This window comes from Prionailurus bengalensis, chromosome B1 (assembly GCF_016509475.1).
Source record: "Prionailurus bengalensis isolate Pbe53 chromosome B1, Fcat_Pben_1.1_paternal_pri, whole genome shotgun sequence".
In the NCBI taxonomy this organism is placed as follows: Eukaryota; Metazoa; Chordata; class Mammalia; order Carnivora; family Felidae; genus Prionailurus; species Prionailurus bengalensis.
In genome coordinates this window covers 22,363,883-22,508,061 of record NC_057344.1, presented here as the reverse complement: position 1 = coordinate 22,508,061, position 144,179 = coordinate 22,363,883, and the positions used below count along the sequence as shown (strand labels likewise).

The 144,179-nt window shown below is 38.4% G+C and overlaps 1 protein-coding gene across 2 annotated transcripts; it reads right to left on the bottom strand.

Annotated features, from left to right (window-relative positions):
- Positions 1-40,828: 40,828 nt before the first annotated feature.
- On the bottom strand, positions 40,829-123,310 carry MSR1 (macrophage scavenger receptor 1). Of its 2 annotated transcripts, XM_043560243.1 has the most exons (10): positions 123,163-123,308; positions 110,840-110,946; positions 108,484-108,597; positions 102,072-102,484; positions 96,898-97,084; positions 87,069-87,149; positions 81,163-81,252; positions 72,591-72,644; positions 54,572-54,760; positions 40,829-41,371 (listed from the first exon to the last, which is right to left on the bottom strand). In XM_043560243.1, exons 2-10 carry the CDS (start codon positions 110,940-110,942, stop codon positions 41,238-41,240), a joined length of 1,365 nt encoding a protein of 454 aa, XP_043416178.1. In that variant the 5' UTR covers positions 110,943-110,946; positions 123,163-123,308; the 3' UTR covers positions 40,829-41,237. The 2 variants fall into 2 exon arrangements, with proteins under 2 accessions (XP_043416178.1, XP_043416188.1); XM_043560253.1 differs by lacking the exons at positions 40,829-41,371; positions 54,572-54,760 and adding an exon at positions 69,002-70,421 and having other exon boundaries at positions 123,163-123,310.
- Positions 123,311-144,179: the final 20,869 nt, after the last annotated feature.

The following is a 144,179-nucleotide window of genomic DNA, read 5'->3' as shown; positions in this document are numbered from 1 at the left end:
GGGGTAGCATCAAGGGCATGCTGGCTAACGAGTGGATTATAAGAGTTTTATATTGTGTTAATGGGCTGAACACCATGGATTCTTCCTCATCTACTGCATCTAGATAAATAAACCCAGGACAGTTCTTTGAAATGAGCCGTGCCTAGAACAGAGGTATGAACAGATTCCTTGAAAGCCACGATTGGCTGGTGGGAGGCAAAGTGTGATGGAGAGTTGATAGAACTATATTGAATATCTACAACTCTCTGCCCTACAGCAAATGCCACTCCCATCTCTAACTAGGCAGAAAGGGCGGACGCCAAGAGCGGGGTTTTTACCTCACGTCATTTTCTCATGCCCCCTTCCAACAACACATCATGAGCTTCTTCCCAGCGAACATTAGTTCATGGGACTAAATACCTACATACCTTGGAAACAGAAGCACCATAAAAGACAGACCCCCCCCCCCAACCAAACAATGATTTAACTTACTTTTTAAAAAAAATATTTAATTATTTAAATAAGTAACATAAATTTTTAAACTTAAATTTATAATTTAAGTTAAATAAATAATTTACGTTACTTATTTAAGGACGTCTGGACACAGGGATGACACCCAGAACCCTGTTCCAGCACCATGGCTGATGTGTGTCCTGATTCCTCGAAGCCCATATAAATGTAAGTGGACATTTATATGAAAAGCAAACATATACAAAAATAAGGTGCGGTAGATTTTCTAAAAGTCTTAAGGGAGACTGGGGGTGGGGAAAGGTCAAAGAACATAGAAGGAAATTATATACAGATAGAAGTGATATTCCATCATGAAAAAAAACTGATCAACCTTTATGCCACGAAAATATAGCCTTAAAATATAAAAAGCAACACCTGAGAGAATTCCAGAAGGAAACAAATCAAAATGTATTTTGAGATTTTTAACTTATTTTTTTTCAGAAACTGGTAACTCTTTTTAGTTGTTTACATTTCCAGCGTTTCTATTCAAATACTGACAAATAGAAAGCTACACACACAAATTCTTACTTCCCTCACAGTCTTATGTGAAAGTCACATAGTCTACAGTTTCTTCCCCGTGAATTTTCACTCAGCAATACACACCTGTCAGTAGACAACTATCAGTATATAGATCTTTTTCACAACTTTTTTCAAGATTTTGATCTATTAGGGGACAGGGGAAGATGGCCGCAGAAAGACGTAAATTTAGATATTTTGTGTGTATATTTTAAAAATATTTTGACTTTGTAGATACCTATTCGAAAGTAAATATTTTTTTTCCAATTCAAATAAAGTCTGAGGCTGTTCAAGTCAGCCACCTGACACGTAATGGGGGATAGATTCTGGATTCGATGTTCTCTACTGCAAGAGGGTTAGCTCACAAAGGCTCTGAGACCCAGGGTCTGGGAGGACCTACTTGGGAGCATCAATGCAGCAGGGGGATGTTGGTTCAACACTGTAGATGTGCAAAGAGGTCTGAGACTTACATCAGCTTTGAGGGTAAGGCCAATGGGTAGGCCGGCTCCAGGGCAGGACCCAAAAGTTACCTGTCAAGGATTTGCTTTCAGTTGAGAGCCCACTTAAGGTTAGGGCCTCAAAGATCAGACCAGAGGGAAATGAGTCACATGCATCAAAGTTCTGAGAAACTGGTACATCAGGCAATTTCTAATAGACATTTATAGGAATTCGGGGCAGGTGAGGATGTTCCAAACCTGGCTTTGCCAGAGCTTTAATTTGGTACCATTAAGGACCAAACCACCTCAGTTTGTCTGGGGGCTCAAGATAAATGAAAAGATCATGAAAAGATGAGTTTATCTATAAATCATGTAACCAGATCTTAAAGAAAAAGGTACATTTTTTTAAATGTTTGTTTATTTTTGAGAAGGGGGGGAGGGGCAGAGAGAGAGGGAGACACAGAATCCGAAGCAGGTTCCAGGTTCCGAGCTGTCAACACAGAGCCCAACGCAGGGCTTGAACCCATGAACCGTGAGATCATGACCTGAGCCAAAGTCGGATGTTCAGCCAAGTGGGAGCCACCCTGGCACCCCCCATTTTTTTTCATTCTAGAAGTAATGGGTAAGTTAAAAAGTGCTTTCACATTCATCATCTCATGTGAAACTCAAGATAACCTCCAGAACTCCCATTTCTGTTACCACCTCTTAGATATGAAAACTGATACTCAATGAAATGAAATGGCATGTTCAAGTTCATGTGACTAGAGATCATGCAGAGAGCAAACACAATTCTCATTCCTGCTCATTGCCTCAGTCATTAATGTATCCATTTATGACTAATTTTGCATACTAAGTCAGCCACTCACCAACAAAGAAGCAGTGTTTCCCCTTAAGCGGCTCCCCATGTTCTATATGCTAATGCTGTATCCAAATGGAATTTTCTTCTCCATGTCTTTCACTGTGCAACTGTCAAGAAGAAATGTGCAATGAGAACATGAAATTCAACTTCAGAGGGTTTCAAGACCTCAACGGGAGGGCAGCAAGCCCATTTACTTAGGGTCTAATTACCTACTTTATGGTTTGATAAGATTCCCTTACCTACACCACTAATGTGCTCTTTAAGACCATTGCACTGCATACTTGGAGCAGCATCACGAAGAGGATAGGGAAATAAAAATGGTAAATTCCAGCCCATCCTTTTTTTTTTTTTTTTTTTTTGCTAGCTGGCCATGGATGACAATGGTGAAGCAGCAGTTGGAACTATTGACAATACGAGGTGTTTGGATTATTTGAGGATGTAAATTCTTCAGCCTAACCCTCTAGTCCCTGCCTTCACTGGCACAAATACTGAAGTGGGAGCTTTTTCACATGCATATGACAATCTGCCTGGGAACTTGTCTTTTTCTATTCTTTTATGTTAAAATCATAAAGCCTTTCTCAAATATATGAACTGTTTCCATGTTGCAATTATTATTTGTTTGCTTTAAGTTAATGGGGCAGTGAGTGGTAGAGCAAGCACTTTAAATGGACTTAATTTATAGATGTGCATATATTAAGGGAAAGTACCTTTGCCTTTTTCTTTTGCTTCTCTTTTTCATACCATGTTATTTCTCTCATCACTCTAATCTTTCAGAAAATTCTAAAAAAATACCGAGCTTAGAAAAAGGTCACCAGTACTCTTGTGACGGTCATAGATACAAGTTGTCTGGCTGTTTTTCAAAAATGTTTATTTCAGGATCAGGTAAATTGATGTTTTATCTTCACCTCTAGGTGAGGACAGCTGTCTGATTTTCATTTTTGATTCCAATAAAACTAGGTCAATGTTGACAAAGGCTTAGCTAGTGTATCCCTTTGACTACAGGACAATTTGCAATGAAATTTCATAGAATCCATCTCATATTTATTGGCTAAGTGTTGCCTACCCTGATCTTTTCTTTTTTTTATATAGGTGTCTATGACTTTCTGGTTATCAGACTTCATAAATTAGCACATCTCCAAAGTTTAGTTTTTATTAGTAATGTGTAGTTCACTCAGGTAGTTGGAAACGTATTTTCTAACTATGCAATTCTCCCATCCTCTTCCTTCCCGTGCCTCTCTTCCTTTCTTCTCTCCTCCTTCAGGTCCTCCCTTCTCTATCTCTTTTATCTTCCCCAAACTTCCATTAACCTTTCTTTAGGATTATTTTTTCCTCTAATTCGTTGATAAGTTTCTATGATTTGTCAGTCATTCTGCTTGGTCCTGGGGATACAAGCACAGCTTCTGTCCTTGAGGAGATAAAACTAAGATAGTGGTGGTATGGTAAGATAACAAGAGAAGAGGCACAAAGCGCCGCAGGAAATCCCAGATAAAGAAAGGGGCATTTCCTTGGGGCAGGGGGCAGGGCAAAGGGTAGAATGGGAAGACTGGGAAAGTTTTCAATACTTAATTTTTTAGCAGTCTACCAGAGAAAGGAAGAAGACATTTTAAGCAGAGGAAAAATTAACAGGAGTACAGACTTAGGGAAATGCTCAGGGTACCGGTAGCTTCGTGCGTAGCCAGGACAACCTCATTCCAGATAGCAAGTGGCATCGTTCGGGCAGGGGAAACATTAGGTGCAGAAACAGACTTTATAGGGCCACTCATTCCATGGTAGGCATTGTGGATTTTGTAGGTAACGTGCTCCCTTAAGGATTTTTGAGATAGTAAATGGGGTGATTTATTCTACTTAAAAAATCTTTTCTCGTATCAGTGGATTAGAGACTCTTGAAGGAAATGTGTAAACGAACCAAAACTCTCTGGTCTATGATCCTTTGCCAGATAATTTCTAAGCAAATAGCCTGAAACTGTGAGCCCAGGGGCACCTCCCACCTGGGGAGTGGTGACCAATTCACTGGACCTTTACTAGTCAGGCTGTAGTGTCACTGCTGTTCGAAGGATGCATGGCCTGTACGGTCACGCCCTTTACCAAGCAGTTTCTCAAAGCTCAAGTGCACTCCATTTAACATGCATTCTGAGTACACCCAATTTGTGTTATCAAAATGTAACATGGTGGGGGCAAAAAGCGGTCCACAATACTATCAGGATAAAGGTGTCCATCAGTGAGTGCGTTCTCCATTCACCCACCATGCCTAATGGCAGCACCCTGCTTTTGGAGAAAGATTTCAGTTATTTTGCTGTGATTGTGAACAATTTTCAAGTGGATGTCGCGGCAGCTCAGAATATTTGCCACTGAGTTTTAATCGATGCCATGAGAAAATTGCACAATGTTTCACATAAAATTGTGGTCATCTTCCTTGACGGCTTTAGCAGAAAAGGTGGAAAATTGCATAAAATTGAAAAAAAAAATAACAAAGAAACAAAGCTAAAATGGTTTATGCTTACTGATAACCTTAATCTTCAACCTTGCTATTTTATCATTTATTTAATATAATCTATAGTTTTAGCTGGTAGCTTAAATTTCGCTTTGCATTTTCCTCCTTGTATTAAGACTGCTTGGCATGCCCGAAGTGAGCACTTACTCATTCCTGATTATCTGGCATCTGGGCAACTAGATACTCTGTTCTACAGCTCTAAATGGTGATGAATGCTTATGAAAGGCTGCCTTCCGGCTGCCTGGCTAGTTTGGCTGGTGGAGCATGAGACTCTTGATCTCAGAGTTCTAAGTTTGAGCCCCACTGTGGGAGGAGACATTACTTAAAATCTATAAAAAAATAATAAATAAAAAATAAAGATTGGGGGCACCTGCGTGGCTCAGTTGGTAAAGCATCTGACTCCTGATTTCGGCTCACACGATGGTCTCACGATGCCTGAGACTAAGCCCCTCACCTTTGCGCTCTGTGCTGATAGTACAGAGCCTATTTGCGAATCTCTTTCTTTCCCTCTCTCTGCTCCTCAGGTGAGTTTTGCTCTCTCTCCAAAATAAATAAATAAACATTAAAAACATAAATACTGCCATTTCATGCACGTATTTTGTGATTATTCTATCTCTAATTGCAAACATTTCCAACATTTTATCACACACATTCCAAGATTCCTTTTTAAGTCACCAAAGATGTGTGATTTCTAATAACTGATAAGAGCTACTGGCTTCAAAACTTAGACACAAAAAATATTTTTAAACTTACAGAAAAGTTTTCACTATTATTTATTAGAGAGTTCTAGAAAACAATGCAAAAGTGTCAGAGCTTTGATCTTTGTAATAAAACTGTTCTGTCTGTAATTAGAATGGTGCTGGTTTAATCCACTTATTTGCCTCAAATATGACCTTGAATTACCTCTTATCTTCTTGTGCCATTACTTGTGTTGTAGGTTTTCTCGCGAGTAAACGGAAAACGACCAAAAAGCATGGTTCCCCAAACCTCAAACCTCATGTATTACTCAGCATTTTCTATATTAAAAAACTTCTTTCATGATTAAATGTTTTGATAAGAAATTTGCTTCTACTATTTTAGCACGTTTAATACATGACTCAGGAAAGCAGATTTGCTTATAAACTTGGCAGTTTATCTATTTCCTTTCTTTCTCTTGTAGTTAATGTTCTCCTTTGCTCTAAGACTTTCCGCCTTTGTGGAAAGACTGCTTCCCCAAAAAATGGGAAAGTAGAGTGAGAGATAAATTATATTTTCCAGTACATAAATGGTAATCATCTGCTCCAGTGAGGTACCAATAATATAGACCTTAATTAATCTCTACAATACGATATAGGAAAATAGGCAGAAACATAGGCAAACGAGAGAAGACTTCAATGACATTACTGTAAATGGAGAAGGGCCTAGAAAGAGAGAAATCATGAACTCTGACAAGAAATTTGAGAAAATTCCAGATTGATTTTTAAAGGAAAGAAGTTTAGAAACAAAGGAAATTTAAAAGTGAACTTTGATTCTATAGAGAGTAGAGACAAAGGGTTCTCTCTAATGGAACCGGTCACAGGAAGAAAAAAATTACCTCCGTAACCCTAAAACTAAAAAATCTAGACGTTATAAATTATAAATAAGGCCTTCTGTATCAGTTAGGGATACTAGAGAAATGAAAAACCATACTGGTAAAATAGAAATAAATATATTAAAAAGGAGCTCATGACTCGTAAAATATCTGAAAAAGAAATTCTAAATCATGGCACTATTTTGAAATTATGAGTTAAAGAAATATTTTCCAACTAATAGAATGAGGCAAGTGATTCAATAGTGTTCCAACCAGTCAGGCAAATTTCCATTTTTTCAGTGGCCACTTTAAATTTTTTTTTAACATTTATTTATTTTTGAGACAGAGAGAGACAGAGCATGAACGGGGCAGAGTCAGAGAGAGGAAGACACAGAACCTGAAACAGTCCAGGCTCCGAGCTGTCAGCACAGAGCCTGACGCGGGCCTCAAACTCACAGACCACGAGATCATGACCTGAGCTGAAGTCGGACGCTTAACCAACTGAGTCACCCAGGTGCCCCTTGAGTGGCCGCTTTAAAGAAAATGACAGGATTCTCAAACTTCATAAAATTTGCAGAATGGGAGCTGTTACTCTCAATCTTATTCCCAACGAAAACTTCTAAGATTTAAGAAACTGTCAACAAATATACCCGATTCTTACCCACAATCACATCCTCATATAACTTGATATTGTGTTTAAAGTTGAATTCCAGAACTAATTCACACTCCTGTTTCCTATGGACCCCACCATTATTGTTTGCATCTGGAGCAGCAGTCAACATTATTATTAAATGATTTAGATATCAGTAGAGTGTGGAGGTGATAGATGCCTTAAGGAGATTTTATTCAACCTGTGAACTTTGAAATCTTTTCCAAGTAATGGGGCGATATTGTTATATTATCCTTAGAGGGTCTCATATAGAATCTGTTTAGCCCTAGGCAGTCAGGCGTGGGGGTGGGAGGCTCAGCTGATATTAATTCTCCCTTAGCAGAGACACAAACATGAGTGAGACCTGGATACAATGGTAGCTCACAAGGGACTCATCGACCCAAAGAGATCTCTGGTTGTCATAGCAGGATGTTAGATTTTAGTGGAATGCCTACGCCATACCTAACATTTTTTCTTCTGTCCAACTCCTACAGAGTACTCATCGACCAAATCCAAATCCAATCTTCCCCCTCACCCCTTTTCCTACCTTATGCCAACTTAGATCCTCTTTTATCAAACTTTTTTCATACTATGCTGTTTTTTCATACTATCATGAATCCAGGCTAGTATTTCCTTCGATAGTCAATTTGTTTAAATTCAGAACAAATGTTTTCCTATTCAGCATCTGTGAAGGATGTATCTATCCATTTTTTTTTCCATTAAAAAATCTATGTCCATAATTCTTTTTCTACTTTTGTCCAAATCTTACAATATAAGGCTAACTTTCTTGATAACTAGAGCTCTTAGGAGCTTTTTTATATAATGTATGGGTGGGGAATGAAACAACCAGGTGATATGTGGAAGATGATTTGAGTCTTAGTGGATAACTCACTCTGTTCTATTCCCATCTTACATTTTATGGAAAATAGGCAGAAAAAAAAATGATCTTCCTTATTCTGATCTCTGGAAAGGTTTTTCCAGATTTTTTTAATGCCATTCCCTCATAATCTGGAATGATTCTTTTTTTAAAATATATTTCTCACAACGTAACTTAGGGTTCTCCTTGTCAAAGGTCAAAATTTGGACGTTATGAATTCTAGCGTAAAAGAAAAGAGAAAAATATCAACGAATGCCTAAGTGTCTTGGAAACAATGATTGCAAACACGAAGACGTTGAAAGTAATCTCAGCAGGAGCACAAGGGGAACTAAACAAATTAATTGATGAAAGCTTAGTACAAAAGATATAATTTTGAAATTATATGTATGCTTAAGAGTATTTCAACATGTGGGAAGAGTATTTTAATGGTACTTCTTTTTATAATTGGATACATTTACATCCAGTTCTGCACTGGAATGAAATGAGAAGCCCTGTAATTTTATAGCATCTAAAGTTCACAAAAAATTCAAAAGTACCATAAATAGAAACCTATTATTTTTGTCTCACAAAGATGTTTATAGAAGAAAGGTACTCTGAAGTGAGGCAAAACAAAAAAAGAAGAAAAAAAAGACAAATCGCTGCCTGTGAAAATATTTTAGCTGAAATACTCCTACATTTTAATACCAAAAAAAAAAAAAAAAAAAAAACAACAACAACAAAAAGACCAAACCTGAGTTGAAAACATTTTCCATTTAGCAAAATTTGCCCCTGCAGAGAGAACAATTTCTTAATTAGAAAGAGGATTTATTAGAAGTATGACTGAGCCTGAGTGGCTCAGTGGGTTAAGCGTCTGACTTCGGCTCAGGTCATGATCTCATGGTTTGTGGGTTCGAGCCCTGCATCAGACCCAGTGCTGAGCGCTCAGAGCCTGGAGCCTGTTTTGGATTCTGTCTCCCTCTCTCTCTGCCCCTGCCTGGCTCACATGCTGTCCCTCTCTCTCTCTCTCTGTCTCTCTCAAAAATAAACAAACATTAAAAAAATAATAAAAAAAAAAGAAATACGATTTATAGAGAAGAGTCCACTGAAAGTGGCAACAATCTCAGTTTTTAACCATCAGCTGCCTCTTGAAAGAAAACTGATGACAATATTATGTAAAATAATGATTGCCATCTGCTGAGGAACCTGCTCTCCTGAGTATGGGTTCGGGGTGGCAGCTATGTGGAGTCACCAGGTTGGGCGACGACTCTGTGTTTTTCGGTACCTCCCGTGAAACACAGGTGGTGAATCTCTCGCTAAAAGCTAGGGACCCCCCCACCTGTGTCCCCGGGAGGAGAGATGCCCGAGTATCTTTTTTTAGAGCCCCCATTTCCATTCTACTAAGCAGAGTCCGCAAAATCCTCAAGTAATCGATCCTGCCGAAGTCACTTCACACAGCCGTCTTCTGAGCCCCACACGGTGACAAATGGTTCTACCATAGTATTAAATAGAACTTTTTCTCCTGTCACTGTATCAGCCCTTCTTATCTGTAACCACTTGGTCTCATTCCTTTCTTTGCCATCAACTCAGAGGGTTCCTGAGAGCATGAGGGTATTGGGACTGGAAAGGGAAGAGGTGGGGGGAAAGGCTTGTTGATTGCTCTTGATTGACAAAAGAGGAGTTTCTACATGGATTGCAGCTGGGTCTAAGAATTTTTCTGACTCACAGGCAGATGAAAGATGTTGTGAGGTCTCAGGAAATATCGATGTGGAAGTGGTATGCAAGGCTGATTTAGCTCGGGAGACCTGATTAAAATTCTATCCATTCATTTGAAGGAGATGTGATGAAAGCAATGATTGCCAGAAGCCTGGCCTATCAGTCCCATTTGTCAGACCATCCTTGCCTCCAAATCTCTTGGAGGAATATTCCTACCCATCTTCAGTATTCTGAGCCCCACACGGTGACAAATGGTTCTACCAGAGTATGAAATAGAACTTTTTCTCCTTCACTGTATCAACCCTTAACTTGTCTGTAACCACTTGGTCTCATTCCTTTGTTTACCATCAACTGAGACTTTCTACAGAGATGAACTTACACTGTATATGTACAGGGGTATATGTATTTAACTTTTTTCTTTATAATTTCAACTTGCAAAAATAGATACTTGAAAGGTTACAGAACTTCTTAACGGGACGTGGAGGCATTGGAAGTACTGTGTAGAAAAGGGAGTGAAGCAGGGAGGTGAGAGTACAGTTCCAGAGAACACGAGGGTATTCTGTGTTTTGGACAAAGGGAACAGGAAAGAGGTCCTTGGAAGGGATAAGTGGAAAGAGCAGAATGTACGCATGCCAAAATAAGATGGGAATGGCATTTGAACCCCAAGTTAGGATAGCTGGATAGTGACAGGGAAGAAATGTCATTCTACTCAGAGAGTAAGATGGGCTGAGAGTGGGGACATCTGTGGGCATCAAAATAATGTCCAGAGTAGTAGGAGAGTGAACAATGAGAGGGGCATATATGGAAATTCTTCAGTATTTTGGTCGCAGATAACTTAAAGTTGGCTTTAACTGAGTAGTCATATCACTAATGGGGGGATAACAATAAAAAATGAATAGATACAGACAAGCCAATTTCTCATACTTTGTAGTATCTTTGCCTAATCTGGTAGTAATGGAACATCACTGTCATTAGAAATTTGTTTATACTGGGGAAGAGCCGAGATGGCGGAACAGCATGGAAGTTTTTTGTGTCTCGTGTCCATGGAATACAGCCAGACCAACACTAAACCATCCTACACTCCTAGAAAACCGATTGGAAGATTACACAACAATCTGCACAACCTGAACCACAGAATTCAGCAGGTATGCGACATGAAGAGCTGAGCTTGGGGAGCAAGAAGCCCCGAAAGGTAGGTAACCCCTTTTGTGGGCAGAGAGAGGACGAAGACTGGGGAGGGGGGAGCAGACAAGAAAAGCACCCCTCCCCAAAAAAAGCTGGAGAGAAAGTGGAAAATTGGAAACAGCTGCAGGGACTAAACTAAAAAGGGAGAAAAGAGAAAGGAGAGGGTTTAAATTCCATTAAGACTGTAAACAAGGGGAGGGCAAAGGATGCAACTCTGCACCTCGATACCTGGTGGTGCTCTGGTGGGAAGGGTGAATCCCCAGGAACAGAGTGGGGTCCGGAAGGTTCTCGGGCCACACGAGGAAAAGCAGTTCCACTGCTGGAAGGACACTTGGTAAAGACCGTTGAAGCCACCGGGTCCCAGCAGACCCCGGAAGGCAGCCACATTCGCTGGTGCTGAAACAAGGTCTTTAAGGGTGAAGCCTGGTGCCAGGTGTGTGTTGTGATTTTCCATCATCCCTGAAACGCTGCAGCTACACTGTCCCGCGAACTTTTTCTGGGACGGGCTGGAACCTGGCCAGTCTCGGGGCACCGGCAGCAGCAGGGTCCAGCAAGTGTTCCTGGGTGCAGCTGATATTGGGCATTGCTCATTTGGCCATTGCTCGGTGAGACCCTCCCGCAGAGGGGCAGAACGGGTCAAAGCCACAGTCCTTCGGAAGTAAGGGGCCGGGAAAACAGCCCCATCTGAGGCAAAACTCGGGAGAGAGATACTGTCTGGGGCCTGTTCACAGAGAGTGGAAAAGCGGGGAGTGGACGAGAGCTGAAGACGGAGGACCAGTGAGCCACTGCTGATCCGGGAGAACAGACTGGGTGGCTGGGTGGTGCCATTTTTCATCTCTCCTGCACATGCGCACTGACGAGCACCACCACAATCCTCCCCAGTAGGCTAGCAGCGCCATCTAGGGGAGACCGGAGCCATTACACTGAGCCCCACCCAACTGGGCCAACTTCACTCTTCAAGAACACAAGTCTCACCACCTGCTTAGTTTATGGACTAGAAAGTGCTACATAGTCTGCCGTGTAGGGGAAAACGAAGCAATTTCGGTCCTACTTCAATCTGTTAGCAGGTTCATCTATTCAATTTTATTTCTTCTTTTTCTCTTTTACACTTTTCTTGAATACAGAAAGAGAAAAAACTCATTTTTATTTTCAATTTTTATTAAAAATATCTGTCTGAAATTTTATTACTGTATTTTTTACTTTTGTGTAAATTTTTTCAAATTCTACTTTATTTCCATCATTTTATTTTCGTCTACTTCAGTGTAGTCACAGTTTCAAATTTTCAAACAATTTTTTTTTCTTTTTCTTTTTTCTCTTTTTCATTTCTTTTTCTTGAATGCAGAAAGAGAAAAACTTCATTTTACTTTCAATTTCTTTTAAAAATATTTTTATTTAATTTTTATTACTATATTTTTTGCTTTTATGTAAGTTTTTTCAAGTTCTATCTTACTCCCATAATTTTATTTCAGTCTACTACAGTGTAGTCACTTTTTCAAATTTTCAAACGATTTCTTTTTTTGTCTTTTCTTTATTTTTTTATGTTTTTTCTCTTTTTTGTTTCTTTTTTGTTAAATACAGAAAACTAAAAATTCATATTTCTTTTTAATTTTTATTAAAAATATTTTTCTATAATCTTTTTCTACTATATTCTCTACTTTTGTGCATTTTCGTCTACTTTAGTGTATTCATTTTTTCAAATTCTCAAACAATTTCCTTTTTTTTTCTCTCCCCCCCTTTTTTTTTGTTTGTTTTTCTAATCCGTCAAACCACTTTCTACACCCAGAACAAAACACACCTAGGATCTAGCATCATCTATTCTATTTTTGTGTGCATTTTTAATTTTTAATTTTAATATTTTTTAATTTTATTTTTTTTAATTTCAATTTTTCTACCTCATTAATTCCTTTTCTCCCTTCAAAATGACAAAACGAAGGAATTCACCCCAAAAGAAAGAGCATGAAGAAACGACAGCCAGGGGGTTAACCAACACGGACACAAGCAAGATGTCTGAACCAGAATGTAGAATCACGATAATAAGAATACTAGCTGGAGTCGAAAATAAATCAGGATCCCTTTCTGCAGAGATAAAAGAAGCAAAAAAAAAATAGCCAGAATGAAATTAAAAATGCTATAACTGAGCTGCAATCATGGATGGATGCAGCAGCAGCAAGGATGGACGAGGCAGATCAGAGAATCAGTGGTACAGAGGACAAACCTATAGAGAATAACAAAGCAGAAAAAAAAAAGAGGGAGATTAAAGCAAAAGAGCATGATTTAAGAATTAAAGAAATCAGTGACTCTAAAAAGGAACATCAGAATCACAGGGGTCCCAGAGGAGGAAGAGAGAGAAATAGGGGTAGAATGGTTATGTGAGAAAATCATAGTGGAGAACTTTCCTAACCTGGGGAAAGACACAGACATCAAAATCCAGGAAGCACAGAGGACTTCCATTAGATTCAACAAAAACCGACCATCAATAAGGCATATCATAGTCAAATTCACAAAATAGTCAGGCAAAGAAAGAGTCATGAAAGCAGCAAGGGAAAAAAAGTCCCTAACCTACAAGGGAAGACAGATCAGGTTTGCAGCAGACCTATGCACAGAAACTTGGCAGACCAGAAAGGAATGGCGGGATATATTCAGTGTGCTGAATCAGAAAAATATGCAGCCAAGAATTCTTTGTCCAGCAAGGCTGTCATTCAAAATAGAAGGAGAGATAAAATGTTTCCCAGAAAAACAAAAATTAAAGGACTTCGTGACCACTAAACCAGCCCTGCAAGAACTTTTAAGGGGGACTCTCTGAGAGGAGAAAAAAATGAAAAAAAATTATATATATATATATATATATATATACACACACACACACACACACACACACATATACACATATACACATACACACACATTATATATATAATTATATATATATGTATATATGTATAATGTATGTATATACGTGTGTATACACACACACATACACACACACACACACACACACATACCAAAAGTAACTAAAGATTAGGAAGGACCAGAGAACACCACCACAAACTCCAACTCTACAAGCATCATAATGGCAATAAATTCACATCTTTCAGTACCCACTCTAAACGTCAATGGACTCAATGCTCCAATCAAAAGACATAGGGTAACAGAACGGTAAGAAAACAAGACCCATCTATATGGTGTTTACAAGAGACCCACTTTAGACCTAAATACACCTATAGATTGAAAATAAGGGGATGGAGAACCATCTATCATGCTAATGGTCAACAAAAGAAAGCCAGAATAGCCATACTTCTATCAGACAATCTAGACTTTAAAATAAAGGCTGTATCAAGAGATGCAGAAGGGCATTATATCATAATCAAGAGTTCTATAGACCAAGAAGACCTAACAACTGTAAACATTTATGTGCCCAATGTGGAAGAACCCAATTATATACATCAATTAATCACAAACTTAAAAAAACTCATCGATAGTAATACCATAGTAGTAGGAGACTTCAACACACCACTCACAACAATGGACAGAACACCTAATCAAAAAACAACAAGGAAACAATGGCTTTGAATGACACATTGGACTAGATGGACTTACCAGATATATTCAGAACATGTCATCCTAAAGCAGCAGAATGTACATTCTTCTCCAGTGCACATGGAACGTTCTCCAGAATAGACTATGTCCTGGGACACAAATCAGCCCCAAGTAAGTACAAAAAGATCAAGATCATACCGTGCATATTTTCAGACCACAATGCTATGAAGCTCAAAATCAACCATAAGAAAAAATTTGGAAAGGTAACAAATACTTGGAGACTGAAGAACATCCCACTAAAGAATGAATGGGGTAACCAAGCAGTTAAAGAAAAAATTTAAAAGTATACAGAAGTCAATGAAAATGATAGCACCACAACCCAAAACCTCTGGGACGCAGCAAAGGTAGTCTTAAGAGGAAAGTATATAGCAATCCGGGCCTTCCTAAAGAAGGAATCAACATCTCAGATACACAACCTAACCTTATGCCTTAAGGAGCTGGAAAAAGGAACAGCACATAAAACCCAAAACCAGCAGAGGACAGGAAATAATAAAGATTAGAGCAGAGGGGCGCCTGGGTGGCGCAGTCGGTTGAGCATCCGACTTCAGCCAGGTCACGATCTCGCGGTCCGGGAGTTTGGGCCCCGCGTCGGGCTCTGGGCTGATGGCTCAGAGCCTAGAGCCTGTTTCCGATTCTGTGTCTCCCTCTCTCTCTGCCCCTTGCCCGTTCATGCTCTGTCTCTCTCTGTCCCAAAAATAAATAAACGTTGAAAAAAAAAATTAAAAAAAAAAAAAGATTAGAGCAGAAATTAATGTTATCAAAACCAAACAAACAGCAGAACAGATCAATGAAACCAGAAGCTGGTTCTTTGAAAGAATTAACAAAATTGATAAACCACTAGCCAGTTTGATCAAGAAGAAAAAGGAAAGGACCCAAATAAGTAAAATCAGGAATGAAAGAGGAGAAATCACAACCAACACAACAGAAATACAAACAATAATAAGAGAATATTATGAGCAATTATATGCCAATAAAATGGGCAATCTGGAGGAAATGGACAAATTCCTAGAAACATATACACTACCAAATCTGAAACAGGAAGAAATAGAAAATTTGAACAGACCCATAACCAGTAAGGAAATCGAATTAGTAATCAAAAATCTGCCAAAAAACAAGAGTCCAGGGCCAGATGGCTTTCCAGAGGAATTCTACCAAACATTGAAGAAAGAGTTAACACCTATTCTCGTGAAACTGTTCCAAAAAATAGAAATGGAAGGAAAACTTCCAAACTCTTTCTATGAAGCCAGCATTACCCAGATTCCAAAACCAGACAGAGACCTTACTAAAGAGGAGAACTATAGACCAATTTCCCTGATGAACATGGATGCAAAAATCCTCAACAAGATATTAGCCAACCGGATCCAACAATACATTAAAAAAATTATTCACCACGACCAAATGGGATTTATACCTGGGATGCAGGGCTGGTTCAATATCCGCAAAACAATTAACGCGATTCATCACTTCAGTAAAAGAAAGGACAAGAACCCTATGATCCTCTCAATAGATGAAGAGGAAGCATTGACAAAATACAACATACTTTCTTGATAAAAAAAACCTCAAGAAAGTAGGGATAGAAGGATCATACCTCAAGATGATAAAAGCCATATATGAGTGACCCAACACTAATATCATCCTCAATGGGGAAAAACTGAGAGTTTTCCCCCTAAGGTCAGGAACAAGACAGGGATGTCCACTCTTGCCACTCTTATTCAACATAGTATTGGAAGTCTTAGCCTCTGCAATCAGACAGCACAAAGAAATAAAAGGCATCCAAATCGGCCAGGAGGAGGTCAAACTTTTACTCTTCGCAGACGACAGGATACTCTATATGGAAAACCCAAAAGATTCCACGAAAACACTGCTAGAACTGATTCATGAATTCAGCAAAGTTGCAGGATATAAAATCAATGCACAGAAATCAGTTGCATTCCTATACACCAACAATGGAGCAACAGAAAGAGAAATCAAGGAATCGATCCCATTTACAGTTGCACCAAAAACCATAAAATACCTAGAAATAAATCCAACCAAAGAGGTGAAAAATCTATATGCTTAAAACTATAGAAAGCTCATGAAAGAAATTGAAGAAGTCACAAAGAAATGGAAAAAGATTCCATGCTCCTGTGTAGGAAGAACAAATATCGTTAAAATGTCGATACTACCCTAAGCAATCTACATATTCAGTGTGATCCCTATCAAAGTAACACCAGCATTCTTCACAGAGCTAGAACAAATGATCCTAATATTTGTATGGAACCAGAAAAGACCCCGAATAGCCAAAGCAATCTTAAAAAAGAAAACCAAAGCAGGAGGCATCACAATCCCAGACTTCAAGCTATACTACAAAGCTGAAATCATCACGACAGTATGGTACTGGCACAAGAACAGACCCTCAGATCAATGGAATAGAATAGAGAACCCAGAAATGGACCCACAAACGTATGGCCAACTCATCTTTGACAAAGCAGGAAAGAATATCCAATGAAATAAAGACAGTCTGTTCAGCAAGTGGTGCTGGGAAAACTGGACAGCGACATGCAGAAGAATGAACCTGGACCACTTTCTTACACCATACATAAAAATAAACTCAAAATGGATGAAAGACCTCAATGTAAGACAGGAAGCCATCAAAATCCTTGAGGAGAAAGCAGGCAAAAACCTGTTTGATCTTGCCCGCAGGAATTTCTTACTCAACATCTCTCCAGAGGCCAAAGAAACAAAAGCAAAAATGAACTACTGGGACCTCATGAAAATAAAGAGCAGAGGAAAGCAAAACAAAGCACAGCGAAAGAAACAATCAGCAAAACTAAAAGGCAACTGACAGAATGGGAGGAGATATTTGCAAATGACATATCAGATAAAGGGTTAGTATCCAAAATCTACAAAGAACTTATCAAACTCAACACCCAAAAATCAAATCCAGTGAAGAAATGGGCAAAAGACATGAATAGACATGTCTCCAAAGACATCCAGATGGCCAACTGACACATGAAAAAGTGCTCCACATCACTCATCATCAGGGAAATACAAATCAAAACCACCATGAGATACTACCTTACACCTGTCAGAATGGCTAACATGAACAACTCAGGCAACAACACATGTTGGTGAGGATGTGGATAAAGGATCTCTTTTGCATTGCTGGTGGCAATGAAAGCTGGTGCAGCCACTCTGAAAAACAGTATGGAGGTTTATCAAAAAACTAAAAATAGAACTACCCTACGACCCAGCAATTACACTACTAGGTATTTCTCCAAGGGATACAGGTGTGCTGTTTCAAAGGGACACATGCACCCCAATGTTTATAGCAGCACTATCAACAATAGCCAAAGTATAGAAAGAGCCCAAACATCCATCGATGGATGAATGGATAAAGAAGAAGTGGTATATATATACAATGGAGTATTACTTGGCAATCAAAAAGAATGAAATCTTGCCATTTGCAACTGTGTGGATGGAACTGGGAAGTATTATGCTAAGTGAAATTAGTCAGTCTAAAAATCATATGACTTCACTCATATGAGGACTTTAAGAGACAAAACAGATAAACATAAGGAAAGGGAAACAAAAATAATATAAAAACAGGGAGGGGGACAAAACAAAAGACTCATAAATATGGAGAACGAACTGAGGGTTGCTGGAGGGGTTGTGGGAGGGGGGATGGGCTAAATGGGTGAGGGGCATTAAAGAATCTACTGAAATCTTTGCTTCACTATATACTAATTTGGATGTGAATTTTAAAAAATAAAAAATAAAGTTAAATTACAAACTTAAAAAAAAAGAAATTTGTTTATACCATAAATGAGTTCTCTCTCTCTAAAATAAAAGTATACATTAAAAATTTTTAAAAAAAGAGTTAGAAGAGGTGCAGAAATATAAGGTAGCTCAAAGTGCTTGATCAGAGACATAGGAATGATGATATCTACTATAGTTTAGCTCAGTAAAAGCTTTGTACAAATTGCACTTTAACTTTGTAGATGTAAAAAAAATTCTACTTTTTGAAATAACAGTGTTAAATGGTTGCAAACTTTATAAAAAGCAGTGTGGTATAATACAGAATAACTCAGAGTTCTTTTACCTAGATTCAAGTTTTAGTTTGTCTACATTCTGTATGACCTTAACCCTCCGTTTACTTATTTTTCTTTCTAAATTAAGGATAACACAAGCTCTTACCAAATTGCAGGATTGAAAATCTCAGTTCAAACGTTTCAAAATATCCATTACTGGTATTTTACGTTAGTACAAATTTTTAAAAATTCCAATTTTTTAAGTAATTGTGATCTCTTGCAAATAAGGAAAACAAATAAGAAAAAAAATCTAATTTCTGAAATCAACAATAACAACAAAAAACCCCTAAGACAAATAATCTTCCCCAAATATTGTATTGGGTTGTTTCTTTTCCCTTCATTCCATTGCTTTCTTCTTCTTTTTTTAATCAATTGATAGCCTTCTCAAATTGTAACATAGTTGATGTCCAAAGAACTGGCTCTCTTTTAAAAGTCATTTATTCATTCATTTTTGTATTTGGCACTCATGTTTCCTGTTTACTCATTCACTGTTATCTGGATTTTGATATTAGCATCCCAGTAATATATAATATGTTTTTAGAATTTAGAATCCAACAAGTACAGGATCTTTTTTTTTCTTTAACTTCTTTTAATGTTTATTTATATTTGAGGGGAAGAGAGACACTGTGTGAGCAGGGGAAGGGCAGAGAGAAAGAGAGGGAGACAATCTGAAGCAGGACCTAGGCTCTGAGCAGTCAGCACAGAGCCTGACATGGGGCTCGAACTCACAAGCTGTGAGTTTATGACCTGAGCCGAAGTTGGATGCTCAACAGATTCAGCCATCCAGGCGCCCCTAGGATCTTCTTTTTTTTTTTTTCCTCCTAGTAGCTTTGCATGGAGATCATCCTGCGTTTTACAGTTTGCGCCCCAAACCCAGTAACAAATATTGACATAAAGGATATTGGACACAGGAAGGAGACAATGGGTTCTTGGAGGCAGACTGGAGGGACGCAGCTACGAGTCATGCAAGGCTGACAGCTCCCTGAAGCCTGAAGAATAACACACTAGCACAGACCCGGTGCCTCCCACGACAGTTATTATGTGCCTGTAGTATAGTCACAAGTGTCACATGGGTCTCACTGTGCTCAAACCAAGGTGTTGGCAGAGATGCTTTGGAGGCTTTGTAGGAGAACCCATCTCCTCGCCCTTCCCAGCCCCCAGAGGCTGGCGGCATTATTTGCTGCAGGGCTCCCTGCCCCCACCCCTCCATCCCCCAACACTCCCCCCACCCACTGCAAAGCCAGCAATGGCAGACTGAGTTCCCACACTTTAAGGTCAGCTAAATAGCAATCTGAATTCCACCTGCAACCTCAGTTCCCCTCTGCTGTGTAATGTAACACATTCACAGCTTTGGGGGATGAAGACATGGGCATCTTTACCTCTGGCTAAACATTCTAAAACGACTCCCGATTATTTTTACCTTCTCAGTCACCAGAGTGGGCACGAACACTTCTTTTTTCTACTCCCCAGTTTAAAGCTATTCTTCTGCTTTATAATCATCTTTGGTGCCTTCAACCCCTGCACACACACTGCATTTAAGTCAGTTCTGTGTACTTCTCTACTACCTGGAAAATTTCCCCTTCTAACTCTTAAATATTAAACTCTTTCAGAAAGTCATTTTAGTGTGATTCCATTTGCTTATTTTCATTTCAATAACTCCAATAATTATTTTCTCTCTTCCTTCTAATTTTCCATGACACCTCACTCTTTCATAACGATAAGATGTATTAGTTTTGTAGTCCTCACATCTGGGTTTACATATACTTATTTCGATTCACCTTGACTCACCTTGACTTAGCTATTAGTTTTTCATCTTCTATAATAAATAAGCAATTCTAGGGGCATCTGGGTGGCTCAGTGGGTTAAGCGTCCAACTCTGGATTTCAGCTCAGGTCATGGTCTCATCATTTGTGAGCTTGAGCCCCACACTGGGCCCTGTGCTGACAACGTGCAGCCTGTTTGGGATTCTTTCTCCCTCTCTCTCTGTTCCTCCTCTGCCTGGCACCCACACACATGTGTTCTTTCTTTCTTAAAAAAAAAGAAATAATAATAATAATAATAATAATAATAAGCAATTATTACACCTTACTTGGAAGTACACCTTATTTGGAAAAGAATAGAAGACTTATTAAGAAAGATTTACCTTAACAAAGAAACTTTAAAATGTTAATAGTTGGTATTCAGTGTAAATCAGTTTACAAATAGTTTCATTTTCAGAGGAAATAGACTTGAGTATAGTAACAAGAAAAGTTTTAGAAAAACCCAATATATTAAAATATCTTCATATAACAAAGAAAAATTTATTGTATACTTAAAATTTACCAGGAGAAGTTTGTCACTCTGGTATAGAGAATTTGTATCCATTTTTACGTACATATTCTTAAACTACAATATTAAGTGATGAAATCTATTCGTATTTGGAGTGATGATGTCCTTAAATGAGTATCTTGACTCTGTTGTACTGTGCCTCAGATTATAAAGAAGGAATGATGAAAATTGGTACATAGTTTCATATAAGCTATGTTTGAAAAATTCATCTTTATTAACGTATTTAGCCATGTATATTTCACAGAGCAGACTCAAAAGGATTAATTAACTTTGGGGTGCCTGGGTGGCTCAGTCAGTTGGGCCTCCGACTTTGGCTCCGGTCATGATCTCTCCATTCGTGGGTCTGAGCCCCATGTCAGGCTCTGTGCTGACAGCTCGGAGCCTTGGAGCCTGCTTCGGATTCTGTTATCTCCCCCTCTCTCTGCCCCCCCCCCCCATGATCATGCTCTGTCTCTCAATAATTAATAAACGTTAAACATTATAAAAATTTATTAATTTAATTTTATTTAAGTGTTTGTTTCAGGGAGAGAGGGAGAGAGGGAGAGAGGGTAGGGGAGGGTCAGAGAGAGAAGGAGACAAAGAATCCCAAGCAGGCTCCACCCTGCCTGCACAAAGCCTGATGCAGGGCTTGATCCCACCGACCTTGAGAGCAGGACTTGAGCTGAAATCAAGAGTCAGCCGATTAACTGACTGAGCCACCCAGGTGTCCCTCTTTTAATCTTAAACATTTCTTGTTTCTGGTAAAATAGCATTGCTTGCTCCTTTACTAAAGACAATGGCGGTATGACTGTACAGTGTTTTTCAAATGCATTTACTGAAATTCCAGTATTTTAAAGGGAACCAAAATACTACCCCAAATATGTCACTTTGGCCTGAGTACTATTTTAGACTGAAGGCAATTCAGAAGAAGCAGAAACAAGAACTCTGTGCCATCTCCACATTTGCCTAAAAGAAGGGCACGAGTTGGCAAAGGTCCCCCTCCCCGAAGGAGAGAACAGAAGTTAATCACCAAAGACAACTCTAGACCCTGCTCCACCCACAGATGCACCAGAGGAATCTACATGATCAATTTGACTAACTAGCTCTTACCTTCCATTAATTTGCCCATATATTTACTTTGCTACAATTTGTCACCGTTCGGAACTCAAAGTCCTTTTTGTTTGTCTTATTGCTTCCTACAATTTTCTTTTTTTTAAAGATGCTAGATAAGGTCAGATTCTAACCACCCCTTTGAGGTAGTCATCACCAGGCACGCCCATGTGTACCTGCAGCACAGGCGTTAAGAAACTCGTATTTGTTTTTCTCTTGTTAACTTGTCTTTGTCTCTAATTTGCAGCGCCCCAGCCAGTGACCCTAAGATAGGTAGAGGAAAAAAGTTTGTTTTCCTCCCTTCAATTCAAAGCCATAAAATCCAGGCCTGGGTCTTCTGAACAAAATTAATTTTGCAGAGGACTAGCATGCTAAAGAACTTTATTACCAGATACATCAAATAAAGCATGACTAGACAATTCAGAGAAGGTTGTGAGTAAAGCAATTAGTCTAAAATATAACATCTTGGAGAAATGAAACTTATTTAGTTTGTTCCTTCACTGAAAGAAATACAATGTAGGAAAACCAGAAAAATATGACGGGGAAATTGAAAATGAAACTAAGGGTGAGAAAGAGAAAGAGCATAAATGTTTAATGCAGACTGAAAAGCCAGTGGGGAACATGTACGAAGTAGGGCTGCCAGATAAAATACAGAAAGCTCAGTTAAACTTGAACTTGACGTAATCCACAAATTGTGATTTAAAAATTTTTTTAATGTTTATTTATTTTTGACAAAGAGACAGAACACAAGTGGGGGAGGGGCAGAGAGAGAAGGAGACAGAATGTGAAGCAGGCGCCCGGCTCCGAGCTGTCAGCACAGAGCCTGGTGAGGGGCTCGAACTCACAAACTGTGAGATCATGATCTGAGCCGAAGTCAGAAGCTTAACCACCTGAGCCACCCAGGCGCCCCTACAAATTTCGATTTTAATATAAGTGTGTCCTAAATATTGCACGGAGCATACTTCTGCTTGAAAAATATATTTGTTATTTGAAATTCAAACTTAACTGGCCATTCCGTATTACCGTTTGTTAAACCCAGTAGCTCTAGTAAGAGCCTATCAGCAATCGTATTTCACTGATTAGTACTCTTAAATTCTTATTTCCCACCTTTATATGTGAGTACCATACTGTGGTTTAACCTTCATTTGTGATAATTTATTTCTGACTTCGCTTGGTATACAGAACTTTCCAGACATTGTTGCCACAGGATTAACATTTTTGTAAGCATTTAGTTAAATACTTGAGCTTGGCTGCTTCAAGAAGAGAGCACATAGTTTTACAATGTGTTATGCACAGATAATGTGTTTTTAATTGTGAATGTATTTATTGAAGGCGAAGGAAGTATTAAATGTGCTCTCATGGGTCAGTAATTGCAAATTGAGGAAGGCTTTTCCTAATCCTCACTTCTCATATGATTTTATTTCTCCTGCTTTTCTCTGGTCTCTTCCTGATTCCTGGATCTATCCCTCTCTGGCTCTCCTTTGCCTCCTATCCCCCTACAGCTAAGTCAACAATTGCAAATTCTTAAGTAAATTTACTCCACTGTAACCATCCTGTTGACCTTTTTTTTGGCTGTGTGTCATTTATGTAAAGTGGCCTGTAGTCAAAGCCATTATGGTCTCTAAAAATGCAAAACAGTCCACTACCAACACGTGTGGTTTCACTTCCTCTCAGTAAAGGGGCAATTATACCGCCTGTTGGTTTAAAGTGTGGCGCCTGTTGGTTTAAAGTGTGGCGCCTGTTGGTTTAAAGTGTGGCGATATACACAGAGAAAAGCATACATGATAAACCTCTTCACGGTAGGTTTCTTTTGAACTGTGCCCAGACCATCTTACAACAGAGTCCAGTGGGAATAAAAGAGCTCTTTCCTAAAAGTTGTCTCTATTGTTAAAACAAAACTGCAGGCCCAAGATGGAGTCACTTATGTTCACGCCCTACTGCAGTAAACCAAGGCTTAATACCTCAACTACAGCTCAACCAAGCCCCCCTTCCTGAGAAATACAACCTTGGAACGGACAAATTGGAATTTCCTGGTCAACACCAGGAGATAATCCATCTGCTTCTGTTTCCCTTTGGAGGGCGACCTTGCCTAAAACAATACGTTCTTTGCTAGTAATTTCCTTCCCCCCCCACCCCAGCTCCCTTTCTGGCTTTAAAAACGTTTCCTGGATACCTGGGTGGCCCAGTGGGTTGAGCATCCAACCCTACATTTTGTGTGAGGTTATGATCTCATGGTCAGTGGGTGAGACAGAGCCCTATGTCAGGCTCTGCACTGACAGCACGGAGCCTGCTTGGGATCCTCTCTCCCTGTCTCTCTGCCCCTCCACAGTTCACTCTCACTTGGTATTAACTTAAAAAAAATTAAATGGTTATAATTTTCTACAGCCCAGTGGAACTTCCCTTACTGGCTAGATGGGGTGCTGCCTGATACATGAATCATTTGACAAAGCCAATTAGCTCTTCAAATGTATTTGGTTAAATTTTGTTTTTTTAACACACTCCCTGTCTCTTCGTCCACAGTTTTCAGCCTCTTCTCATGCTCCCTTCCTACAAGTGCACGGCCACCTTGTTAATCAGAACGTACTACATCCTAACACAGCATTTGACACTATCATCCCCTCTTTCTGCATTCACCTCCAAGTATCATACCCCAACACCTTTCCTTTAAAATTATTTATGAAATAATTAAAATTGTAGAAAATGTTTAAATAATACTCTGAGGAACACTAGGAGGCTACCACCTATCTTGGGAGTTAAAACATGACAAATACAGTTCAAATTTGCTATCCGTTTCCTGACTGTAATCCTATGTCTTTCACTTGTCATCCCCCAAATCCTAAATTTGGTGTGCAGTATCTGTATTTTCTCAACTTTGATCAGATATTTTTAATTTTTTAAAACGTTTGTTTATTTGTGAGAGACAGAGACACAGACAGAGTGTGAACAGCGGAGGGCAGAGAGAGAGGGAGATGCAGAATCCGAAGCAGGCTCCAGGCTCAGAGCTGTCAGCAGAGAGCCCGATGTGGGGCTTTAACCCACAAACCGTGAGATCATGACCTGAACCGAAGTCAGATGCTCAACCGACTGAGCCACCCAGGTGCCCTCAACCTTGATCATATTTGTATGCTTCCTTAAATTTTACTATTGATTTACACTTTATATACATGGAGCTAAACTGTATTTCTCTATAGCAACTTTTGTTTTATTGCTATTATTTTTAAGTCAATATTATGTAAAATTTGTTCATATTGATATCTACAACTCTAGACAATTTTTTACAGCATATTCCTTGTTTAAATATACTACTGTTGACTGCTCCAAAGACTACCCCAAACACTTGTTGATCAAGCAAAATTTATTGGATTTACTTCAGTAAAGGACAAGATTGATGTCGTTTTAAAAGTATTTCAGAAGGGAAAGCAAAGAAAGATTATAGTTGTAGAAACAGGGCTGGATGATTCTAGGTGGGCCTTGCAAGGCAGAAAAGTTTGATGTTAGACAGGGTTTGTGGCATTATGTCTTTGGCCTTGGGGGCACAGAGCAAGGGTCCTGAAGTCAATCTTCATGAGTCTGGTGGTTTTGAAATGATAAAATCTTAAGTTCTAAAAGCAGATTATTTTAGATGAGTCACAGGCTTATTTCCAGGAGCAAGCATTATTTGGAGCAAGCTAACTTACTTTGTTTGTTCCCAATATCATTTACAGGGTTATTGTTAATGTAGCTCACTTTTATTTAACTGTAGGGCAGGAAAGTAGTGCTTAACTCAGTGTGATGGGATTGAGTCTAAATTCTCACAAGTTTTTAAAAGTCACTTTATCTGTCTGTTGATTTTTTTCCCCCCCAATACTACAATGAACCATTCTGTGATACTCTTTTCTAAAAGATTAAAACCTGAGCCTGGAGCCTGTTTTCGATTCTGTGTCTCCCTCTCTCTCTGCCCCTCCCCCGTTCATGCTCTGTCTCTCTCTGTCTCAAAAATAAATAAACGTTAAAAAAAAAATTAAAAAAAAAAGATTAAAACCTGAAAGTCTAATGGATGGTTATAAGGAATGTGCATTTTAAAATTTATTCAGTAATGAAAGTTTGCTCTAAAAATATTGTTATAACTCCAATTCCCACTGCAATTATGAGAATTGTCTTTTCTCCACCCTTACCAGTATTTGCAACTATTAGACTTTTTAAAATTTCCCCAATGTTAAGTGATATTTTACTGTGGGTTAATTTGTTTCCTTAGTTACCATTTGGTTTGCTCTCTGTCTTATCTTCAGTCTACTTTCTGAGTCCTTTGTTTTCTTCCATACTGACTTTACATGTGCTGTAGTTCTATGGAGACCAATGATTTATTGTCTTATATACACACACACACACATATATACACACACATATGTGTATGTATATATAATCCCATATTTTTTAATGCAGTAAAATGTATCAGTCTCTTCATTATAATTTATATTTTTTGTCTCACTCAAGGAGTATTTACCTACAAGGAAGTTATAAAGGTAATCTGTCTGCATTATTTTTTTCTTTGCCTTTTTACAGGTTGGCTTTAACATTTCAAACTTTAAATGACCAGGATTCAATTTTTGTGTTTAGTATAAATCACCAACTGATTTCAATTTTTGTTCCCATATATAGAGGACTAATTTTCTCAGCCTAATAATTAAGAACATCTTCTCCAACTTTCTATCATATATCAAGCTTCCTTTTATGTGCTGGTCTACTCCAGGCTCTAAATTCGATTCCACTGTTCTATTTGTCTATTCCAGACCCATTACTAACCTTTCTTCATTAGTATAGTGCTATGATACTTTGATATTTGGACAAACAAATGATTCCACCCATTCTTTGGTCTTTAAGGGTGTCTGTTCCTTTTATTTTTCTCTTCCAAGCAATTTTGGAGTCAGCCTAAGTTCTACAAAAATAAAAACCAACAAGAAACAGATTTTAAAATCCTGTTGCCATTTGAATTGGAATTATGTGACCCTAGATTAGTCTGGGACGATTTGAGATTTATGTGTGAAATCCAATCTCTCTATTCATCAAGATGAAATCTCTTGCTACTTTTTTGTGGCTTTATGTTGTAGTGACCGTGAACACGCACTTCTCTACTCTCTTAGTGTCTACTAGAGGACGTAGTTGATCGAGGAAGGCCCCAGTTGCTGCCCCTCTGGATCTAGCACCATCTTTGGGAAGGTGATGTTGCACTTGCCCCAGGGTGCTCCTAGCTGATGACTGAGCACTGCAGTGTCCTAATGCGGTCCTTAATTCAGGTCTCCTCTGATGGGTTTCTTTGGCTCAGGGACTCCCCAGTGGCCTGGAAGAAACTTTCTTAAAACTGCTTTGTGATCTGAGACTATTCCTACCCAACCCTTGTTCCTTCCGCTTTCCCTCCACAGGTATCAGCCTCTCAATACAGTCTACAGCTCTCCTACTTTCTTTCTCCCTTATGCCTTAGACATTTTCCTCATCTATTTCACTGCAATTGTATCTTGACATCTGCCTCTTAGAGCACCCAAAACAAAACAAAAACACCTTTCAAATTTTCTTCCAAAGTTATCAGATTTTTATGAGATTTTTGATAAATATTTAAGGTTAAGATTGCTATTGGAGGAGAGAGGTTGAACACAGGAACTAGGATATATTTTTGTGTACTTGCCTAATTAATGCCATTCCATACCCAAAAGGTGTGAAAAGAAGCAGAAAGAAAGAATTTCATAACCATGCTTGGCCAGAGTCCCTGAGGATACACTCAAGTGGGAGCACACTGGCCATCTTCCACCATCCTCGTTTAGCTAAGATTTAAGTTGTGGGGAAATAAAGGGCCAAGAGCAGGATTCCTGAGTCCTGCCTCCAGAAGGAGACTAAGGAACAAGCAGACCAAGAATCACACACCAGCGGAGCTCAGGAATGGCATACAAACCCGGTTCTGTAAACCTGGAATCGAACCTCTAGAGTTTGAGTACTGGTCTCTTGGCCTTTCAACATTTCAGCCTCTGTTTGGGGATGCCATCATATGCAGACAGATCCTCTGGACTCTGTCTCTGAAATTCTGGAGACAGCACTACAGCAATATCTAGCTGTCTAGACAAGGAACTATTGCAGGAAATACAACCTAGGAGAAATCACCTAGCAACTGACCTCTAAGTAAGGAAGACCCTTATCTAAGGACTTAGTAGAGAATTATTGGAGGAGTTTGCTCATCCATCTATAAAGGAAGTCAAGAATGAGTAACCTTCTCTTTTTGCTGACCCAACAGCCAGCCTTTAGTTTGAATACCAATCTAACCTTGAGACAGACTCTTCCGGAACAACCCCCAGGCAGAAGAATAGAAAATCTCTTAGAATACGGCTGCTGCCGTGGTTAGGTTAGGCTGGGACACAGCAACACTACCAGCAACTCAGCTCCTGTAGGGTACTGTGCTTACAATCTTCACGGCAGGGCTCAGCGGCTCATGGTTGCCAAGGCAGAATGCTAGGATTCCAATTGCTCACCACCCTCGGGTTCTGCCCTACCTCTGCAGGCTCCTGGGTGGCCCTGAGTCATTTGTTTCATTCCACTGTTAACAGCAGTTTCAGTCTTAGCAGCCCCTATTCTCTAGCAACCCCCCACCCCCGCCCCCTTTCCCTGCTTCATCTTTGGTCTGGAAGCCTCAATTCTATTTCTGATCAAATATGCTGACCAACTAGTCTGCTCTCCCAAGCCCTGAACCATGCTATAGCACACAACACTTAGTGAAACATCCAATGAGGCCGAAGATAACCATGGTTCTTTATAATTATTATGACATCACTCTGAGAGCTAAGACCAGTGAGTTTAAGGAAGGTTGAGTCATTCGCCTAAGTCTACACAGGTTGCAAACCCATGAAATGAAGAGTCGGGATTTGAACCTAGGCTTCCTGCACTTCAGATTCTGTGTTCCTTCCATTGTGCCTTTTAACTTAGCTTAACTTAACCTGAATGGTATGCCTTCAAATGGCCTATTTAAGGCCCATTTAAGGCTCATCCATTCAATGCATCATTTCAGGTATCTACATACAGAGTGTTCCTGAACCTTGACAAGCTTGCTCAGCCAGGCCCACCCTGGATCCCAAGCTGCCATGGCTGGAATGGGGGTGTCACCCCTCACCTTCTCCTTCTACTCTACCTTCCTGATAAATCCTCAGAAATTGCAAATGCTGAGAAATCATCAGTTTTCTCTTTTACATTTCTATTTATTTCAAGTTTCATCTATCCATTTTCATTCTATGAAAGCTATTGATTCCAAGTTGCCACCATTATTATTTGAGAGCATACTCAGCTATAGAACAAGTTGGGTAACTAAGCTGTTATATTTATTTATTATAGTTGTCTACTATTTAAGTTGTAAATTGTTTTCCATAGGCTTTAATTTGTTAAAATGTGCGGTGAGGAGTCACAAAACGTTCAGAGAGCCCAGTTAATCTGCCCTGGCAGCAACACTCAGCGAAGGTTATGCCTCCTCAGCTAAGCAGATGCTTAAGTCATTTAAAGACTTATCTTAAAGTTCAAAAATGAAATTATTACTGCATAGAGACATTAATGCAGTGCTTGGATAAAGGGTCTGATAGGAAAGCAATGAGTGATACTTTATATGAACAAATACCTTTTTATGGTCTATTAGCAATTCTGTGCTTGAACTAGTAGTTATTCACATTATCTTGTAAATGGAGCATTGTCCAGAAGCACCGGACTGTAGTATTATGTATTACATTACCCGTAGAATGAAGTGATAAAAGAGTTGAACTACTTTCAAACGATAGCTGGAGAGATACTGCAGGATCAAGGAGTTTGGTGCGTGAGAGTGATGGGGGCCAGTTAAATAGAGTTCCATCCCTTTTGAATGCTGACTGGGGTAAAGAAGATGGATATTCCATTGGAGTCCAAATAATAAGTGACAATACCGTAAATCAGGGCACAAGAGGTTGTAGTTTTCATGGTCTCTCTTGATACAAGCAAGGGTGCATTCACATTTACTGGACCAGTGGCCCGAGCTGGAGTGAAACAGACAGGTTGCTGGCAGGGACTAAGTGGCATCATACACCCCCCTGCAAGGTCCCAGGAAGCCTTTGTATCAGGATTCTGGCTGCTCTCCTAATTTGACATCACACCTGCTTGATGGACACGGGGTTTCTAATGTGTGTTCAGTCTTATTTCAAGAGCTACCCAGGCCGAGGCATTAAGCCACAGAGCCCATTTATTTGCTAAAGCCTTCGGCAGATTATGAATGATGAACTCCTACGTGTGTAGCTATGCTGATTGTTTCTGTCCGTTCTTTCTGTTCAGCAGTTTTATTTTACTCATCTTTGTTTTCCTCATAGAACCCAGATAAATGCTTGCCTATTTTGAGTTTTTAGTAAATGTATGGTGGTGTTCGCTCTTCAAAACTCAACTCTAAGATTAGCAGCTCATAACAGATCTTCTCAGAGAGGGTAACTCTATTGGGTGAATGTTTATCCATAGGTTTAAAAAAAATTAAGACTCCTTGGTCAGGGACAGAGTGGGGAAAAATGAAATAAAATCATCTGAGATGCACAAAAATTAATAGGCATCGGGCTGTACATTAGAGCCTTAGAGGAAAGAGAAAGATGTAGGTATTTGAGAAGCAAAGGGGAAGTCAGGTCAACCAAGGAGACGTTCCCAGTGGTTGGAAGCATCAACAACAGGGGTATTTAATATTGGGTTCTGAGTTGTTGATGTTATTGGGAAGCTCGTGTGTTTGAACTCTCAGGCTTTGTGTTTGTGATATTTGGGAAATGATGGAATTCATATGGTGTCCATAATGAGGCAATGAAGGAAAAGGTACTCTTGGAACACGAAGATGAATCCTAAATTTAATGAACACAGAGAAAGCAGGAATGGGAACTCTGGGTAGAACAGGTCAAACATTAGTGCTGATTGTTCACACCAGTAAAAGTCCTGGAGAGACTAGGAGGGACAGACCTCGGTATCCCTCTGCTGGTAGAGAGGGAAATGAATCCCTTTACTGTAAATTTAAAGCATTTAATTTTGAAAGACTTCCCAGTTCCAAGAACAGCAGAGCAAAAAGAAACTCTCTACATGCTGTATCTTCCTGCTTTGTAATTTAATATGGATCTGGCATGAAAATAATATATATCGGGATCATCAAGAACTTATCACCATAAAAACACATTTATAATCCTTCAAAATGACAAATTCCTTAAATCAGCATCCTACTATGCACCTTCATATCACACAAGTGTATTTTTTAAGAGTCTAGACGAGGGAAGCCAGAATTTCAACGCCAAGCATTAAAGTGGGTGTACAGAATGTTGTCCACCGACCTCGTTATTGGAGGTTTTCATAAAGTCTCCTTCAGTATTTTGATGTTGAGGAACCCTTCTTTCTAAATGATTTTGTACATTATACCAACCTTTAAAAATTACCCTCCACCGCTCGCTCTCACATGATTTTAGGGATTTTAAACAGGAGTCTAGAAGTACTTTTATCATCTGCATATATACACACGAGAAACTCGATGCCCCTGGGCTGATGTTTGCGGAGTTTAACCCCTGTGTGATTTTAAACTCAGGTCTGACCAGGAGGCCTGAACAACAGGAGGTTCTGGTAAGAGAGAGAGGAGTCCAGACATCACGGTCAGTGCCCAAAATTCTTTCCCTAAAACCTTCCACACAAGACTGCACCTTTAATACGTCAAGGTGGGTCTTGCTTCAGCCTTTTAAAAAAATATATGGAAATGAACGCAGCGCCTCTGTTCCTAAAGAGGGCAGCACTTGGTAATGTCATAACATGAATCATACAATAAAGCAAGGTGAGGACGCCACAGTGATTCATCAGAACCACTAAGAAACTGATATTATCATATATTAAAAATTTATCCAATACACCTAATTCTATACTCAGAATTATACCAAGCTGGACTCAGTCCTTGAGTATGAAATAGAAACAAATTTTCTTTGCCTCTCTCTCACCTTCTCTTCCTGGACGCTAGGCTGTGCAACTGGTACAGATTTTCGTATCAGATTCTAATTTTATCACAACAGTGACGCTGAAGTAGAAGGGGTAAATATATTATTTTGAAGATGAAAAAAATGCTAAGCATGGAAAGGGTCATTGGCTTACTTTCATGCTAATTCATCACCAGGGCCATCGGGAGGCTTCAATCTGGATGTAGCGAGCTAAATCTGTAAAGCAACAGAGGGGACTATCAGTTTCACCTTAAACGAGCCCATCATTGAGTTTAACGGATGCCTCGTATTATGTACCACCAGTCCCCTCAAGCCTCAAGATAACCAGCTTTTCTTCTAGCCACGATCATCGTTAGATATTACTTCCCTTTCCACGACTTTACAGGGGTTCCCAGATGCCTCTTAAATCCAATTAAAACCTCCTGAGTTGGAGTTTTTGTTCTTGGAGGGATTGATTTGTTTGTTTGTAGCTCTTCGTGTTCAGCTCAGGTTGTTCAGGTTCTATCCTTCTGTGGCCCTAATAAAATCCCCTCTGTGGCAAACCACATTTTCCCCCCCTTAGATCATAACCACTTCCTAAGAAGGGCTCAAGTCGCTTCCCTTTTGCTTTCTCGTTTCCTACCGCTCTGTAACTTTCCACAGCCTGTCCGGGTGAGCATGTGCTGTGTCAGACGCTGGCTGACCGACAATGAGTAAGTGCTTTGGATTAAGACTTTGGCAGGCATTCTTGAGGACTGGCCAGTTTGAGTCTAACAGCTTTTAAATTAAACCCCAAGCCTTTTCTGGAGTGAGAGGGGAAAGTAAAGAAAGGGGAGATGGGAGAGAACTGTGTAAAGAGAGCAAACTACTCAGGAAAGGGATCAAATCTTTGGAAGGCAGAAGAAGTAGATTCACCTGGGAGCATTTTGGCCAAGGCTTCTTGATCTGGGATTTCTGCTGGGTTTCCATGTAGGATCAGTCTCTGTGAAAATTCCTCCTTCTTTCCCTTCTCTTTCTCAGAGCTTCTGTGGATGTCAAGAGCTGAGTGTCTACACCAAAGCCAAAGTCCCCCCCAGGCGGCTTTGGAAAGTCCCCTTGTTTTATGTGTTTTTCAGTTTATAAGATAATTCCTTCACTAAGTTAGACACAGCTGATTCACCCAGCATTTCTTCCTCCCTACAGATCTGAGTCAATGAAAAGTTCTAGATACCCAGTAAACCCTCTGTCTTATTTACAGGGCATTATCACAGTTTTCACCCTAACGAAGCTATGATGTGTGGAGGTCTTGGAGCCACATCAAAATAAAAAGGGAACAGCCTAGGTAACAAAACCAACTTCAAAATAATTCCATTTCTTTACTTTCTTTTTTTTTTTTTAACCTTGTCAAATGTGGGGAGGCTAATAAATATGAGGACTGCCTGAAAATGCCTAACTTCTGACCTGTCAGGAATTCATGCTGTCATCTGGTCCTCACACGCACATCCGGAGGGTAACAAGGTCACGGATAAGCATTCCCACTTTCCGTGCTAGGGTTTGAGGACTAGAGGCTGACTTCCCTAGAGAATATGCTGCCAGCCACGAGGCAGAGCCCGGACAGAAATGGGGGTCTTCCCCTCCTGCCCGCTACACTGACCACATCCCATGGCTTCCCAGAAACCTTCGTTCCTGAAATGACACAGCCGTCCTTGTTCACCGAGAAGGCACTTGACCAATAATACTCAACTGTTTAAGTTCATCTCTACGAGAAGATAAGCCACAGAGAATGTGATGTCTTTGTGCTTTATCTTAATGTGATGCAACTTTTCCTCCTATCAAAGGAAACAATACCGTAATTCTATTTTAAAATGAAAAACACAACAATAAAAATGCTTTTCTGTGGTCGTTATGTGAGTGAGCATAGGTCAAGTTGACGGGTGGATTGCTGCCCCAAATATAATCTGAGCGCCCAGTCACTGGTAAAAAATTTTAGGATAAAGTTGTTCCTTTCAATTTCTCGATTCCCTTCCTACCGCAATGTGGAGTGAAAGTGTTTTTGACCAGGAATTCAATTTAGAATTTGAGCACTAAGATAAAAATAATTGTCTGATACTAAGGCTGCACAGCCTTTTTTTTTTTTTTTCCAACTCATTTGTTACCTTGTTTCTTTAGCATAAGATGTGTAAAAATACCAGAAACCCACTTACCTTCTCATTCAAATTTTTCAGCATATAATGAAGAGATGATTAATGGATTTGCTGTTCCTCAGATCTCTCTCCTTCTCTCTCTCCTTCCTTCCTTCCTTTTCTCTTTTTTGGTTCAGAACTTTCTCAGGTTATCCTTTTTATCCGGCAATCACTTTGGCAGCTGACTTGGATACAGGATTCATTAGCTTTCTAAAAGATAGGCCTGATTTCCCTAACAGGTGCTTATTCAGAATAGTAGCTCTTCTGTTTTCTGTATCACTGTATTCTGCCATAGAACCCTCAGAACGGGACGATTCTATGCAATTTAACAAAATAAAATAAATGAACAACTTACATCAGTCATCTTACCAGTCTTTTTAGAGTGATGTTCCAAGCATGAAGCATCAGAGATTTGTTTTTGTTTTTTGGTTTTTTTAATTGCAATGTTTTGCAGGTTTGGTTGAAATTAGTTGGCCCTAGGGAGGTTCATGATGGATGATTAACAAATACAGTTCAGTCTTGTTTTTCTCCCTAACCTAAAATTTAAAAGCATGCAGTCCTAAAGTTTTTTATTCAGGAAACCCCAAAGAGCTTAAGGGTCACAACTGAATTTCAGAGTTATTGAAATAATGTAGTAAATACCCTTTTACAAATTCTTGGCACAGTCGACATTTTTGTAGAAAAACCCACAGCACAAAGGTTTGATACTTTACCTGTTAAAACCTGGGTTCATGTATTTTACTCTCAGAGAGCCGTTGCCTTCAGAGAGCACAGTTCAATAGCCAAAGTAACTAAAAATAGTTCCATCGTTTAGTTGTCTGCTTTATAAATTGGAAGAGACTGGGGGCACCTGGGTGGCTCAGTCGGTTGGACGTCTGACTTCGGCTCAGGTCATGATCTCACAGCTCGTGAGTTCGAGCCCCACGTCGGGCTCTGTGCTGACAGCTCAGAACCTGGAGCCTGCTTCAGATTCTGTGTCTCCCTCTCTCTCTACCCCACCCCTGCCTACACTCTGTCTCACTCTCTCAAAAATAAACAAACATTAAAAAAATTAATATAAACTGGAAGAGACTCTAAATATCAAGGTCACAACTGCAATTATTAAAGGCCCTACATTCTTCTGTTCATTTTTCTGCCCAAGGCCAATGTCTCAAAATCCAGAGCTAACTCTTCCTGTTTTCCCTTGAAGAGATGTGACCTTCTGCACCGGGGGATTCTGGTTGCTGGTTAAGTAGGCTATGCCAGTCTACCGTTTTTGTGCCTGGTGCCAGGACATCTGAGGTCAGCAGCATCAGCATTTTCGAAGGGAAGTTGGACAGGAGCGGAAAGGGTGCAAGGAGAAAATGAAACCATGTGGGTGAGCTGGAAACTGCATGCTTCTCGCTGCCTGCAACTTGATGATCCAGGGGGCCTGCTGGAGAAGGTGATGAGTTCATCATGGAGTTCATGTATCCGGCTCAGGAGTGAGGGGATCTGAGGGAGGCTCCTGATCTTAGGATCTTAGGAGCTACGGTTCTGCTGTCCTGCAAATCTCGTAAGCTGGCAGAGCAGTGACGATCTGTATAGACTTGGAACGGGCCCTGCTGTCACTGCAGTGACTTTTGGCACCTAAAAAGAACAGTGGGGGCGCCTGCGTGGCTCAGGAGGTTAAGCATCCGACTTGAATTTGGCTCAGGTCATGACCTCAAGGTTCATGAGTATGCGATTCATGTCGGGCTCCATGCTGACAGCGTGGAGCCTGCTTGGGATTCTCACTCTCCCTGTCTCTCTGCCCCTCCCCTGCTCTTTCTCTTTCAAAATAAATAAACTCTAAAAACAAAAACAAAGAAATAAGTGTCTCCTGCTAAACTCCCATTCAAAATGTCTTTTGAGGTCCATGATAAATCAATGCAGGGAAGTGAATTCTGGAAAATGTAGTTCTAGTATAGAACTACGACTCTCTCCTCTCTCTCTCTGTATATATATTTCTGGGATTTTTTAGTGCATATTTTGGTCCATAGGATGGTATCCCACAGATACCTCAGGATCTTCTTTCTTTTCCCCATTTTTTTTTCTTCCTGCTTCTCAGATTCAATAGTTTTGATTGCCCGATCTTCAAGCTGGCTGGTTGTTTCCTCTGCTTGTTCATAGCTGCTGCTAAACTCTTCTACTGAATATTTTTGCTTTAGTAATTTAGGAGCTTTTTAGATCCAACATTTTGGTTTGGCTGTTTTTTCTCATTTTGTAATTTCCATCTTTTAATTGATATTCTCATTTTAATACAGTATTTCTGATTGCCTTTAGTTGTCTTTTGTTTTTTTTTTAAATCATATTTAAGCAGTTGTTTTATGGTCTTTGTTGAGTACGTCCAACATCCAGACTTCTCAGGGGCCATTTCTGTCCATTGATTTTGCTCCTTTCAGTGGGTTACTTCCCTGTTTCTTCTTATGCCTTGTCATTTTGGGTTGTTGTTGAACACTGGACCTTTGAATATTGTAATGTGGTGACTCTGAAAAGCAGATTCTCCCCCTTCCCTATGGTTTGCTCTGTTTGTGTTTCTTGAAGGCTGTGGTAGTCTATTTGTTTAGTTACTTCCCTGAACTAATTCTGCAGAGACTGCAACCCTTGTGCGTGGTCACTGAAGTCTCTGTTCCTTAGCTTGTGTTTCATTAGTGTTTTTGAATGCTAGTAACTGGCACCCCCCCAAATCCCCATAACCAACCAAACAAACACACACACAAAACAGCAACAATAACAACAACAAAAGCTACCTTTCTGGTCTTGGCAGATGTACATACAACTTGCCTTGGGCATGGACACAGTTTTCTACATTTCTCTGCGTAACGTGGCTTTTTAAAAAATGTCCATAGAAACTCTTTCTGGCTCTCCTTAGCAGGCTTTATGCAGTCTATTGTATGTTTCAACTGTAACTGTTGGTGCCCGGCCCCTAAGGGGTGTTAAGTTTGCAGAGTTTTCGAGCAAGGCATGCTGCTTCTCCAGCTTGTGTCAAGCGAGGCACAGCAGAGACGAACGCTGGCATTAGTCCTTCAGGATCAACTCAGAAGAGTTAGAACTGACATACACAATCATTTGCGGAGAAGGTTTGCCCTGCGTCTTTGGAATTGGGGACCAGGGCTCCAAACTCAGAATGTAGGCTGTGGTAGTCTGAAGTCCAAATCCAAGGGTGGGTAGGACAAGGGTGAGTAGAAATGTTCCAAAACTTCCCTGCTGTTTGGAAGTTGCCTTTCTCTTGACTCTGCATTTGCTTAGTTGCTGTAAAATCTTGACTGTGTTCCAGAGTCCCGATGAGGTTGGTTCTGACAGTTTGTACTTGTTTTTCAATGTTTCTGTGGGGAATGAGCTCGTGGAGTCACTGTTCTACCATTTTGCTGACGTCATGCTCGCTCATTTTTCTTTTTGATTAAGTAAATATTCTAAATAATAACCTATACCTAAAACAGGTCTTTTGTTAAGAGATATTAGAAGCATAAAAATAACTTTTGTAAATGACATAACTAAACTTCTAAATCTAGAGTACCCTGTAAAACAAAAGAGCTGATAAATACCAGATGGGAATAGTGTTGTGATGTGACAAGAAGACTGATTCGATTAAACAAAACCACTTAAAAATATGGTACCTAACATTCACTAAAGAAAAAAATAGAATTAAAATGTCAGGCTATGCTGTGGTTATATGCCTGATAGAAAGCTATATCTAGTGCCAAACAACGATTCCTAAAATTCCTATATTCCATTCCAATGTGTTAAAAAATATCTCAACATAAAAATCTCCTAATTGTACTTTCTCTGGAAACACTGTTAATGGTCTACCTGATAACCATTCACTTCTTCCCGCTCTCTGCCAGAACAGGGATTTCATTTAGTTAACATGGGCCCCTGAGCTTTCATGGACCTTGAGCTTGTCCAACTCTGGAGAATGAATAATTCTTTTTTTTTTTAAATTTTTTTTAGTCTTTATTTATTTTTGAGAGAGAGAGAGAGAGACAGAGTGTGAGCAGGGGAGGAACAGAGAGGGAGACACAGAATCCAAAGCAGGCTCCAGGCTCTGAGCTGTCAGCACAGAGCCTGACACAGGGCTCGAACTCACGAACTGTGAGATCATGACCTGAGCCAAAGTCGGACGCTTGGACGCTCAACCGACTGAGCCACCCAGGTGCCCCCATGAATAATTCTTTTTTTTTTTTTTTTAAATTTTTTTTTTCAACGTTTATTTATTTTTTGGGACAGAGAGAGACAGAGCATGAACGGGGGAGGGGCAGAGAGAGAGGGAGACACAGAATCGGAAACAGGCTCCAGGCTCTGAGCCATCAGCCCAGAGCCCGACGCGGGGCTCAAACTCATGGACCGCGAGATCGTGACCTGGCTGAAGTCGGACGCTTAACCGACTGCGCCACCCAGGCACCCCTTATGCAAATCCAATGATGCTAAGTTTGTATCTCTTGTCAGTGATTGGCTTAGATATAAGTATAAATGCATTCCTCAGCGCACATAAATTACTGAGGTTTCAAATATTCCATTCCCCCTTAATCACAAATATTACTATACGATTTGTGACAGGTATATGCCTTAATCAAATCTTTTAAATACAGACTATCATAGTTCATAAGTTTTTGCAAAACTGGAGGCTTTTACTTGAAATTATTTATTCAGGCAACTGAGGTAAAATACATTTGGTTCTCAAATATCAACTGGTATTCCTATTTTCCACCTCCCTTTCCTTTCTTTCTGTTTCTTCCTTAAATTTTTTTTTTTTAATTAATTCACACTGCACTTATTTTGATGCTAGATGGCTAAACAAGTAGGATGCAATGATTGTGGTCAGGTGTTCTTTCTTTTTCTTTCTTCCTTTCTTCCTTCTTTCCTCCCTTCCTCCCCCCTCTCTTCTTCCCTCCCTTCCTCCCTCCCTCCCTTCCTTCCTTCACCAAATCACAAAGTACTGCTTCTTGAAGGAGATAATGCAATTTAGCATTCCAAAGTAAAGCTCCCAAATATATTGGCACAATTAAGCCCATTTCTAGACTGGATGGAGTGTAATGGATTACCTCAATTACAAAAAGGCCTTTCTTGGTTTACAAGAAACAAATGTCTATACCTCCATGGAAAATAAGTATCCATACAGTCGACATCAGTACAGCACACACACCCATAGGCACTGATCTCATACATCTCATATAGGCTGATATGCAAAGGATTCTTTTTTTAAAAATAAGTTTATTTATTTATTTTGAGAGAAAGAGACAAAGTGAGGGGGAAGGTGCAGAGAGAGAGGGAGACAGAGAATCCCAAGCAGACCTCATGCTGTCAGTGCAAAGCCCAACGTGGAGCTCGATCAAACGAACCATGAGATTGTGACCTGAGCCAAAATCAAGCATCCAAAGTTGGATGCTTAACTGACTGAGCCACCCATGTGTCCCAAGGATTCTTTGTCATACCATCTTGTTTGCCTTTTGAGGGAAACACGGTGCAGTTGAGCACAAGGAATTAATAACCAGACGAATGCAGAGCGAGGCTCTAGAGACAGTCTGTCTACCTTGAGAATCCATTCTCTTAGTCACAATTACACTGGAGAAAACCATCCTATGTTTAACAAGGAGAAGGACATAACGTGGTAAAAGGCCATTTTCAACAGGCCATTTCCAACAGTTCCATTTCCAAGACAACATTTTTGCCTTTGCAAATGAGAAGTGGGGAATCTACTACGTGGTTACCATTTGTGAAGTGAGACTTCAGGATATGAAAAAATACATAAGCCCTTTTTTGCTTATCACCATTACAGAGGGAATGGGAGAGCCATTCCGTAGTAGTACCACTATCTAATCATGTGTCCCTCTGGGTTGGGCTTAGGAAACTTGAAAGAGTATGTTCTTCTCAGGGCTCGATTGGATTTGGTTTGGCTTCGATAGCAGTCACTGGTCTTTCTGGCTGTACACTTAGTAGGGTACAGGCCCTCGGTTCCTGGTGGCCTTTCACACTCTAAGACTAGACCTGCATAGACAGACCTGGTGATAGACTACTAATTAGGGTCACAGACCCTTTAGGGCTGAAGATCTCTCTATCTCTCTGTCTTACCTCTCTTTTGCTGGTTGTAATTGTTGAGGGACTTCATGAAAGATTCCAAAGAAGGGTGGCTGAAACTTGCTTCTGTGCTCAAGACATGTGCATGCTATTATTTAAAATAGAATGATTGGGGGCGCCTGGGTGGCGCAGCCGGTTGAGCGTCCGACTTCAGCCAGGTCACGATCTCGAGGTCCATGAGTTCGAGCCCCACGTCAGGCTCTGGGCTGATGGCTCAGAGCCTGGAGCGTGTTTCCGATTCTGTGTCTCCCTCTCTCTCTGCCCCTCCCCCGTTCATGCTGTGTCTCTCTCTGTCCCAAAAATAAATAAACGTTGAAAAAAAAAATTTTAAAAAAATAAAATAAAATAAAAATAAAAAAAAAATAAAATAGAATGATTGCATGTATTTACATTTCAAACACAGTGTCTTAGAATTATAACAACTATTCAACTTAATTTAAAATGCATAACAAACTGAGCTCCATGTTGAAAACGACGTTTGATCCACCAGTTACCAACACACATATAGTGATGGCGGTCTGTACCTTTTAACTAATTTACGGTTAAGACAAAGTAACAAAAAGTAAAACTGTCAATACATGAACACATAAAATAATCATGTTGTTTTTATCATCATATTAGTGACCTGTATTGACCTATAAATCTCCTGATAAGTTTTTCATCATGGCCAAAGCATGTCACGAACATTGCTATCTAACAGCCAACTTATTGCACATTCAGAGAATTTGATGGCCGGGTAAAATTTTTCCTCAACAAACGTATATGGTTAGAGATTTTGCGAACTCGGCACAAAAAACCTCTTCCCAATCCTCTCATTTATTAAGACAGTAATTTAATTAAAATCAACTCAAAAGATTACAGAGAAGACAAAAATGACAAAACTTGTCATCTTGTGAAGGTATCAGCTGAGGTCAATGATTGGAAGGTGTTTCCATTATCATTGGCACTTATAATCCAGAAGCCTTAGACTTTAATCCGTTCCTTTTGATGCATGTCGTTATGTTAGAAATTCCATTTAAAAACCTAAAGAAGTTGAAATGGTTTAAATATAGACATATAGGAAGTGTGACGGCGTTCAGTATGTTTAACCAGTGATTTTAAACAATTCCTTTTCTTTAGACAAGATTCCTAATCTCTTAAATATTCACTGGACCGATTTTAATGGAGCAAACTTATAAAATCATTTTGCAACAGTGGTTTCATAAATGTGGAAGAAAACAAAACATTATAAAACGCAAGTGACTCCAGCATCTTCAGAGTGTGAACAGACTCTAGCACCCCACTGTTTAATTTTACATTCTTCAATAGATGATTCTCTCCCAAAACAAAACACTTCATTCAGCCAGATTGGACCGGTACCTGAAGAAACCAGATACAAATGCATCAGTAAACACGGTCTGGGGTTTATGTCTGAATGGGACAAAAACATTAGTTGACCCTCTAACTTAAGACAAAGGTGCTGCTTATTATCTACATCCAAGTGCCGTGCTTTCTATTTGGATTCAAAAATTAATCTGCCCTGCCCGGGGCGCCTGGGTGGCGCAGTCGGTTAAGCGTCCGACTTCAGCCAGGTCACGATCTCGCGGTCCGTGAGTTCGAGCCCCGTGTCGGGCTCTGGGCTGATGGCTCAGAGCCTGGAGCCTGTTTCCGATTCTGTGTCTCCCTCTCTCTCTGCCCCTCCCCCGTTCATGCTCTGTCTCTCTCTGTCCCAAAAATAAAATAAAACGTTGAAAAAAAAAAATTAATCTGCCCTGGAAAACCTGATATTCTGTCACTGTGTAAACCAGTAAGAGTACAACGTAATAAGACCTATACCAAAGATGTAGCCACAGCTCTATGAAATCGTAGATAAAAGAATGCTTGGTTTTAACAGATTCATTTTATTTTTAGAAATAAGAAGGGAAATAAGCTTTGCTAATCACAGGTATGTGCAATGACCTGATGGTCTGAGGCCATCTGTATGAGGCATTCTCTGAAACATTAACAGGTACTAGAGTTCTTTTCTTCTGGTGTAATGCTATTTACGTGTGCCTGGCTTACCAAATATATTACCTATTTTTTTTTAAATTTACATCCAAATTAGTTAGCATATAGTGCAACAATGATTTCAGGAGTAGATTCTTTAGTGCCCCTACCCATGAACCCATCCCCCCTCCCACAACCCCTCAGTAACCCTCTGTTTATTCTCCATATTTATGAGTCTCTTATGCTTCGCCCCCCTCCCTGTTTTTATATTATTTTTGTTTCCCTTCCCTTATGTTCATCTGTTTTGTCTCTTAAAGTCCTCATGAGTGAAGTCATAAGATTTTTGTCTTTCTCTGACTAATTTCACTTAGCATAATACCCTCCAGTTCCATTGGCAATCAAAAAGCATATTATCTATTTTTAATTAAACTAAGTCTAATACAATCAGCAAAGGGCTTACAAACTATCCTGCAAAAAGACCATGGATTATTAATTGCAAACACAGACAAACAACAACAAAATGACAGAGCTAATACTCTCTTTATCTTGAACTTTTCCCCAGACACATGAAAGGGTAAACGGCCATCAGCAGTAGGCTCCCTGGAAGATATTTAACCAACTAAATACATAGACTTCACTGCCACTTTCAAGAGAAGGACATTATTCTATCAATGAATAAGGAAACAACTGCTTTTTGAAAGGAATCCATGCATGCCAGGAGAAGATCATTTGAAAAACAATGTTTAGAAATGTTTTTCTGGTACAATCTAAAGATTTTCTGTGAGTGTCACATATAAAAATTCCCCTTTCTTTTAAACATAATGAATGGAACCTTTGAAAGACTTCTAAATGAAAGATGTGGGGTTTTGTTACATATACATAATGCAAACCTCCTGATGTGTTTTTAAGGACATTTCATGCTATCAAGAAACTGATGATTTAGCAGCTAAATTTCCAGAAACCCCTTAGCAAGTCTGGTGGATGGTAAATAAATATCTTAATATCGTCAGCATAATCAATAATACATTTTCTTCAATTCAGATCAATGTGATGTTGAAACGTTCTCTTTCGGTCAAAGAGCTATATAAAACATAATTAGAAATCACTTCAGCTTAGAAACAGACCTTGTGACTTATAAAACACGGTATTAAGTGAAGACTTTTTTTTTTTCAGAGAGGCCTCTATAATGGCATACATAATGACATTACTCTTGCTGATTTTTCAAATATTCTATGAGTTCAATAAATAAAAGTTTATATACATGCTGAGTGATGTGCATAATATAGTGGTGTGTGTACATATGAATAAGTTACAAATATTGGGAATTTTGTAACCACTTTGTGGATAACATTTGACCTAACTTAAAAAAAAAAATGGAGAGAGGTTTTCCACATGTATAAAAGAAGTTATTCCATAGAGTGGGGGCGCAAGGTAATGCTTGATGTATTACAACAGTCACCAGGATCCTGGCATCTAAAACACAAAGTACATTAATGAGGGGAGAGCAGTCAAGGGGAAGCCTGTATAGAAAGCCAGCACCACGTTTACAATACTCTGAATTGTATATTGTGAGTCGCCAAAAGAAGTGACATCATTGGGGCACCTAGGTGGCTCAGTGGGTTGAGAGACCGCCTCTTGATTTTGGCTCAGGGTCATATCTCACAGTTGGTGGGTTTGAGTCCCGCACCGGAATCTGCACTAGTGTGGAGTCTGCTTGGGATTCTCTTTCTCTCCCCTCTCTGCCCCTCCCCAACTCACTCTCTCTTTCTCTCTTAAACTTTAAAAAAAAAAAAAATTAATGATATCATCAGAACTATATTTTAGAAATGTATATCTGCCAGCAATGTAGAAGTTGGATTAAAGAAGAAAGTCTGTAAGCTAGAAGAACAGTTAATAGGATGTGTATGGAGAGATTTTTCTCTGAAGACTTGTGTTTTCATTTACTCTCAGAATTAGGAAATTTTTATTTCCACCTATAAAATAAACTGGGCATTCTCTTAATCTTTGAATAATTTGTGCCTCTACTAGAAAGATCCAAACATGAGACAAAATTATATTTGGGTTCACGTTCTCAAGGTAATTCGGAACACTGCATTGTTCAGTTCATATAGTAGTAATTAAATCATTCGGGCCCAAACAATATTTCTATTAGAAAAGAAAGGTTTTCCTGGGCTGATCAATTATAAAAGTAGTAACCTGAGAACTCAAGTATATTTTGAAATGTTTGTAACAGTATTGAGCCTGTTTGACTTAAAATTTTAAGGCAGATAAAAAAGAAAATGGGGAATATGACTTCAAAATCAGAAACCTTGCCAGGAATACATTTTTGTTCCCAAGGGGCTCTTACAAGGTATAGCCCCATCTTTTTTGTGTTTGTGAGTGTTCGTATGTGTGGGCGTGTCTGCACATGTGTGCTTCCTTGTAAATGTATAAAGTCTATCTAAATTTTCTGGAAGCCCCAAAGGGACTCAAAAATATATGCAAATAATCACAACTGCACAAATCGTGGAGCTCTGCCCATGTCCACGTAGAAGAGAGCCAAAACAGTGGGACATTTCTACATTATGTCTATTACATATACAGACATTCATAAAGTGTATCAACAAATGTAAGTAAAACTTTTGGGGACAGCATGGGTCTGTCATAACGGGAGCCCAAGAACAGGATGGCTCTATGAGAGTCTCTGTTCCAGGGCACCGTGATGCGTTCACTCCTCGTGTTGTGGGTTCAGTCACTGGATTTCCATCTCAGCAGTGCAGACATTTCACAATCCGGGGGAAAAAAGAATTAATTAAGAATGAGAATCCCTCCCCTCCAGTGGCTGGAGCACCAGCAGGACAGCCCCGCAGGGGTAGCACAACACGGAAAAGAGTCCATTCATGTGCTGATATGTGAACACAAATGTGGAGAAGCCTCCGTAAAGGAAGTCACAAATGTCAGAATGCCAAAGCTGTAGTAGTAATCGTGAACATTTAAGCCCACTCTGTGACGAATTAATGATGTGGCTGAAAACGTTCCAAGTACTTCTAATCTGTTATCTCATTGAGCCCTCAAATAACCTTAAGAAGTTAAGTGCTCTTCTAGTGCCATTTTACTGCTGAGGAGAGGGAAAATCGAAGAGAGTAAGTAAGTTGGGCCAAGGTCATGTAGCTAATTTCCACCCTGCATCTGCGTGGAGCCAGTGCCTTTAAAAAATGATTCACTGCAATCCCCTGCGTCGTTAGAGTCAGTCGTTCAGCAGATCTGTTTTGCCTGCCTCCGTTGAGTGAAGGGAATCGAAATCCGTTCCTTCTTGCACTGACTTCCAGCTTATGTTTTAGAGTAGATGAGGCAACTGAGATCACATACGTAATCAGCAGCAGAGTTGATACCTGTATCTAGAACCCCTACCTCCTATCCCGATGCTTTTCCCACCAAGGACAAGGATATGATAGACATATTGGGCGATTCAGTAACTCTGGTCTCTAGCGATGTAGAAAAGATTCAGCCACAGTGAACATCCTAGGTTTTTTCTACACCTGATGTTTAAAATTTACGTCTTCTTGGGGCACCTGGGTGGCGCAGTCGGTTAAGCGTCCGACTTCAGCCAGGTCACGATCTCGAGGTCCGTGAGTTCGAGCCTCGCGTCGGGCTCTGGGCTGATGCTCAGAGCCTGGAGCCTGTTTTAGATTCTGTGTCTCCCTCTCTCTCTGCCCCTCCCCCGTTCATGCTCTGTCTCTCTCTGTCCCAAAAATAAATAAACGTTGAAAAAAATAATAATAAAAAAATAATAAAATTTACGTCTTCTAATAACCCTGTAAAATAATGGCGATTATCTCCATTTCCCAGGTACATCAACTGAGACTCAGGAAAAATGTTTGCGTTTATCAAAATAACAGAATGACACCAAGAGACAGAACATGATGACATTTAAGACTAGGTACAATTCACTGACGGCACAGAAGCCCAAAGAGAGTTATAAAAATAATTTTCACAGATTTGTTTTAATTTTATATTAATATATTCAAGACTATTGAGCCTAAGGGAAACATGTGTTTAATATGCATCTTTCCATCTCATTCCAAATTGTTTTCTGCATTAAAAATTAATTCAAACATAACATAAGATTCATAAAATTTTACCTTGATGTAAACCTCAAAGATTAAAAAACAAATTTTATTTTTATTTCTTTACATAATAACTATTACACAAGGAATTTGGGTGCTGCTGCTGTCATTGTTATTGTTTGTCTCTGAACTTTCTTTCTGGCTAGTGGGAAACTATGCAAAATTGAGGTGTTCAGTTTATTTTATGCTCCTATCTATTTGTCATCCATCTATCTATTTATCTACCTAACCACGTACACATCTACAATTCCCTTTACCATTTGGGGGCTGGAAGGAGAGCAAATTGACTGATTTTGTGTTTCCAAAAGCAGACAGCTATCACTGTGTTGTCCACGGCTTCTGAAATTTTATGAGTTTGGTTTGTGATGCCTGGGAATATGCTCAACCGATGATGCCATCCCCTCATAATCTCTTTTTAAAAAATTACAGGTAGGGATATCTGTTTCAAAGATTCAGATTTAATCTGCTGTCCAGTCCCTCACCACTTTTCTGGGAAACAACAAACACCAAAAAGGTGATCATATTTCATGAGAGGTAGTATAGTGACGAGATTGCAGAGCAGCTGCCGAATAGGTGTGTGGAGAAGCAAAAACTGCTGTTGGTTAAAAGTCTGAATGAATTTTAATTAAATCTAGTCATGGCTGGGTGATTTCAATCTGGATTACTTTAAAGACTTCTAGTTGTGGGGCGCCTGGATGGCTTAGTCGGTTAAGCGTCCGACTTCAGCTCAGGTCATGGTCTCCGGGTCTGTGAGTTCAAGCCCCACATCGGTCTCTGTGCTGACAGCTCAGAGCCCGGAACCTGCTTCAGATTCTGTGTCTCCCTCTCTCTCTGCCCCTCCCCCACTCACATTCTGTGTATCTCTCTCTCTTTCAAAAATAAATAAACAATAAAAATTTAAAAAAAAGACTTCTGGTTGAGAAGTCAACAACTTCTTCAAGAAAAAAGCCTTTTGTTTTGTTTTTTGGTGAGGTTAAAAATCAAAGGTGGAAACGGAATGGGAATCAGAATTGAGAATGGGTAAACTTAGGCTATAGTTGTCAATTCTAGTTTAGTGGTTCTGAAGAAGACACGCATTTTCCCTGTTTTAGCATAGATGCAGAATAAGGAGGTGGGGCTGATGTAGCTCTGGGATTTCATTTACCTTTAAAATTCTGTTGTTCTAAGATTTTAAAGAAGCTCTTTGGACATTCTTCAAGATAACGAACTTAGAAGGACATTCTGTGTAGCGGAAAGAAATAGGTTAAGGCGCAAATCTTGTCTCCCCCCCCCCCCCCCCACAACCACCATAACCATTGCACAAATTTGGGCAGGTTTTGTGACAGCTCTGGTAAATTGACTGACTTTCTCTATGCAGACTGGGGCTATAACATCTATTCTCACAGGCAATGTGAGCACTGAGTGATATCATATAGTGTGTACTTGATTAACAATATTACCCCATACTTCGTATTGTCTTTGTTACCATAAGTAACAAAACAGATGTGTTAAGAACTCAATGGGCCCCAAATCAGGTTCCATAATACCCAGCAGCCAAACATCTACCTTTTATTTTATTTATTTTTTATTTTTATTTCTATTTATTTTTTTTTAATTTTTTTATTAGAGAGAGAGAGAGCATGAGTAGGGGAGCAGGGCAGAGGGAGAGAGAGAAAGAGAGAATCTTAAGCAGGCTGCATGCTCAGTGCGGGGGCTCGCAGGGCTTGATTCTGCGACCCTAGGATCATGACCTGAGCCCAAATCAAGAGTTGGATGTTCAACTGGTTGAACCACCCAGTGGCCCTAAACATCTACATTAAAAAAAATCTTTTTAATGTTTATTTATTTGTGAAGGAGAGAGAGACAGAGTGTGAGTGGGGGAGGGGCAGAGAGTGAGGGAGACACAGAATCGGAAGCAGGCTCCAGGCTCCGAGTTGTCAGCACAGAGCCTGATGCGGGGCTTGAACCCACAAACCCTGAGATCACGACTTGAGCCCAAGTCAGACACTCAACCGACTGAGCCACCCAGTGTACCTAAACATTTACATTTTAAAACTTCCAGTGGGCAGGGGTCAGTCTGTAAGAATTTGAGTTCTGAGTCACTGATATATTTTATATTTGAGATTTTAGTCGCATTCACTGAAGGCTCAGTTCAGAGGTACAGTGATATTTTTTATCTCCTTCCATTTATTCTTGTAATTTAAAAACTTCCACTTGGAAAATTGATTATGAAATGTGAAAGGGGTACTAAAAAAAAAGATGATATTTATGTTTAGAATTTTCTTTAGTTTCTGCTTTCACGTTTGGAGCAGCAGCGCAAACTCCTGTAAACTTAGAAGACGAGTTGGCTACCCCAATCCAGCTCCACCTTTCTGCATCAGCAAGAACTGATGGGACAAACTCCTGGAGCACCACCATGGTCGGTAAAGCTTGTCCAAGTTCGCTGCTGGGAGGCCACTGGAACAAGAGACTGGAAATCCTGTCCAGGCAGAGAAGTGCCTCCCTGGCTCTGCACTGCCCCATGCAGTGAGCAGGAGCCACTCAGTGCTTCCTTAAGTTTAACCTTTTGGTGTACTAAAAAAAAAAAAAAAAAGAACATTCCACTGTATGCAAAAGGTGCATCCAAATTAAAGAACCTATTTAAAGGAGTGAGCTTTAAGCTTTATTCCTATAAAACATTTTGCCTGCAGCTGCAAAAGTAATTGTTTTTAAAGCTAACAAGGATTATCTTGGGTAAGTCAGGTTTGCTGTTTTAAAACCAGAAGGGGGAGGAGGGGAATAACTATGTCCAGAATTGTGTTTTTTTCTTTAAGGGGGAAAATACAAAGGGTATAAATTTAAACTTTTTTCTTCTTGTTTCAGTTCTGGGAGTAATGTACAATATAGTGTTGATCTGATTTTTCTTACTTCCCCAGGGAACAAGTAATTAAAACCTGAATGCATCTCTCTCTTTCTCTCCCCTACGCCCACCTCCACTCATATTTCTAAGTTTCCTTTCCAGTCTCTATCCTGCATTTGGAATTGCCTTTTCTTTTCCTCCTGAGTGAAACTGTAAATTTAAGGTGGAGGAGTTGAAACAGCTTCACATAAAGAGGTTGTTTGCCGTGTCTAATCCCAAATCAGCTTACAATGTAAGCCCGGTTCTTAAAATACAACGTACAATGAAGCAGATCATGAAATTTATTGCTCAGGGTCTTTTTCTTCAGAACAAATAACTTCAGTTCTATTATGTCTCCCAGATCAGCTTGCTTTATTATTTTAAAATTTTCATAATCATTGTCCAATTGTTTGGTATTGAAGTATCCACAGAGAGGTGAAAAGAGCAGGGTCTGTCTTGAGAAGAGTGAGGACAGGGTTGGCTTCCCCACAGAAGACACTCCTGCAGTCACACTTCTGTGGAGTACAAAGTCACATTCAACTTTGAGCCCTGGAATATCCCTGATGTCATCGACAATATGGTACTGATCCTTTCAAAGAGGATGGCAAATACCTTTGGAATGATACAGTTGGAGCCGTTGCTTACAGTGATCTCTGCCACCATATTGAGCGATGCTATGAGCCAGGCTTTGTGTTGAGTACTTTCTGTATGCCAACCCATTTAAGATTCAGAATAAATCTGATGGGGTTGGTGCTCTGATTCTCATTTTATTGGGGGAAAAATGCAATCTGAGACAGAAGTAGCAGAGTTAAGGTTTCATCTCATATCTCCTCAGTTATAAAATTCTTAGTCTTTCCAATTCACTTCAGTAGGCAATTAAGAATGTTAAAGAAAAACAAAATTCAGACATGCCTGGTTGTTTCATTATAACAACACTCTAGTATCATGTATAGAATCACCAACTACCGTGAAAACACAGTCTCACTAAAAATGGACCCTCATCTTCGAGAAGTAGTCAGTTATCCAAACAAAATATGAGAGAACTGTCTCCATACAGCCCAATGATGCATTTCACATTAGACTAAATTCTATTGTTTTATTACTTATTTAAATGGAAAACATATTCTTGCCAGGATTTCAGAATACTTATTTCTGTCTTTTCTTAATCCCTGGAGATACAAGCAGGAAGAAGGGCTATGGGGACAAGAATACTTTACTTGTGAGAGTAGGCCTTAATGTTAATGCAAACTTGAGACATCTCTAACTTTGTGTTTACCACCTATGTTTGGAACTCAATGGAAAACAGCTTTGTACACCGTGATATTTATAGCAGCATTAACAACAACAGCCATATTATGGAAAGAGTCCAAATGTCCATCAACTGACAAATGGATAAAGAAGATGTGGTTTGTGTATATGTATTTAGATATGTGTATATATATATGTGTGTGTGTGTGTATGGTTTGTGTGTATATATATGTATATACATATACATATACATATACATATACATATATATATATATAATGGAATATTACTCAGCCATCAAAAGAATGAAATCTTGCTATGTGCAACAATGTGGATGGAACTAGAATGTACTGTGCTAAGCAAAATAATTCAGAGAAAGACAAGTATCACATGATTTCACTCATGTCGAACTTAAGAAACACGATGATGAACATAGGGGAAGGGAAGGAAAAATAAAATAAAAAGAGGGAGGCAAACCATTAGAGACTCTTAAATACAGAGAACAAACTGAGGGTCGCTGGCAAGTGTTGCATCGAAGGGATGGGCTAAATGGGTGATGGGCATTAAGGAGGGCACTTACTGTGATGAGTACTGGGTGTTACATGTAAGTGACGAGTCAACTAAATTCTACCCCTGAAATCAATATTACACTATGTGTCAACAAACTAAAATTTAAATACAAACTTCCACAACAAGAGAAAAAAGCTTTTAAGTGTAGGGCAAATTCAGTGAGGAAATGAAGCTGGGGAACAACATCTTGTTTGCTTTCCTTCCACAGATCGTATTCTGCCAAACGTTACTCGTTTTCTGCAAATTACAGTACATATGCTACTGCTGTTGCTCTGAATTTGGTTTACCCTTTATAATAGATGAAAGGTTTACTTCAAGGTATAAGAGATTAATAAACTGCACCTATAGGGTTTGTTTCCTTTTTTTAATCATAGATTTTGTAATTTTTATTTGAGAGAGAGAGAGTGCATATAAGCAGGGGAGAAGGGCAGAGGGAGAGAGAGGGACACAGAGAATCTTAAACAGCCTCCATGCTCAGTGCAAAGTCTGACCCCGGGATCATGACCTGAGCCGAAATCAAGAGTTGGACACTCAACTGACTGAGCCACCCAGGCATCCCACGGGGTGTGTGGCTTTTCCCTTCTTTTCCCTTCCCTTCCCTTCCCTTCCCTTCCCTTCCCTTCCCTTCCCTTCCCTCCCCTCCCCTCCCCCCCTCCCCTCCCCTCCCCTCCCCTCCCCTCCCCTCCCCTCCCTTCCCTTCCCTTCCCTTCCCTTCCCTTCCCTTCCCTTCATGTTTCATTATTTTTGAGAGAGCACAAGTAGGGGAGGGGCAGAGAGAGGGGGATAAAGGATCTGAAGCGGGTTCTCCGCTGAGAGCTGCGAGCCTGAGGTGGGCTTGAACTCACGAACCTTGAGATTATGACCTGAGCCCATGTCAGACTCTAAACAGACTGAGTCACCTGGGTGCGTGAGGCTTCTTTCTTAAAGACACAAAGTTAAATGTCTCTCTGTGTAATGTAAGCTATAAAATCACTCATCTTGAGGAAAGGTGAGTTTTCCCCCGTTTTAGGATAGTTTTCTCTTTTTGGATTCAGTTATTCAGCTGGCCCATGTTTAAATTATCTGAAAAATGGCAAACTGTATTTCACTTTGTCAACAAAGGCACATCCTAATAATTCAAATAATCTACATGTTGTTATTCTTACAACTGAATAATTTTATCCATCTACCAGGTGAGGAAGTCACCATCGATGAAAATTGTATTTCATCCATTAAGCACTGTGGTTGTTCACTTCATAGATGCTAACAGTCATCTGAAATATTTTTTATGATTAAATATTTGAAACAAATGGGCTTTCATGCTATTGGTCTTAGTTTCCACAGAAATTTATTCTCTCCTCATACGTTGTTGAAACTAAGGTTGGTAGCTCAGTCTTGCTAAACGACTGAATGATTCATTTGATTCTCCAGTGACCAAGAGTTGGGGGTTTTTAAATTTTGTTTTCTTCTCTGGAAAAAACAATTATCTGGCTTATTGATATTTAAAACGTTTTGCTTTAGGAGGTACATTTTAGAGGTGCAAGAATGATTTTAGTCCCATACTTTTCAACCTGGGGAGAAAGTTCTGAAAATATAGTAGAGATGGAACGTATGGAAATTCCAAAGATGTATGGTTGCAGAAAATTATGGATCTTTTTTTTATTTTTATTTTATTTTTTTTTTAATTTTTTTTCAACGTTTTTTATTTATTTTTGGGACAGAGAGAGACAGAGCATGAACGGGGGAGGGGCAGAGAGAGAGGGAGACACAGAATCGGAAACAGGCTCCAGGCTCTGAGCCATCAGCCCAGAGCCTGACGCCGGGCTCGAACTCACGGACGGTGAGATCGTGACCTGGCTGAAGTCGGACGCTTAACCGACTGCGCCACCCCGGCGCCCCAATTATGGATCTTTTCTATTTCCTTTGTTTCTTTTGTTCAAAGCTGTAAGACACAAATTAAAAACTGGGGCCAGGGGCTGAGCCTAGGCACAGAAATTCTCGCCATCACCACACTCTTTTGTCTTATCTCACCTCTTCATATGAGACTAAATGATTTTTCTGACCTCTGAAGACTTTGGAACCTGGATCTCTGCTTAAATTTCTCTCTCTTTTTTAAATGCTTATTTATTTTTGAGAGACAGAGAGACAGAAAGAGACAGGGAGACAGAGAATCCCAGGCAGGCTCTCAGCCACCCAGGCGCCCCAATTTATCTCTTCTTTTAAAGTTTATTTATCTTGGCACACTCCCTTATTTTATTGCTATAGACAAAATAGCAGCATTACCAGATAATCTTATGTTTATAACTTTGCATGAAAATTCTTCTTGCCCATATCTAAAATAACACTTAATAAAATCAAGAAGGCTAATTTTTTTTTGTCAACATCAATTTCAGAGAAACTAATTATGTATTTGTCAGATTTGTAGAGTAAATAAGGAAAAAAATAGTGACTTTAAAAGTCCAATTTATACGGTTACTTTCTTCTAATCTCTTTATCATTTAGAATTGAAACGCTCATATGTTTAATTATACATAAAACCTGTTGTAAGGTACCCATTTAGGAAAAATAAATGAGACAGTAAAAATGTCACAATGTATACATTCAAATACTTCCGGCCCCTGCAAATTTTCTTCCTAGCTCTTAAAAAAAAATTCTTTTTTAACATTTATTGATTTTTGAGGGGGGGGGTGGTGAGGGGAGGGACAAAGAATCTGAAGCAGGCTCCAAGCTCTGAGCTGTCAGCACAGAGCCTGACATGGGGCTCAAACTCAAGAACTGCGAGATCATGACCTGAGCCGAAGTTGGACGCTAGGCCAACGGAGCCACCCAGGTGCCTCTCTTCCTAGCTCTTTAATACATTCATAGAGCAGGTTATGGAGTCAGCTGGGTAAAAATACACAAATATGCATGCAGCAACAGAACTACTCAGTGTTTTACGAACCTCAAATAGAGGGGAAAGTAACCTACGTCTTCCCTTATTTCTCATCACGTTTCTTAAAGGATTTAGAGAAATCATAAGGAGCAGGTAGGGAGAGCCTACGTAATTGCTTCTTTCTCTTTCATGGCTCCTCACTGTCCTTTTAGAATACAGGTGCTCCATCAGGGACCAAGGATAGATCTCACTGCTGTGGAACACGACTGCGAGGAAAATGCACAAGCCGGTGCCCGGCTCTCCCGTTCCGCAGAGGAGAGAATGTGAGCGAGCACAGGGAAATGCTCCTATGCCCCCAAGACCCGGATCCATAAACTGAGCTTCCCAGGACGGCCTGTGGTTCACCTGTCCCTAGTTCTCCTCTTCTACTGCACCAATCACTATTTTCCTCTGGTGTTGTCTACTGAACCAAACGAGTCTAAACACCGTTTAAACACTAAAGATCGCCTGAGAGCGTATGCCATTTATTTTTAAGATCTATTTCTTTTCATTTCTACTTTCTAGGAAGGGCTTTTGAAAAAAAAAAAAAACTCCTACATAGGATATCTCTTCCTATTTTATATGTTCCTGCTGCTACTATATTCTGTGTACTAGAGAGGGGCCAACATTTCATTAAAAAAAAACTATAGGGGCGCCTGGGTGGCGCAGTCGGTTAAGCGTCCGACTTCAGCCAGGTCACGATCTCGCGGTCCGTGAGTTCGAGCCCCGCGTCGGGCTCTGGGCTGATGGCTCGGAGCCTGGAGCCTGTTTCCAATTCTGTGTCTCCCTCTCTCTGCCCCTCCCCCGTTCATGCTCTGTCTCTCTCTGTCCCAAAAATAAATAAACGTTGAAAAAAAAAATTAAAAAAAAAAAACAACTATATATACATATATATACATATATAAAATATATTTTTTAATTACCTTGTCCAAAGTAAGCTCCCTTATGCACAGCTTGAACACCTTGGTAACCCAAACTTCTACAGACGACCTGTCCACCTCGTAGCTCCCAGTGGTCATCACAGACCGTGCCCCAGTGGCCACTGTGGAAAATCTCCACTCTGCCCTCATGAGGACCGCTACCACCAACCAATCGTACGGTCTTAGGTGGAGCTGGAACAAAAGCAAGCAGGGGTTAATTATATATGACTATTGTTTTATAGTGCTTACAAAATTGCCACATTTTTCCCCCAAGAAGTACGGCTACTGAAACAAATACTAAACTTTCTAGCACCACCTGTTGGTAAAGAGTTTAATTGCAAATACTGCATTAGTCAAAACTGAAGTCGAATTTCTTCGGTCTCCACACTTCTATGAGTGACATATACAATTTATATAAGTTACATATATGAGAACACTTCAAATATTATGCCCCAAAGACTTTAAAATTCAACATCTAAAGTTTAGTAATATGCTAAAGATTTTTCATACTACTTAGTAAAAATAATAACAAATTGGTTATTTTCTTGCCACATTAACACACAAACCGGAACACATAATCCAGTGACTTTCAATGATGTAGGAAGTGGAAGATATTTTATAAATTGTAAACATAAAAATAGATGACCAAACATCCTATCTTTTACAAGAGAATCAAGATAGCTATAGTGACAATATTTATTATTTTGGATATTTTGAGAAATTACTAAGGCAATAAACTTTGTGAAGAAATATACTGTGTTTAACTATAAAAATAATTTTGTTCTGCAAAATTTAATCAAATTGCTATATACGATAAACCTTTATAAAATTTTGATCATGTGCACGTTTAAATGACTATTAAATGACTCTTGGTTTTTTGTTTTGTTTTGTGTTTTGGGAGAGAGAGAGAGAGAGAGAGAGAGAGAGAAAGAGAGCGAGAGAACACCCAGGGCAGAATCCAAAGACACAAGGCTCTGTCTCAGCGGTGAGATCATGACCCGAACCAAAATCAAAAGTCAGACGCTTAACAGACTGAGCCACTGAGGTGCCCCATGCCTCCTATTTTTAAAGAAAGCAACATATATATATATATACATATATATATATGTGTATATATATGTTATATATATTTATATATATATATATATAAAATGAACTTAGGGACAGATAAATAAAAGTATGTAAATATTATAAAAACAAGTCACTTGGAGAATAAAAATTTCTTTTTTTATTTCTTTTTTTATTTTTATTCTTTTTTTTTAAGGTTTATTCATTTTTCAGAGACAGAGAGATGGAGCGTGAGCAGGGGAGGGGCAGAGAGAGAGGGAGACACAGAATCCGAAACAGGCTCCAGGCTCTGAGTTGTCAGCACAGAGCCCAACATAAGGCCCGAACTCACGGACGGCGAGATCATGACCTGAGCCGAAGTTGGACGCTTAACTTTCTAAGCCACCCAGGTGCCCCCAGAGAATCAAAATTTCTTTAAAGAACCTGTATTATTCTAGTAAGTTTTCATTTTTGGCTGAAGAATAGAATGAAAGGCAGAGACAGAAAATACTTCTAAAATTTAGTTCATGGCTAAATAAAAATAACAATATTCTCTAATAATTATAAAAGCCAACGAATAAGTACAGTTCTATTTAAATGTATCTTTTTAATGTAAGTTTGAGAAACACTATAGTGAAAAAAGCAAGATGTGGCTATCACCAAATATATCCCTGTCATATGAAAATGGAGTGTTAGGGAATGGGTTTACAAAGCTCAATTAATTGAAGAAATACTCAGCAACATTTTTTTTTCTAAATTTTATTGAAACCATAATCCAGTAACAAGTAAAGAATACCAACAATTTTCTATAACATTCTATAACAAAACTGACTGAGCCACTCAGAAACATAAAAAGCTAACATGTTAATATGTGGTATTATAATTATAATTATTTTCTTGATTCTTCCAAAATAGAATTCAGTGCTAAATACCGAATTAATATAATCAGGCCCAAGTGCATAAGCCATTCCTCGCTTAATAAACATGAGTTTAAAACATTCTTAAAGGCAAAATAATTTGTTGTTACAGTATTCACACTTTCAATTACCAAGTAAAATACCCATGTGACCCAGTCATTCATTATAATTGCTTAAGAAAATGGGCAATAATAATCCAGGAGTGGATTGTTTAATGTTTTAAAATATTAGAGTCATGTAGTATTAACAAGTACCACCCCCAAAGGTTTTGTCTTTCCAGAAGTCAAATATACCCACACATAATATATTTATCATGATGCTGTGACAAAACACATCATATTTAAACAGTTGATTACATGAGCTTGATGTTCTTCTTACCCAAATAGGTGTATGAAAGTGTTATGGCTGTGTATTCTTTACCACTTACCCCTCCCAAAATGTCATTAAGAAGCCTTGTGTATCCTGGGGTAGTATTTCTCAAACATTAGTATCGTCTTAGCCTGTTCAGGCTCTATAACACAACACCATAGACTGGGTGGCTTAAACAATCAACGTGGTATTTTTCACAGTTCTGGAGCCTGGAAGTCGAAGACCGAGGTGGTGACAGATTTGGTCGGTGGTGTGGCCAGCTTTGTTGGCATGTAGACAGTGTTAATGCATTTGTCAAGTAAGAAAGAGTAGGGGAGCTATTTCCTTACTGAAGGTGAGTTTTGAGCAAAGACAGTAAGTCCAGCTCATAATAGATATTTAAAAAATCTTGATATAGTTATGTAATATTAATTATACTCTATATTTAGATGTGTTTTCTTTCTTTTTTATATCTGTCACTGTAGAGTATAGCTGAAGTGAAAAACCCAAGAATCAGATAATCTGGATTTTAGTTCTGCCTCTCACATGGCTTCTATGACCTTATGAAAGCGTTTAACTACCCTAAGACCAAGTTTTTCAGCAAGCCAAAAATATCTACTATCTCGCCCTCTGCAGAAAAAGCTTGCCAACCCCTGGTGTAGTTGAAAACACAATCCATGGACTAGAATGACAGAGGATTTCGGTAGGGATACTTTTGCTAAGTGGTCCTGGAACAAATAAGGTCATGGCTCATCTCTGCTTTCCTTTCCAGCTTCGCTGAGAACCACTCCATCCATGCACTTCTTGCTTTTTACTTCTGTTACATAACTGGTCACATTTCCCAAATAAGCCTTGCTCTCCTTTGTTTCTGGAGCTTTGATCCCTGTTGGAAATGCTCCCTCAACCCCCCACACCCTTTCTCCCACACACACACCATCCAGTTCTCCCTGCGCCGCCTCCAGTCCCAGGGTTTGGATAGGTTTCCGTCTTGAAGCTTCAGCAGCACTAATGACCCACCAAAGCACTCTAAACCAGTTTGTTTTCTCCATTAAACTGAGATCCTTACCGCTAACATTTCAGCACCTGGCAGAGCACAGGATTTCACTTAGGAGGCACTTGATGAAGAGTTATGGTATGAGTGAGTGAATGAGTCACCGTGAGCTCTTCCTGATGTGCAAAGTACATTCCTGAGTGGATGGAGTTAGTAAATGCTGAAAATATCAAACAATAGAAGACATAGAATTCAATATTTCACAGGTGTCTGGAGGGACTATAATTCCTACGTGTAGAAGCAGTAAGGGAAGATGCTGGTTTACCTGAGATAAACGAGTCCCATTATGGGAAGAAAGGATGTGGCTATTTACTGAGAGCCCCCCAAGGTGGGAGGGATGATCAGAAGCCTTTATGTATCCTAAAACCCAGTTTTGTAGGTTCAGAGGATTTATTTCTTAGTGGCAGACTAACGTTAAACAGAATCTTGGGACTAAATGTCAATTCAATTTACAGCAAGAAATGTAATTGCCTCAAAAACTGGAATATTTGTATCTACTTGACAAGGCCATTTTCTCCCCGTGGGCAATCTGCACAGGAAGTCAAATTGCAATCAGTGAATTATTACTTTAATTAATTTATTAATTTACAATGAGACACAGCAATGAGATTTTGCCTCTGGGACTGGCCAACACTGTTTGGTTAATACATTTTTCTTTACATATGTTAATACATTCCATCAGGTTAGGTGATTTGGCATATCTCTGCTCTGATTCATTTTCGTTTAACTTCCTACAGGCAATCTGACTATTCTTATTTCCCAGTTCTCAAGGGAAGGGTATAGTACTGATAATTTCTATATATTCTTAAAAGTCTGTATATAAAATAAAACCAATATATAAAATATTTATTACACTAATAGCTCACTCATATTTCTATGATCCTAAGAAAAATTTTTCAAAAGAAAAATATGTCATAGAGCAGATAATTTACAAAAAGTTTTATAATGTAATGTGAAGAAATAATTCAAAACATATTAAAAGTTAACAACTTTGGAGGTTATTTTTGTTTTGTTTACTGTGGGCTTATTTTTAAAGGAGGAAATAAAACATAACTATAATAAATATCTTAGAATAGAGAAAGAGTTGATTATTATATATATACATTAAATGAAGAGTTTTGGGGGCATTAAGCATAACATCAAAAGATCATGTAGAAATGGAAAAACAAAGATAAGTATTATACAAAAAGACCAGAAGTACCCAAGGAAATTACAGCAATTTTGTATATGGGGCAAGAAATTGAATATGTAATCTTTTTCTTATTTTCTGGAATTGCATTATTTTAAGAACTAAGATTCATAAAAGAAGTGGTGGCTGGAGAGTCACTAATGTCCTTACTGTTGTAAAGGGTCAATGACTCAAAGCTGAAATTCACAAAATTGAGAGGAAAGAACAAGCTCAGAATGAGAGAGATATAAGGCCATTCATGGAAGCAACACACACAATATTGTCTGCTGTTTGTGCATAATACATATGTAGCAAATATATAAAACCAGAAATGGAAAGAGACATATATATTCCAAGATAAAGGTTCACCCTGGAAAAGCTAGGGACGCTGGCATAAATAGGGTCTCAACTGTATTAGTTAACATTGTGTTTCGTAAAAAACAAAACCTGTAGTCGTTATGGTAAAACGTCAAATTCTCCAAAATCCAGGTGAAGTGTACATGACTACTGGGTAGCTGTTTGTTATAAATGTTCATCTTTTTTCCCTTTATATTTGAAATATATCTTATTTAAAGAAGAGAACACATCTACAGCTGTGTTGATGGAGCCACACGTGAGCCCTAAATAAGTTACAAAAGTGCTTCAGTGCAAGTCTTAAGAGTTTGAAAAAAAGAGATTCTAACTCTACTAGGCTCTATTAGATAGGAAAAATTCTAATTTGAAAAGAGAGATCAGGAAGGACGTGAACTATGGGGGCTTCTTTGCATGTGTCCCTCACCGCTACTTGTGTAGAAGTCAAGAACAGAGGTTAAAAACAATTCTTGAGGAGTATAGTTATCTCAACTATTACCGTATCATTTACCTCATGGTCACGTTTTCTTTATTCATATCATTTATTAGAATTAGAATTCAGGGTTAAATTTATTACAATGGTAATTATTATATTTATTTCCAAATTTAGTAAATTAAAAAAAAATCTGATTGCAGTTTGATCTGGAAGTCCTCAATGTGGCCAACTTCCTCTAGAAAGGAAAGTGATGTCTTCTTTACGATAATTAGCTTCATGAGGTAGTTAGCTATGAACCGCACAACCTTGATATCAGATGTCTGGAGAAACAGAGTTAAACCTCTCTGGAAAATTACCGTAACAGATTTTGAATCTTACTCTGGAAGCTGAAGGAGACAAACATTTTGGAAATCCGAGACAGAGCAGAGCACAAAGTAGATGGAAAGGGTCTTAGTGGAGAAGAGGAGTGCAGTGTAGTCTGATGGCAGCGGAGAGATTGAGAGCGGCCAGGGAGGAAAATGTAGTGTCTACACTGGCTGGGAATTTCAAGACAATGAAATCTGAGGTTCACCTTTACCTTGTAGACTGTTCTGCTTGCATTTTCCTATTATAACTAAACCTTCAGTAAAATCCTCTCAGATCCCCAGGCAGAACTAGGCTTCTTCCTCAAATGAAGGGAGAGATGTAGTGCTTATTGTGGAATGAGCAGTGTGGAGAGAAAGACAGGTATGTAGGTTGTTTCCTAAACCAACCATAACGAATGATCCCCATCGTGTGGCTTAAAACAAGAAATCTATTCCCTCACAGGTTTGGAATCCAGAAGTCTGAAATCAAGATGTCCACAGGGTCATACTCCTTCTGAAGGCTCTTCGGAGAAATCCTTCCTCGCATTTTCCTAGCTTCTAGTGGCTCCTGGCAGTTATTAATGTTCCTTGGCTTGTAACTGTGTCACTCCAATCTCTGCCTCTGTTTTCTTCCTGGGTCTGTGTGTCCCTCTCATAAAGATGCCATTTGAGTTAGGGACCACCTGGATCCCATATGACCTCATCTTAGCTTAATTACACTTGCAAAAATGCGACTTCCAAGTTAAGGTCACATTCTGAGGGTTCATGCGGATGTGAATTTTCACATCCTTAAACCCAGTATCACAGAGGTAGCAGGGAAGATACACGGTGGAAGGTAATTTTTTCTGTATTTTCATCAGACTATTTCAGATAGGAGGCACTCAAATTGCCTTAGAACATGAGGTTGGTGTTCAGTTTTATTTTAACATTGAAGAACAAACTAAAGGCCCAAGATTTGAGGACTGCAGAATAAGCAGGTAGTAGATATTTTGGCGACATTGGAAATTCACTGGAAATTAGTTAGCAAACTCCACCGTGATTATACTGAACACTCATAGTTCAACTGCTGAATAACTAAAGACTGAGAATCTGTTGCTTCAAAATCCACGATACCAAACTCACATAGCACTGAGTAAATCTAACTTAATTATGAATGGGAGTGAATTACTTCAGTGTGTGCAAATTAAAAAGTAGCAGAAGGCTATTATTTCCTATATTTAATTTGTCAGTTTTTGAGCTTTCTCATCGGAGATAGCTTTAAAAGAATCTTGCTGGAAGAAGTGGTAAATTTTTAAGATGGAAGAACTTTGTGTTTAAAAAGAATACCTCTCTGGGGCACCTGGGTGGCGCAGTCGGTTAAGCATCCGACTTCAGCCAGGTCACGATTTCACGGTCCGGGAGTTCGAGCCCCGCGTCAGGCTCTGGGCTGATGGCTCAGAGCCTGGAGCCTGTTTCCGATTCTGTGTCTCCCTCTCTCTCTGACCCTCCCCCGTTCATGCTCTGTCTCTCTCTATCCCAAAAATAAATAAACGTTGAAAAAAAATTTTTTTAAATAAAAAGAATACCTCTCTTGTTATGCAGATCCTCACAAGGATATGATGGTTAAGAATAAGTTTATGTGGGGGGGAAAAACAAACATAACGGAAAGGTTGAGTAAGACAAGAAAAGCAAGTGTGGTTGGGAGTATAAGTTGTCTGAGAGTATCCTGGGCGCTAATGTTGCTTCTACTACTGGGTTTCCAAATTGTCAATTAAACAGACGTGTCTGTGTTTCAAAGGCCATATTGTTTTCTTCAAGGGACCGTATCCATATATTAGGGTATTTATTATCATTTTAGACCAATTTTGTTATTATTTAATATCTCATTTCTACGTGAGTCTTAAGTTTCTAGAGTTGCTGAGGAGAACTGCAAAAAATTTATAAAGGTGCATTTTACTTGCCTATTTTTAGACTATTTACAATTTGCTCTTCACTTAAAACCATTAAGATATTGAATGGAGCTAATTTATAAAACTCACACCACAAAATAGCATTAATCACATTATCATTCTGATTTCTGAAAATGTAGACATCAGTCAGACTTCATAAATGTCCTTGTGTCCCTCTTTATAATCTGTTAAGACATTGATAAGTGATTTAGCCTATTTGAGCCTTGACTATAAAATAAATATATTAACACGTACCTCCTACATTTGAGGTGTCAAATATGACATTATGTGGAAAAAATGTATTTTAAATAGTAAAGTACTAATCAAAAGGTAGTGATAGAATTATTCACTTTATTTCATTCTGAAAGTTATTCTAGGAAACTATGAAATCATAGACTGTATGATTTTGAGTTGTGGATTTCGTGGAGAAAAATGTCTTAACTTTGACCCAAGGAAGATTTATCTGCCCAGTTATTGGCAAGGCTGACAACCCAGGACAGATTCTTTGACTTTTTATGAAGAGAAAATTATTTTCTAAAATAACTGAGTGTTTGCCCCTTGAATTGGATCAGGAGGTAAATTAAAAGCCAATATACATTCTCTTTGTCATTGTGCGCTATATTTTGTTTAGGCTCATAACTTTTCAGAGCTCCAGGGGGCTATCACGATTGACTTGCCGGGACCGGTAGAAAATAGCGTAGACGGTCTCCATTACCTCTGCATTTGATAGGAGAAGCCATGATTTGTGTCCGAAAGCTGTGTCCACAATATTTGAGGACACATCACTTGACATCTCAAATATCCAACAAAAAAAGCTGTTTCTCTCTCCTCCAGGACTCATTGCTTCCATTTGCTTAAACTTTGGCTGTTTTGGTGTAATCAAAGTAGATACTCTTAGAAACAAGAAAAAAGGCACAGGATAGCAAATTTTGTTTGGATAATAACAGAAAGAAAAGCAAAAAATAATGCAAAATGTGGGTCCTTAGGTTAGGGTACTAAATGCTTTATTTCACATGAGAGAGTCCTAGTGCTTATTTACCAGAGGGGGCTGGGGGGGGGGGGGGTTGGGCGGTGAGGATCTGTATCATAAAACAGGAAGCTTGTTTAGATGGGAAGTCAGGCTGCAAACTTCCTTTATGACTTCGGACAAATTGTTTTGCCTGCTTTCATTGTATTTAATTTCTTCATTTGTTATGACATCTTGCAGAATTGCCTTCTAGGACTTTCGTGAGAACTGGTTTAGTCCATGAATGTACTTTGAAGAGGTTTGCAAAAGAGACTAAAGACACTCTAATGTGATAGGATTTAAAATGAGATAAACCGAAAAAAAAAAAAAAAAAAAAAAAAGATAAACCAGGATTCACACTCCGCCTCATGTATGCTAGCTGTGTGATTTTGCACAGGTTAATGACCTGTTCTAAATCCTCATGGGAAAAACAGCAGACTGATAGGTTTCTTGAGAGGATTAAGTGAAGTAGGTATATACATAGGGCTCTGTAGAACACCTGGCCCAGAAGACTCACTTTCTGTTATAGGTATTGTTATGAATATTATTATTTCTTAAAAATTCAGATTTCTGGCCTAATTGGGAATCGGTGATGATACGACAAAGTATCATGTATAAAAGAAATTTTCAACTACACTGTGCTTCAGAATTCCAAAGAAAGCTTCTGCAAACCGCACATAGCAGCCCACAACCCAAATTCCTGAAATAAACATCTCTGTATGTTGAGTCCAGCCATCCGTATGTGATAAAAGCCTGAGAGATCATTCTGATGCTCACCATGGCCTGAGAACAAATGTCAGAACAAAAAAAGAATTTTTTTGCATCGTGGAAGAAATGACCTAATATTGCTGTCCAATAAGCACTTAACAAGAATATTATTAAGTATTATTTAACAGCCCAGTTAAGTTGATCCACTTTTTCAGGAACTTTAGCCCTGCACTCTGAGATTCTGAAGGGGTGATCCTGCCCAACCCATCATTTGGTATTGATGCTTTACAGACTACAGTACTTAGTCAAGGGAAAACTCAGATTCCAAGAAGAGACCACAAGAGTTCTTTTGAAGGAAAAAAGGTGGCACTCTTTCTCAGACATGGATAAATGTGCAGATTCTGCAGCACAGCAAGAGCCTAATAGACTATGAATGGATATGAGAGAGAGAGAGAGAGAGAGAGAGAGAGAGAGAGAGATACTGAATCTAAATGACTTAGTTTGAACTCCTGGATCCCACTAAGCCTGAAGCAAAACCATCTCTTGGAATTCTCCATTATGTGAATCAATAGGTTCTGTGTCTCCATTAAGCAAGTTTCCACTACTTTCTACTTAAAAAACTCTTACAAAGGCATAAGTGGTGATTATTTGAGAATAAATATTCTCAAGAAATAGCTTCCCAGGTCATTCTTTTTCTCATGATCTAATTAATCACCATTGGTTACAGTCTACTTAAACTGAATTAGCCTGGCGATCTTTATTATTCCATGAAAACACCGTAATGTAAAAGAACATCCCTGAAATGTCAAAACAAAACATTGACAAGAAACAAATAAAAGTGAAATTGATTTTATAACTACAAAAACAGCAGAATGTCTCACATTTACTTACTATACAATGTAGGCCTTGAGAAGTGAGGGACAGGAAGATGGGCAGAGACACCTGAAGCAGATATTCCTCATTCTGAAAGTTCCAGCTTTGCCCCGCGAAGATTTAGATGTGAGACTTCAGACACTGACATCAATTCTCGATACTTTCCTGTTATAGGATGAATTACATCCACCCGAAATACACCTGTGGACATCCTAACACCCATGTGACTGTATATAGAGATAGGGCCTCTAAGGAGATAGTTCAGGTTGATTGAGGCCATACGGGTGGGGCCTAATCCAACAGGACTAGTGTCCTGAGGGCACTTAGATCTTGGACTTCCAGGGTCCAGAACTAGGAGGGAACACATTTGGGTTTAGTCACCCTGTCTGTCGTACTTTGTTCTCACAACCCTATCAGACTAATCCACGTCACCCTCTCTTTTCCTGTTTTGTGTTTAGTTGCAAATGAAATGAGTAACAGAGTCCCTCAATGGGTATAAATTTGAAAATACAGCTTTTTCTCTAATTTATAAGTTAGAAGCAGCCATCCCTGTTATGTCATGATCTGAGCACAGCAAAAACCTCCTTTTAACAAAATCACTGTGCCACTGAAATGCCAACTTTATTTAAAGGCTTAGCAGAGTCTATTTAAAAAAAAAAAAAAGAAAAGAAAAGAAAGAAAACGGCAAAGGGGCACCTGGGTGGCTCAGTTAAGTGGCCGACTTCAGCTCAGGTCATCATCTCCCGGTTCATGGGGTCGAACCCTGCATTGGGCTCTGTGATGAGAGCTCAGAGCCTGGAGCCTGCTTCAGATTGTGTGTTTCCTTCTCTCTCTGCCCCTCCCCTACTTGGGCTCTGTTTCTCTCTCTCTCAAAAATAAACAAACATTAATTTTTTTTTTAAACCTGCAAAAGTATTTATTAAGGGCCTACTAGATGATTTACTACAGTAATAATAATTACTCATTTGGCTACTTTCTGTGATTAATACAATACACGTTCTTTTGGTATAGACATAGTATTTCTATGTGCGAGTGAAACAGAAGGTAACAGAATATAACAGGAGAATACAACAGGAGAGAGTTTGGCATGAAAGCTTGTTTTGGAATAGAACAGATAATCATTTTGTAGGGAATAAATGAATTATGCTATAAGCCACGTGGAGTTTTTGCAAAAATATTGTGCACAGAGACTGAATATTTGTGTTCAGGTGAAGCAATTTACCTTTCAGCATTTCTAGGAAATGGAAAATCAGAATTACACAGAACATCATTAGGAAGAAGGGTGGTTTTCATTTTGCTAAATCATTCATATTAAGATTCCTTTAAATAGTTCCCGGTAATGAGCATCTGAAAAGTTGCTGGGATTCAGGTGTTCCATTTTGCAGTGAGTGGGTCAGGCAGAATGTGAGTAATTCAGGGAAGCAGGGAATGGAAATCACACAGAGCACCCCCGGGAAGGGGCCAGTCTGTAGGTTAAGCCATAATGGGAGATATTTCTCGGGCACTTCACGCGCAAGCCAGCAACTGTGTGGTTCTGGGGAATCTGGTGTTGAGATTCCCTCTGCAGGACGGTGCATTTCCAGAGAAGCCCGGGGAGAGAGGGGGCGAGTATGGTTGTGAGCCCGAAGTCAGATGGTGCCTTAATTGGAAAAAAGGAAACGATCTTGTGGTGGCGTGAGACCACAGTGACTGCAGAGTGGGAAGCCAGCACCCAGTTCTCTGAAGTGGGGCAGGCAAGCCGTTTGGTCGTCTGAGGCTGTGGATGATGGAAACCGGTGTGTTGGGTCTAGTCCACCACTTTCAGGCTCGTAACCAGATGGATTTCAAATTTTGCTGGTATGAGAGACCTGAGTGGAGCTGTACTGATTGTTTTTTTTTTTTTTTCTTTCCTTCTAAGTGGCTCCGGTAGGAGTCGGGCTGTGTTGAGTCAGCTCGGAAGAGAGACTCAACAGGGTAAACCTGACCGCTGGATCCATCCCCGATTTAAATCTCTTATTTCAACTTACACGACGTATTAGTCATCTTCACTATTCGGGAACACACCCATTGTGTTAATGGAACGTTACACGTTTTGACAACACCTCATGGACTCGCATAAAGCTTTAAAAACCACAGACTGTCAAGAACAAGAAGGCTTAGCTAAGTTACCTGGAGCCACGTGGCTCCCGATGGCGTATTCTGCTCAATCATAACGGGTGCTGCCGAGAAAACTACACAATTGAATTTGGAAAAAGAGACACAATAACAGAAGCGGGACATCAAAGCAGCCAGATTATATTAAAAAATATATCTGTGAGCCAGTTACTGAAAAAATGTTAAGAGTGAGCCAGTCACCGAAATAAAAACAGAATATTAACAGGTGGTTCCTTCTCCTCACGCCCATAAGTAAATAACTCTTATTACCGACAATGTAAACTTCGCAGGTGTTCCGGGGAGACTATGTTTCTGAATAACAGATGTGGGGCAGAACTGGAGGCAAGAGCCGACATAGTATGCGAAGGTAGAAACATACACAAATGAGGATTAATTGGCAATGCTTTTTTTTTTTTTTTAATTTGAAATAATGGAAGTCATACTCTAAGAATTTCCACCTGCTTTGTGTCTTCAAATTATTAGGCCCATTCCGGAAAACCAAGTTGCTTATTACAAATCTCTTTCCCTCTTTCCCCACACCCTCCACGCTATGCATTTGCGGCATTTATATGTAAGAAAAAACTAGTGTGGGGGTGTTGAATGCAGTCATAGTTACAACATGGGGCTTTGGAGACTGATACACCTGGCTTTGAGTTTCTGCCCTTCCATTTATCAGCAGCGAGCTTCAGTTTCCAATCTACAAAATGGGAATAACAAAGTACCTACCTCAAGGGCTCTTCTGAGGATTAAATGAAATAATGCATCAAAAGCCCCTGGTGCACACCCAGTGCTGTCTAAATGTTCACTGTTATCATTATTTAGTGTTTGGAGGAGAAGGTTTTACTTCGGTCGGCTGAATGCTTTGAGAAAAACCAAAATTCATCTGCGATTGTGCTGTCCTCAGTAGAAATCAATGGCAAGTCAAACTGATATTTCACACCCTTGCACGAGCTTTAAGACACTGCAAATTCACATTCTAATTATAGTCTCATTGGGCATGAATAAAGCACAGTAAAAAATACTGACCAATGACACATTGGTCATCGGTGTGTTTAGGACAGAGCCTCACACGAAGTGTTTAATTGTATAGTAGGAATTGTTTTTGCTTGACTGAAACACACTTCCACGTCGGGCGAGAACAGAACAGAGGAATCCTTGTGATAAGCAGGAGAGCTCGAGGCAGATTTCTGTCTCTTCCTTGCACATTACTCAGGGTGGTATAATTTGTGCATCTGAGCTGGGCATTCAGATCTGTTTTTGTCTAAGGAGAAAAGAGAAATCCTTCTCCCCTAATTTGCAAAGTCTGGATCAGTATTTCACACACTTAGAATCTACTTGCGCTTTGGGGTGTCAAGCAACCTGTGAATGGAGTACCCTGCAATTATCTGCCACGATCTCTGGGATCAGGGTCATTCTGTGGCCAGTGTGGACCACGGTCCGATGGCAAGGGAAGACGGGTTCCCAGGTTCTAGTTGGCCCCCAGTACAGAGTGGGGTAGGAAGTGACACCTAATTCAACCCCGGACAAAGAGCTTCAACTCCCCTCCCGGTGTTTGCATTAACTGGCTAGTCGACGTGGCCAGTCTTCTAACACTAAGGACCATCTCGAGACTGGCTGATTCCTCCTCCTCCTCTTTTTTGTTTTTATTCTTGGAGACTCTGGTGTCATTAGGGGCAGACCCAGAGGACCATAGACAACTCTAATTTGTTTCATCCCTTCTTGGAGCTTTCTCATCAGCAGAGTCTTGGGCTCACGCTTCGTCCTTCAGAGCCTGGACTCTCTTGTTTTATTAGACTGACATTTTGTTCGGACCTCTGTTGACAGCTTCTGGCCTCTGGCACACACTCCGTTTAGTCACTTCTTTTATTTACAACTTACGCTCTTCTGCTCGGCCCAGACAAACTCAGTGATTTGTGATCTGGTCACACTTTCATTCCTCTGTCTCGCGTAAAATCTCATCTTCCTCTCTAGCATCTCTCTCTTTTTGTCCGTGACATTTACTTGGCTTCTTGCATTTTCATTTTGCTTTCGCTCCTATCCTCAGGACCGGTTTTAAATGTCTGCGTGATTCCGGCACGGAACAGCAATTCTGGTTCAGAGAGACCACGGCGAAGCAGACCTTGTGTGTTTAAAGCACTTTATGATTTTACAGGGCATCTTCACACACACAGTATCTCACGTGACCCTCACAACAACCCTGTGAGGTAGGTGTCATGAAACGCTTTTCCCAGGAGAGGGAATGGAAGGGCTGAGGGACACACGGACACGCTCAAATTCTACCAGAAATTCAAGACTGGGACACCTGCGACTATTTGTAAACCGTGAAGAAAATGAGAGGTGTGAAAACGTCATCTGCTAATAAACAGAAAGAACTTCAAAAACAACATGATAGCCTATATTTTCCCTACTCCTTGTTTCGGTCTGTCTTTTCTTATCTTTTCTTTCCCCTTTCTCTTTTTTATCCCTTTGTTCACCTACATAAAATATTTCCAGTTCTATGGAAATATTTCTTTATCTTCAGGATCTACACTAGATACTTAAAGTATAAAATACAAAAGAGCTCTTTGCAATAGAAAACTTCAGCATTATTTTTTCACAATCAAAATATTTGCTTGAAATTGCCAGGTAATTGAAGGAAGTAAGTTCTGTGTTTTGGTCTAAATGTGTTGAATGAACTGTTCAAGCTCTACTTTACCTCACTATAAACTTCGGGAAAAACGGGGGGGGGGGGAGGGGTGGTGGTATAATTTGTAGAGTAAGCAGATAAGAAGGTAAACTAAGCTAATCAAAATCAATATTTTTAATATTTTAAAGAATTTAATAATCTTGATCTCCTCTGAACACCTGTAGAGCCCTGTTCCTCCCCCAGTATAGCTCTGTTGTATTGTATAATCACCTGTTTCCATGTCTAAGCTTTCAGGGACTATTAGCTCTATGAGGGCCAGAGACAATAGTTATCTTATTAGCTGTTATGTTCAGCTCTAGGAGGCACACAATGAACATGTGCAGAGTGAATGAACGAATGAACGAATTTTCTTTTATGTTATCCCTATCACTTATTGAGAGTATTGTTTTTGAATGTAAAGAACCCATATATAATCGATATCCATGAGATGTCTCCTAGAACCCAGTGGGTTAAATTGGGTTCAGTAAGACATCAGATGAGTGGGGAGCAGAGGGCTCCTGCTCTTGCTCTGAGAACTGGTAGGAGCAGCTTGCCAGTCAGTACATGGGAGGTGACCCAGCTAAGGGTGCCAGCAGATGGTGGTGATGGTGGGTTACTGGAGTGGGAAGAGGTCTGAGCATAGGAACAGAGGTCCAAACAGCACAAAAGACCTGGAGAGAAAGCCATGTGGAAGCTGGGTATGACACAGGAACCAGAGTCATTTGAAGGAGCCACAAAGGGATCTTGGAGTCAGTTGTGCAGATGATTTGTCCGGAGGTGAGGGGCCTTTTAGTGAGATGGTAGCAGAGGGTGTCTTGCCCAACCTGCCTGATCTTAAAAGGGCCCTGCCCAAATATGATCCGGGAGTTGCACTGGTCCTGACAAATGTACAAAAGAGGAAATCAGTGATTATTCCTTTTATATTTAAATCATGCCTAAAAAAATATTAAATGTATTTGTTAAAATAATTTCATATAAAGTTTTATTTATCAGAAGTAACTGAAGATGTGGGGAATCAGGCAATTTCATGCAGAATAAATTGGTCCAACCTTTTTGGAGCCATTTACAAGAAACCATCACATTGTAAACTGCAAGCCACCTTTGGACTATTGATTCTACTTCTAGCACATAGTCTATTATAGAGTATTTCCACAAGATCATGTACAAGACTGCTAAATGTAGCATTGCTTAATAAAGCCAAACCATGGCAAGCAAGAAGTCATCAAGTGCTCCTGACTAGGGGATAGAATACTATAGTCACTGTGGCATAGCTATATAATGGAACAATGCAGAGTCGTCGAGAAAAAAGAGCTGAAGTCACATGGACCGACATGGGCAGATGACTCACATATTGACTTAAATGAGGAAAAAGAAGAACATACTGTATAGATGTCTGTGTATATGATTTTTTCTCTCTTTTAGAAACATTATGGAGTTACACATACTCTCTGTGGGGCGGGGGAAGTGCATGGAGGGAAGTCTGCAGATCATAAACACTCATACACAGAAATGTCTCTATCATTGCTTTCACAAAGCAAGTGTGCACTTAAGTTCAAAACAGCCATGAAAATATCTGTAAGTGAAACATTTCTGAACGTATCTGAAAAACACGTTCAAAGCGTTGGTAACCCCAGGTAACAGAAGGCAGTGTGGGTGTTCAGTGTATAGACTGCAAAACAGAGAAGTTCTTTACTTGCCAAACTTCCCCAGAGTCAAGGTTAAGTGGCTCAGAAAAAGTCTCAGGAATGGGAGCAAAAGAGATAAAAAAAAAAAAAGAACCAGAGATAAAGGCAGAGATAAAGACAGAGATCAACAGGAAGATAGGGAAAAGAGTTACAAAGAGCTTAAGTGAAAATAACTGGAGTGACACGGAGCACGGAAGGTAAGTGGGATTAAAAAAAAAAAAAGTGTTCCAGCCGTCAGAAGTGATCACATTCCAGAAGTAATGAACACGCAGGAGAAAATGTATACTAATGTTTCCATATCTTAATATAATAACAGCAACGCTAATAATCACCGAGCGACGCCAAAGCTCGTGCGGGAGGTACACACTACTAAATGTTGTTCAGTTTAGGGGCAACGGGATCAACAGTGCAACAACAGTGCAAAGCATCCTGTAGCTACGTGATGCTTTAGTGGCTGGCATTCACAGTGCCGACCCTCAGTTATCTAAGTGTGGCATCCGTGCACGGTACAGGTGAAAATAATTCCTTCTGCTCTAACGCAGAGAAATTGGTACTACGTTTTTAAAATAACTACGACTGAAAAGTGCTAGAGTTTTGGTACATTAAAGGATTAGCCATAATCTACCTAAAACAGACCCTGGTTGGGTAGAGATTATGTGTGTGTGCGTGGAGCGGCTACTCCCAGAGTCACAGCACACACAGGTCCTACCGAGGATGCAGGGGAGGGTCCCTCAATCCCTTTTCATAATCCTTTCACTGGATCCGTGTGGACGCAGCCCAGACACTCAACTGACTTACAGCCTGGTATGTTGAAGACATCTCCTCTAACAATCCTATCAAAAGGGATCCCAGTGTGAAATCTGTTCTGTTGAGGTTGTGATGTAGAACACAACCTTTCAAGTTTTTAGTGATGCAAAACAAAACACAAAAACCCCAGCCTTCAGGGAATTGATGGGTCAGGGTTCTCATACTGTCCAAATTCCTATAGGTAGCCTTTCAGTAAGTTTACTCAGTAGGCAAGGAGGCTATAATTGTTTCTATTCATAAACTTGGTTTTCCTTCAGCAGATTGAAAGTGGCTTGAAAAGTGAACAGTTTTCTATGTGGAACTTTTAGAAAACTGTGCTCCTCAAGAAAACAAAATACAAATGGGTAATGGGTAATGAAACTTAGAGTTGTATAATTTAATCTATTTGTTTTACTCCAATTAGCAAGCTTTATTTGTAGAACACTGTGGCTGGCTTGCAAAGAATCTCTATGGCTCAATACTGAAGTTCCCAATATTTGCCTCGAGCCCAGACCACTATCATCACAAGCTTATTTATTACAAGGCACACATAAAAACAATGAACCATAAACTTACTTAGCATGCTTCCGCTCCCTTTTTCCCCCTTCTGGCCTTTGGGTCCAGGATTCCCTTGGAAACAAACAAAAAAAGCACCAATTTTATTTGTAACTAATTAAAAAATTAATTGCTGTAAATGGAGACAAAAATTAATTGCTTTAAATGGAGACAGAGCATCACAAAGTAACCTGGAATCTCAACTTATAACAACCTACAGATGCTCAAATACAGTAATGTTGATGGTAATAACAATGGATATCATTTTATTTTATTAAACAATTTAATGTGCATTAATTTATTTTGAGAAAGAGAGAAAGAGAGAGAGAGAGAGAGAAAGTGCAAGGAGGGGAGGGGCAGAGAGAGAGAGAGGAAATGAGAAGAGAATCCCAAGCAGCCCAACTCGAGCCTGAACTCACAAACCCTGAGATTATGACCTGAGCTGAAACCAAGAGTCTGTCTCTTAACCAACCGAGCCATCCAGGTACTCCAATGATGGCCATCATTTTAAAAGTCTATTAGGTCCGTTACATAATCTCAAATTATCTACAAGGGCATTAAACATCCGATTTTCCTAAAGCAGGCAAAACTAACGTATAAGCACAATTTGTGCTTATTCATCTTCTGTTTTTGTTTTCCCTCTTTCTTTGATTTTGCCTTTCTCTCTCCCCCCAGGATGTCTTGTGTCTTTTATCCCATCTTAAACCTTGAGTTCTGTATTTTCCATTATACTTCATCTGTTTTTCTATTTGTTAAGAGGGGAAAATCCCAAACATCTGGGAATGAATTTCTGAGAGTGCTAAGATCCTGATCGCCTCCTTCTGAGGTAAGGTAAGAAGGTCTGAGGGGCATCTAAACCCCGAAGCCTGCCTACTTTGGCTTTGAGAAACCTTATCTATTTACATAGGGGTGTGGTACAAGGCTAGCATTTTATAGGAGGGTCAGGATTTAAATAGGTATCGGAAACATTGTTAAAATCTTTGCTAAAGGTTGCTATTCAACCACAGCTCCACTTTTATTTCATTTTTTAAATGTTTATTTATTTTTGAGTGGGAGGGAGGGAGGAAGGGAGGGAGGGAGAGAGAGAGAGACAGTGTGTGAGCGAGTACAAGTGTGAACAACCAAGCACAGAGTACAAGCAGGGGAGGGGCAGAGAGTGGGAGACACAGAATCCAAAGCAGGCTCCAGGCTCCGAGCTGTCAGCACAGAACCCCACTCGGGGCTCAAACTCATGGACGGTGAGATCATGACCTGAGCCAAAGTCAGATGCTTAACTGAGCCACACAGACGTCCCTCAAATCTTTCTGAACTAAAAGTTTATTCTTCCATCAAATGAAAAAAGAACACCTTCCATTGAAGAGTTACCTTGAAAATCAGCAACGATGTTTATAAAGCCTCTTGCCCATAAGAGATGAATAAATTAACAGATGGTAGCTCTTCCCATTTCACAACATCTCCCAAAGCTTAGCTAGAATGGTCCCACTGTGGTTTTATTCTCAGTGAACTCTCGTTCAAAATCAAAAGGACTTTTACATCTCACTTCACGTTTTATGGCACCATTTTTTTTAATGCTTATTTATTTATTTATTTTGAGAGAGGGAAGGAGAGAGAGAATATGATACAGTTATTTTTAATTTTAAAGTTTTAATATTTATTTGGGTTTTTTATTGTTTTGTTTCCCTCATTTAGTTTACTTTGTATTCACCTTTGTTTTTGAACATTTGTTCTTATTCATCATTTAAAGACTTTTTGAGCCCCAATTTATCAGATTTAAAAATATAAAATTACATTGATAAGTAACATGAGAATTGAGATCTAACACTTAAAAATTATAAGCTGTTTCCAATTAAAATTTCATTGTGAAGATTTCATGAAATGCCAACCATTCCTTTTTAGAGTATGAATAGATTGTCTCTAACCATTTTCCATACATGATTACACTGTACATAATTATATTCACTTTTTAATTGTGATTCAGTCATTTCAGGTAATGTGAAACTTTCAAAAATCATTAATTTATCAAAGTACTCAACTCCTTTCCAATTTTTCGATGATATACTTTATGAGATATTGTATCTCCATTTCCCCAAGAGGAAAAGTCTAAGATATTAAACAAAAATTGGGACAGGGGTACTTAAAAAGGTGTAATGATCAGTTCTAATTCTTTTCAGAGAAGGTAATGTAATAAACAAGCTTAATTTGATCATTTTTGCCTTATTTAGAAAAAAGAAAGAGCTGTACACTCTTCTTGGGAGTCTTTTTATATTACAATTTGTTTTGGATAGTTTAAAAATAGAAATGCTCAAGCCAGAGCGCTGAGGGAACGACCCACTTAAATCCTGTTAGCTCTAGGATCTTATGATAAATAAAAAATCAGGTTTTTTTTTTATTTTGCTTTTTTATTTCATACCACTTTTTAAAAATGATAAAATGAAACAAAACTTTTTTTTTCCTTCTTATAAGTGAGCACAAATGTTTTAGGTTACTCTAGCATGACTCAAAGATCTCCTCACAGACGAAGTTACTTGGAGATTTTTTTCTCACAGGTAAACGCATCAGAAACATCCTTGCTAGAGAACAGGAGTGCTTCCCTCCTTTACAAGGATACCTTTGGCTAAAAGGAAGCCCAAGAATTGTCAAAACCTGGAGTTAATTTCCTTTCATAAGTGGCACTCTTCAATCAAAAATAAGGAGCTTATATTTCTGAAAGCCATTAAAAAACAAGAAATAAATAGTATGTAATATATTGACATTCTAACTTTATGTAGAGGAGGGGGTATTTTCAATCACATTATGATTTCAAGTATTTTTAGTGCCCCTGCTATGGGCTGGAACACTAGGTTAGTTATTTTGCCACACATGCCCTATGAGCCCAGGTCTTCAGGTATTTCAATTTTAGATGAGACCATCCTCCGCCCTAAGCCGAAGACTGCTTCCTGTTTCCTGAAGGCTTCACCTTTGACCTTCTTGTTAACCTCCCCCCTCCCTCCTGGGTCTCCTCAACCCCTCCCTTATTTTATCCTGCCATCTGCATCTAAGTGGTATTCAAATCTCTTTCAAAGAAAAACAAAACAAATCAAATGAAAACCACAACACAGAAAAACCTGATCTGTTCTCTGAGAGTCAAGACTGTTCAAGAACTGACTCTACCTCCACGTTCCAGCTGATCCTGGATCCTCCACACCTCTGAGCATCCTCCGATCTGGTTTCCACTCACCCCACGGAAACTGCTCTCAATAAAGGTGACATCCTTACAACAACAGCAACAACAGCAAAGGGACTTCTCTAGAGCCCATCTTACTGGACCACCTTGTGAAACTTGCTCTTGCCTTTGGCTTTTTCTCACCACATCCCCCAGCTTTTCTTAATCACCCTGGCTGCTTCTGCTCAATCTACGGCTTGGCTTTTACTACGGATCCTGTACCTCGCTGGTTAAGGCTTCATCCTCGGCCCCTTCTCCTCTCACCATCTGCCCATGAAAGAGTATTAAAACCAAAGATTCCAAAAAATTTTTATATAATCATAGCTACAAGTGTGTCTACCTCTAGCCTCTCCTCTGAACTCCAAACCCATACATTCACTGATTTGTGACTATTTCCATGAATGTCACAGAGAAAATGTTCAGTAATTATCTGTCAAATAAATACATGGATCATTTACAGTCGAGAGTTTCAGATACTCTGAAGAAAGACCATAACTCACCCTTACAGTCGGACTTTGAATGGGTTCTGTGACTCCAGCCGAAGGGAGGCACCTTACTTACAGGCTCTAAAACCTAGTTCATTCGGCGAGGTTACATTCAGAGATTTTGAAGATGGGTAAGGTTGCATTTCAGTTAAATCTTCAAAGCTTTTTGAAATACATATGTCAGATTATAACTGCTCTACTCTACAGATCTGTTAGATATCAAGACAACATAAAGTCTTTCCTTTCTCTTAAGGACTATTAAGGACCGTGTCTTATTTACCCCTCATTTCCCAGGATCTAGCATTGCAGTGTATATACAGCAAGTAATTATTACATGCAGAAGGAAGGACACAAGAGGAGGGGAAGAAAAGGAGAGCAGAAGAGAAAATAAATAGGGTGCTCTTTTTTTTTTTTTAAAGTTTATTTATTTTGAGAGACACAGAGAGAGAGAGAGAGAGACTGAGAGAAAGCGAGCAGGGGAGGGCAGAGCAAGAGGGAGAGAGAGAATCCCAAGAAGCTTCCTTGCTGTCAGTGCAGAGCCCAATGCATGGCTCAATCTCACAAACTGTGAGATCATGACGTGAGCCGAAATCAAGAGCAAGACTCTTAACCTAATGTGCCACTCAGGCGCCCCAACAGGGTGCTCCTTCTTAAGCTTTTTGCTTTTAAATCTGTCAGTGCTTTAAATATTATTCAGATAGTCCAGGCCGTGTCACTGGTTAGAATATGACAATTACTGGATTTTATTTCTAGTTTTACTACCTTCTTTGGATTATTTTGGAGGTGAGACTCTATTATTCATTGTTTTAATCTACAGTATAACTAAAGTAGTACCAGGGATGACGTTCACATTTCTACTGAATTTGAGTCTTAAATAAGGCAGTGATACCCTAAGGATATCTTTTGTCAAAGGAATTCTTACCTCTGCCCTTGCTTTTATTTTTGCAGAGTTTCTCTTTCTCCACTCCTTTTCTTTACCTGAATATATGGTTCTCAAAGTGTGTTCCCGAAACAACATCATCACTATCACCTGGAAACTTGTGAGGACTAAAAATTTTCAAGGGAGCCCAGCCCCCAGCCCCCAAACTGTTGATTTAGAAGCTCTGGGGGGTAGGGACGCCTGGGTGGCCTCAACTGGTTAAGCATCTGAGTCTTGATTTTGGCTCAGGTCATGATTTCACAGTTGGAGAGATTGAGCCCCTTGTAGGCTCTGTGCTGACTGTGTGGAGCCTGCTTGGGATTCTCTCTCTCCCTCTCTCTCTCTGCCCCTCCCCTGCTCCCACATGCATTCTCTTCCTCTCTCAAAATAAACTTAAAACAAAAACAAAAACAAAAACTCTGGGGTAGAGCCTAGTAAGCCATTTTAACAGGACTTACAGGCGATTCTAATGCCTGGTAAAGCTTGAGAACCTCTGACCTAAAGACATTGTATGCATTTTTTTTTTTTAACCTAAGTATATTTCACATACAATATTCTAGTAGTTTCAGGTATAAAACCTATTATACATCTTTTAGGCCAGCACTAACACTGCTTCCTCTGTAATACCCTGTCTTGCTCTACAGAATTAATCACTCTCTATTTTCTGCTTCCATAGTGTTTGGTCCTAATTCACGAATGTTTATTACCTACCACATTGCATTATAGCTAATTGCTTCTGCATTTTTTTATTCCTGCTCCTTAGGGGATATGCTATGTTTTATCTGCAGCACACAGCGAACCCTCATAAAATTATGTTGACTGGGTGAATGAATCAGTGAATGCGCTCTCAAGTACTTTGATTAGAGGGCATTTGTTGAACTGTAGGAGCTTGATAGTGGGGAAAAAGAAACACACTAGAGCTTGTATAGGCAGCAGCTAATAACTAACATGTTTATATAGCTTGTATATATAGCTTACTTTCTGATAGAAACTGTTTGAAGTACTTTAAAACATTTATTAATTCATTTTATTTTTACAGAAATTCTAAAATATGGGTCTTCTTAATAGCCTTGTTTTTAGATGAGGAAACTGAGGCACAGAGAGGCTTAAATGTGTGGGGAGGTGCTCTTTTTTTTTTTTTTAAGGATACACTATGCTATTTCTGTCAAGTACCTACCATACTATGCTTTCCCTGTATTTCCCAAGAGGCTAAAATAAATAACAGACACGGAATAACTAGGTGCCAATGTGAAATTCAAATACAAACCACTGTGACAAACATTCATTCTTCTCAAATGAACCACGTAAGATTAGATCGTGCACATACACATTACAGAATGATCTTGTTGACTAAGTTTTAGAAGAGTAGCCATTGCGAGGAAATTTCTGGGAGAAAACTCAAGGGTGGGGAGCCGGCTAGTTTTGTACTCCCAGCTCCAAGCATGGTGTAGAAGGAAATATAGGCACTCAGTAAATGAGGAAGCTTAGTTTTCATTAAATCAGCTAAGTTACGTTACAATTACAGGCCTCTTCTGTGGTTTATTTCTAACATCATCCCTGACCATATAGGAAGATTATACATAACAGATATGTGTGAAAAAGAATAGGGCCTTCTTAACATTCATATTTTTTTCCCATGTTTCCCCTTTTTTGTGTAGACTTTCCAGAAAGACAAATTAATAGCTCTGATTTACTCAGAGCTCATATTGATACTCATTTATGAAGTTACCCTTTATGATTTAATGTAAATAGAAAGTTACAAATAGTCTGTACCAGAAAGAGTCCCAAACAAACTATTACCATGATTTTGCCAGGGATAATAAATGAGATAGTAGATTAGCATGCCATTTTAGCTTTAAAGTTAGAATACAGATAAAATATGTTTTCACATTTCATGGAACTATTTTAAATTATCTCGGAAACTATAAGTAGCTTTGCAATTTTGTCAAATTCAGGGTTTTTAAATATATTTATCTATCGCACACAAGTTGCTCATTTAGTAAATTCAGCAATTCCTGAAGGATGTAGATAATTTCAAACAAATTAACAAACGAACACTTCTTCCCATTTTGCCAAAAAGGCCTGATTAAAGCTAGACAGTTTTAGAGATGGTTGGTATATAAATATACCATTCAGTTCAGGTAATTGGGTCTGATTGAAGGCTGCTTATTGGTGGCTAGCTGATTTTTCTCCAAGCTTAATTGCTACTGACACCATCAAAAACACCTTGGGGCGCCTGAGCATCTCAGTTAAATGTCTGACTCTTGATATCAGCTCAGATCATAATCTGGTGGTTGTGAGATCGATGGGCACAGGGCTCCATGCTGAGCATGGAGTGTGCTCAGGGTTCTCTCTTTCCGTTTCCCTCTGCCCCTCGTCCATTCATGATGGATCCTCCCTTTCTCTCTGCCCCTCCTTCACTCGTGATGGATCTGGATCGATCCATCTCTCTCTCTCCCTCCCTCTCTTCCTCCCTCCCTTTCTCAAAACTACATAAATAAAGATTAACAAAAAACAACACCTCAGCACACTTATTAAAATTGCTAAAATCCAAACGCTGACAACACCAAAGGCCAGTGTGGACGTGGAACAACAGGAACTCTCATTCATTGCGGTGGGAGTGCGAAACGGTACAGACACTTTGGAAGACAGTCTGGCGGTTTCTTACAGAATTAAACACAGGTTTACCATCCGATGCAGCAATCGAACTTCTAGGCAAACTCATGTCAGCAGTCTTATTCATGACTGCCCAAACTTGGAAGTACCACGATGTCCTTCAAATAAGTGAATGCACAAACGAATTGTGATACATCCATACATCAGGATATACTGAGCATTAAAAATAAATGAGCTCTCAGGCCACAAAAAGACATGGAGAAGCTTAAATGCGTATTGCTAAATGGAATAAGCCAATCTGAAACGATTACATACAGTATGATTTCAACTGTTATGACCTTCTGGAAAAGGCAAAACCATGGAGAGTGCAAACAGATTAGTGGTAGCCAGGGCTGGGAGGGAGTGGGGTGGTGAGAAGCAGGAGGACCCCAGGGGATCTTTAAGGCAGTGAAACTGCTCTGTACGACACTCCAGTGGTGGACACATGTCTTTATATATTTGTCAAAACCCACAGAATGTATAACACTAAGAGCGAACTCTAATATAAACTGTGGTCTTAAATTAATAATAATGTATCAGTATTGGTTCATCAATTCTAATAAATGCACCACACTGACGCGAGGCGTTAATAATAGGGAAACTGGATGTGGGTTTATGGGAACTCTCTGTATTTTCTGTGCAGTTTTTCTATAAACCTAAAACTACTCCAAAAAAGAAAATGTATTTTAAAAAAAAAAAAAAGCACCTCAATGATAAGGTGATTATGACCTTTTGTCATAATTTTCTTTGAGATTAGGAAACAATAAGCCTCTCTCCTTCTAAAATTTCCTTGTAAAGCTCACAATTCAAGCTTAGGCTACTGTTATAAGGAGTAGAAATAATGTCATCACGTATGTAAATTTTAAAGAGCCTGAATCATGCAGATTATTAAGAACTAATAAATAATAGCAGCCAGTTTATCTTGCAGAGACTAAGATTTCTGACCTATCTGTGGATTGCTGACTGTAACTTACCAGGGTTTGGCCCATTTTAGTTAAAAGTATATTTATACTTTGTTTTTCTTTGTGAGTCTTTCCACTCTCTTCTTCTAAGATAGATACCATTCTTCATGTGATTTATGGTTGGGTAGAGTTTATAAATCCTCTGTTGTCTTTTTTTTTTTTTTTTAAGACTTTTCCTTTGGGACATAGAAACTGCTCAGGTAGACAGAAATTAGTTTCTAAATGTTTCAGACCACGAGACAAACTACATGTGCATCAGCTGTTCATGCTGGGATGGCTATTGTTTTTGTTATGCAAGACTATGGGAAAGTATCTCTGCTCCATGTATATATTACATTATCTACAAAGAACATCTAGATGATCACCACACCTGTCCTCCCGGTCTTCCCCATTGGTCCTGGGAATCCTCGGCTTCCAGGAAAGCCAATTGCTCCCCGATCACCTTTGGGACCTGGAGGACCTATGTCGTTAACGAAGAAAAACACAGTGGAAATAAATCATTTTTCATATAGGTTTGTGAGTATAAGAAAAGCAATGAATATACAATAGGCAAATTTCCAAAGGTAGGGATAATATTCGATCATAACATTTCATGGGTGCCATTGATAAACAACATAAGCAGTTGGTAGAAACATTAGTGCATTTAGTACAATGTAGATACTCAATAAAAAACATATTGTTATCACAAGTAAAAAGCATATGAGAAAAAAATTTTTGGAGTTTTAACCAGAAGGCTTATGTAATCCAATCAGGAATCCTCAAATGGCAGGATTCTGCCTGTAGCTGAAATGGTAACTTTGAAATGTACAAGGTGAAAACGGAATTCTTAAGATTTGTTCCTGAAAAAACACAACCCAAGGAATGAGAAGTATAAAAAAAATATTTAAAAAATTGGGTCCTACTGCTGGAATATATTAAGCTTTCTTTCATGCACTTGATTTTACACATTCTATTGTAATCCCAAACAATGTGACCATATATATGTGATAATATACACATTTGTGTGTGTGTGTACTATACAAAGATTCATTTATGGGTGCATATTGTATAAATATACAAACCCAGGATTTTATGTGATTAAATGAAAATAGCCCCCCACCATTACTGTAGTGACCATGAAAACTGCACATGAAAGTGTTATTTTCCAGTAGAATAAACTATTTCATCCTGGAGTCCAGCAGTTTGAAATAAACTATTGTAAAAATCTCATTTTAGATGTTATTATCAGTTCACAGAGATTCTATTAATTCAATTTTCAGTTAACTCCTTGGGAAGCACACTATGAAAAATTTAAAAATTATACATCTTTTTCCAATATCAATCTGTTAATATATTGTTGTTAGTTTACAAGTTCCAGGAGGCAGGACTTATCCATACTTAATTCAGTAAAAAAAAAAAACAAAACAAAACTCTTTTCTTGAGGTACATTCATATAGATACCTAAAATTGAGCTAAACATCCTTTAAGAAATGTTAAGTTCAACATTTAAGTTAAAGTCTAAAGTTAAGTTAAAATTTAACATTCTTAAATAGTTAAGAAATATTATTTATGCCAGCCTAAACTTTGCTTCCATTGTATATTAAGCAGATATCCAAAGCAATAAAATGATAAATTATGTTTAGAAATATGAGTAAAGTCAGGGCATCTCAATTTAATAATTCAATATACATTACATAAATACAGATATACTGTATATATGCATTATATATAAATGTATATGTATAAATCTATATATACCTAACTATATCAATATATGATACATAAATTGCTATTTTCATATATTGAATACACACACAAACTCACACACAAACACACTCTACCTTATAGTATCTACTAGCTGGATTTCATAGCATACAGCCTAAAAAAGAATTATCATCAATTCTCAAGATGGGCTAATTGATTAATACTTATACCTTTCTTCATTACCCAAGGAAGACAGGCAGTATCTGTACTTACAGTTATTAAAAGGTCACTCGAATTTACATATAAAAACACCGACTCTAAATCCTTTCTCTCTCTTTTTTTTTTAATCTTAGGCCACTGCCCACTCTTTATAGAATGCTGCTCATGGATAACTCCCATTTTTACAATTTTCTCCATTAATTCAACAAAGATACACTGAGCACACATATTATGTCAGTCCCTATATGTTCCTGGAGTTACACAGGTTCTTATCTGAACAGATCTTCCACTGTGGAGACATACAGCAAGAAAGTTAACAAATCAAGAAAGAAGGTGATTTTGGAGATGATAATTTTAGAAAAAAGAGAGAAATGTAATAGAGGATGCCTAGCAAGGGGATCAGGAAAAACCTCTCCAATAATGGCTTACTGAATACATTTTGGTGACGCTCAGAATACAGCTCTTCAACTAGGAATTATGTCACATTTTCAGTGGGTGAACAAATGAATCCATAAATGAAGGCCATGTGATACTTTCATAGAAATCACTTGATCATTAGACCTCCATTATGGGAGATATTTAGGCAGACTCTATATGACCTATAGAGTTATGTGACTTGTGTATTTAATGATACTTCTTTATTTTTATTTATTTTGAGAGAGAGAACATGCATGCATCTGTGTGTGTGAGTGGGGGAGGGGCAGAAAGAAAGGGGGGGACAGAGAGAGAATCCCGAGCAGGCTCCAAATTGTCAGCACAGAGCCTGATGTGGGGCTCGATCTCACGAACCATGAGACCATGACTTGAACCGAAACCAAGAGTAGGACACTCAACCGAATGAGCCACCCAGGTGCCCCGATGTTCTTCTTTGTAATATAATCATTATTTTCACCAGCTTTTTGTCAAGGCTGCTAATTTAATTTTATTTAATGGTATGTACATAATTTGCAGACATTTTTGCATTCATTGGCATAATTAGTTACCTCCCAAAGAAACCTGCTTTCTACACTCATAGCAAGAGTCTGCAGCCAGCAATGTTCCTTACTCAAATGCATATTTTGGGGAGCACTGTCCTGGTTCCAGGCTGGGGGATAAAGCTTTTTGGGCCACAGACTGGAAGAGGAGGGGTGGGTGGGGTAAAGACACGGGTAGATATAAAGATAAATGAAATGCAGTTCTTGTCCTTCAATAACCACAGTTAGATGGACTTCATTTTCTCTTCCAGAAGCATGATTCTTATGGAAGAAAATTCAAGCTATGTCAGAAAAGTAAACAGCACTCGATAACGATCAATGTTTTGTAGCCAATGGACCCTTTGGTTCCCTCTCAAGGCGTCTCGTGTAGGTAGCGCTCCCATGCCTACAGGTCAGGCTACCCTGTTATTGATCGCAGTGGGCAGAAACAGCCTAGTAGATGGCTACAGAAAGGATACTTCAGGATCTAATTCAGCGTCCTTCCCTTAAAGCACTATTGTCATGGGGGAGTAACCCAGAAAGTGCCCCCAAAGGATCTCAGAGGATGTCAAGAATCCTCTACCACGACATTCATCGTTTATAGAATTACTTATCATACTGGAAGTTTTGTGCAGGCAGAAATTCTCAACCTCTGAGTATAGGATCCACAAGGCCTTGTAGAGCACACGAGGAACAGGAAAAGTGCTCAGCAAAGATTTTGTTGAGTAAAAGGCATAGGTCATTCTCCCTGGCATGCTTCCAAGGAACTACCACTCTGAAATTTCTGTTATTTGAGATACAGCACATTTTAACATAATACCCAGCCCGTACCTGACTATCTACTGCAGTATATTAATGAAGTGGTTATTCAGGCCACTAGAATAATCATTAAAGTTTGTCAGGTTTAGAGACCATGGTTGTGAATCTAGAGGACTTTGAGTTAGTTGGTCAAGCGGAGTTTAATAAGCTCAACTGCACGTATTCATGAGATGTCAATGAACTTGCTGTAATCAGGAAGTAGAATTATCATGACTGTTCATCATATACTCTTTACTTCCTGATTCTAGTACCCATATTGAGCAATTAGGTAATCTGGCAGCGAACAAAACAGAATGTACCAATCAAGCGAGGAAGAATCCATTAAGAGAGATGCCTGGTAACCTGAATACTTTTGCTGCAGTGCACCAGACCAAATGGCAACTTAATAATCTACCAGAGTCAACTTATAACCCAACAATGAAATCTAACTCTCTTACATGAGAAACTACATAATGCCTATTTGCGTAAAAGAGCAGTACCAACGGCAACAGACTAAACCCTCACTAAAAGAATCAGAGCAGCTTTGCAATGGTATCTGCTCAGGGTATTAACAAAAGCTGAAACTTTTAAATCCCTTTTTCTATTTCATACATCCATAGTTCAGAAACAGTTGCAAAAGATTCTCCCAAGATGAAGTTTTGCACAGCAAGTTGTAGCCCAGACTGAACTTACATGGTTGAGTTATAAAGCTTTGACAATTGCAGTCTGTAATGGAGGAGCTGACAGACCTTTGACAATAGCAGCTCTGACAGCTGATAGAATACTGGTTACTTCCCCTGCTATGACATTAACGCACCATTGGTAAGATCTCTGGATTGCTAGTCAAGTAGAAAGATTTTTCTGAATAAAGAATCTTACCTGGCAATATTTTCAAAGGCATACCAGCAACCTGCCTAATAGAAAAAATTATGTATATGTTGTGTATACATATGTAATAAAATAAATAGATACACAAATAGATTTTAAACAATTTTAAAGCCTTTTTCATGTAAACTATGCATTGGCCTTTTAAGTATAATGATGCCAAGGTCAGAGGTGTCACATTCAGGTTTTTCATTTTTAAACACTAGTTTTCTGATGTAACCCGGGCTAGTCAATATATTGATCAGAAAGAAGAACATTTTATACAACCAAAAGACAGAATAATAGGATGAAGTACATGGTATTTAGACATGTTTTGGGCGGCACAGCCCATCCCAGATATAATTAAGCCAAGCGGTATACTCCCCACTTTCAAAGAGCATGTGGGTATTTGATTTCTAGTGAAGAATAACATGACAATCATGCTATTGTTCTTGTCTTCTTTATGTTTTTGAGAGCAAGGAGAGTTCATGCTCTTTCTCCTTTTCTGTCTTCTATTATCTTCTCTCAAAATACTGCTTTCAAGATTACAACATCAACAGAGGAAAATAATTTAAAACTATTTTTCTTGAAGCAAAATACAGAGAGTGGCTGACAATCAAGGTAGAAGTCATTTGTATTCTAGTCAATACTTACATTTAGATTTCTTAAGTTTAAGCAGATATATTCCAGTTAAGGACTATACAAGGAATCCAAATTCCTTTGAGATGTGTGTGTGTGTGTATGTGTGTGTGTGTATATATATACACACATATACACACACACACATACACACACACATATATACACATACACACATATATGTACATCTATAGTATATGTACTATTTATATTTATATACATTTAATATATATTTTACATATATACATTACATTTTACATATATATACACACGTATATATACATATGTGTATATGTGTGTGTATATGTATGTATACGTGTGTATATATGTACACATATACATATATATACATACATATACGTACATACATATATATACGTACATACATATATACATATATATACATACATATACATATATACATATATACATACATATACACACACATATACATATATATACATATACATATATACATATATACGTATATATGTATACGTGTGTATGTGTATGTGTGTGTGTATATATGTATACGTGTGTATATATATATATACACACACACACACATACACACACATATATATACATACACACATATATATACATCTATAGTATATATATTATTTATATTTATATACATTTAATATATATTTTACATATATACACTACATTTTACATATATATACACACGTATATATACATATGTGTATATATATGTGTGTGTGTGCGTGTATATATATATATACGCACACACACACATTATATATATACTGCAAATATATTCAATGTGAAGATGATTTTCGTATTCTCTTCATGTGACCTAAAGCTAGGTCTGCCATACACTGTGTGATCAAGGACATGGACAGCACTCCCCAGACTTCTTGAAAACCCCATATGGTAACTCTGGCTAAAGCATTTAACTTTTTTCAAAAACCTAAAGCAGTTACATATGGTACATTATAGTGATCAGGCTGCTGGAAAATACTTAATATCCCCCTTAATACACACACACACACACACACACGCTCCACAGGAGAAAAATCGAATAACCATTTTCCCCGACACACATACATATTACCTGGCCCTATAGTGTATGATTAAGTGGTTACTATTACCATACCTATTGCACCTGGAATGCCTCGTGGACCACTTTCTCCAGCAGGACCCCTATCTCCTTTTTCACCTGGGCGTCCAGGAGGACCTTTAAAAAATAAATACAATTATTGGTCAAGGTTTGAAAACATAGGTAAAATGGATCTGTCACGTTTCAAGACAGTTCTATAAGTAGGGCCGCATGGGTGGCTCAGTCGGTTAAGCGTCAGACTTTGGCTCAGGTCATGATCTCACGGCCCGTTAGTCTGAGTCCCACATTGGGCTCACTGCTGTCAGTGCAGAGCCCACTTCAGATCCTCTATTCCCCTCTCTCTGCCCCTCCCCGACTTATGGTCTCTCTCTCTCAAAAATAAACAAACGTTAAAAAAAATTAAAAAAAAAAGACAATTATGTAAGTAAATCCAAAGTCTTTTCTTTGTTGTGCAATAACACGAATAAGACTGACCTTCCAGAATGGAGGCATGCCCTGCTACAGAGGAGTACAATGTTCTATCCTGATAAGGAGGAGATAGCCCTAAAATAGACAACCTAATTATGTATTACATAATTATGTGTGGCTACCACTTTTCGAGGTTCTTAGAACCCAGGAGCAGAGAAAGACACTGAGTCAATGACAGCATAAACCCACATTAGTACTGTATACATACTAGGCAGATTTCATTATATTCAGTTAGTTGCTATCTGGAAAATGTGTAAGTAAGGACCTATCAATCACGTGTGACCCACACATAGTAGACAACCAAAACCCATATTGTTGAAAATGGCAAACTCAGACATTTGTTAGAGAGATGTAAATCAGCAGAAGTGGCAATGGTTGAAAAGCCTTTATTGACAGAGTAAGAGTTGAAAGGTAGTTTGAAGAATGGATAGAATGAGGTGAAAGAGAATTCTGGGTAAGTGGGAGACACATGGGGAAAGGTAGGGAGGTGAAAATGAGTAAAAGAATACTTTTTCAAGTAAAGCACAGTTGATCCTTGAACAACATGGGTTTAAACTATGGGTCCTCTCACATGCAGACTTTTTTTTTTTGGACAAATACACTACACTACTGCAAATATATTTTCTCTTATGATTTTCTTAATAAAATTTCTTTTATCTAGCCTTGTTGTAAGAATACAGTATAAAATACATGTAAGTTACAAAATATGTGTCAATTGATTTTTATTGGTAAGGCTCTGGTCAACGGTAGGCTATCAGTTGTTAAGTTTGGGGAGAGTCAAAAGTTATACACTCATTTTCAAGTGCACAGGAGATCAGTGCCCCTAACCCCTGTATTGTTCAACTAGAGTTGTATCAAGTAGAATGACTAAATAGATATAGACACTACAAAATAAGCTGGAGAGGTCTCAGGGAAAAGTTTGACTGCCTGGCCTCACAATTTCCCCAAAGGCCCCTGAATACTGAATTTGATCAACACTGATGTAGCCTTTGAATTTTCTATGCCCAGCAAAACAGAAACCTAGTGATCACCTCTTTAGAATGATGGCACTTTGGAAATTTAAGGTAACACTGCTAGTATCCCCTCTTCTACATGGACCGCACAGGACAAGTATTAACCCCTTCACTTAATGCAGAACACTCTACAATTTTCCTTTCAACTCCAAAAGGAAGAAACAATCTTGGATATACCATAGAATAATAAATACAGATCCTTTAAAAGAGGCATTTTGGGGTGGCTGAGTGGTTCAGTTGGTTGGTTAAGCATCCAACTCTTGATTTTGGCTCAGGTCATGGTCTCACAGTTCTGAGATTGAGCCCCATGTCAGGCTCTGTACTGAGTGTGGAGCTTGCGTGGGATTCTCTCTCTCCCTCTCCCTCTCTCTCTCTCTCTCTCTCTCTCTCTCTCTCTCTCTCAAAATAAATAAACAAACATTTAAAAACATTATTTAAAAAGCTAAAAGAGGCATTTTCAATCGCTGTTGTTCAGCCAAATACATAGCCCAAGGATGATACACAACTATATTTTGCATCACTGGTTAGAGAGCATTTGTTGACAAGTTTTACTCAGGTGGGCAATAAAATACCTGAAGAATTTGAAGAGAGGGCCATATAAATAAAGACTGTCTCATGAAAAAGTATATTCTATTCATTTTCTTTGTTTTGTTTGAAGTCCCATCCCTGCTTCTCTCCATTTTTTCTGATCTGTTCCATTTTTCAAGGTCCAACTTAGATTTTAGAACCTTCCTTCCCCGGTTTTTAAGACATCATTGTTCTTCTCAATGGCACAATGTCCCTTTCTCTTCATATGCAACATGGGGCAGTAATATTTTATTGCATTTTTGTTACAAAAGCAATGCAACTTATTATAAGAAATATAAAAGCCTAGAAAAAATATAATTCATAATTCTGTCATCTTTTTTATTTAGAAATTTATTTATTTTGAGAGACAGAGAGCAAGAGCAGATGGAAGGGAAAGAGAGAATCCCAAGCAGGTTCCATGCTGTCAGCACAGAGCCCAATGTGGGGCTCGATCCTATAAACCACGAGATCATGACCTGAGCCAAAATTGAATCAGATGCTCAACCAACTGAACTCCCCAGGCACCCCCATAATTATATCATCTTGAGAGAATATTTATTTCCTGTGTCTGTACTTTTTGTTTTGTTTTGTTTTGTTTTGTTTGCCTGCCTATTTTTTTTCCCATATAATCACATAAACAAATTCTCCTAAGCTTTGGCTTAATGTTGGACACACATATTTTGATGTCGCACAAGAAATGTCACGGTTTTACATCAATCTGTACACATCTTCCATTCCATGCAGAAGGCAGACATTCCCAACAGCAGGGGTTATATGTCCACCACCAAGAACACAGCTGTGGTTCAGTCATCTCTATACAGTGACAAAGTTAAGGCAAGCAGGATGGAAAGACTCAATCTGCAGCCCAGATTTTGCTGAGCAAACTTAAAGGAAGCAAATCCACAGTACTCAAGGGTGGTTTAAAAAAAAAAGTGTACAAGGAAAGATTTTGATTTAGTAATTAGAGCTCTAGAGCAAGACACAGACATTTCAGGAAAAGGGAATGTGTGAGACAAGAAACAAGGGACCCATAGAGTATATCTAGGCTCTTAGCCTCTGTGATTACGAGTGTCCACCACTTGGGGCGCCTGGGTGGCTCAGTTCGCTAAGCATATGACTTTGGCTCAGGTCATGATCTTGTGGTCCAAGAGTTTGAAACACAGAAGCTGGAGCCTGCTTTGTATTCTGTGTCTCCCTTTCTCTCTCTCTCTGCCCCTCCCCTGCTCATGCTCTGTCTCTCTCTGTCTCAAGAATAAACATTTAAAAGAAAAAAAAAGTGCTCACCATTTATTCAGCAAGTAGGAAATAGAACTCTTTCACAAACACAATCCTTACACTTATTTTGCAGGTAACTGTGTAGAGTAACTGTATACAGCTCTAATGTTGGAGAATTAATCCACTCATAACAAACACCTCTATGTTATTTTATATAATTCTGAGTCAAAGATCCTTCTCTGTATTTTTATATAAAATACTGATACCAAGTTTCTGAATGCCAGAGTAAGAAAACCAAGTAAACCTTAAAGAATTCTAGCTGGGTGTGTGGGATGTTACATTTTTATTGTTATTTTATTCTTCATGTAACATTAATCTCACTTATTATGTTTCATTTTTATACATTGTTATATCTCTTCCACTGCCTAGACGGAAATGTGGGAAGTATCTCAATAAATATTTTTAGTGTCTTTTACATATTTTGGTGGGATAGAAGTATACAGATCATATACCAGTTTTCTCTTAGCTGTGTGTGTAGACTTTTTAAGAACATTGTGAATATAATGCTCTCATGCTACCTTACAAAAGTGGTATCTCCTCTCCATCCCTGCTGTAGCTCACATCCTAATCATCCTGCAGCTGGACTATTCTAGACTTTTTTTTTTTATCTGGTCGGAATGGATTGTGTCTATTTCACCTTCATATTTCCTTAAGTTCCAGCTTAAAAAAAATACTATCTCCATCAACTATACAGAAATATAGCTATCTATTCCGCCATGTTATGGAAAAAAGAACGAAGAACTTAAAGTCAGGAGACTTAGTTTCTTTGCAGGTGCCTTCTTTGTTCTGAATTATTAGTCTCTCAAAACTCTATTCCATAATCACATCAATAACCACCTCTGTGCATCAATAAATGGACATAATGCTACCTGTCAGCTCCCTTGCTAACTGATTTCAAGACTAGATTAATATTGCCCAAAATGTCTGATTTGCCCTAGTTCAAGAAGCCATATAAGAATTCACACTATTTTTCTTCAAATTTAATGCCTCCTAACTCCAGAGTTACAGGGATAATTCATAAACACTGCAGCGATAATTTGCCATGGACAATTCCCTCTATAAAACACACATACAAAATCCATTCCTTACCTCCCTCCCTATGATTTTTTTTTAAACGAACACTAAGATTTCTAGATAGCCACAAAAAAGAACTGATTTAGAATACTCAGTAACCATAAATACCAGAGATCAAAATTATACAGTTCACTGGAAAAGCAAACCCAGGCATATCATATCATTTAAAATCCTCAGATGATACCAAAGAACTAATAATATCTGCCTAAATTTCCAGAGCTATGCTTCTCCATGTCCTATTCATTATGATCATATATTTTCTACTTCAGTCTTAATCTTGCCTTCTGTTTAGATCATCATAAAAATCTGCCAAATCTTCTTGGCTATTGGTTCTTAAACCTGCCTCTGTCTCTCTCTCTTTTTTTTTTTTTCTTTTAGTTTTCATGCTCATTGACTTAGATATCTTCAATCTGGAAGAGGACTTAGAGGTTTCTTAGTCAAACATACGTAGAGAGGTCAGAGAGAGTAAATTGTCCAAGGTTTTAAAGGCTAGTCGGGTAAAACCAGAACTAGACCACTTCTTTCCTGACATTCTAGGCTACACTATCCCGTGTTTAATTGACTTCACTTTTGGCTCTGCTTTCCCACTTTTTTTCTGGGATGAATTTTTCTTTTACCTCATGGTGAAAAACACACCAGTTCTTTATTTCTTTTTTTTTTTTTTTAATTTTTTTTTTTCGTTTATTTATTTTTTGGGACAGAGAGAGACAGAGCATGAGCGGGGGAGGGGCAGAGAGAGGGAGACACAGAATCGGAAACAGGCTCCAGGCTCTGAGCCATCAGCCCAGAGCCTGATGCGGGGCTCGAACTCACGGACCGCGAGATCGTGACCTGGCTGAAGTCGGACGCTTAACCGACTGCGCCACCCAGGCGCCCCCACACCAGTTCTTTAAAATCACGGTAACTAGTTGTACAAATATCCAAGTTTAAATTCTATCAATTGTTTATTCTTCTTCCTTGATATGAATATATACATGTATGAATATATGTATGATTTTAGATCCTCCAAGGAACATTTGTCTAAAATCTCATTTCAAATAAACATCACATTCTCTCTTCTCACCACTGAGCCATATTGTATTTTTATTGTATTTTCTCTTAACTCCTCTCCTTGAACGTTCACTGACTTTGATTCTTTAAATCATGCTATGTCTCACTCCCTACCAAACTCTACTTCATGATTTCAATGATGAAATTCCACTTAGTCCTTAAGACTCTAATGACTGTAATTACTTGATAAATATGTTAAAATATCTTTGTCTCTTTTATCTTCATGATTACATAGCAGGTGTTGACATTAAGAGGAGGGACCCAAAGATGGAAAATCCTACAACCAGCCAGTGATAAAGCACTCATTAGCGTGTACAATTCATTTTTCTTGGGTTATAATTTCAAGGGTATCCATTCAACATTTGTTTTATGCTTATATGTGGTAGAGAATATAAAAAATAGTCCCTGGTTTTAAGGGATGTATTGTTTTCAGGAAGCGGCAACAGTGAACTAGAAGACAATGTGAGACACTTTTAGGTATGACTATCATGTGAAGATTTCTCTTATGAAAGAATACCTAATGTTCAATATTAAACAAGATGTAGATGTCAGGAAGTATTACTCTGATGGAACTAGAGAAGGCTTCAGATATTAGATGGGCATTGAATGAAAGATAGGATATTTTCAGATACAAAGGGAAGAGAAGATATTTCAAGCAAAGGCAAAGGCATGAGTCAGGATATAAAAAGTACTTGGTATGTTAGAATCATAACTGAATCAATTGAAGTATTTGGTATCACAAAGGGAAGAGGGAGGAAATCAGGTATTGAAAAGTGGTTAAATACACATTAGACAAGATCCTGAGTGCTGCAGAGAGAAACATAGAATGAGGAAGTGATAGAGAAGCTTATAATCGAGGGTTTTTTTCTCTTCAGGAAGACTGCATTTTACCAAGAAAGCAGATAGAATTACAGTCTGAAAGATTGGGGAAGGAAATGACTGGGAGACTATTTCAATAGTCTGGTAGAGCAGTGGTAAGAAAAGTTTACCCAAGACACTGCTATTACAAAGTGTGACTTAAGGAGAAGAAAGTGCCAGTTTTGCTTATTTATTCAGCACATATATAATTGCTCGCCCACTGCACAGAAAGCACTCTAACAGGTACTGGAGACAGACAGATAGACAAGAAAGGTGAAACTCAACCTCATGAAACTCATGAGCTATCAGAGAAGACGTATCCTAAACAAATAAGCAAATGCACAGATGAAACAATTTCACGCAGTGGTAAGTACTATGAGGAAGCTAAAGCAAATGATGACATAAAGAGATGGGGGGAGGAAAATGAGAAGAGAGGAGGGAAAAAAGTCACCCCTAAAATAGTGTTCTTGAATGGATCCAAGAAGGAGTGGCGTTCTAAGAGAACAACGTTTCAAGAGACAAGGCAGGAGTGTACATGATGGACAGTAAGAAATGAAAGCAGCACTTCCTCCTCAGGAACTTACACTTTTTAGTAGCACTTTCATTCTTCTAGATTTCCGAGCCAGACAGAGAGAATACCAGAGGGGAAGTGGGCAAATGAGGGCAGATAAGTAGGTGGGTGTGAAACCAAGGAGGATTTCAGATTTATTCTAAGTCGATAGGAAAAATATTGGAGGGTTTCAGCACGAGAGCTAAACTATCTACTAATTTCTTATACCACTCTTTTGCTCTACGTTATGTAGGATGGATTAAAAGTCGAATCAGGGAGAATGAGTAGGAAGCTGATGCAGGGCCTCAGCCAAATATAGTTGCTTGAATTATAATAGTGACAGAGGAGATAGTGAGACGTGGTTTTATTTGAAATAGTGCATGTAACAAGAGTTAACAGGACTCATATATGGATCACACGTAGGAAGCAACAGAAAGACATCAAAGAAAGCTTCTGAGATCTTGGGGTGAGTAACTAGTTAGACAATGATACAGCTGACACATAAGCCCAGGAACTCAACAGACTGGCAGAGTGTATGGGGAGGGATGCTCGAGAATCAAGGGTTTGGTTCTGGATTTATAAAATTTTGGATATTGATTTGAAATCCAAAGTGGAGTTATCTAACTGTTAGAGGGAATGTTGATTCATTCAAACTTTTCTTTATCAGCTTTTCTAATGTAATAATTAAAGAATGGAAGCAACGTGTTCTATATAAGTCAGCTATAAAGCACAATAATAAAAAGAACACTCCTGCAACGTCACAAATCAAGAAACAGGTATCTATTTGGGTGCTTCCCAATCTCATCCATCTTGTTTCTTTTCAGACCTAAACTTTAACTTGAATTTTGTGGTTCCCACTTTCCTGCACTTTAAAAGCTACCAATTCTCATTACATATGTATGCAGCTATAAATACACATGGTTTACTTTTGCTAAATTATGAGCATTAGAAACAAAAATTCTACTATATATAGTCTTCTAGGACTTGCTTTAATTTTTTCCCCTGTAAATACTTCTTTATTAGACTGAAAATATTTTTTCCTAGTGTTATGTAATAAAAACCTCATGGATTTTGGTTAATTACTAATAGAATAAAAGGGTTAAAATCATAAAATAGAGTTTAACAGACTCAAGTAAGAGGACCTAGCATGAATTGAGGTAGAATCACAGAACAAAGAGTACAGAAGTTTGTGAAGAAGCAGTATTAGAAGAGACCGATGCTGAAAACGTTCCTGAACTTGTGATCGACTTAAATTTACAAACAGGAGAAGTAAAACAAATGTGATACGAATCAATTCTCAATATAAGAAACACAATTAGTGAAGCAGCAGGTAATAAAGACAAGAAGAATGACGAGCAGATTCGGAGCAATCATTTTTAACACAGCAAAGAAAGCCAAAAAGCCAGGGAAATGTCTTCCAAATACTGGTAGAAATAACCGGAAGAGCTGTTGTATACGTATGTGTAGTAGAACAATTTTAAACATCAAGGACAAAGTAGAGAAAATGAAATCCAAAGATCTCACCATTTGGACTTTCACTTAATGAACCTCCAAAAGATATACTTTAGGAAGAAGGGAAATGATCCCAGAAGAGATATCTGAAGTGCATTTAGAAGAAGGGAAAGTTAATCAACTTATGTGCAAATTTTAATAAATATTCTATGTATATACTGACTAAATTCTTAACTTTCTTTTTAAACTGGATAAAATAGAAATAAACTATACTCAAAAACAGCAGGAAACCACGGAAAGGGGTCATCAGATACAGTGTTTTAAGTTCTTTGGATCTTTAGGGTTGAGGTGAAGCTATACATCAACTTTAAACTTTAACATAAAACTCAAGAACAACTATCAACAAAATAGGAATAGATTAAAAAGTCTCCAAAATCTTCTTGGTGACTTTTGCAGAAAGAAAAATTCGTTGAGAAAAATCTCAATCTGAAAACAGACAAGAAAGGAAAGCAAAGGGACCATAGAACTGGACAAAAGCAGCACAAAATAAGATGTTAGAAATAGATACAGTGAAAAAAAGAAAGGTTAGATTGCATATTTTTAAGAGTTCTTGGGGCTCCTGGCTGGCTCAGTGGGTAGTGCGCACAACTCTCGATCCCAGCCCCACTTGGGTGTAGGGATTACTTAAAAATAAAATCTTTCTTTTTTTTTTTTTTAAAGTTTATTTATCTGAGAAAGGGGAAGAGAAAATGAGCATGCTTGTGTGCGTGTACACACACACGCGTATGTGCACAAACAGGGGAGGGGCAGAGAGAGAGAGGAAGATCAAGGATCTGTGATGACAGCAGGGAACCCAGTGTAGGCGGGCTCACACTCACGAACCACAAGATCATGACCTGAGCTGAAGTCAGATGCTTAACCAACTGAGGTACCCGGGTGTCCCCCAAATAAAATCTTTAATAAAAAAAAGTGTTCTTTATAGAACACAAACCTAACACAAAGAAAAATATGGGAAAATATTTAAAAAAGAAATAAAATTTAGAGTAAAAATATATAGTATGTATATATTAATTTAAAAATCAGTAAGATTCAATTTACTGTGGTTTACCAACAGGAACGAAAGAAGAAATTGACAAATTTATTGTTAGTTTGCGGAGTTCAAAAGCCTTTCTAATTAAGAATACAGTCAGGTAAGAAGTAAAAAGGAATCTGGAAGTTTTGAAAAACAGAATTAACAGGTTTGATCTGTGGACAGGAAGAGGATTTGGTGGCTTACAGAAAACTTGTATTCATTTTCATTAATATGGGATATTTTGAATAATGACTCGTTAGACCTTAAAGACTTTTTTTTTTTTTTTTAACATTTTCATTTAAAGAATACCAAGATGCTGATATCTTACCATGTCTCGATGAGATCTCAAACTTCCTTTCTCTGGACACTTGTAGTAAACATATGTTCAAAAACTAATTTATACCATAAGATTTCAAACACCAAATCTCTGCACATATCAGTACATTTTAATATATCATTTTCTGGAGGAATGAGAAAATATTTTACCTTGAATTAAAGTGATATTTTTCAACGTCTGAGAGTGTTCCCAATCTTTCAGTCTGAGATCATTAGTGATATTATTCAGTAGTTTCACTTCTCCTTTTATTTCCTGTTCCAAATTCACTTGTTTTTCTTTCATAGACATAATTTCTGCTGATGCATTGTACACACGCTCCTCTAATCTACTCATGTCCTGTGAAACATAAGCAAGCACCCACAATTTTTATTACATACATAATTATCAATATGTAAGTTTAAGAAGCCCTGGAAGTCAGGTATTTTTTTTTTAAACAAGAATACTATAGAACATTATGGAATAAGAATGTAGAAATTAGAGAACTGTGCTAAGCCAGTAATTTTTTGGCTTTGAAGCATTTCCTCTTTTAACTGAATGGCTGAATTTTTACACCCTATGTCCCCACAAAATTAGTTGAATATATCCAAGGTATGCTTTGATTCCTAAATGCATACATGTCAAAATGCTGAAAATGAAACAAAAACTTGTATGATTTTTATCAGAAGTGAAATTTCTTTGTACTGTACTTTGAGTACCTACATATTCTATGAATTTGACAGAATTTGTACATTAAACTGTTTTGTAGCAATAATAAAGTTTAATGTTACAATTCTCATTGATAATGAACATTCAAGATAGGTTTTAATATTCAGTAAAATTTCGGGGTGCCTGGGTGGCTCAGTCAGTTGGACGGCCGACTACAGCTCAGGTCATGATCTCGCGGTCTATGAGTTCGAGCCCCGCGTCAGGTTCTGTGCTGACAGCTCGGAGCCTGGAGCCTACTTTGGATTCTGTGCCTCCCTCTCTCTCTGCCCCTTCCCTGCTTGGTCTCTCTCTCTCTCTCTCTCAAAAATAATACACATTAAAAATTTTTTTTTAATATATTAAAAAAATATTCAGTAAAATCTCAACTAGAATTTTAATATCTTACTTTCAATGTTTATTATTTATGTATTTCAGATATCATTTTGTTTTCAAATGCATATATAGTGTGTATTTATATATACACGTGCATAGATTGTGAACAGACGATATCATACATTTTAGAATATGCTTTCACTTTTCACTCAATAACATATTAAAGATAATTACCTATTAAAATATTCCGAGACTAGATTATGTTCAACAATTTAGTGGAATTATATTTATATATTTTTCATAATGCAAGATTCCTAGAGATCAAGTTTTGAGCTGCATACTCTCTTTTTACTTCTTTAAGCAATGTTGTAATGAATTATATATATATATATATATATTTTTTTTTTAATATATTTGTACAAGTGCTTCTATAGGACAGCTGCTTGAAAGTAGGCCTGATCAGAGGGACTAAATGCTAAGCTTTTTGTTCAATACTGCCACAGTGTCCCCAAATATATGGCACTATTTTTTAAACATTATTCATCATATATCAGTATCTACTTTTGCACCCAAATATGCTGGGTACCTTCAACATATTTAGGTTTGCAGAGTTAAGAGTCAATACATAATACATCATTCTATTTATTTGGTTTTTGAATTATGATGAGGTTAAATATATAGTCATAAAGTTTTTCACATTGTTTATTACTTCTCCTTTCAAGACATTGGCTTGGTTTTCCTTTGGGTGTTGGGCTTTGTTTCTGATGCAGCAAACTTTCTCGTCCATTCTGGCTACATTTTCTGTCTCTCCATTCTAATTTGGTCGCATCCTGTCTTCATGGTATGCTCTATACTTTTCTAAGGAAATCTCTACTTAACTGCTGATGTATTCTCATTTCCCACTGGCATATAGAAATCAACCAGGGACACACTGCTCTGTAATCCTAGTACAAAGAGAAAATTACACTTGCCTTGACTTGACAAGTTGAGGTGAGGGGGTCAAGGCAGTCAGGGTGTAAAGCCTTTGAGATAAATGAACAGATATCTAGATTTGTCTCTTCAGTGGCACTATACTCAAGCAGAGAAGCTTATCAAATTGTACCGCTCTAACTCTGCCTTCCCCCACCCAAAACCCTATTCTTTGTTATCTCTACCCTCTGTCTCCTCCTTCCTTGACTATTTGGCATTTCCCATGCAATATGGTATGTCATGATAATGAAAAGTACAGCACAGGAATATAGTCAATAACACTGTGATGATGTATGGGGACCGACAGTGACTACATTCTCATGGTGAGTACTGAGTACCGTATAGAGTTGTCAAATCACTCTGCTCTACACCTGAAACTTGTACAGTATCGTATGTCAAACGTGCTTCGATAGTAAAATAAAAGAAATAAAATTTGGAAAAATATGTATAAAAGTAGAATAGTGAACAAGGACGTTCATAAAGCATAGCAACATAAAAACATGCCCAGCTTAATCTGGGTGCCTACAGACTGCTGTAGGCTGGTTAGGTAGTTAAAGACGCCCACGGAGCAGAGGTCAGGGGACTGGCAGCTGATTTTGCTACCAAAAAGTTACTCCTTGCCCACGTTCTTCACACACAAAGCTGAAGTTTTTTTTTTGTTTTTTTTTTATTCCCTTTTCTGAAAACTGCATATGGTGCTCATATTAGCCAGATTTCACTTGCAATTGTTTCTAGGGGGAAGACAGAAATTGCATTTTATTTTTTTTTTTAAGAAACCTATTCAGCGGCCACACACACCTTCCAGACTCTACCATCAGTGGCCCTGCTGGAAACTGGCATTTAATTTTGCAGTCTTACAGCCCTTTCTATGAACAATGGACATGATGAATTCCCACCTCTCTTATTTTGTGCTGGTGTTCTTTTTTTCCCTCAAATTGATGTTTGGTTTGTCCTTGATAGGCCTCATGCTGGTATCGCTTGGAAGCCTTTCTCTCAAACAACATTTACTGATTTGGGCATTCATTTAACTTACTTATTCCTGAATTAGGTTAAAGATTCAAAGATGGTAAAAGTGTTTAAGCCATGGGATAAGAGGCCGAATATTGTTTTCAGTGAGCACACGTGTGCACACACACGCTCGCAGTGACCTAGTTTCTAAATCTTTACAAGTGATTACTGCCTTGAAAAAATAAATAGCTTTGGAAGTCCCTCCATTCCCTTGTACCTTCGTTTCTAATGATGGGACCCAGTCCAAAACATAAGTGCAATCTATCCAAACCCAAACAGTTCTCTGATCATCACATTTTGATCATTTCCAGTGATTATCACTTTAAACAAGCTCAGGATTTGTACTGTCTTCCATATGGTTTCCGATTTGGTGTCCACTCTTTTTTTTTTTTTTTTTTAATTTTTTCTTTTTTCAACGTTTATTTATTTTTGGGACAGAGAGAGACAGAGCATGAACGGGGGAGGGGCAGAGAGAGAGGGAGACACAGAATCGGAAACAGGCTCCAGGCTCTGAGCCATCAGCCCAGAGCCCCACGCGGGGCTCGAACTCACGGACCGCGAGATCGTGACCTGGCTGAAGTCGGAGGCTTGCCCGACTGCGCCACCCAGGCGCCCCTGGTTTCCACTCTTGATGTGAATTCATAGATAATCTATAGTCTCTACTGAATCTGGGGGCCTACCTCACTGCTCTTCTGTTTTTACATAAAGTAATATACTTTCTCCTTTCCTCTTTTCCCCCAAGTTAATCAGTTATTACTCTTACCATTGAAATTTTACTTATCCGTCTCCCATTCTCATCTACGCCGTAGACAGCTGCTTCTTAGTGAATCTCCTACCCCTTTGTAGCCCAAGTCATTGATATTTCAAAGTGGCTGATATGCTTACATACTTATTAACACTGTGGAAAATGCAGTGAGATTTTGGAAGAGATGATATGGAATAGAAACAGAGTATCAAGGCTGGTGTTGGCATGAGGTTTACCAACAAAGTCCTCCTATTTATATAGCCATGCCATTGTCTTCTGACACCTTAAGATCAGGATCATGTGAAATTCAAAAGTTCTGAGTGATTGTACCTGACAAATATGTAGGCTATTTTTCCTTAAACTGTTTCGTCTATGCTCTAGTCAATATTTTAGTTGATCTTCATTTAATGTTACAACTTTAGAGGCTTACTGATGCTCTGTAAGTGATAATCCATTTTTTAAAAAATCACTACAGTTAATAATGTATCTATACAGAAAACAACTTCACTAATCAAAAAGGGTTCTATTCAAATAAAATCTACTACCAAGATGCCAACATTGCTTCGCTAAGGGTAGAAATTTTATAGGCTTCACGTTAATTATGTTCTTAGGCCCTAGATATTTTGTGATGTAAAGATCATTTTTTCACAGGAGTAGTTAAATTTTAGTCATCTACTTATTTTTCATGGGATGGAGCAATTATAATTATTTCACAACAACCCCCCCACCCCACAATTTGAAATAAGGGGCTTGCTTAATTTCTTTCTCATCAATACAAAGTAATCCAGCAGGTTGGCCACACAATAGTCCATAGAAGAGGTGAGAAAAAACTACAATCCAAGGGTCAAAGTCTTTTTGTGAAGAGTGACTGACTGGACCACAGCCTCCCTGGTGTATCTGCAAATTGGCTATGGCTGCTTTTGTACTGGAATGACAAAGTTGAATAGTTGAAAAGAGACCTTAGAGTCCCCAAAGGCTAAAATGTTTACATCTGGCTCTTTGCATAAAAGCTTTTGCTGACAAGCTGGTCTATCTAAACATGTCTTGCTCTCTTATCCTGGGTCTTTGATCCTACGATAAAAATAAGATGTTGTATCTATCATTCCAAATTCAACTCTAATTATAGTTATCTTTACACATGAAAACGTATGTATACTTCTTGGGAATGACAAAATAGACTTTTAAATTTAGATGTTGTATGTATCTATGATGTTTCCATTTCTTTGATGATGAAGAAATTTGGGTCTGTTGTAAAACTCACAAATACAGAGTAGCTACAAAGATCACCTAAAAATTATAATTGGCTTAGACAGTCTCAAGAGATAGTATAACAGGATTTAAAAAATTAAAACACCTTAAGAGAGTCTATATCCAATGGAAAAAAATTCACCCTCTGTTGGGAATCTGGAGAAGACACTAGGTAAATTCATGTAAAATCTTCTGGTAGGATTACCAGAGGAATCAGGGTAAGTCAGATGACGTTGAAACAGGGCTTACATATTGTGTTTTCTTGAACTATCTGAGGAGATAGAATCTAGATGGATTCAGTGCTGGCATGTGACCTTCTAATACAAAAACTCTTACCTCTTGATGTTTAAATGTATTCTCTTGGACTTTGCCATTCAGTGTTTGAATATTGAGCTGCAAGTCAAGCAATGTGATATTCAGACTGATTAATGACTTGGAGATTTCATCTATTGCGTTTCCATGTCCCTGAACTGAGGAAACCAAGGTGCTCAGCTGGAGAAGAACATCACTGAATCTTTGATCAGTCACCAGACTAAAATTTTGGAAATGCTCTGAATCTATGAGATTGGCTTCTGTATCTGAAATAAATTGGATTCTCTTCTCCATGTTGTTCATTTGTTCCATTACAGCTTCTCGAAATCTCATTTCTTCTTCACTGTCATTTGCTTTTCCTGCGAGACTTTGAGACATATCGTTTGCATTAATTGAACCAACTGTGCAATTCTTCATTTCCCACTTCAGGACTTGCGCTGTATATTTAAGGAAAAATAAACAAAGTCATGACCAGTAGCCTTAAATGCACACACCATTCCATTCCATATCATTCCAATCCACTGTAACATTCTGAAAGCCATCCAAACTAAACCAGGTGTTTATTTTAAATACACAATGTGTGAACCACACTACACCTATTGCCGAGAGGAAGACACTCTCCTTCTCCCACTTTACTTTAGAATTTATTCCAGGATCAAGTCATTCTTTCTGAATTGCTGCTTCTATGCATCTTCCGAGCCACCGCATTTGGCTTTGACAGTGAGAGTAAATTCTACAGATCGTGAAGTGCATTGTATCCTATTCCTCAAGGTACGTTAGGATAAAATGAGATAATGCTTAACACAACGTTGGAAGCAAGTATGTTGAATACATTAGCTGTTACAAAGATAAATGATGTGACAAAAACACTATCTAGTAAAAGTAGAAGTATCAGTGTTAACCACTGTATGAACAAATTTTTGGCTCATCTTCCTCATCCAGTCGCTTAAGCTGGCAGAGAATTGTCATTTTCAGTTTATACAGGCCTCATTTATTATTGGTGGAACAGGAAATTGGGCAAATAATTTTTTTCACTTTAAAAAATATTGTTCTTTTAAGATTCCCCTTTACCTATGATAAAATATATACTCATGACAGAAAAAATTTTAAAGACAGGTAATGAAGAAGAAAAATCGACCACTAATCTCACCATCCTCAGTTAAGTGCTAACATTTTGGTGTGTGTATACCAAATCTGTCTTTTTTCACTGGTATACAATTATTACAAAAATAATTTTAATACCTACGCCATATTCTCCGAATGGACTACCAGATTTATTTAACAACTCCCCCACACTTCATATGTTCTGTTTTTACTAAGAGATCCAATACTTTGACAAACAATCTTTTAAGTAATCATTTCCTGAAAAAGAAAAAAAAAAGAATCTACTAAATGGTATTTGGGGGATATACAGAGCCGCTGATATGGATTTCCAAATTGGCATATGTTCTCTAAATAAGCTAATTGTCCTTCTGAAAGGATCTAGAGCACTATGTTTATAGTTTCAAATAATGAAAAGCATAATAAACATTAGCTTTGCAGACAAAAATACAAAATTATACATAATAAAGAAAATGTTAAGTATCATTTGATCCCTGTCAGTGAGATTTTTTCCCTATCTCCCTCTGTATCTATCTATATTATTTTATGTACATGTCTATCAGTCTTTTGTGTTATTTTGAATACATTTGATTTTTCATATTTGGCCATTACTGAGAAATAAAAAGAGTATATAGTGTAAAAATATATCTACATAAATAGCTATACCTGATATGCCAGTTGTTTTTTTAAAACATTTTTTTAAACGTTTATTTATTTTTCAGATAGAGAGAGACAGTGCATGAACGGGGGGAGGGGGGGTCAGAGAGAGAGACACACACACAGAATCCGAAACAGGCTCCAGGCTCTGAGCTGTCAGCACAGAGCCCGATGCAAGGCTCGAACTCACGGACCGTGAGATCATGACTGGAGCTGAAGTCAGACGCTTAACCGACTGAGCCACCCAGGTGCCCCCCCGCTTTTTTTTTTTTTTTTTGCCAGTTTTTTAAATAAAAATGATATGGCAATATGATCGGCCTTATAGATTTTTGAGAATTCATGGAGATAACATATAAAAGATCATTATTTCCACTCCAAGCTCAAGGGTACTTAAACAAATGAGAGGCTGGTATTTACCCAGGAACAAGCTGCCTGATTCTAGAATCTAGCTCCTTTTCTCAATGACTAGCTTAGGCACTCTGGGAAAGTTCTCTTCTTGCTTAAGTTCCCCAAAGATGGAAAAGTAGTAACTACTTCTAAGTGGTTTGGAGGATGGGTGAGATAAGGCATGTAAATCTCATAGCATATAAATGGCCTCTATGAAAATTCTATTCAAATTAAAGTGCCTTATCCATGAAAGATATGATCTTAGAGCCTGTCTTCACTAGCTTTAAAAAAGCTGTTTGATAATGTTTGTTTTTGTAACTATTATCATATGAGGAATACACATGAAACTATATATGCAATTAAATCCCAAGTTAGTTTTTAGAAGTATTATATATAATTCTAAAAACTATATATATATATATATATATACACACACATATATATGTGTATGTATGTGTGTGTGTGTGTATATATACATATATATATATATATATATATACACACACATATAGAGAGAGCGTGCACGCACAAGTGGGGACAGGGGCAGAGGGAGAGAGAAAATCTTAATTAAGCACGCTCCATGCTTAGTGTGCAGCCCAACACCAGGCTCGATCCCACAACCCTGGGATCCACCTGAGCTAAAATTAAGAGTCAGACGCTAAACCCACTGAGCTACCCAAGTGCCCCAATCCCAATTTTAAAAAGCACATATTTTCCTCATTATGCTCTCTTCAAAATTAGCTTATCTGAATGAATGAACTCTCGCACTACATTTTGACAAGATCCCACAGAGTGTGTGTTATTTTATACTTAATTTATCAAGAAAGTGGACAAAAAGGGTATTTTTTAGTTGGATCTCATCGCATTTATTACATTAAGTGTGGGGAGCACGCTCTGGAACGACAGCCTCATTCATACATTTAATTCTCTGGTTTATTTATGAAGCACCTGCTGCGTATAAAGCATTGTCTGAGCAACTCTGGGAGGATAATGCCGGGGATGGATTTTGACTGTAATAGAGACTCAAACTAACAATTTTTACAAAACTATTTCAAAGACGTCCCTTAAAAATTTTCATTTCACGATGATTATTGCTTTTTTAGGTAGCAGCTAAGAATCCAGTTTCTGGAGTAGAATGGCCTGGGTTAGCAACTCGTGCTCTTTTCTTTTTAATCTGTGATCTCGGACAAGATCCTCTGTCAATGCTTCTATTTTACTACCTGTGTGACAGGATACGACCAGTCAGTGTTCACATAATTAAATGAGCTAATAGAGGTGAAGTATTTACACTACTTCCGGGCATACAACAAGCACTTGTTGACTTTGAGCTTTTTTGTTATTAATATTTTGGATTCCAAATCTGTGACTTGTGTATCTGTATGTACAATACTGAAAGTATCGATGGGGGAATTAATATCGTTTAATATTAAAACATGGCAGGGGGGAAGGTGGGGCGTTGCAGTGAGCATTGTACTTTCTGCACTTTATTTTACTCAGCGCAGTGATCTAATGCTCAACCATGGAATTCTTCGCTCACTGAAAATAACTTCTATTTCATAGCGAGAGAGCAAATCTTTCCCACAGTACGGAAAAGGAAGACTTGAGCTGACAGAGTATCAGGTGACCAAGGGTTTCTATCTGACATTGAGCTCAACGTACAGTTGACGATAAAGGCTACATTTCGCTTATAGATTTACAAACACAACACTGCTTGTTTTCCCAAATCCTGTATAAAAACTAATTTCGAACTAACTTCTCAAAAAGCTGTTTAACTCTGTATCATAAATCTAGGTAAAGAACGTCAGAGTTCAGATTTTCAAATGTTCATTTCTTTCATTATCGCTGGGGAGATGGCATTTTGTGACTTTTCTGTTTCACATTTGAAAGGAGACAAACTTTTATGGCTTATGCAAACCCCCAGGGAGAGAGTGATATTTGATTTCACAGATCACATTTACTCCTTCATGTCGCTAATATCTTCTCCTGCCAAAAATTTGTGTTATTATGAACTAAAGAATCTTCAGTATTTCAGCAACAATTATGTATACATCAATCCTAGATTGTATTTTATTGTCCAGAGATGTTATTTCATTGTACTAGGACAGGGATCCGGTAGTTTCATTAAGAGATGATAGCATATGGAGTAGACTTTATCATTAAAAGTATCTTCCACTGTGTAAGACATTTTCAATTTGAAAAGAGTTTTTATGCACATTTTATTTCATCCGTCAATTCCTGTTTGCCAAAAACAGAGTAATTTTTATCTTTTAGGAATATATTTTGCCCTTATTTGTAATTATTTTGTCTCCGGTAGAGATCTGTATTACATTTGGGCGTTTTTTATTTTTTGGAAAATATTCTGATCGGTAACTTACATTGAAAATGGATTGTCAATTGTTTATTCAAGTCTGATAGAAATAGTGACATCTAGTCCAAATTCTGGTGAATTTGAATGCTAATGTGAACATAGGAGATTTGAACATTTTTAACTTCTTGTCAATCCTACAGGTGCCTGCTTAGTTTTAGGAAACAAAAGTACTTTAGATCAGTCATTTCAACCCAACAATGAATGTGGAAACTTGGTAGTATTTTCGAACTGCCCACAGATTTTGAACTTGGTTAGAATACTGAATTCTCTCCAGACTTCATGGATCCATTCTGCACATGCCTGTTAGGCAGAAGTTGCACTACCTGCCATTGACTCTGCAGGCCATGGTTTGTATAAAAGTGATGAAATTTACCCAAATTCTAACTGGCTTATAGCTAATTATTCCAAGCAATGAAGCACCTTTCAATTGTGCATTTTGAGTGAACAAGCATATACATGATCAACATACAGATGATCTAAATTCATCAGGAAGTCAGTTGTTTAATGACAGACGTACTATATTAGGTCCTTTTATGTAGATGGCTGTGGTTGGCTTGATTGGTCAGTTTAGTTTCTTGTGGTTGTTTTTTGTTTTTATTTGTTTTTAATGGCCAAAATAGGAATTAATTAATTTTTACCTGTGGAAATATTTTCTCAGCTAAAATTATGGAGACTGTTCTGTTTGTGTGTGTGTGTGTGTTTAATTGGCCAGACACATTTTGTTCTAAAAATTTAATTATACTGGGAGATAGTAGGCCATAAGAGGTTAGGAGTCAAGAATCATGGATAAGAACTCCAGTTCTACTACTCAACAGTCTCAGTTTCCTTCTGTGGATAACGAGGATAATGGTATGTCTGCTCAAGGATAATTGTAAAGGTGTATTAAGATAATCTGTGCGTTGAATGTAGTAAATGCCCCCAAATGACGGCTACTGTCACAACCGTTGTGGTTTTATCATCATTTCTTAGCAAATTTTGGCTCTGTCCTAGAATATTCCTTTAGGTTACCCCTTAGCCAAGAAGGTTTGGCCTTGTGTTAGGAGCACTTTCTTGTTAAGCTGAGTAGTATGCCCATAAAAATGTATCTTACTCCTCGCTTGTCAGAGCCTACATCCAGACATTTTGCCAGTCATAGAGATGAGGACAGCCACAAGGCACAGAAGTTCAAATGCCAATCAAGTCCATCAAAAAGGCTACCAAGGGGAGTCATTTTTACGGATCTGACTCAGTTACAAGCGGGCCACCCACCCCTGTGGAAACCCTCAAATCTATCCCCAACTCAAGTCAGACTTGCCAAAGAAACATGTGCCTATAAAATATTCTTCCTAAGTAGTTTGAGGGATGCTATCAGGTTATTTTTAGAAATATTTAAAATGATAGCCTTATGAAACATGTGACCATATAAACCACAAAGATTTTACTGGAGCGTAGACCATTATTTTACAAGGTCTACTCCCTTTGAAGACTTATAGGAATATTTCTTTCTCCTCCCAATGCTATGAACAAAAGAGCTTTCACTCGAACTGGCTTGTTTTGTTGTTGTTTTGTTTTGTTCTAGGCACTGTTCATGTAAACGATCCTGTTTATATCTTCACCTTGGCACCTGGAATACTGATCATAAAATGTGTGCCCCCACTGCTTGAAGTGCATAAAACTCCAGAGGATAACCTATTTTTTGAAACTGTGTAATCCATCCCATCTCCTCTCTACCTATCTATATTTTACCTTAATCTTCCATTCTCTGTTTCACATTTTTTACTTAATAACTTTGAAGAATCTATTTTTTTATTTATGAATTTGAGGAATACTTTGTCATATGATGTTTCCCTTATGAATCTCCCATATGTCAAAGACTGAATGCTTTCTTTTGTTTCGACAAGAACTAGATGCGTTGTTGAGTTTCAAAACCCTAGAATACTGTACCTGCCATTATTCCGATGATAGGCACGAGAACTACAAACACAAGGAGATAAAGGGCAACCAGTGCAGCTTTGAGAGACTTCAGTTTCTCTTGAAGGGTAGGACCATTTTTAGGATCTAAAACAACAAAAGCCCAACCTACTGTTAGAAAACTTACTCTTCTTATTTACTTAACATTTTTGCAATCTCCAATTCTATCATTACTACCAAGCCTGTTGGAATGAAAGGGAAACGCAAAAGTAGGTCGTTGTGTATTTACTAGGAAGCAAAATGAACAGTCACCGACCGGATAGGCCAATACAGGTATCACTATGAACATCTGATTTACTTCCCATTAACTAAATATCTATGACAAAGTTAGTGTCCTCCATGACTTGTACTTGTCTCATATTGGGGCACTAGTTAGTTGACAAATTTTAATAATGATACCAACATACTCAAACGTAAATGCGATTCTTCTGGTTCATTGGGGAATAGATTCTGAGTAAAAATGAGATTTCTCAAGTCATTACATAATTATGCATTTTTTTTTCAGAGTTTAAATCAGGTAAAAGACATCTGTTTTCAACGGTAATTATGTACATTTTTTTTTCCAATTTCATCTCAATAATTTTGTATTTGGAGATCTCTTTTGATTTCAATACACTAAAAAAGAAAAAAAAGAAAACTATTCACATTTTGACTAAACTTTGGAATGGATCGATGAAGCTGATCCTCTGGGTGTTTCAGAAAATATTAATATTTTTATATTATCCATTTACTTGGAACAGCGATTCACATAGTGGGATACTAACTGTGGAAAAGTTAACTCAATGTAGAGGGGAATGTTAGAAGATGAAGCCGTTTTCTCTGATTAGTGAATAAAACGTCTGTTAAAAAAATTCTTTCCTGAGGCTACTGTTTTCATTACACAATAAAAAATATTTTGTTTTCAAGTTTAGCTATTATTTGATAATGTTCTATGAGAGACTGAAAGGAAACTTAGAGAAAATTTTTAAAAGTAAAAATAAGGAAAAAAAAAGTTATGAAGAGAAAGATCTAAGGAAAAAGAAAAAGAACAACCCACAATACAGGTAAGATGGGCGATCGCTTTGTCAGGTTGAATGAGCCTGAAACCCAGTCATCTCCCTTATGTTCAATTTACAATCAGTCCTCTGCATTGTGCCTTTTCAGTAGCTCTCCAGTTTCTGTCCTCTTTCCTCTGTCTCCAATACCTCTGTCCTCCCTCCTCAATCTCTGTGTTTCTACCTTTAACAGCTTTCACTAGGGTCTTTTTCCTTTTGCCTCATGGGTACCATGTTCTCCCATCCACTGTTGGTGCAGTATCCGTCGCGCCTTGGGGTTGTGGTCTGTATTTCAGGTTTGTCTATAGAAGAACTCATAGATGTTGTCACTTGCATATGCTCCTTCCAGTGACTCAGATTTCTCTGTGGATCCTTTTCACTCACCCAATCCTTTTGGTGAAATGTATTCAACCTTTGAAGCTCAGCAGAATCATACACAACTCTGTCCTGCTGCCTTAAGACAGCCTGTCCAGATCTAGCCGAATATGGATTCTTTTGAGCTCTTGTAACCTGTGCAAAAATGGTGCAGTACTGTTGTGCACTGACTTGTTTCCCCCACAAAAGTTACTGTTGAAGACTTAACACTAGTTGCCTGTGAATGTGACCTTATTTGGAAATGGGGTCTTTGCAGGTATAATCAAGTTAAGATGAGGTCATACTGGAGTAAGATGGGCCCTTAGCCAATGAATGGTGTCCTTACAGGAAAATGACACAACAATTCACAGGAAGAAGACCAAGTGAAGATGGAAGCAGAGACAGGAATGATGCAGTTATAAGGCAAGGAACACTAAGAATTGGCAGAAACAAATAGAAGCTAGCAAGAGGTGGGGAAGGATTATTCCCTAGAGCCTTGAAAGGAGCATGGCCTGCTGACATCTTGACTTCAGATTTCTGGTCTTCAGAACTATGAGAGAATAAGTATTATTTTAAGCCACCCCATTTCTGGTGATTGGTTACAGCAGCCCTAGGAAACTAATACAAGTATATACCACCCCTGATTTTCAAATATTAATTAATGGTGCAAAGGGTATTGTCATTGCCAGGACCTAGTCCAGGGGCTGAGAAATCAGAGGACTCCATCAACCTGTGGACTAATTTAACCTGTGACAAAGCTTCCTTACTCGAACCTAAGCTTAGTTTCCAGTCTGTCTCAAAAGAAGAGAAGATCTACTCATCCAATAAGTCTTATGTTAACACTCATGCACAAGTAAGGTAAATCCCAGGGCTGTAGTTTTTACGTAGTGTCATTAACTACAAGGACACAACCTCCATGGGCACCCCACCCTTCTACTCACTCAGAGGAAGCAAGGCTGTCATGGAGCGGGCGTCGAACTTCACAGATTCTGAGCAGCTATCAGCATCATCCTGGTGATCGGGAAACCTATCCCACGGTTCCATACTTCTAGAAGACATGTGGAAAAAGACATTCGTTACCCATGAAATGTCTAGGGCCCTTGGGCAGAATGTCTCAGGTTGAAATTTATACTTACAGTTCAATTTTAGCAAGGAAACAAGTATCATTAATTACTTAAATTTACATATCCACCGCAATATATTGTACCTACTAAGTTTTAATTTTAACATTAAAGAGAGACCTACCCTACATGGAATCTACTCATGTATCGTTCTATGGACAGATGTGTATCTGTGTTTGTAGATGTGTGTTTTTCGAGAGTGAGAAGTGACATTTCTTTCTTACCTAAAAACAAAACACAAAAAACTTTTCTCACGTGACAGAAAACAACTGTTTAGCTGAAAAAAAAAAAATTCCCTTAGAGCTAATAGTTGTGCAAAACTTGTAGCAAATATTTACTGTGATCTTTTATTAGAGGTTCTGGATAGAACAAAGAGTTATGAATGATTTATAGCAAGTATTTCCAGTTATCTTTTATCAGAGCTTCATGAGCCAGGTTTTCTTGGGCCAAGACATCTGTTTATCACTTTACAGAGACAAAGTCTAGTCACTAGAGTAGGAACCACAGGAAAAAACCAGAATTTTTCTATATTGTTTTCTTTCAGGGCTTCCCTCGTTATAGATTGGTAACAACACAAGTGTGTCTTTTCAGCTTAAGCACATTTATATTCTGTAACACAATCTATGCCTATGTCTCTTTAAGATGCATCAGAATCATTTGAGAGGCTTGACTGATGGGCCTCACCCCCACAGATTCTGATATTTAAGGTGGGGGACAAGAATTTGCAATTCTGGGGGGCCTGGGTGGCTCAGTCCATTAAGAGTCCGACATTCTCAGGTCAGGATCTCACAGTTCATAAGTTTGAGCCCCAGGTAGGCTCTGTGCTGACAGCTCAGAGCCTGGAGCCTGCTTCGGATTCTGTGTCTCCTTTGCTCTCTGCCCCTCCCCCACTTGTGTTCTCAAAAATAAACATTAAAAAAATTAAAACAAAAAAAGAATTTGCAATTCCCACCAGTTTTTTGAATGAGGCTGCAGCCACCATTCTGAGGACCACATCTGAAGAACATTTTGCAGGGGAAAAAAAAAATTGCGTGACTTTTTCTTGGAAACAGTTCAGTTCACTTGATTGATAAATTTAGCATAAAGTCAACATCTTCTGATCATTTCTTATTTTCTGTAATGCTGAGTTAGGGATTTAGTACAGCTGAAGTTTTAACTGAGTGCACAGGCATCTCTGGGGCACCAAATTCATCTCCTGTCCGGGAAATGGAGGGTAATCATTCACACGCAAACATTCATCCTGCTCTGGGGAGATTGGCAAGTAAGGATGTGACTTCACTGTCAATATATATTTTTAAGGATTACCCAGGCGATTCTTTATTTTGCAGTTTGCAATGACACTCCTTGTGTAAGCATCATTCTCTGGATTGGTTGTAGTTCCTGTAAACCCTGCTGATCTGACCAAGGACCATCTTCAAATGGTTTGGCCATGGGACAAAGGGTACACAGGTGGAAGGGAAGGCCCTAGATCCTCTTTCATTAGGGCAGAGACAAAGAAAAAGAAATAGACAATTATCTAGGAAAATTGACCATTATAGAAACCCAAACTGGATAATTCAGATGGAGCCTCTCCTGCTATTTCCCTGGTTTTAATTTATTCTATTATTTGATTGGGAGGATAGCTTTACTTGCCAAGCAAAACAAACACTTTTAAAACCTGAGACGACAAGAAAGCTTAGCTGAATTCATTTTAAAACTATAGTTCAAAGCACTTGGGACTATGTAGCAAAGGTTTTTATCTTTTAACTCAGCTTATAAAGAATGAGCTCAAAAAGTACACATTTATACATACCCTGCCATTTAGCTAGAAATCTTGTCCTGTCAGGCTGCTTACTGGCCCCTTGTCCTCGGCCATGAACATGGCTTTTGCCTTAATATTTGTGGTACTAGAACTTCATTTTCACTTAAATGCAAAAGAAATATCTCTTATATTACTTGGTCTTCTAGATGGGAATATTTTTGTAAAAAAGATGAAACCTCTTGGATCTGATATATCTCTCTAGACAGTGAGCTACATAAGAGGGGTGACCATGTCTGTTTTCATTCAATATTGAATTAGCAAGAACCTATAGCAACCTATAAGAAAGAATAAATAAATACTTGCTGAATAAATGGTCTAGATTTTTTTTTTTTTGGTAAGGTGGAAGACTTAAACATATTAGTTTTGTTTTTTTAAACAAGATGGAGGTTTGGAGCTATTGAGACCACAAAGATGTGCTTCTGGGGCACCTGGGTGCCTCGGTCAGTTAAGTGATTTCAGCTCAAGTCTTGATACCATGGTTGGAGAGTTCAAGCCCTACATCAGGTTGTGAGCTACAGCACTGAGCCTGCTTGAATCTTCTGGCTCCTTCTCCCTTTGCCCATCCCCCACTCACATGCTCCCTCTCTCGCTCTCAAAAATAAACATTAAATTTTTTTTTTTTAATTTTTTTTTTCAACGTTTATTTATTTTTGGGACAGAGAGAGACAGAGCATGAACGGGGGAGGGGCAGAGAGAGAGGGAGACACAGAATCGGAAACAGGCTCCAGGCTCTGAGCCATCAGCCCAGAGCCCGACGCGGGGCTCGAACTCACGGACCGCGAGATCGTGACCTGGCTGAAGTCGGACGCTTAACCGACTGCGCCACCCAGGCGCCCCAAATTTTTTTTTTTTTTAAAAAGAGGTGGGGGTGCCTTGGTGGCTCAGTCAGTTGAGTGGCCAGTCATCTTGATTTCGGCTTAGGTCATGATCTCACAGTGTGGGTTCAAGCCCCGCGTTGGACTCTTCACTGACAGTGCGGAGCCTGCTTGGGATTCTCTCTCTCAAAATAAATTAAAATAGATGTGCTTCTTTCAACAGAGAAATTTCTAGTAAAATGGGTTGTGTCCACGATTCAGATTCATTCTGTTCCTTCTCTTTCTTCCTTCCTTTCTTTTTCTCCCCTCACTTCCTTCCTTTCCTGCATTCCTACTCTTTTGATAGCTTTCTTGAACGTGAACCGCATCTTAGGGCTGGGTGACTAAGTCATGCTGTTGAGACACTGCCATTCATCCTACCCTTTTCCTTAGCAGCACCCATTTTTATTTTGTCAGCTCCAGTAGGCACCTAGCTACGGCCACACCTCATTGTAGTTCTCAAGGGAGGATTATGAGCATTGTGGCTGGGACAAGTCTTTTTTGCAAAAGACCATCTTTGCTGTAGAGGGTGTTTATCATCCCTGGTTGCCACTCTCTCCATGTCAATAATGTTTCCTAGTCCTTATATTATTGCTTCCACCCCCCCCCCTCAAAACAATTCCAAAAATTTTATCCCTGTAACATTTCCAAATACCAATTTGTCTTAGAGAACTGCTCTTCAACATAAATCCCCAATGTGGATAGAAGGTCGGGAACTTTCTCTCTGCAATATTTGCTGTGAGCAATCTGACTGTTAACATGTCTTTAATGAAGATTTGTTTTCATGAAAAAAAAAAACCATCTTCATGAACTTCAGCAACAACACAGATTGCTCAAATTGCTTTTTTTTTTTTTAATTTTTTTTTCAACGTTTATTTATTTTGGGGACATAAGAGACAGAGCATGAATGGGGGAGGGGCAGAGAGAGAGGGAGACACAGCATCAGAAACAGGCTCCAGGCTCTGAGCCATCAGCCCAGAGCCCGACGCGGGGCTCGAACTCCCGGACCGCGAGATCGTGGCCTGGCTGAAGTCGGACGCTTAACCGACTGCGCCACCCAGGCGCCCCTCAAATTGCTTTTTGGAGATAGATATCTCTCAAATCATTCCCTGTTTATGTATACATATACGACAACTCTTAATGTCTATATAAATGCTCTTATAGAAAACGTACACATTTGATTAAAGAGGAAAGAAGGTGGCAAGTCCAGAATGATAATTTACTGATCTAAGTTTGCCCTCAATAAAGCAGGATGAATTATTTTTATCCATATACTTGTTTAGAAGTGCCACATGTTCTTACAACTAAATTTGTAATTTAGAACCTAGAGACTTAAAGGATTTTTTTCGGAGAAAGAAAAAATTCCCCCCCCCCCCTTTTTTTTTAAGTGGCTCTAGAATGCTAGACGCTACACCAGGAAAACAAACAAATGAAAAGATGATATCAGGATATTTTCTTTTTTTAATTTATTTTCTTTTTTTTGAGAGAAAGAGAGTATGAGTGAGCGGGGGAGAGGGGCATAAGGAGAGAGAGACAGTCTCAAGCAGGCTCTACCCTCAGCACAGTGAACCGGATGAGGGAATCGAGTTGGATGCTTAGTGGACTGAGCCACCCTAGGTGCCTCTAGGATATCTTCAATCAATGACCTTAAGGCAGAAATACCTACTGCCCACATTCCTCCCCCCAAAGTACCTATCCCTTTATGTAGGCCAGTCCAGCAAATTCCTATTATGTATCTTTATATCAAGCACTGTGCAAAGCACTAATATGCCAAGATCAATGTGTATAGAATATTCACAACCACTAAAGTTCTTATGCATTAATATGGAAGAGTAAAATCTTTAGAAGTAATATTCTGACAGTGACACACACACACACACACACACACACACACACACACACAAACACACACAAACACAGCACAGATGCAGTCCAAAAAGGAGTCATTAATTCGTCAGCAAGTGGGTGGTCAAGGTGAGAACACAGAAAAGATGATGCCTTTATCCAAGTTTTGATAAGTGAGCAGGAATTAGAAGAATATCCCAGGGATGGCAAATCTATTAAAGGGCACAAGGGCATGGATGGCATTGAGACTTGAGTGGATCAGCATCACTGAAGCAGCAGTTCTGGACAGAGGGCTGAGCAGACGAGCCTAGAGAAGCATGTGGCTGGGGTAATTCTATTCATCAATTTCTTCTTTAATTTTGTTGATGCATAAATTTATCTGGCTTTGAGAACTTACCCAAAATATATTACTGAGGAAGTACCTATACAAATTAAGTAAAAAATTATTCTTTGCATTGGCAGTTGTGATCTGGTTTACATTACGAGTCATAAAATATACACCAGCCATTAAATATCTTATTTATCTCCCTTTCATACTGAAATAGAGCTGAGGCTCAATTTTGTTTTTCTTTAGGCCTCTAACCTTCCATCTACCTTTTATGGACTTATGCAGATGACATTGTACAAGTTATTGTATTTCAAAGTATAGTTTCTTTGAGTCAATTTTTTAAAACCTTGAAAAAGAAAATCCTCTAAGATGTATCTACAAGTGGACTAGCCTAAGTGACCATATGTGGGCTACATAAAACCCCTGAGAGGTACAGTGGGGCTGGAAGGGAGATGAACACTCAAATCTGTGGAGTAGAATGGTGAGTGAAAAATACTCCCCTCTGGCTACTCCTGTGCACCACGGAAAATTCTGTTTGTTTTCCAGGACAGTGTATGAGAGATGGTGGTTAATCTTGAACTGTATGAAACACTGGCATAGACTTTTCCAGAAAAAAAAATGTTAAAAAGCTGCTTAGGCTAATCATAGATGGTGCTGTCATAGGACTGCTGGTATTTTCTATTGTTACTTTCTTTTGTTCTTAGACTCCATACTCTTTCCAAGAATCTCATCCACTCCTGTGGCTTAGACTATTATCTGCATACTGACCAAGCCAGTATATTCAGCTCAGATCTCAAGTCTCAGAATCATATTTTTAAAAATAATACCACTGGTCACAATGGTATATTTTCCACATTAACCTAAGTTTTCTTTTTTCTAGAATTTTTTATGTTGGCGTATCATCCATTCATATTACCTGTTATTATAATTATTTATTATCTTCTATTCATTGTGTACTGGGACATACATGATGCAGCTGAACATATGGGCATATATTGGTAATACGGAGGTGCTAGCAAAGCATGATCACCCAAACCAAAAGTTAGGGCTTTATTCCAGATTACTGTTACCCACAGGACCCATATCTGACTGTAAAACAACTTCTGACCTCCCTGGAGCCATTCCTTCCTCTCTACCTCAATTCTTGGATTTCAGCTCATTTTTTATCTACCCCAGCCTTGCATTTTGGATAGTAGCAATGGGGTGGGCAATTAAGTGGAGAATCCAAGAGGCATTAGAAAAGAGGAGGAAATTAAAAGAATTGATGAACAAGCACAAGAATGTAGCACTTAAAGAATGGGAGAAAAAAATCAGAGGAGAAAATATCTTTCAGGAAAAAAAATTTGAGGGACATAAAGTTGACAAAAAACAGATTGAGTGGGCAAGTAAAGGAAGAAAAGCAAGTATTTTTGCCAAGAACCTTTGAGATCATGGTAAAAAAAAAAAAAAAGCAAGTCAGAGTCATGGAAAATAAAAAAAAGAATTTCAAGTCATATAAGGACATCCATAACCTGCCACGTAGAATTTGAGCTGTTTTGGTTGTATGGTAGAGGCAGAAGCAGACTTGAGAAATCCAAAAGCAGTAATGAGTAAAAATGAAAGGTGTTAAGTGTACATCAGAAATCTGGTCACAGCCAAGCCTTTCTGTTGAGAAGGGACAACTGAAGAATGAAGGCACTAAGACCGTACACTGAGGGGAGTTTTACTTTCCCTGCTCACTCCTCATCTCCCAACCTATCCCCTCTTTATCTCCTAGAAATATCTAGCCCAGAACTGTCTAGACGTATATACGCAACAGCCTAATAACGTCATTACTTGGATTTCTAGTATGACCCGAACCTAGAGGTCTTCCTTGTCCCCCACCTTCTCTTAGCCTCCCATCCGATCTACCATCACATCTTGTCAGTTTGTTTTCAAATCCTTGGCAGAAACCGACCGCTTCTTATCACCTCTGCTACAACCATCCTTGCTCAAGCTTCATGATCCTGCTCACCTGGACTGTTTTAATAGCTCCCTAACTGGTAATGTTTACTCATCCGCTCCAAACTTGTGAACCCCTTCCCATCTTGCTCAGGTCCTGACTAAAACCTCACTGTTTCATACCTTTCTTGAGCATCACATTTAAAATTATAACCTACCTCTTTCACTTCCTCTTCTCCTTCCTGGCTGGATTCCCATCCCCCCCCCCTTTTTTTTTATTCTTTATTTATTTTGCTAAAGAGCACATGTGTGCATACACAAGTAGGGGAGCAGAGGAGGGAGAGGGAGGGAAAGGGAGGGAGAGAGAGAGAATATGAATCCCAAGCAGGCTCCTCACTACCCACGCAGAGCCCAATGCAGAGCCCAACACAGGACCCGATTCTACAAACCAAACTGTGAGATCATGACCTGAGCCAAAATCAAGAGTCACTCAACCGACTGAGCCAGCCAGGCACCCTGCTGCCCAAATTTATCACCAACTAACATGCCATACGTTTTCCTTATTTATCTTGTCTATTGTCTGACTCCTTTCACCACAGATCCAGGATTCAGGAGTTTTTCTCTCTTTGATTTAATAAACTAAGTTCCTGCCATTTAGCACATATATAAATGCATTCTAAGAAATTGCATAAATAAATGAAATAAAGAATTTTTTGCAAGATGATTAGTTTTCATATTTGGGGTTATTCCTCAAAATAAGTTCATACTTCAGTCATGTGCAAGTTTTAAAAGTTCTTCTGTTATACATTGGGAAATAAAAGGTTCTTCTCTGAATTGTGCATAAGAAACTGAAACAAAAATTTTCACCTCCAACGTTCTCACTTTACCTTCAAATCATTTATTAGACTTGCCAGATTACTTTAGTTCTTTACTCTGATTATTATCATTGTAATTTTTTTTGGACATGTTAGAGAACATACTCATGTAAAGTTTTGTCAGTAGCCAGTGAACAATTCAAACAATTTAAATGTGTCTTTAAATGTCATTTCCTACGTTAAGAGAAAAAGTAAACTCACTAAAGTTGCAATTCCTACCAAATGTCAATGCACTGGAAAAGGGTTGTGAAATCTTTTGAGTTTGTATAATCTATTAAAAGCATGTTCTCATGAGAAGTGAAACACATCTCTGCAATATCAGCTTTTTATAAAGTCAGGAAAAGTTTACAGAAGCTACAATAGGAAAACCATAATGAAAGTGTTTCAATGTTAATCTATTTGGAAACATACCCTTCAGTTTTTCCTGTGTTTATTTTAAAAATATTAAAACAATATGAAAGATACATTGGGTCAAATAAAAGAAGACTGCTCATCCTATCATCTGATAAGGGCTTAATATTCAATGTATGTAAAGAACTCATACAGCTCAACACCAAAAACAAAAACAAACCACGAAAACAAAAACCAGCTGCATTAAAAAATGGGTGGAGGAACTGAATAAACATTTTTCCAAAGAAGACATACAGATGAGCAACGAACATATGAGAACAATCTCAACATCACTAATTATTAGGAAAATGCAAACCAAAACCACAGTGAGTATGTCACCTCATACTTGTCAGGATGATGAGTATCAAAAAGATAAGAAATGACAAGTGGTGGCAAGGATGTGGAGACAAGGGAACCCTTGTACACTGTTGGTGGGAACGTAAATTGGTTCAAACAATGTGGAAAAAGTATGGAGTTTCCTCAAAAAATCAAAAATATAAATATAACCCAGCAATTCCACTTCTAGGTATTTATCTGAAGAAAATAAGAACACTAACTCGAAAGGATATATGCACCACTTTGTTAGAGTATTATTTTTTAAGTCTATTTATTTTTGAGAGAGAGCAAGGGAGCAAGCAGGGGAGGGGCAGAGAAAGAGGGAGAGAGAAAGAATCCCAAGCAGGCTCTGCACTGTCAGTGCAGAGCCCCATGGGACGCTTGAACTCACAAACTGTGAAACCATGACCTGAGCTGAAACCAAGAGTCAGCTGCTTAACTGACTGAGCCACCCAGGGGCCCCCATTGTAGTATTATTTATAATAGCCAACATATGGAAGCAATCTAAGTGTCCACCAATAGATAAAAGGATAAAGAAGACATGCTTAAGATATATATATGATGATTACTCAGCCATAAAAAATGAAATACTACCATTTGTGACAGCCTAAGATAGGCCTAGAGGATATTATACTAAGTGAAATAAGTCAGACAAAGACAACTACCATAATTTCACAAAATGAATAAACAAACAAAGCAAAACAAAACAGAAACAAACTCATAAATACAGAGAACAAACCAGTAGTAGCCAGAAGGGACGCGAATAGGGGGTTTGGGCAAAACAGGTGAAGGGGATTAAGAGGTACAAACTTCCAGTAGAAAATAACTAAGTAAGGGGCACCTGGGTGGCTCAGTCGGTTAAGCGATCAACTTCAGTTCAGGTCATGATCTCACATTGGGCTCTGTATTGACAGCTCAGAGCCTGGAGGCTGCTTTGGATTCTGTATCTCTCTCTCTCCCCGCCCCTCCCCGGCTCATGTTCACTCTCTCGCTCTCAAAAATAAACATTTAAAAAAATAAAATAAAATAACTAAGTAACTAGAGATGTAAAGCACAGCATTGGGAATACAGTCATTATTAACACTGTAATAATTTTGTATGGTGACAGACGGTAACTAGGCTTACGGTGATCACTTTGTAATGTACATAAATGCCAAATCATTATAGTGTATACCTGATCAATACAATATCATATGTCAACTAACTATACCTATACTTCAATAAAAAAATGGTCACCTCATCACCTTAATATAAGAAAACATACCTTCATATGTAGCCATGTTATACAGTTGATATCACAGTGTATATTACCATGTGGCCTCACACATTTCCCTTAAAATCCAATCAGTATTTTTATACTTCAAATTATTTTTTTCAAATTAAACAGATGGGCCAAATAATAATTCATCAAATGTATGTATCTTATTTATATACCTATTTTCCTATAATGTAACTTAAAAATTTTTTTCCCTTCTTTGGAGGGCAATGTTTCACTAACATAGATGATGATATTACAAATATTTGCATAATTTAGCTTTGTTCTTTTTATTAAAAATTTTTTTTAATGTTTATTTAGTTTTTAGAGAGAGGGAGACAGAACGTGAGTGGCAGAGAAGAAGAGACAGAGGGAGATGAAGAATCTGAAACAGGCTCCAGGCTCTGAGCTGTCAGCACAGAGCCTGATGGAGGGCTAGAACTCATGAACCATGAGATCATGATCTGAGCTGAAGTCAGACACTTAACTGACTGAGCCGCTCAGGTGCCCCTTTTGTTTCTTTAGGATAATTCAGCATATGTTGCACCACCAGATCAAAGAAAAACTATTTAAACTTTTTGGAATCTATTGCCTGACAACTCTTTAAAATGATCATGGGAATGATCAATGAATGAATCAATGAATGAATGAATCAATGAATAAATGAATCAATGAATGAATCCATAAAGGTTTTACAAATTCACAAAGATTCCAGTCATAGAGGAACATGGCAGTTTTTAGGCAAATTTACCATTATTCAGTAATAATATTTTAGAATCACTGAGATTTTGATAGGCATTAAATGATACCTCAAAGTGGCTTTTATTTGTTTTACCTATTAGTGTGGAGATTTTTTCAAGTAATTATTATTTATTTTTCTTCTCGGGTTTTTTATTTTTCTTATCAATTGTTTGTACATCCCTAGTAGGAGTTTCTTTATGTAGATATGAGTAAAGTCTTCATATGTAACATATATTTAATGTATATCCTTTCTTCTACGAGTGTTCCTTATTCAGATTTAGCATCAAACTCTTAATTTCATCTTTAAGATTCAGGGTAAATAATAACTCTGTAGCCTTATTATTTAAAAACAAAAAGTTTGGTGTTGTATGAACAGTCAAAAGTGTATATGAATGAAAACAGAGTTAATAGGTTTCCAAGCGCTCTACACTCAGGGAATATATCCATAAAAGGGATTAAGGCCTGGATGGACATATCCATATCGTGCCTAATGCTACTGACACCCAACCTTGGCAGTGAATTCATCCTTGAATTGGAAGTCTAGGTCTGAATATTGGCTGTGCCATTTCCTAGCCATGTGACCTTTGGCAAATATTTTAATTGGATGTTTTCATATATGTAAAAAGGATTAAAGTGTCAGTTTAAGAATTATGAACACTTAAAATATTTTTTATACATTTCCTGGTACACAGGTAATATCCATACATAATCACTTTTAAATGCCATTTTTGCTTTTTAATATGGACTTTTCTTCTTTTACCTTCACAGTATCTCCATGAGACACAAAGTATTTTCTCCATTTTACGAGGTTAGGAAACTAAGACCTAAAATGTTTAAGTGACTAGTTGATGTTACACGACTAGGAAGTAGGGAGGTTTGGATTTGAAGACAGGCACTGTCTTAGAGAGTATTACCTCCTAAATGCTGCATAAAACATTTACAATCTCAGTTCTGTGACTTTTCTATCACTATTCTCACATGGCCAGTGAGAATGCTAACCCCCATTTTATGCTGTGTAAATGTTACCCGTTCTTCAAGAGGAACCTAAATTCACACATCTCCATGAAGATCTTTGCAAATCCTTTCCCCCTAAGTGATTTTGGCCTCTCCTACCTCACCATAGTAGTTATCCACAGCAATCTTACAGCTACTTAAGGTGCTCAAATCATATTATACCTATTTGCCTTAGATCATGCACTTCCCGGAGACAGATTATATTTTTCTGGTCCCTTCCCTACATATAGTTCAGTAAAGTGCTTATAGTAAATATCCGACCAATATTTGTTATATAAGCAAAAACAGGTAATAATAAATATTAGGTTAAAGCCAAAAGTATTATATGAAAAGGAAATGAGACCAATTAAAATATCCTCAATCCCATTTTGAATCAAGTCAACAACTCTTAAACAGAATATGGACAATTGCATGCCAAAAATTTCTTGCTAGTTTAGCCTACAAAGTATTTAATATATTTCATATATATTTATGTACACACACATTTTTTGCTCCCAGAAAACCTAGCAGAAATCTTTTTTTAAAATCACTGAAACAACCAGACCAGATAATTAGTGATTAGGATAAAAAATTCTATAAGAAATCAATTATATATATATATGTGTGTGTGTATGTATGTGTGTATACATATATATATATACACACACACATATATATACATATATACACACGTTTATACATGTCACCTCTCAAACATGCACACACACACACACACACACACACAGTAGACACATACAATCAACAGAAGCAATTTTGGAAAAACATTAAAATAAACTTCTTTTACCGTTTGTCCTAAAGACGGCAGCACTGATTTATCCACTTCCCTCTCTTTACAATTGAGACCTAAAATCTTTATCACATAGTATTTCAGCATCTGGTCCATGAAGAAAGGAAATGACACATTTGTGTGTTGAAAATTTTTCTTAACAATGCATTTCAATAGTACTCTCATCAGTGCACAAGTTTGCAAAATCTAAATTTGTAAGATAACTCATTCCTCTTCCCATTTAGGACATTACAAAAGAAAAGAGAAGTAAAAGGAAAAAGAAACAAGGGTTATGGTTAACAAGATACATGATGTGTGGCAGATTAATTTTTCCCTTTTTATAAAATACGTATGCCTTTTATAACATTATCACTATTATTTTTGTTTAATCTCACTGTCTTCTATTAATTCTAATTATCTCCTCTTTCATATTCTACATGAGCGAAGACTCCATGTTTAAGTAATTTTTAGTTCACCCTCTTTCCTGTAACTCTCACCTCGAGCTTCAAACACAAAACATATGAGGGAAGGAATATGGACACCTACTAAGTAAAAGTAATCGACCAATAATGCTCACTTCAGCTCTATCTATAGTGATGTTAACATTATTTATAGATCTCTTTTGAGCACCCAACAAGTTGTTGATTTCCCCAGGAGTGCAGTGAGGCAAAGAGGTCTCACACATGGGTTCCAGGAACAAACTGCCTTCACCTTCTACCGTCCAGTCAGCATTTCTGCTATGCATCTCACTTAATCACAAATCCCAGTAGAACACACATAAAAGCATACACCATTCCATTAACGGATTAATTTTTAGATCTAATTCCTCTGGGGGAGAGTGCTTCTTTATGTTTCATGGAAACTTCTTGGTGCTCCCAACAGGGAGGGATCATACTTCCTAACAAAAGACCGCCAAAATGGCCTTGCCATGATGCCCGTGGACACCAAAGAACTCTAGCTCAGAAGGCAACAGGCCTGGTGGAAAGAATGCAGGTGCAGGAACAGTACACGGTGTTTGGGAGACAGAAATTAACAGTGGCACACAGCCATTCTTAAAGGCTAACAGTAACCGTAACAGAGACATTTAATCAAGCAGCAAAGCCACTTAGCCAGGTAGCTTTAGACAAGAAGTTAGGATCACAGACACGGATGGTGGTTAGGCTACTCCCTAACCACGTTAGTTTAAATTTATCACCAAATTCTCAGGGAAGAAGAACTGGAGGTGAACATCAGAACTCACTCTATTTCCTTTATAATCATTTGTAAATACATCATTTTATAGAATATGGTCCTTTCGGCATCTTTAAAAAAACTGCAGTTTAAGAACTCCTTTGTATATTGTTAAATTTATGTGCCCCTGTCAACACTATGTGATTAGAAGTCAGACTCTGGGAATAGCAGGCTAAGATCGACTTTCCAAAATTCTATCCTAATGAGATTTATTTCTGTCAGAGTGGACTATATTTCTGGGATGTCTCTATAATATTGGTATGTATGAATTTTTACGGTCATAATGCTAACCACTTCTCTATTTGATTCCTTCCACAATCTTCAGCCAGACTCTCTGTGTTTGTATATATACATGCACGCAAATATATATATATATATATATATATATATATATATATACACATATATATATATATACACACACATACACATATGACCCTTGAACAAAATGGCTTTGAATAAAATGGGTTCCTTCATGCATGGATTTTTTTCAATAAATGAGGTATAGTACTATAAATGTATCTTTCTTCCTTATGATTTTAATATTTCCTTTGTTCTAGCTTACTTTATTGCCAGAATACAGTATATAACATACAAAATATGTGTTAATCAACTGTTAATGTTATTGGTAAGTCTTTGGTCAACAGTAGGCTATTAGTGATTAAGTGTTGGGGGAGTCAAAATTTATATGTAGATTTTCAAGTGGAGGGGTTTTGGAAAGTCGGTGCCCCTAACCCCTACATCATTTAAGGGTGAACTATATATATGCATATATTAATCTTATACTATATTACATATTCGCTATTAGGGCTTACTCTATGTATGATGTCTCCTCAGAGGATCAGGTGGAAAATGTTCAGGTCAAGCTAATGATTGATTGAAAGAACAGAAGGAATGTCCAGGAGTCGGGCTTAACGTTCATCATTCCATCTGATTCCGCAATAACTTTGTCAGGTGGTTTTCCCAATTAAGAAATTGGGCCTTAGAGATATTAAGTAAACTTGTGAAGATCACAGAACTATGAGTCACCTGAGCTGGTATTTAAACCCAATTAAGTCTGATTTCAAAACTAGGCAAAATAGACATTTTTCTCTTCATTTTCTCGGTGTATGTATTATCAGGGGTCTTTATCCCAAATGTTATATGGAAAATAAACCACAAACATGGGTCCATACCAGACCATTTACATAGTGGCTTTACTATCAGCCGGGGGTTGCTTATGAACATACGTATCTAGTGTGAAGGCTATATAACATTAGGCCAATATTCAAATAAAGTTTTACAATTAAATAGAAAAAATGACTTAAGTCTCATGGGCCCAAGCTATACCACAGATTTATGTGATCAATTTGCAAAGATATTATTTTTTTCTTATTCAGAACCCAAAGCAGCGATTTAAATACAATAATGTTGCAATGGACACATCTCTCCATGTGAATATAACGCATTTATAGAACTATCATACCTCGTCCAAACGGATATTGAAAACTTTCATTCCAGCAGACTTTTGTTTGATGATTGTAAACAGAAAAAAAAAACCCTTGATGTTATCAGTAACATTTTAAATAACTTTATATAAACAGAAATTTTCTACAGAAGTCCTCATTAAAGTTAAAATGGACTAAGTGTGGTATCAGAACTGAATGGTATCTTCTTTCTATTAAATCTAATAAAAACGTTTTGGTTCAACCACACCATCTCAAAGTCCTAGTGTTGGTTAAAGTTTTAGGATATTTGCAGGAATTTTAATTTAATTTACAAATGCACCGTATTTCCATAGCTGGTTAGGAGCTGTACACCCATGCAATTTAGGTCTAAATTTCTGTTTCTGTTTTAACATAAAATTACAATAAAACAATATATCAACACTCAGTGAGGCGGAGGGACCAGTATATTTACTTTCCTTTGAGAATGCACTTTACCACACTGTTCGTTTTTAAGGGAAGGCCTGATAGTCTTCTAGGTCCAGCCTCAATATCCAAAGAGCTTCGAATGCAGGTCTCTACACCAAGGAAGAAGCCAAAGGAACTGAAACTCAATGACTTTTCACGGAGCCCTCAGAGGATTGAGGTCCTGGGACAAACTCCCACCCACATTTTAGAGAGGTAAATACAGAAACTCGCAGCTTACCTGGAGTAGAGGCGGCTGGATCCAACTATAGTGAGGACACTTAAGTGGCAATTTTGACAAACTGTTGGAGGACTAGTGAGGGCTGGTGTCAGAGGCTCCCGGGGCTGCGGTCTTAGTGGACCCCTGCAATTCTCTGGGCTTTGCCTCCAAGAACGCCCCTCGGGTTCTGAGAATGGAGAGCCAAGGAGAATCACCTGGTGCCTCAGGCAGAGGGAGGGGGGGGGGAAAGTAACCATTTTAAAACACACCCAGAAGCATTCTCCACAATAAAGGCTTTATTAGAAACTTATCTCACCTGGGAAGGCTGAAGGGCAATTACCCAACTCCAGCTTCTTCCCATCCATTTTAAGGGGGAGGGGGGGAGCTAAGAAACCAAGTTATCAACATGGTTTGGGCCTGGGATTTAGTACTGGATTACGGAACATTTCCCTCCCCCCTACCTCACCACCCAGCGACGTGGCTCCCGTATGATAATAGTGAATTATGGCTGAAAGAACTTCAAAGTTATTTTAAAGGGAAGTTTGTAGGGAAAGACAGCTACAGATGCAGCAAATGCTCAGCCCAACCAAATTCCTAGCCAGGTCATCCTAAAAGCTCACACTACCAGGCCTATTAGCCTCGGTTCCTGTTACATGATATATCATCTCTAACTTTCAACACAAAATTAAAAGACAGGCTAAAAGTCAAGAAAGTGCATGCCAGGTCCTAAAAGTCACACAGTCCTTGGGTAGTTAGGGAAGTGGAGGGGATAGAGTGTGCACAAAATACTAGTGACTAATTTCCTGGCCATCTCAGCTGTCTCCCCAATGCAACATTAACAAGTCACCCTTTCCTCGTGATTCATGTCTTAATGACACAGAGATATCGGGTAAGAAAACAAGTAAATGTGAGCTCATTTTTAAGTGATATTTTAAAAACACAAAAGCACATTGCCTGGGGTTTAGGGAAGCGTGGCTTCAGAATTAAAGTGGCAAACCCATGCGATTTAAATAGGTTTAAAAGTGGTAGAAGTGTTGGGTGCCTAAGTGGTCCAGTCAGTTGAGCCTCCAACTCTTGATTTTGGCTCAGGTTACGATCCCAGGATCACGGGATCAAACCTCGCTTTGGGCTTCATGCTTAGCGTGGAGACTGCTGAAGAGTCTCTCCTTTTGTCCTGCGCTCGCGCGCCCTCTCCAAAATGGGGGAAAAAAAAAGTGGTGGAAGTGTCAACTTAAGCCTGAGCAAAGTTCATTAAACAAATTCTTACCCAGAAGTCTCCTGGCATTGTCGAGATGTGAGCCCACGCACTCTACAAGAGAACAGGATTTGCACCTTAGCCAAGGGAATTATAGCAAGGTGGATACTTACTGTACAGCAATTTCTCATGTTCCATAGCCTTTTTTTAGAGTGAAACATTTCCAATTTAAAATGCAGAACTTAAAGACTGTTCAAAAATATTTCTAGGGGCATCCGGCTAGTGACAGAACACAAACAAGCGTCTATATTCTCTGATGTTCTTTCCACTGTACCACAAAGATCTTTCACTTTTGTGAACACACATAATTGCTTTTCTATACATCTTCATTTTCTTCCATTATATCTTCAGACGTTATTGCTGATGATTTCCAGAAGTGCTTCCAAAGCGCTTCTGCTCTTTTGCTGTTTGATCTCCCTACAACATGGCTGCCAAAGAATGAAGATCTCTTTGTCTTTCGCCTTTCACATCTCTTGAGAGCACCACAAACCCTAGCCAGGAGCCATATGGGGAAGGTGATTCTAAGCAGTGTAGTTTCTGGCATCTCCTCTGGGGCACAGAGAAGACAGTAACAATGGGGAGGGGGTCATGCGTGGTAGTATAGTGTCACAAGGCAAAAACAACACTGCAGACCCACTTAGTCTGGCTACACCTACCATCCGAAAAAGGAGGAGAAGCTGAATTGCTGAAAAGAAAGAACTTCACAGGGGAGATTGTGCATTCAAATGACCGAGGAAGATAAGAACAGGAAAAACATCAAAAACGAGGCAAGGCCAATGTGGGTGGGGTGAAAAAAAGCGGAAGGTGGCAAGCAAGGTTCCAGATTGGGCAGAGAGTTAGGTAGGAGGCCGGTGGGTGGAGGAGGTTTTCTTTATCTTAAGAGCAGTGGAAAGACATTCATTTTGTGGTGGGATGAATAAGACACATTTGGATTTTGAAAATTGCCTCTGCCACGTGGAGAACAACTTGAAAGTGGGAAGTTTGAGCACATGTCGACAAGTTAGAAAGTTAGTGCAAAAGTTCAGGGGAAGGTGATGACAGCTTGGACGTGTTGGTGTCAGTGGTGATGGGGAGGAGTAGACAGAGATATATTAAAAGGCAAATGTAATGGGACTTGAAAATGGACTTGATGGTGAGAGATGGTGGGCCTGAGCTTTTCTCATGTACAACTACAGACCCACTCCCCTTCTATTTCCCCCAAGAGCCTATCCTTCTTATACGGAAACAAATGGCTTCTTTGACCGCTGGCTTTTGATGAGGTTGGGCAGGTGGGTAGCCCGGCAGATTTGTGAAAGAACGGAGTTAGTTAGCTCTTCATATTAATGGTCCAGAAATGAAATAAATATTGATTGTCTAGGAATGTTGAATGGCCTCCTAAGGAGATACATGACCTATACAAGCAGAAAATTTCTTAGTCTGCTAGGCATAAACCTAGGGATTTTAATGTCTTAGCCAGCTCAACAACTATGATAGTTAACAAAAGCCCACTACTTTTTAAACGATGGGTCCCTTGAGAAACAATCCAGAAACCTGGTCATAGGACTTGGGGTAAGCAGAATAATGGCCTCCCTCGGAAAGATATCCACATCCTAATTCCAGGAACAATGTTATATTACAGGGTAAATGGGAATTAAGATTGCTAATTAGCTGACCTTCAAATGAGACGAATCTGGATTATCTGAGTGGGTTTAGTGTGATAAGCAGGATCCTTAAAAGTAGAGAAGGGAAGCAGAAGAAGAAAATCAGAGAAAGTGTTGTAATGGTGGAAGAATGGCCAGAAAGACACAGGGTTGCTGGCTTTGATAATGGAGGCAGAAGGTCTTGGGCTAAAGACTGGGGGTGCCCCCTAGCAGTTAAAAAAGGCCAGGGTATATGGGTGCCTGGGTGGCTTAGTTGGTTAAGCCTCTGACTCTTGATTTCAGCTCAGGTTGTGATCTCACAGTCATGAAATCGAGCCCTGCATTGGGCTCTGCATTGACAGCACAGAGCCTGCTTGAGATTCGCCTCTGTCTCTCTCTCTCTGCCCTTCCACAGTGCACTCTCTATCAAAATAAATAAAATAAACCTTTTTTTTTTTGTAAAGGCAAGGTCATAAATTTTCCCCTAACGTGTCCAGAAAGTAATGCAGCCCTGCTGGCAGTGTGGTTTCAGCCCACATTGCCATTTAGCCCATTTAGACATTAAAATCCCTAGGTTTCTGCCTAGCAGACTAAGAAGTTTTCTGCTTATGTAGGTCATGTAGCTCCTTAAGAGGCCACTCAACATTCCTAGACTATCAATATTTATTTCATTTCTGGACCATTAATATGAAGAGCTAACTAACTCTCCTTTCTTTCACACATCCATTTTGGACATCTAACCTATAGAACTGTAAGAAAATAAATGTGCATTCTTTTGAGCCACTAAGTTTGTGTCTTTTATTCCAACAGTAGAAAACGAATACAGGACTGTGTTAGTTTGCTAAGATTGCCATAACAAAAGACCACACTGGGTGGCTTAAACAGTAGAAATTTACTTCTCACAATTCTAGAGGCTGAAGTCTAAGATCAAGGTGTTGGTAGGTTTGATTTCTCTTGAGGTCTCTCTCCTTTTGGTTCTTTTTCACATGGTCATCCCTTGGTGCTTACACTGCCCTTGATATCCTTTAAGTGTTCAAGTTTCCATTAGTCATGTTGGATTTTTAACTTAAAAAGGCCTTAAAAAGGCCGCTTTTTAACTTAATTACCTCTTTCGAGGATCTATCTCCAACTATAGTCACATTCTCAGGTGTGAGGGCTTAGGGCTTCAATTTATGAATTTTAGGAGAACACAATTCAGTTAATAACAACAACTATATCATAAACCTCCCTTGACGCCCTCTCCAGAGGGTCCTGAAGCAATATACTAAGGTGACTTACCAGAGCTTGTTAAATAGAGGCTCAGAATTCATACCACTTTGTGTGCCTATGGACTATCGTGACCCAAGTTCATCTCATAGTAGATACTGTAGGACTACAGATCTACCTTGTGGTTATTTCCTCAGACACAAAATGTGTATTGAAAATAGATACATTAAACATTTGGCAGAATCCACATATTATTCATCTGTGGGGTAAAAACTCTCATGGCAGAAAGGGTCAAATAGAAGCCTTAGAGACTTCTCCCTTTCCACCAGGATGGTAATCCAAAGGCCATTCCAGACCCTTGGGAAGACTAGTGAGATCAGGGCACAATCAAATATTAATGCTGCAAAGCAGTGATTTCGGGAGAATGACATGTGAATGAAGTTTTCAGAATGAGCAAGGGCATGAAAACATTCATTTCCCATGTAAATGTCCACTAGAGGGCATCCACCATGGTGGTCCAATGATCTGGTTAACAAGATGACTTTCTTTGGTGAAAGTCAATCAGCTTTTTCCTCCAGTCACTGTATACACAAAGTAATGCAACAGAGATGGAAGTGACTCATGGGCTGAACAACATGAGCTTTCTCTCAACGGGGCTGCTCTGGATACTGCTGCTGCTGGGTTTTTGGTATGTCAACAGCAGATGCAAACACTGAAGCATCATGTTAGTAGAGGGGACACTTCAGCAGTAATGTTCTGTGCTCCTAAGTCTCATATTAATCTGTCACTTGACTTTTCATCTCTTTGTCCTATTTTCCAAACAGAATAAATAAAGGCATGCATATTCTCAATGTATTTTAAAGTGTTGATAATATGTGACATTTATACATTCTTTAGGGCATAAATTGTTACTATCCCTTTATTTATTTAATTAATTAATTTATTTTTGGTCTCACACATAATAGGCCCTAATACTTTTTTTGCATGGAAAAAAAAAATGAAAGCACACAGTTTATCTCATTTCCTTCTTTATAATGACTTTATATTCTGGACAGAATAATATAATCCCAGTTTAAAACTGAGGAAACAAAGTCTAAGAGAAGGTACTGCTTTAGGAACAATCATGAGGAAGGTAAAGAATTCAGTTTGAATCAGAAGAACTGATGATTCTTTGCCACATTGTATTATCTGTAAATATGATAATGATAATCTATGTGGGCCACTGTCTTCTGACAAAATGGCATTAAAGAACCTTTCCATATTTGTAAATTCCCCACTGTGAGTGTCTTTTCAACAGGTAGGCTTCCCCAACCAGGCAAGCTCCAAGGCTCTCTCTCCCTGTCTCTTGATCACTAGCGTGTATGCTGTGAGGTAGGCCGGGGCAAGACTGAACCCTGCCTGGGTTTGGAGTCTTGAGAAAATACGACAAAGATGTTAGGATAGGTAAGAAACAATCCATGGCAGTGGAAGGACTGAGGGTCTAGAGGAAGATTTGTTATCAAGAATCCCGTGTTGGTAGTGCTATCAGCATCGTCCTTAACTCAAAGAGGCTTTGGATTTGTGTGCTTAGTCTTTGCTTTGTGCCCGTTTCTCAAGCTGAATTCTCTAGCCTTCCCATTGATTCTGTGAGGGACCAGATAGTCTTCCAGTAAAGTCATTGCTGCTTACATTAAACAGAGTTCTTACTACTACAATGGTGATGATACTTGATGTAACCAAATAGAAGCTGATGTAGAGAAACCTGATAGTCTCAAGAATCCTGATTACTTTTCTCTGGGTAATCACCACTGTCCAGAAGTTTCCCTTCCTCCCTTCCTTCCTCATTCCACCCTCCCTCCTTCCCTCTCTTCTTCCTTTCTTTCTCTCTCCCTTTCTTCCCTTCTTTCTTCTTCTTTTCTTTCTTTCTTTTTCTTTCTTTCTTTCTTTCTTTCTTTCTTTCTTTCTTTCTTTCTTTCCCTCTCTCTCTCTTTCTTTATTTGTTTCTTTTTCTTTCTTCTCCTTTTTTTCAATTCAGCTGTAAAGAGTTAAAATGTTAATAGTTTATCCTATTCTAATTATAGCTTTATAAACGGCATGCTATCTTTCCCGAATCATAGGCAGTTTGAAAAAAATGGATTTCATACATGGAAACTGGTCATATTCTATTTCCTCTCATTAGAAACATAATATGAATATGAGATATGCTTTGTGATCTTTAATAACGATCCATTTAAAAATACTCAATCCTTAGCAACATAGAGGTAAACACTTTAATTTACCAAATCCATGATAAAAAGAATAGTTAGAATTGTGTTAATTAGTTCAGGTGCCTGAACAGATCTGATGGAGTCCTGCAGCTCTCTGTGGGACACAGATGTCATCTAAAAAGCACCCAACTAAGGAGAACCATGAATATGATAATAAGGATGAAAGGAAATAGCAATTTTTTATCATCAGCCAAAGTGAAGGATACCCCACAAAGGACAAAAAGCACCATCATCTTTTGAATAATAGTTCAAAGAAGCAGATGATTCAGAAAAATGAAGAAATAGAACTAATGTAAATTGCTCAAGATTGCATTTTTCTTTGTAACATAAATGACAATTGCAGTGCTTAATCTTGAGCCTTCTATTATTTAGATACGAATACACATTATCTCCGGGAAAATTCCTTTGTGAGGCAAAAGTTTTTTGAAATTTAAATGAGTTCTTTCTCATCTGTCATAATGCTTACAACAAATTTACATAGACTTCACATGGCATTGATCTTCACCAAAGGGAACAATCTTCCCTGGCGGTTTTTACATCACATGGAAGAGATCCCGTTTATTTGTATGTATGTATGTATGCATGTATGTATGTATGTACGTATGTGTGCGTGTGTGTGTTTCAACTACATTGGACACTGGCATTTTAAATGTTCCAGCTGGTCTTTAAAAGTACATTAAAAAACATTGCATTACAGTACTTACATTTAAAAATATTGACCAACTAACACAGATTAAGGAGAGGTGTTAGGAAATTCCTTAGTGACATTATATTTATGTTAGAAATATATTCCCTGCATTCAGACAACTTTCTATATTCACACAACATAGGAAAAAAAGGAGCAAGGTGAGACCTCTCATGACAAAATTATATAAAGCAGCTAGTAACAAACTAGTCAATAAAGAAATATGGTGTGAGTTATTCAAGAAACACATTATGAAATCCTCACTGTTTCCAGGACCTAAATATTTTTATTGTCTTATGCTAATTTACTCATTATCATACACAGAATTCTTATTTAAATAGCATGCAAGATTAAGTGTGGATGCTAATATGGGCTTCCAAGAGTTGAATCCTGCCTCTGGAATTTACAGACCGTGACACCAGGCAAATTATTTTACCTGTTTTTTTAGCAGTAAAATGAGGATTAAGACAAACTATTAGAATTGAATAAATTCATATTTGTAAAGCACTTATAGTAGTGCCTGGCTTCTAGAACCTCTTATCTAAGTGCATTGTTGAATTGGTAACAGCAAATTGAAATGTTAAAATTTGAAAATGTAAAACCAGCATTGAATCTTCTTTATTAATATTACATTTTCCCCAAAAGAGCAATTTCTCAGGAAATATTAACTAATTAGTCATATTCTTTTAATTTCAGCAGCTGATTTTTAATATTGACATGCCATTTGACCGACTAAACTGAACTGAAAAAATTATAAACGAGAAGGGTTGTTGTATTTTCTATTCTCTTATTTACTTTTATCCTCTGACAGAATTTTTTTTGTCCTTGATAACTCAGCGACTTAAATTGATGATTTAAATCTTATAATGGTTGAAAAGATTCCTGTTATGTAAATCATCATGATTTATGTGCTTATCAAATCTAGCGTGATGGGAAAACCCACAGATTCTAGAGCCAAATTATACGGCTTCAAATTCCAGAAATACTTATTACTTATGTGATTTTGGGCAATGTATTTAACTTCATTGTGTCTCTGCTTTTCTCATCTATAAAATCAGGATACAAGAGGGGCTCCTGGGTGGCTCAGTCGGTTAAGCGTCCAACTTCAGCTGAGGTCATGATCTCATGGCTTGTGAGTTTAAGCCCTGCGTCAGGCTCTGTGCTGACAGCTCAGAGCCTGGAGCCTGCTTCAGATTCTGTGTCTCCCTCTCTCTCTCTAGTCCTCCACCGCTCATGTTCTCTCTCTGTCTCAAAAATAAATAAACGTTAACAAAAAATTAAAAAATAAATTAAAATAAAATAATACAAGAGCGAGCTCCTGGGGCACCTGGGTGGCGCTCAGTAGGTTAAGCATCCACGATCTCAGCTCAGGTCTTGACCTCAGGGTCTTGATCTCAGGGTCCTGAATTCAGCCTCACCTTGGGCTTCATGCTGGGAATGGAAACTACTGAAAAGAGCAATTTATCATAGGTGTGCTGTGAAAATTAAATGAGTTTACGGGGTGCCTGGGTGGCTCAGTCGGTTGAGTGTCTGACTTCAGCTCAGGTCATGATCTCGCGTTCCGTGAGTTCGAGCCCCGTGTTGGGCTCTGTGCTGACAGCTCAGAGCCTGGAGCCTGTTTCAGATTCTGTGTCTCCCTCTCTCTCTGACCCTCCCCCGTTCATGCTGTCTCTGTCTCAAAAATAAATAAACGTTAAAAAAAATAATAATAATAAATGAGTTTACAGCTGTGCTTTTGAAGTAGAGAATCTGAAGGGACTCCATTTTAGTCCCATTTTAGAAGGGACTCCATTTGGTCTCTGCTATGTTTCTGCTAGGCCCCATTTACCCATGTTCCTTATTTTGCCTATAAAGTAGCCAAAGAAGCTATGTTCCCACTTCAGGGTGGAAGTAAAAATTTTTTCTCAGGCTCTAAAACCAGATGACAGAGAAGAGCCAGATCCCAAACATGTCCCGGGACATTAGCTTCAAACAAATCTTGCCTGATGCTGGCATGAACACCCCTACCTTTGGTATGGAACCACCTATCCTTCACCTGTCACTACCCTTTGATTGGATCCCACCCTGGATTCCTCGAGGAGCGTGTACTGTAGACCCTTTTCTAATATAAACCCCTAGCCCCAAGCAGTAACAAGACCCATTCTCCTTTCCTTTCAGAGTTCCCAGACACTGGCTTCGATTCTCTACCTGTCACCTACACCATTCAGTAAACTCTGTTTCCCTTTCTCTGGCTCACATTTGATTTCTTCCTGTGTGAAGCCAAGGACCCTCCTGGCTGGTCCTGTGGGGTCCTCCCCTGGATTCTTGGACTCAGCCTGCCCTCATCACTTTCACAGAGTGAATAATCCATACTTTGGCATCATTATAATAATTCTTGGTGTGATTTATGCACTCCTGGACCTTTGAAATGTATATTTGCTGGAGTTTTTGGTAGATGTCAAATTCTTTGACATCACCTGCATTTCAAAAATATGTTTACTGAGGATCTTTTATGAGTTTGAAAGACTGGTGGGTGAAATACTTGTAACCATAAAACACTCTTGTGTTTAGGTTTAAAATCTGGAAGGGAGACACGTACATGGAAGACAGTGTTAGCGCTCATCCACACTAGGTTCTCCTTACTTTCCTTGGGAGATCATACTTTCATCTGAGTCACTTTTGGACTAAGGCAATGCAAAGTGTGAGTTCAGGTAGGAAAGCACACTAGAATCTTACAGTTGCAAAGGTTATTCAATAATGAATTACACATTGCAAAGAAAATGACATGACATCAAAAATAACATGTCATATAAAAATACAATTCATTTATGTTAGTATTAAAAATACCATTTCTTAGAGTAGCAATTTTGTCTGTTTTCAAAAAAAAAATGGAACATCTTAAAATCTTAGTTTTGCAAAATGTCACTGTGAATAGTTTACAAAAATCCAAATAAAAGGAGTTTTATAGAACCCTCAGAAATGTTTTGAAATAGCTTCAGAATGAAATCAACTTCATTATATTTACAGGCTCTGTGAAAAAGAATGCCATCTTGTTCATGAATCACAGGAACTCAAAATCTTATTTTCTGTTATTTACTGAAACAAAAGGAAAATTATAGAAATGTGGGTATCTATATTAAGTCATGGAATGTAATAAAATAATCTCATTTAAAAACAGATTTAAGTTTCTTAAGACATTTTACTCAAATTTTTATTATAACCTGAATGATCTTATCCTTATAGTATGGGTCAAGAAATTATGGCCAACTGCCTGTTTTTGTAAATATAATTTTACTGGAATACAGTTGTGACAATTTGTTTACATATTATTTATGGCTGCTTTTACTACAACTCCAGAGATGGGTATTTGTGACAGACAGTGTATGTCCTACAAAGCTGAAAATATTTGGTGTATGACCCTTCATGAGACAAATTTACTAGCCCTGCTTATAGAGTTAGAATTTTTATTAATTTATCAACTTTTAAATATTTTTAATTTGACTCCGAGTTTGATGCACTAAAACAGAAACCTATACTCTTTAGTGTATTTAGGAGTTTTAAGCAGAAAACGTTTTTTTTTTTTTTTTCTAGGTAAGCTCTATCCTCAATGTGGGGCTTGAACTCATGACCCTGAGATCAAACGTCACGTGCTCTATCATACTGAGCCAGCCAGGCACCCCCAAGCAGAAAAGTATTTAATTCAAGGAATAAGGTATCCACAAAATTGCTAGAAGAGCTGAAAGGGAAAAGTCTACGTAGGGGCTCATGGAACCTCTCCCAGAACAATTTAGAAATGACCTCCCTGGGGACCTACTGCCTTGGAGGTGTCCACTGGAGGTTTCTGGGCCCAAAGAAATAGGTGCAGGCCTCGGCCTCCTCAATTGTTTCTCTCATTCAGAGAACTGAAGAATAAACACCATTCTTCAGAACGTTGCTTCAGGAATGGTGTACAAAGCTCCATGTATCTGCTTGTCGGAAGCAATGGGTCAGGACACTGGGAAGACAGCCTCTACCTCACTTCTGCTTTATTTGCAAAAGAATTGTTCTAATTGGGTAATTTGCACCCAGGCAAGAGAGTCTGTAAAATGTTAAATGTGTCTTTTTTGTTTTTTTGTCTTTTGCTTTCAATCTCTCCTTCTAGAAGAAGGGTGGAATGGACAGTTGTTGAAAGAGACAATATGGAGAACTCACCTGATAACATAATAAAAACAATTATACTCATTAAAATTATCTAATTAGAGGATAAATATTACATGATATTTAGAATGCATATCTAAAATTATACACACATACACACACACACGCCTACATCTATAAATAGTCAAATGCTAATATTTCATCGGTGGGATTGCAATCATATATTCTGGTTAACATATTGCTTTTTTTCAGTTAACGTAGTGCTTTTAGCTCACAACAGATTAAAATCTCAAAGCAAAGGGAGAGTTGATGTGAATTTAAAATTATCCCAGGCAATTCTGACACTTTTACCTATTTTTCCTTCTTTTTTTCTCACCCCATACTGTTTCAATGCTACCTCCACTGAAAATTACACATATACAATAAAAGTAAATACACCAAAATATTTATAACGATTATTCCTATGTGGTGAAATTATTGCTGGTTTTCATCTACCTTTCAACATTATGAAATAAAAACATGCATTTAATCACATTATGTATATAGTTAAGAATAGCTTTCATTGAGTTAAGATTAAAACTTAATTTGGTAGGTACCAAAGTTGTGTTCCAGAATTATATTATTTTGTTTTCTGTTAGCAGTTCATGGAAGCAAATACCTGTTTCCTTAAACCTTTATTGCTCCGAAGTTTGTTCTGTTATTTTTTTGTTTTTGTTTTAATTTAATTTTTTATTTTTAAAATTTACATCCAAATTAGTTAGCATCTAGTGCAACAATGATTTCAGGAGTAGATTCCTTAATGCCTCTTAACCCATTTAGCCCATTCCCCCTCCCACACCTCCTCCAGTAACCCTCAGTTTGTTCTCTATATTTATGAGTCTCTTCTGTTTGGTCCCCCTCCCTGTTTTTATATTATTTTTGTTTCCCTTCCCTTATGTTCATCTGTTTTGTCTCTTAAAGTCCTCAGATGAGTGAAGTCATATGATAATTGTCTTTCTCTAACTAATTTCACTTAGCATTAATACCCTCCAGTTCCATCCACATAGTTGTGAATGGCAAGATTTCATTCCTTTTCATACACACATGTGTATGTGTATGTGTGTATATATATATATATATATATATATATATATATATATGTGTGTGTGTGTGTGTATATATATATATATATATATACACCACATCTTCTTTATCCATTCATCCCTCGATGGACATTTGGGCTCTTTCCATACCTTGGCTATTGTTGATAGTGCTGCTATAAACATGGGGGCACATGTGTCCCTTCAAAACAGCACACCTGTATCCCGTGGATAAATGCCTAGTAGTGCAATTGCTGGGTCGTAAGGTAGTTCTATTTTTAGTTTTTTGAGGAACCTCCATACTGTTTTCCAGAGTGGCTGCACCAGCTTGCATTCCCATGTTCTGTTATTTTTTAAAAAAAATATTTATTTATTTTGAGAGAGAGAGAGAGATAACTCAAGCAGGGGAGGGTCAGAGAGAGGGGGAGAAAGAGAATCCCAAGCAGGCTCTGCACTGTCAGTGCAGAGCCCAATGCAGAGCTCAAACTCACAAACTGTGAGATACTGACCTGAGCTGAAATCAAGAGTCAAGCCACCCACGCACCCCTGTTCTGTTATTTTTAATTTTGCCACTTAACAAGTAAGGTTTCTTCTCGTTAATATGTTTTGTGCATTTAGATGATTTTCTCAGTGCATTGGTTATTTACATTTATTTTATGAATCACTTGCCCATTGATAGTCTTTTGAAGTTTTTCTTTTTGCCTTATTGATTTTATGAGATCTTATGTACTGAGGACCATGACTTCCTGTGTTTTGATTATTATTATAATTATTTCCTTCTTTTTTCTGCATTTGGTTATGCTTGTTGTGGTATTTTTATAACATGATTTTTAAAACTTTTTGGGTAGTCAAATCTATCAGTCCTTTATGATTTTATTTTCTGCTTTTTTTTTCTTTCTTAAAGATTCTTAACTCATTGTCATATAAACAATGTTTTAGTAAGGACAATGACAAGAAAGGCCACAGAATGAGAGAAAAATACTTGTAATGTACCTAATATAAAAACCCTGATATCCAGGGGTGCCTGGGTGGCTCAGTCAGTTGAGTGTTCAACTTTGGCTCAGGTCAGGATCTTGCGGTTCAAGGGTTTGAGCCCTGCGTCAGGCTCTTCAGATTCTGTGTTTCCTTCTCTTTCTGCTGCTCCCCTGATCATGTTCTGTTTCTCTCTCTCTCAAAAATAAACAAACATTAAAAACTAAAAAAAATGATATCCAGACCATATGAAATATTCCTACAAATAATTACCTGGTAAATAAAAGATATGAAAGAATAGAAGATATTCTAGCTCAGTAATTTCGTTTTTTTTTTTTTTAATTTTTTTTTCAACGTTTATTTATTTTTGGGACAGAGAGAGACAGAGCATGAACGGGGGAGGGGCAGAGAGAGAGGGAGACACAGAATCGGAAACAGGCTCCAGGCTCTGAGCCATCAGCCCAGAGCCCGACGCGGGGCTCGAACTCATGGACTGCGAGATCGTGACCTGGCTGAAGTCGGACGCTTAACCGACTGCGCCACCCAGGCGCCCCAGTAATTTCGTTTTTAAGTATACACCTGTATTAATCAGGGTTCTCCAGAGAAACATAGCCAGTAGGAGATCTCTCTGTATATAGATGTAACATGGCTATGTAAAGGAGATTTATTAAGAGAAATTGGCTCATGTGATTACGGAGGGTGAGAATCCCATGATCTGTCATCTGTAAGTGAGAGATCCATGAAAGCCAGTGGTGTAATTCAGTCTGAGGCTGAAGGCCTGAGAAGAGGGGAGCCAATTGTGCAAATACTATTCAGGTCCCCAGTGGATTAGCTGATGTCCAGCTGACACACTGGGGTGAGCAATTTACTGAGTTCACGATTCAAATGCTAATCTCATCCAGAAACCCTTTTGCAGACACACCCAGCAATAAGCTTTAATCTGGGCACCCTGTGGTCAGCCAACTTGACACATAAAATTAACCATCCCAATACCTCAAAGAGATTCTTGCATATATGCACAAAGAGATGTAACAACCCATAATCTTCAAATAAGTGGTTTTGTAACCGCTCCAACTGGAAACAACTGAAACATCCATTAGGAATAAAATGAACAGATATCGTGGTGCATTGATTCCCAAACCCTTTCATCTCAGGAAACTTTTATACTATTGTGGGGGATAAGCTTAGGAATCCCCCGGGTTTATACCGGGTTAACAAGGCATAAAGAAATACAAAGTCATAAAATGCTCCCACCCGAGTTTGGGTAAACCAGATTGGCACTCCAAGAATAGGGGGGTGCAAAGACACCCCGAGAATAGGGAGGTGTAAAGGTGCCAGGAATAGGGAGGTACAAAGGCACCCCAAGGGGGACAGAGCTCCCAGAATAGATAGGGAGAGGCAAAGGCCTAAAATAGGTATGGTGCAAAGGTGCCCAATATAGGTATATGAAAGAAACAAGATTAGATATTCAGAGTGGAAGCACCCCCAATTTGGCAGAAAGCTGCTTTCACAGGAAGATAGGTCCAGTTAGGTAAATTGGTGAACTGGACTATGGACCGCTGTGCTGCAGGCAAAGCAGCCCAGAGTGGAGAGCGTTAACAAAAGAAAAGGTGCCTTATTAATCTTGAGGTTACCCTCCTGTCTTATCCCTTAGGCCAGCAAAGATAAATAGGCATGGTGCCTCCTGTCTGCTGTGAACAACCACCAACCCATCTGCCCAGCTCCTGGATTTTGTTTTATATTGACCCAAACCCCAAACACTGTATATCTTCAAAATCCCCTTTCCCCCCTCATGTCCCCAAGTTCATGTTCCTAGTTTCTTTGTCTCTTTGTACACACCCATCACGTTTGTAAGCCTTCTGATCTGAATAAATACGGGGCAAGGACCCTTATTCAGGTTTCTTGTCTTTTCCCGGACATTAGGCATCTCTCACTTTAATCCTGCGACCGTTCTTTTGCTGGCCAAAAGAGAACTTTAGACTTAGAGTCTATGACATACTATTATAAATTACTGATCACCTCAGGGCTTCCTTTAGTGAGTTATATCTGTCAGTATTTATCATATCAGAAATTAAAATTGAGGATTTAAAAAATGATTTAAAATAGCAATAAATCCATCGTATGCACTCATATTGATACCTTATTTTATGTAAAATAAGTATATTTTCCACACAGGAAAAAACTGGCATCGTTTTACATCTGTGCAAATATAAATCTCTTTAATGCCTGATTATTAGAAGATAGCTGGAGACTGTCATATCGGCTTCTGCATTCAATTGATGCAATCAATATGTCACATGTAATAAAGTATGTGAAAAACCAGTCTTGTACAGACATATCATTTGAAAAGTGAAAAGTATTTTAAAAACTGTTAAGACTATTGTTGCTATCCTATGTTGATACTACACCAAGATTTGACAAGTGATGATTCATTTTTTTAAGTTTATTTGTGTATTTTGAAAGGGGTGGGGAGAGAGAAAGAGAGAGAGAGAAACTCAAGCAGGCTCCACATTGACACCAAAGTGGGGCTCAACCATGAACCATGAGATCATGACCTGAGCTGAAGTCAAGAGTTGGGCACTTAACTGACTGAGCTACCCAGGCATCCTTGGTAAGTGATGGTTCCTTGATGGTTAACTGCAGGGTGGTATGAGCTTTTTTTTTTTTTTTTACTCTGTTACATTAAAAATGATCGACCTGTCTTGTCCTTTGAACAAAACTTTTACTCTGCCTGATTTTGTAACATGAGGTAAGGTGATTTGGAAAATATAGTTTATTATGCACATCTTCCAAATATCTATACCTGTCTTCATACAGTATTCTAAAAAAAATACATTTTAAAAGGATCACTATTGATCTCATTTCAGTATATGTGCTGCGGAAGCGAGCACACGGCTGGTCTCATTTTAAAAGTCAGTAAGTTTGGGGAATCTGTCAAGTTCACATTTTCAAAATGTCTAATTTTTGCTTTAAAATATTCATTGTATTATTGGCAACAAATATGTCCCCCCTTCTCCCTTGAAGTATAAGCTCACTTTGTTCTTTGTTGAGAACATGTCTGTTAAATACTCAAGTCTCAACAACCATATTTTGTCTGCCGATCGTTCTTTCAAGTAAAAAAGTATTTCATGAAAAAGTGGCTAATTTAGCTAACAATACAGACAACCGCACAAGTGTCTTTCTTTCATATTTTGGTATCTGGAAGAGTGCTTCACATATTCCCATTTTAACATGTAGAACATTTTGAAGAGTGTACTTGAGCTTTGTGTTTAAAAAAAATAATAACATTAAGGGCTTCATCAAGGATACTCCGTAGTGAAACTGCCAGGGTTATTTTTCCTGTGAATGTGGGGCAGTGAAGAAAGCAATGGGAAGTAGGGCCGTTTGGTGCCACTGCACTGACTTATGTTAAGGCACCAGCACTTTTGCCCAGTTGTGACTTTGACATATCAATGCAAATGATTTGTGACATATCAATCAATGCAAATGAAACACAGTGAAAAAGTCAAGTAGCATCATATTATTACAATGAAAACAGCTCTGATCTTTTTGACCCCCCAAAAGGGATTTGGGAACCCCAGGTATCCACAGACCACACTTTGAAGTGGTATACTCTTTTAGTGCATTACCATAATGGTGTAGTACTCGGCCATGAAAATGGGCGAACTAAAGATGTAGGTTAATAGTACAGATTAATCGTATACCTCCTATAACTTGTTTAAAAAAGAAGCAAGATCCAAATAACACATATGATTCTAGTCATATAGTTCTGAACAAGCAAAAGTAAACTCTTATTTTAGGGATGCATACATGAGGTAAAAAAAAGAAGCAGAAACACGTTCATCACAAAAGTCATCATAGTAGTTACCTCTGTACATCTGGGAAAGTGATGCAGTTGTGAATGGGGACAGGAATAGGCTGGGCTTCTCAAAGGCTGTAAAACGATCCATTTCCAAATTTGAGGAGTGGCTCTGCGTGTTCATTTGCTAATAATTTGTTAAACTATATATACCATTTCATTTACTTCTCTGTATGTGTATTGTATGCAAAATTACGTAACAAAACTGGTGCATGGAAATTTATTCTCATTTTTCTCATTTATTCTCATTTTTTTTGTTCTTATTTTCTAATCTTTGTTGATGTAGAGAAGGAGTCTAGCTTTTCTTTCCCAAATATTAGTCATATGCCCCACCACCCCTTTTTAGATGATTTATTTTTTCTCTACTGATTTGAAAAATCACATAAGGAACGTTTATGATCTTTGTAACTCTTCCCTTTTCCAAAGCAATGTCTAACACTGCATGCGGAGTAAAATTTCATATAGTTGTGGTAGTCAACTTACTTCACGTTGAATTTTTTTTTATTTTTTGCCCAGAGAGTTATTGCTTAATTTGTTTGACCTATTACTCATCATGGGCCATTGCAGCCCACATATATTCTTCTTCTCTGTTCCAAAGATTGCATAATGAGGGCCCCTTAACCATATGCTCTGTAAGTTTGCGTGTCTAAAAAAGAAGC

What these genes read in the sequence shown, in the direction of transcription:
- MSR1 (XM_043560243.1), bottom strand. Translation starts at nt 110,942, where the DNA reads ATGGAACCGTGGGATAGGTTTCCCGATCACCAGGATGATGCTGATAGC. An exon ending in AAATATCACTTTAATTCAAG is followed by an intron (nt 87,150 to 96,897) that starts GTAAAATATTTT and finishes TATTTTTTAAAG; the next exon opens with GTCCTCCTGGACGCCCAGGT. An exon ending in AGGCATTCCAGGTGCAATAG is followed by an intron (nt 81,253 to 87,068) that starts GTATGGTAATAG and finishes TTAACGACATAG; the next exon opens with GTCCTCCAGGTCCCAAAGGT.